General features: G+C 29.6%; 5 protein-coding genes and 2 long non-coding RNA genes across 15 annotated transcripts in view; 5 read left to right on the plus strand and 2 right to left on the minus strand.

Moving 5' to 3' along the window:
* LOC123263907 overlaps positions 1-586 on the plus strand; it is a 1,466-nt gene extending 880 nt beyond the window's left edge. Inside the window, exon 2 of the mRNA XM_044726953.1 lies at positions 399-586. Coding sequence (XP_044582888.1) covers positions 399-586 — 188 coding nt within the window. The remainder of the gene's footprint in view (positions 1-398) is intronic.
* A 7,162-nt stretch (positions 587-7,748) lies between these two features.
* On the minus strand, positions 7,749-48,546 carry LOC123263206 (serine/threonine-protein kinase 11-interacting protein). 2 transcript variants are annotated; one of them, XM_044725780.1, is made up of 7 exons: positions 46,410-48,546; positions 11,441-11,518; positions 11,125-11,260; positions 10,894-11,018; positions 10,428-10,592; positions 9,549-10,369; positions 7,749-8,279 (listed from the first exon to the last, which is right to left on the minus strand). In XM_044725780.1, the coding sequence occupies exons 1-7, from the start codon at positions 48,544-48,546 to the stop codon at positions 8,088-8,090; spliced, it is 3,654 nt and encodes a 1,217-aa protein (XP_044581715.1). In that variant the 3' UTR covers positions 7,749-8,087. The 2 variants fall into 2 exon arrangements, with proteins under 2 accessions (XP_044581715.1, XP_044581716.1); XM_044725781.1 differs by lacking the exon at positions 11,441-11,518.
* LOC123263208 lies at positions 33,896-39,540 on the plus strand. Of its 3 annotated transcripts, XM_044725784.1 has the most exons (3): positions 33,896-35,931; positions 38,776-38,963; positions 39,181-39,266. In XM_044725784.1, the coding sequence occupies exons 1-3, from the start codon at positions 33,911-33,913 to the stop codon at positions 39,195-39,197; spliced, it is 2,226 nt and encodes a 741-aa protein (XP_044581719.1). In that variant the 5' UTR covers positions 33,896-33,910; the 3' UTR covers positions 39,198-39,266. The 3 variants fall into 3 exon arrangements, with proteins under 3 accessions (XP_044581719.1, XP_044581717.1, XP_044581718.1); XM_044725782.1 differs by having other exon boundaries at positions 38,776-39,540; XM_044725783.1 differs by lacking the exon at positions 38,776-38,963 and having other exon boundaries at positions 33,896-35,719; positions 38,975-39,540.
* LOC123263210 lies at positions 48,434-51,723 on the plus strand. The gene is made up of 2 exons (XR_006509125.1): positions 48,434-48,557; positions 51,204-51,723. It is a non-coding gene; the product is annotated as an uncharacterized LOC123263210 (long non-coding RNA).
* A 3,811-nt stretch (positions 51,724-55,534) lies between these two features.
* Positions 55,535-55,749, plus strand: LOC123263211. The gene is made up of 2 exons (XR_006509126.1): positions 55,535-55,623; positions 55,706-55,749. It is a non-coding gene; the product is annotated as an uncharacterized LOC123263211 (long non-coding RNA).
* A 665-nt stretch (positions 55,750-56,414) lies between these two features.
* On the plus strand, positions 56,415-109,828 carry LOC123263209 (tropomodulin). 6 transcript variants are annotated; one of them, XR_006509124.1, is made up of 13 exons: positions 56,415-56,494; positions 56,570-57,218; positions 87,278-87,430; positions 90,335-90,502; positions 90,572-90,698; positions 91,824-92,044; positions 95,819-95,973; positions 96,061-96,157; positions 96,235-96,382; positions 99,084-99,268; positions 99,399-99,536; positions 105,149-105,194; positions 108,827-108,990. XR_006509124.1 is itself a non-coding variant. In XM_044725787.1 (12 exons), the coding sequence occupies exons 2-10, from the start codon at positions 56,943-56,945 to the stop codon at positions 99,843-99,845; spliced, it is 1,425 nt and encodes a 474-aa protein (XP_044581722.1). In that variant the 5' UTR covers positions 56,415-56,494; positions 56,570-56,942; the 3' UTR covers positions 99,846-99,847; positions 105,149-105,194; positions 108,827-108,990. The 6 variants fall into 6 exon arrangements, 4 of the variants coding, with proteins under 4 accessions (XP_044581722.1, XP_044581720.1, XP_044581723.1 ...); XM_044725787.1 differs by lacking the exons at positions 99,084-99,268; positions 99,399-99,536 and adding an exon at positions 99,766-99,847; XR_006509123.1 differs by having other exon boundaries at positions 99,084-99,536.
* A 15,447-nt stretch (positions 109,829-125,275) lies between these two features.
* Positions 125,276-126,229, minus strand: LOC123263908. The gene has a single exon (XM_044726954.1). The coding sequence runs from the start codon at positions 126,227-126,229 to the stop codon at positions 125,276-125,278; it is 954 nt and encodes a 317-aa protein (XP_044582889.1).
* Positions 126,230-144,179: the final 17,950 nt, after the last annotated feature.

A 144,179-nucleotide genomic window follows, 5' to 3' on the forward strand; every position in this document is an offset into this window, starting at 1 on the left:
ATTCTATATAATTTTTCAATATTTTAAAATTTGTTTCTAGATTCATAACTTTTTTTCTAATTATTAGTCTATCATTTTGGTAAAATTTCTATCAAGTAAATCTGAATCAGTGAGATAAATCAAAATTTATTCAATTTTGACAAAAATTTTGACTTGAATAAAAATTTGTTTTCGATTTTTGCAGTCGAAAATTCCCACGCTATTAAAAATTAAAGTCTCTGTAACCAATAAATTTAAAACACATATATATCATTTTGTCTTATTTTTATTGGGGAAAATTGACGGAAACTCAATTCAAAGAATATCTTTGCTTCTGGATAACAGAAGCTGAATATAAAATTTGAAAAATATTTGAATCGATTGGGTTTATTTATTTAATTCTGAAAAAATTGTTTTAGGCATGAAATTATCGCAACATTCGATGCCAGCAAGTTTTTGTAGTCTATCATCAAATTCCAGTGGGTTGAAACGAACATATTCTGATTTTGAGGATGAACTCCCTGTACCTCCTAAAAGAAAAAATCAATATTTTTTAAGATTTGATTCAACATTTTGTGGAAATTCAATGCTAGGTAAACTTCAATGATTAATATCTCAGAAAATATCGATCTTAGTGATTTGGTGCTGAGGACCTTTTTTGTAGAGAATTGAATTTCCTACAAAATTATTATTTACATTTTTTCTGTATGTCTTGTTGTTTATGAGATAATGAGTGAAAAAACAAGAATTCTATAAAAAATTCGGTTTGGCGGTCCGTACTACCCCGTCAGTATGTGTTACGACTTCGCGACAATGGACACTTTTGTAGAGCATTTAATTCTGAAAAAAACCCGTCCATGGTCAAAGCGATGCTATAAAATGCCACTGAGCTATAGAAATTTAAAAAAAAAAAATGAAAGTTCTCGTATAATTCAAATGGGAAATCTTCACACGCTGTGTAGGAGTACTTAATATTAATATTAAGGGCTCAAACTTTCAGGGAATTTTTTTGGGTGTATTTCCAACAAAATTTCGGGATGGAAGCGAAAAAAAAAAATAGTCGCAAAAAAAAAAAGCACCCTAATATATATATATATATTATAACGGGGTTTTGCCTGACCCGGGGATTTACCAAGCCAGGCTCACCGTTTATATTGGAAATTTTTGGCTTACTAAAAAAAAGAATTATTATTAAAAAAAGGGCGCCAGGAGAATGATCTCCAATTAATTACTACTGCGACTTCGGCTAGCTTTTACCTCTTCCTCAGGGTGGCGGGCCATGCTGAAATACTCGTCATTAAAAAATAGGACAGCAAACTAAACGACAATTCTTAAAATTACTCGAAATAAAGTCAGAAGAATTTAACAGAAAAAAATAACAATTTATTTAACAAAATATACGTCGGAGGTCGATATTAACTTTTAACAAAATTATTAAAACGTCGTAACTTAACGTTTCTCTTAATTTTAAACCAAATTTAAAACGTCGTCACCTCAATTTTATTTCTCACACTCGCATTCATACATCGGCAATCACACTATGTAATAACAGCATTACAAAAAAAAATAATCGTAAAGCGTTGAATCCTCGCATATTATTTTGTTAATCAGCATATTTTACAAAATTACAACGTGGACTCGAAACGCTGGATTCAACACTGAACAAGAACGTCGGCTTACCAAGCAATTGAGCGTCGTCCTCATCGTAGCATCTCGGAAAAGCTTCATGCGGTCGACTCGATAAATAAATTATTTAAAAAAAAAAATAAATACTTCAATACAATTTATCAATTAATTTCAAGTGAACAAAATCGCGACAATAATTCGAAATTAACTTTAGGTTGCGGAGCGCGCAAAAGCGCGTCCGAATCCGTCAACAGTCCAGCCTCGAATCCCCTTTTTCATAGAGAAGTACCCGCTTCTTCCTTCGTTGAAGTTGGTGGCGCTAGTCTTCATTTCCATTGGAATTGATCCCCTCGATAGTTGATCTAGGTCCGTATAACAGTCAACGGACCTCCACGACAGTCTTTAGTCACCTCTGCTCCTGCAGTACTGACTAACTAACTGTCATCGATGGTGATCGTCGTATTGGAACGTGCGGCAATGCAGCGTCGATTGTCCTCAGACCTCTCGGGTGCTTATGCCGCTCGGTGCCTCGCTCGCTTCGGTACTCGCTTATTATCGTCGTAGCTCTATCCTTGTCGCTCCAATGCATAGCCTCGTACTCGCTCTGACTCCCTCTGTCTTCGTTACTCGCCCAGCGTTACGTATTTATACAAAATAATTCATAAAAATTAGTAAAATTTTCATTCATTCACACATAACATTCACGACGTTGGATTCGAGCCTAGAAGGCTATAATACCCCAAGTATTGGGCGTCAAATAAAAATCTACCACGTTACAATATATATATATATATATATTTATACAATCTTCTTGCTTTTTTATTTTATTAATTGTACATGAACGACACTGAATTACCTAACTATTCGCATTCAGTGACCTACAATTCTCCTCAAGAATTAAAAAAAAAAAAATTTATTTAATTAATGCATTTTTTCGAAAGTTAGAGTGTTTACAGAGTTTTCAGGGTTTTATACATGACGGACAGGAAAATTTTTTGACCGATTTTGATGTTTTTTTTTGTTTCTAGTGCACTAAATCAATTTTTGGAAAGTGTAAAATTAATCTCCATTAAATTATCTTGACAACAGTATGAAAAATATCTTGATTCCGGAACTAACAAGACTATAATAATGAAAATAGTTACCGAAATGAGGCGAAAAAAATTTTTCGATCGTAAAGCACTCTCTGATGCTTCGCATCATGAGTCATGCAAAAAATTTCTTTCATTCAAAATAATTATCAATAGTTTATCTCACACGAAATTCTTATTTTCATGAATTATTACGATTTTTCAATAATATCCGCCTTAAAGCCATTTAAGCATAAGATGTTGGCGATTCTTAAAGTGACCTAACAAAAGATTCTTTAATTTATAAATAACTACGTAATTGTTTCTTCAGACTATACTCATTATAAAGTCCTTTGCATTTTCTGTCGATCATAGCTGATCTTTTAAGCCACTTAGCATTAACTTCAAAATCATCTAAATTTCTTTTGTGTCTTTTCAGTCTTCGAAGACCTTTCAATAAAGGGGAAAAGGAAGGAGTATTTATTCCGCTAGCGGGTCGTTTAGTCGGAAAATCATTAAAAGAATTGTTACGTTTTCGATTTAACCTAGTGTAGTTCATGTCGTTTTCAGTTTTCAACGGTTCTAATGATTTTGGCTTGTAATTTGCTTCGCATTATGATTCATGCATTAAATTCTACATCACTATATCTCAATAATCTTTTATTAGTTTTACACAACAAATAACTAAATGCGCACAGAAAATACTAAGACGATCCATAATTGACGTAATGAATTCAATTGCTAATCAGAAACTGGACGATGCTTTGTTGGAAACCATTGCAATACATAAAGTTATTTTTATAGAAAACAGCCGATTTTTGAAACTTAATATAAATATTTAAAAAGTAATTATGGGCAACGCTTCATCCCAATCAACCGAACAGAAGGTCGAAGATGAAACCTTCGAGGTTGAACCTGAGTCTCCAGAATCAAAACAAAGACACATGAATCCAACTCAGATTCGTTTAAAAAGAACACTTAGTAACCCCGATAGTGATATCAGTTCAAAAATGTCTCGTTCGAATGATCAAGAAGTTCCTGACAATGGAGATAGCGATCGGGAAGATTCGACTACCCGAGACAGTGAATCTTATCAAACTGACAGCTCATCTAATGACGGTCAACAAGTTCCAAGCCGTTTCGGATCTAGAACCCAAAGTTCAGAAAGTTTAAACGACGTACCGATGACTGAACTTTCATCAATAAATAATCAGAAATACCGGGCTGATAATTATGATCAACAATCACAGCGGTTAAGACCTAACGTGACAAATTACAAGCAAGGATCGTTAGAATCATTGAAGACTGAAAACGACATGAACTGGACGAGGCCAAATCTAAAAGGTAGTAATGCTTCTGATGATTTTCCGAGTAAACGACACGCTAGCGGAATAAATACTCCTTCCAGTTCGATAAAAAAATGTGATAATTTATGAAAATAAGAATTTTGTGAAAAGGCGCGCAGTAGCTCTATCGGATCCGGCCCTTGCTTACCAAAGCATTGGACCGGATTCGAGTCCGGCGTACACCAATGAATATTTTCAATATTTAAGTGTATTATTCTGCTCAGCCCAAAAAATAAAACGAGTTCCAATCTCAAAAGTTGACCCCCTACCGACTTTAAACAAATTAAAAAAAAAAAAAAAAAGAATTTTGTGTGAGATATACTATTGATAATTATTATGAATAAAAAAATTATTTTTTTGGTTTTACGATTGTAACTATATTTTTGCACGGCTGATGCGAAGAATCAGAGAGTGCTTTACGATCGAAAAATTTTTTTCGCCTCATTTCGGCAACTACTTTTATGATTATACCCTTGTTAGTTCACGGAATTAAGATATTTTGCATACTAATGTCAACATTATTCAATGGAGATTAATTGCATACTTTTCGAAAATTTATGTAGAATTTAGAATTTTAGAATTTGGTTTATTAATAAATGCCAAAGCTCAAGCCAAATGGCAATTTCAATTCATAGTATATAATATTAAGAGGAGTAGATAAATATAATCGTGAGTACATAAAATATTAAACATTTGATTAACAATAGTAGAAGATACCAATCTATCAGATAATGATTAATTTGAAGCTAATAGTACAATTTATTTCAATGACTTCAATCACTATCTCAGATTCATAAATCTGAGAATTCTACTTTTCATTTATCAAGATTCAATAGATAATTATAGACTTGATTTTTAGAAACTTGTAAGCTAGAAGAAGTAACAATTTCAGCAGGTAATTCTTCCCAAAGTTTTATCACTGTCACCACGAAGGATTTCTCTAAGTAAGTAGAAGTAAAGTGGGGTAGTTTGAAAGAGGTGTGTTTTTTTGCAACCAATCTATCCGAGCGTCGTATTTAGTGCAATAGAAACGGAAAAAAAAACATCGAAAAAGTTTGGAAAATCCAAAAGTGCACGCCTCATAATCTCATTTTGCACAATAAAATTGATTAAAATAAAATACATATACTTTCAAATCTTTCGCGCCATTGTTCCCACAGAAAAGAAAGGTACTGCGCATGTGTTGTGAACGAACCTTATTTACATAGATATAGATATACGAACGATAAGTGGATTTTAGTTTATTGCTAATTATAATTAAACTACATTGAATTAGACTGTGATTTCCGAAAGGACTTAGTTTTGGATAATACTGAAACGTATAAAAAAAAAAGTGTGGGCGTGTAACCTTTATGCGCGATTGAAGTAAAACTTCTTTGGCGTTTACGGCATATATCACTGAAATGATTAAATTTTAACTTAAATAAATAATAAATATCATATTATAATTTATTTATATTTATTATTCATGTGCTTTACAAAGATTATTCAAATGTTATATTAATATATATAATAATCAGTATGGTTTTCTAAGAAATAAAAGCACGAAAGATGCTATTGTAGCTATCACTAATTTTATTTATATGAATCGTGATATCAATAATCCGACAGTAATAGCTTTTTTGGATTTAGCGAAAGCTTTTGACACGGTAGATCACGTTATATTGCTTGATAAATTGTATAAGTATGGAATTAGAGGTGTTGCTGCTGAGTTAATCAGTAATTATGTTACAAATAGGTTTCAGGCTGTCAAACTTAAAGATGTTATGAGTAAATCATGTAAGGTGCAGATCGGTGTTCCCCAAGGCACTATCTTGGGTCCACTGCTATTCATATTATACATGGATGATATTTTTAAAGAACTACCTGAAAATTGTTTAGCTGCTTACGCGGATGACACAATAATTAAATGTACTGGTAAAAATTGGACAGAAGCTCAAGCACAAATGTCGGAACAACTTAATAAAATAGGGAAATGGATGTGCAATAACTATCTAACTTTGAATATAGAGAAAACTAATTACATAACTTTCGGCTCACACAAAGACAGCATTCTAGATAATTTTGTATTAAAGATTTATGATAAGGTTATTAATCGGTCTGACACTTGTAAATATCTGGGTTTAATTTTTGATAGTCATATGAGATGGGATAAACATGTCAAAGAAGTTCTGAGAAAGACCAGATATTTCATGTTTATTTTCTACAAGCTAAAGAATGTTATGAATAAAAAAGCCTTAAAAATGATTTACTATGCTTTATTTAAAAGTATTGTAACGTATGGTATTATTGCCTGGGGGGGTAGTTATAAAAATGTAATGAAAGTGCTAATGAATACTCAAAATAAATTAATCCGATTTTTACATGATAAAGATGATAAAACTCCGATAATGGGAATTAAAAATAAGTTTATTGCAGAGTCTCTATGTTATCATTATTCTTACTGTAAAGAAAAATATAATGATTATAAGGGTAAAACTAGAGCTAAATCCTTACAATTACCAAAGATTAATAAAAATATTTCGCGCAAAAATTCTAAATATATAGCAATTAAGTATTTTAATAAACTACCTCAGACTTTAAAGTCGTTAAATATAAAAAATAAGCTTAATAAAAAAAGTATTTCAGTGGATAGCATCAATTGATATCTAATTTCATGATTACATTTTTGTTATCATAATATGCTCTCTTGTTTTTCTTTTTTCATTTTAAAATGATACTTTATATATTAATATTAAGTCTTTTTATTGATAAGTTTTTGTTTCTCCAGGTCTATGTACAGGTGTTTTTTATAACACCTCTATAGGTGCATATTTTGTATGTATATACTAATTTTGTATCCTGGTAATAATAAATAAATAAATAAATAAATAAATAAATAAATAAATAAAATAAATATTAATATTATTCATTCGAAATAGGTACTTGAATGTCATTATAGTTTTTTATGTATTTTTCTTATAGGAAATTATAGGTTTGTAGTAACTATAATGTGAAACATAAATTTTACTCTCTAAATTTGCTACTTTTCTTGAAAATACAGCATCTATCGTTATACCGAAACGCGTTGTTGATTGAAGTCAAGAAGTATTCATAGATAGATCAAATTGCTATTCACAATTGATCCGTTTGAAAATATTGGAAATAAATAATCCTAATTGATTATGATATTTGCCACTAGCTGGCGTATAAGTCAAGAAGCGTGGAGTATATGACATACATTTACGACCAATCCAAATTATTATTTTTAAATAGCGGAAACTACATAGACTATAGTAAGCGTTACTTCCGTCAGAAAAAAATCTGAGTTACTCTCTAGTCGCGCCTAAAGAAGTTTTATTTCAAAAATGGACTTGATCAGTCAAGTTTTTCCGCTGTTATCGTGATCACGCCAGTTTCCATACATACATCAGACACGCGGACGTCCACGAAATAATTTTTTTAAACATTTTTTTTTATTTATTTAAAAAGCAAAATGTCTTTTAAAAATGTTATAAATGTTGAAACTAGTGTTTTTCCATGACATCTATGTGTAAATATTATTCTACAAGTGCGATAGAAAATAGAGACAATTTTAGTTAAAAAAATCACTTGATTTTTGTAAGGCGAGAGTAGAACACTACCTCATCCGCTTCGCTTATGAGGCGTGCAATAGTTGAAGAAATTTTCCTGCTTGTTTGGGATAATGTTAATTTATTTGAAAAAAGAGTTAGAAAAAATTCAATAAATTTATCTATATTGTTTTATTAATCATAATTTACAAGATAATATTATTTATCACAGGTTCGAATTTGTTTAGCACATTTTACTTTACAAATATAATTATTAATTACACTCTAACTTAATGATTGCTTAATTATTTCTATCAACCGATACAAAAATATCATTTGTATATTTATGTATCTATAACATTCGTATGTATTAATTAATTAATTTATTAATTATTTCAAGGCTAGTATATAAGAGTTCATAAAAATGATAGTGTTATGTAAAAAAAAAGAGTATTTTAATAATTCGATTTCACGTAAGGCAATTTAATAGTATTTATTATTTTCTTTGTCGAATTCTAAGTGATTACATCAGCAGGTGTCTTTGTTGTTATTTGCAAGGGCACTGAGAACAATTCCTCCCATGGGGGTTGGATCGCGTTGATTACAGCATTTGCCGCTTCGGTCGATACAAACTTGAATGTCCAGAGTTCTTCGATGCCAGCTACTTCATCGAGGAAACTTAAGCCTAATGTGCATTCGTCTGATATCTGTTTAATCAGATAAATTAGATCATTGTTTGGATATGATAACAATCAATTACATTTTGGTAGCATGGTAGCTTTTTTGGATAGGAAATTTTTTGATTGATGATAGTCATTATGGTCGAGGTCATAGTTTTGATAAGTATCATGATGAGTATGATCAGAACCATGATAGTCGAGATCATAGTTATCCTTATCATCATCCATTTTAGGATTGATGATCAGGATCATAGTCATGATAGTTGGAATTAAAGTCATAATAAGAAGGAATTATAATGATCATGATCATGGACATAATGTTTGAGGTCAAAGTCATGAAAAACATCATAATGGTCATAATATGAATTATGATAGTCTTGATCATAGTCAAGATGATGATAAATTATGATGGTCGAAGTTATAGTTATAATGGTTGTGATCATAATCATAATAGTCAGGAACTCAGTCATGATAGGAATCATCATGGTTATGATCGAAATCATGATAATTGGATCATAGTTATCCTTATAGTAATGTATTGTTGAATTTATGGTTGGGATCATGGTCATGATGTTCGAGATGAAAGTCATGATAAGAATCATCGTGGTCGTGATATGAATCATGATGATCTTGACTATAGTTTTAATGGTTGGGATCATAATCATAATGGTCAGGAACACAGTCGAGATCATAATTACCCTTATCATGATTTATTTTAGGATTGATGATCAGGATAATAGTCATAATGATTGGAATTAAAGTCATGATTAGAAGGAATTTTAATGATCATGATCATGGACATAATGTTCGAGATGAAAGTCATGAAAAAATCATGATGGTCTTGATCATAGTAAAGATGATGATTAATCATGATGGTCGAAGTTATAGTTATAATGGTTGTGATCATAATCATAATAGTCAGGAACTCAGTCGTGACATTAGTCTTGATAGGAATCATCACGGTTATGATCGAAATCATGATAACCGAATCATAGTTATCCTTGTAGTAATGTATTGTTAGATTGATGGTCAGGATCATATTCATGATAGTTGGGATCATAGTCATAATAAGAATCGATCATGATAGTCATGATTATAGGCATATTGGTTGTGATCATAGTCATAATAGTCAGAAACACAATTGTGATAAGAAAGATGATGGTTACGATCATAATCATGATGATTATGATCATCGCCATGATAATATGAATGGCAGTGATAACGATCGTGAGAATCAAAAAAATTAATCTAAAAAAAGCGACTACAATAAATAAATTTAACTTAGAATAAACTCACCACTTCAATGAGATTGCTTATTGATTGCTCAGTCAATTTGATCGGTTCCTCATTCGTTTCAGGTAACATCCAATGCAGTTTATCTTCCGTAACAATTATCGAGGAAGTAGTAACTAACAGTCCCGCCATGTTGACCTGGACAGTCCTTTCACCTATATTTAAGCTCGCAAATGAAAAGATCGCGAAAATTCTTACCGCGTCATTATCTCTCCTATACTTAGAATCAGTCATAAGTTGATGCATCAACGCGGTAGAATTCTCATCAATTGCAAACTCAACTTCACAGCTGGTTGGCAACGGCAAATCCGTTAAGTAGAACATCAAGTTTGATGTCCATTGAAAGTCTTGCAGAATGCACAACAAATGTAGGTTATTGTTGACATTATCCTGATCCGCGACGCTGCTGTTATTTAACCGATTTGTCAACGTGTTTTCTAATTCAATCATGATACCCTGTTTGAAAGGCAACGGCACGAATGTACGGACGCGGTCCATCGTCCAGGAAATTTCTTTGTGCAACCAACGCGACGGATCTTCCCCTTCAACTCCGACGATTTTGAGAATGTAAATTTTTGATGTCGATAGAACCAAACACCCCGCAAATGGAACTAATTGATTTTGCAGTAGAATTTCAGACCGTAAAAACAAAACAAGCTCTTCATTTTCTAACTCAAACACGTTTAATATCAAGTGCAACTTTATACGATGATCTACACTAGTAAAATTAGTAAAGGAATATTGTATGTCTGTGCTCAAGTACTCCGGTTCGTCCAATTTCAACGTCGAGTTCTTGGCACCTATTTTTATACTACTTAACAGGCCTGGAACAGATTTCAGCCGTTCAGATTGATGCAAGGCAAAAGAGGAAAGGTTACTTACCACCTAGCATTGATGTCAGGTTGGACACTGGTGTAAACGGAGATTCTTTGATGCTTCCTAAGCTTCCGGGTTGAATTTCCAAGTCGTTTGAATTCTTTCCTGTGAGTTTCGTTGGCGTCTTATGCTTATTTTCGTATGTGGTACAAACACTGTCAGTCATAGAACCTACATCAAAACAGGAGAAATAGAAGTTTTAGCAGTTTTACATCTAAATCGAAGCTATTTTAACGAAGATCAGTTAAATAGTTCAGACACAAGTTTCTACAATTGAAATAATTAATGATAGTGATTGATGGAAATTCATGGATTCAGGAAAATAACCAGTCAAAAAATTTTCTGGAGTGTCCATATTTGATTTTTTAGTAGTCTTGATATAGTCTGATATGAAAATTGGCCACACATAGACGTATCAAGGCAATTTTAGCTCCATAAGACATGATAAGAATGATAAAAAAAAAATGCAAACCTGATGAACTACTTTCCGTTAGACCCGCCATAACAGGAGTTGCATCCGGAATTGTTAATAATGATGGCGCTATCGCAATACGACGCTCTTCGGATGATCGTTTCCGATTGGGCGTTGTGCTTGATCTGAATGATAAAAATAACTTAATTCCCTAAACTCTAACCTCTTCAAACATCTCAACACACTAAATTAGTGAACTTTAATCTTGAAAAATCATGCTTGTACACTTACTTAGTTCCGTCATCTAATACTTCAATACTACTTTGACTTGGGTTGCTCAATATTTCAATGTCACTCTCGTACTTTTTCATTACTGTCCCGGTAGATGGCGTTGATTCACGCGAATCTTCGAGACTTGTCGCTGAACCTTTAACCACAAAATTATTCCTAGAGTAAATTACCATAATCATCACCCATAATTATGTTAGGTGAAAAATTGTTTAATTATTTCGATAATTTCATGTGTTAAGTGCTTTTGCTTGTTATTTTTATGTGCAAATTGTCATTTAAATGTGTTTTTAATAAGAAAGTATAAACAAAAGCTTACAGCGAACTTGAGGCTGGTTTTGAGACTTGGTACACACCAAAGAAGTGGTAATTGATAAAGATCCATCCTCAATTCCACCTGCACCAGGTGATTAGTATGTTAGAAGACCCAAACATTTTTTAATTTCAAGTAATTAAAAGTTTTATTATATCACTGTTTTAATTATTAATTCGATTTCTAGTTTAGATGATTTTGACTCTATTGTTTTAAGGTCAATAACATTACTGGATTTACTTGGAAAATTATTGAGTTATGGATTATTGCAATGTATTTAAATTATTTATATGCTAGATATAATTAGATATTTTTACACTAGCGAAAATTGACCATTAATTATTAATGACAAATTTTTTTTCATCATTATAATATCTATTCGATCATTGATTTAATTAATAAAAAAAAAAAAAAAAAAAAAGTTTGGAAAATCCAAAACTGCACGCCTTATAATTTAATTTTAGATAATAAAATTGACTAATTTAAAATACAAATACTTTTAAATCTTTCGCGCCATTGTCCACCCAGAAAAGAAAGGTACTGCGCATTTGTTGTAAACAAACCTTATTAACATAGATATAGATATACAAACGATAAGTGAATTTTAGTTTATTGTTGGTGCTAGGTCAAAACAACTCAGACAATACAACTCTGACTTTAATCACTCCGGACAAAACAACTCAAGGTCAAAACAACTCCGGACGAAACAACAGACCAAAACAACTCCGGACGAAATGACTCAAGACTAAAACAACTCCAGACGAAACAACTCACATCCAAAATAACTCCGAACAAAACGACTCAAAGCATAAACTCAGTAATAATTTCAACTTATAACGTATACAATGAACAGGAATCGATTCGCACAAACATATTCATCAAAAAACACATCATCATCATCATCATCATCCTCATTAATATCATCATCATCATCATTATGTTAGGAGTTATTTCATCCGGAGTTGTTTTTGCTGGGAGTTGTTTTGTCCGGAGTTATTTTGGCACAGAGTCGTTTTGAACAGTAGTTGTTTTGACCGGAGTTATAGTGGGTGAGTTATTTTGACCGGAGTTGTACTGGACCGAATTGATCATGACGGGCACTTTTATTGCTAATTATAATTAAACTACATTGAATTAGACCGTAATCTTCGAAAGAACTTAGTTTTGGATAATACTGAAGCGTATAAATGAAAATGGACTTGATCAGTTAAGTTTTTTGGCTGTTATCGTGACCACGCCAGTTTCCATACATCAGACACGCGGACGTCCACAGAATAATTTGATTAAACATTTTTTTTATGTATTTAAAAAGCAAAATGTCTTTTGAAAATGTTATGCTCTGAAACTAGTGTTTTTCCATAAAATTTATGGGTAAATATTATTCTACAAGTGTGATAGAAAATAGAGACAATTTTAGTTAAAAAAATCACTTGATTTTTATAAGGTGAGAGTAGAGCACTACTTTATCCACTTCGCTTATGAGGCGTGCAAAAAACAGTGATAATTTTGTTTTAACACTTTTTACAATGTTCAATTTGACGCTCAGTGCAATTTCGTTAAAGAACAAAGAAATTAAATTAAAAAAACAACAGCGCCATAACTAATTTCTTGGGAACTTCAACAATATCCTAGTAATTACCGTAAAAGCTTGAAAGGTTTTTTATAGTTTAGGTAGCATACAACTGATTTTAAAAAAGTTTTTAAATTATAATTGTTAAAAAATGAACATAAAGTACTTAAAAGAGCTTAACAAGGAATCATTCAGCGTGGTAATCGATTTTAATGGTTATCTTGACTCGAAAAATGAATTCAACATAAAAGAATACTCTTTATACGTGATAAACAAAACCGGTGAGATAATTGACACTTCTTTTCAAGTTTTGAGTCCCGAATTGAGGTCAGATGATCTTGATCCAATAACTTATGGCAATTATAAAAAATATTTCGAAAAGTACAGAATAAAGTGGCACAAAGGTACGGAAAGGAAAAACACCTTTAAAAATAATTTAAATTTCTGTTTTGATAAAGCGTACAAATTCTTTGTTTACAATCAAAACAATAAACAATCACTGATAAATTTCTTGGAAAAACAATATCATTTAACAATGATACCTAAGATAATAACTTTGCGCGAAAACTTTGATTTCAAAATTACGATTAATTCGAAGATAAATACGAATATTTCGCCTTGTAACAATCATAAGCAACCAAACAAAAGGTGCGCGAATGACAACGTCGAAAAAATGGTTGCCTTTGTCCAAAAATATAAATTATACACCGGATTTACATTGAATAGAACGCATGCTGTAATTGATTTCAGTTACTACAAAAAACTTGACTGGACGGTCATGATTAAGGAAGTTACGATGATTGAAATTGATCACGATGGTGTCGAAAGATTGCATTATTCAAAATCATTCAAGTTTCCTCCAATTCGACTCTTACCAGAGGGACCCAAAAGCTATAAAGAGTTTGAGCGTAAAACTGGATTTACGTGGCAGGCCGGTGAAATTTCGTTAAATGATTGTAGTAGTCGAATGAGTAGTTCCCTAAATAGTGCTGTGTATATCTACGTCAAGGATAGTGAAAAGAAAGAAGCACTTTTGCGCGTTATCGACAAAAGAAATCGACCTAAAGTTATTTGTTTGGACAAATTAGGGTACAACATCACGTCAGAATTTATGATGATTAAATGTCCGCGGCATCATAACGAATTGAATCATTACTGTGCTGATGATCATGCTCGAAAAATGACTAAGTGGTTTTTGGAGAATAAAATCTACTGTCCGAGGATTCGCAAAGGTCTGATCCAACAACATGCCAATTCCAATCAAGGCATCGATACTTCTGTTGGAAATTCCTCAATCATGCAGCAAAATTACCGGGTTGATGTTGCATCCAATCAAAGACTTGATAAAGATATTGATGATATGGCATCACAATTAGGTATTACGTTCACTGATAACGTAAGAGCATCAACAACATATCCTGATTCGGGGAGACATTATCAACAGTCTAACTCTGAATACTTTCCGCTGATAAATACTCAAAACTACCACAGTATTTTCGGAGATGAGCAACTTTATTTAAACAGTAGTGATAGCGAGTAATGAATTGCACGTTGATTTGAAATTATTGAAATTATTTTTTGATATGTTTTATTTTTACCTTTCATACACTGTTAACAATTTTTGTAAAATTACAATCATATAGCCTAGTCGAGAAGTGAGTTTTATGCGAAAAATCGTCGTTCCAATCTTAAAAATATGGCGATTGATGCATTGAATTCAGAATTTAATTCTGCGAAATGGGTAATTTTTAATTTTTCCGCCATTAAAAATTTCATTTGTTATAAACAAAAAACGAAGAGACACAAAGTTTCTAACAAATTTTTAAACAATTAAGGTTAAAAATTTTTTAGCCAAGCTACTAGACGCAATATATCAATACAAAAACAACCAAAATTAAAAATTTAGGAAAAAAATTTTTTTTTATAACATTAGCCGGATATTTCAATTTTTGATAACTTTGAAAAATTATTATAAACAAATGAAAAAACTTTTATAAATTTTTACTACGCGGTCTTGTTCATTATTTGTATAACAAGAGCTCGTTGTTATGTTATGCTTGAGTATATGTTAGATTTTAATTTTTATAATATTCAATGAATTATAAATAATGTAAAAGTTAGTTATTTTCCATCAATAAACAGCATTAAATAACATAAATAATGTAAATAATAAATAATAAGCCGTAATGCTCAATCACCATATGGGATTAGCTTATAAGAATAATAAGGTGTTGAACCATGCACCTATCGGTCATACGGCGTAGGACGTTAGGTATCGGTCTGGCAAACGCGCGGCTCGCGTTTGATTCTTAGTTAGGGTAAATATTATTTTCACTTTATATTATCTGAGTTGTAAAAATTAGGTCTACGTGAGATGCAAAATCTATTCAGCGCTTCATAAAAATAAAATGACAAGAAATATTAAATCAAATCTTTCTTATTATTATTTCAATTCAAGTAAAATTAAAGGAAAGTATTGTTATTTTACAAACTTACACTGATAGAAGGATTTATTTGTATTAAAAAAATATTTGTTAATAGTTAACAAATCATTTATTAGAGACCATTTTTTAGTATCAAACAAATATTTCTTAGTATTTAAAATGATTTGTTTGTATTTAATAAATCAGATATTCATTTATTAAATATTAATAAATCTTTTTAAATACTAAGAAATATTTGTTAAGGACTAAAAAGTGGTCTCTAATAAATGATTTGTTAAATATTAACAAATATTTTTAACTATAAACAAATCCTTCTATCAGTGTAGCTAATCTAAAAATATTTGTAAAATAACATAACCGGTTTGTAAAATTAGTAACCTCACAGAGCTATGTATGTTTTGTAATATTACTATACCCGATTGTAATTTTTAAATAAATGTTCTGCCTATTAGCTTCCAATACATTTCTTGTAAAATTACAATAGAAATTTTTAACAGTGTATTCATCAAAAATTCATGGCAGATTGTTGACAGAGCAAACTGATCAAGCAACAAATCATTAACAGCTATTGACAATCATAATGCAAAAATTGGTGATCTTAAGTATTTCTAATCAACCATTACAATCAATTTCTCCATATTTGTAGACGCGCCAGGAAAAATGGCCACTGATTTGATAATCAATTTCAACGGTTACTTCATGCCAAGCAATGAATACAAAATCAAAGAACTATCTTTGTTCCGACTAGAGAGAGACACGGTGCTCGTAGAATATAGCGTCTTTCTGATATCAAACCCGCCGTGTACTTGGGAAGAACTTGACCATCAAACTAAAGCAGGGTATAGAAAGTACCTTGAAAAGTATGGAGTCGACTGGAACTCCGGTACTAAATCACTTGAGGATGTCTTTAATGACTTATGGACCTATGTACTAGAGTCTGAATACATTTACATCCGCAATGGAGAGCAGAAGAAATTATTGTTGAATTTTCTCAATCAACCTGAAGATGTAACTATGTATGAGTTTGTATGTCTCGAAGACTTAGATTATACTAATTCGCTAAGGATGTCAACACACTATCATCATCATCATCAGCAGTCAGGTACGAAGAATTCTGCCAATGATAATCTCTTTGAGATGACCAGTTGGTTAAAGAACTCTAAATTTTATACAAGCAGTAGCAGGGAGAAAATTCATATGGTGGTCGATTTTGTGGGTTATGACCTTCCACATGGTGTCTTTGCGGTGAAAGAATTTGGTGCGATAACCATGGACCAAAGCGGGGAGTTACAACAAGATTATTATCAAGTTGTCCAAGCGCCTTATGATTTGAAAAAGCTACCGCTGACTTACAAGCTTTCTTATGACTATTTTTACGATAGACACGGGATTTCTTGGTATAAAGGTAAATTGCCGTTTAAAACATTCAAGGAAACGCTTATTGAATATTTAAAAAATGTTAAGTACATATATGTGAGAAACAATACGCAGAAAAAACTTTTGATGCAATTTATTGGTAATAGGAAAGAGATCATTCCGTTAGATAAGTTCGGGTTTGATATAGCGCCACAAATGTTTACGCTTTGTCCGAATCATAACAACGAAAAATACAATTGTGCTCTTGAGAATTGTAGAGATATGGCAATGTGGTTAAAGAAAAGTGAAATGTTTAAACCTGTTGTGCGTAAGAATTATTTGAATCGATTTTCAGCGAAAAGAATTAAATTTTTCTGAATTGTAACAAAATTGTAATGAATTTTAATTTTTTTAATGGAAAAGGGGGTCAATTAAACCAAAAAAAGTTTAGTAATTTTATACTATTCGAATTAAAACTAAATAATTTTTTTTTCTTGGAATGGTAGTTTATTAAGTCTACTATCATTATCAATACATAAATTAGTCAATAAACAACGTGAATTTTTAAAAATTATTAATTTATCTAAACGTGTCGAATGGTTAAATTGACCCCCCGCTCGGGGGCAATTGAACCAATAATATTTAAAACTCAAACCCAAACTTTTAATAAATAATATATTAATTGTTACTTGCCAATATAACTGTTGCACATTTTTAATGTGCAGATATTATATTAAACAAATCAAAAATCAATTTAAAAATAATTTTCATTATGAATTCAGTTCATCAAATTGTTAGGTTATTTCCCTGAGTATTTTTCACGTAGAGTCAAGATGCGCGCGCATGTCCCATGCTTCTCCGTCTGGTTCAATCGTCCCCGGGACTGTTGGTTCAATTGGCCCGATATAATTTTAAAACAATTAATAGTAAATAATAAATAAATAAACTATTATATCACTATAAACAAAGTTGAGGATTATAAAGTATAAGTATATACAACTACTGCAATTCAAACTTTATCAATTAATTCAAAAATTGAAATATTATTAAACAATTTGTCACCAGACGAAATAGTATATTGTGTCACTAGGGAAGAAACAAAACGATTTCAGACCAGAGTGAAGTTGCCTGCCCGAGCGAAGCGAGGGCTGGCATCACTCGGTCTGAAATCGTGTTTCATCCCGCGTCACACATTATATTTTTCATATAAGTTGCATTAAAAATGCTAGTTTCAATGTCTGGAGCCTACCAGAACTCGATAGTTTCAAACTAATAGCGAAAATACCATTTTATTATAAAACTTATAATAAAATAGAAAGTAATGGTTTATTTTTTAATAAACATCATTCGTAAATTGAATAGTTTTCTTTTATTTATGCTTAGTAACAGAATTATAATAATATGTCAATGCGGTTAACGGTTAGAATGACAATTATAAAGGTATAAAATAAACAAAAGATACTCTGAGGATTGAAAATAAAGCTGCAACTTCATCTCGCGGGCAGAAAATCGTCATTTTCTGTCGACCAGGAAGGAATGATTGATTCCTGCCTGGCAACAGTCGCATTGGTCTGAAATTGTCTAGTTTCGGTTGGCTCAACAGGCATTGAAACTCGCATTTTCAATGCAGGTTATATGAAAAAACAGTTTACATGCCTAAAAATAAGAAAATCTCCATTTTTCAAAATTTATTAATCGCAATGATTTCAAATTTTTATCATATCCGAGTTTAACCTATCAGAATCAAATTCTAAGAGCATGAAGCGGTTTTTCAATTTTTTCGATTTTTTAAGTTGAGTGGTTCAATTGACCCCTTTCTCCCCTATTTTCATCAAAATTCAATTCATGATTGAGATATTTTGTTAAATTTCTGAAGAACATCATGATTGAGCCATCTAAGTTGTGTGGTAAAATAAAGAAGATTAACAATAACTAATGCGCAAATTCTATCATTACAATAAAGTTCGAAGATACATGTTGATTTATTAATGAGTACAGTAGCAGAAAAGGAATTTTGCATTTGGTTAAAAATTTGATATAGTTAAACGGAATATGTCATTGAAGAATGTGGTTATCGATTTCAATGGGTACTACGAATCGGCGGATAAGTTTATAATTAAGGAATACTCATTACTTATAATCGACAACATACAAAAGACAACAATCACTGAATCACAGGTGACTAAACCGAAATCTCGCTGGCTTTTCACCAATTTCTCAACGAAAAGAAATTACCGATTACATTACCTTCCTTTTTACAGTATCAAATGGAGCCAAGGTACCGAAAGCATATTTGACGCTCGTCAGAGAATAATCGAACGACTGAAAGACGCAAAAAAAATTTTTATCCGTAATCAACGGCAGAAGGAACTGTTGTTAAATTTCATTGGTGATGATGCAAATTATAGATTCTTGTGTTGCGAAGATTTGGGATACACTAAAAGGATAGTACTACCTGTTGGTACAACCTGTCTAAATCACAAACAAAAATTGAATAGTAATTGCGCGATTGATAATGTCTCAGAAATGTACGAATGGCTGAAAAAAATGCAGTCATCAGAAAAGCCAAAAAAAGAGGAAATTTATCATAAAAACGAACATGTCATTGTTGATTTTATTGGATACTACATTCCAGTGGATCAATTTGTCATAAAGGAATTCAGTGCTTTTGTTATTAATGACATTGAACATGCTTTTGGAAATCTAACTAACACATACTTCATCACAGAAAAACCACATTGGCTCAGCAAGAATCCAATGGAGTTGGAAGATTTACCATTTAAGTATCAAGTTATCTTCAGCAGCTTCTACGATACATTTGGAATTAGTTGGAACGCCGGCAGATATAAGTTTCGAACTTATCCACAAAGTTTGAGGAATTATTTTGACAAAGCTGTTAATATTTACGTCAGGAACAATGAAAACAAACGATTACTGCTGGATATTATTGGCCGAGAATTTACTAAAAAAGTTATAGTATTGCGAAAATTTGGATACCACGAACAACCAAAAATGGCGACTAGATGTCCTAATCATGACGAAGGATGGAGAAATAATTGCGCGGTAGATAACTCTAAAAGTATGGTTCGGTGGATTGCTAAAAATAGAATAAAACTGAACATATAGCTGATTGTCGAGTAGAAAATATGTGAAATTAATGGAACTAATCAAATAAGATAAAGTACCCAGTACTTGAACACTTATAAAAATGGGACCAGTACTTGAACAGACTTTTCGAATTGTTATAATACAAAATCCGTAAATTCATTATGAGTACTATGCGCATATTATAATTATTAAATGATACAGTTGTGAAAAAGGACGAGCGACGGCACCGCGGGCCTTATCGACGGACCGAGCAAGCTACCGCTACCACGACCGCGTCGACTGCCCGTGCTATGGCATTTATGTATTTAGTTTTAGTTTTGTTTATAAGTTGAATTATTTTGTTAATTATTAATTATTATTGGTTATTATTATTTTTATTTGTTATTAATTGATTATTAATAATCATGGGAAACGACGTTGAAAAGTAAAAAAGGAATTTGTTAGTTCGCCATCGCCGCGATAGATGGCGTCGCTTGTTCGCTCGCAGTAAAAATCGCCGAGATTAATAATTGATTAAAATATTTCGAATAAATTCGAAATATCCAATTAATAATTAATTTCTAAGTCCCAGCGACTATTTAGTATGGGAAAATAATTTTACGAAAATTATTTATTTTGTATGAAGATTTATTTTTCAAGTGTCGTGGATGAATTTGTATGGAAATGTATTTTGATTGGAATTTATGAAATCTGTTAAATTAATTGAATGAATTTAATATTTAATTTCGGAAATTTAAATAAAAACTTAGAAACTTTCGGGGATTTCCCGAAGTTCGACGGCGAGCGATAGGTGGCGATAATTCGCCAATAATTTTTGCTGTTAGTAATAATTTTCGGGTTGATAAAGCCCGAAAATTATCCACCGTTGAGCAACCTTTCTCGGGAGTTAATTTCTTGTCTGGAGACTTCTGGCCGAGGAATTAGAAGAGGGTCCACTCTACCTGGTGCGGACTACCACAGGTAAGTGAACTTTATCTCCTACGAGAAAAGGCGACTCTCCATCTGGAGGCCTTCAGCCAAAAGGTGGCAACCACAGCCGATTAGGTGGGGCGAGGTGGATTTTATTCACTCTCCCCTTGGGAATCGCGAATTAGGGCCTGCGGGGCGGCACTAGTCACCCGTCAGGAATCGGGCACCAGAGGGCCGACGGAAGGGAATTAGCGACGCGTTTTTGTAAACAACGGGAGTATGATATTACCGAAGTCGGGGTATGTTTAATTAATCGCCGTTATTGTAAAATGTATAAATTTAATGTTTTGTTTATTATAATAAAGAGGTTCTGTTTTTTTTTTTTGATAATTATAATTAAATTTTTGAGTTTAATTAATTTAGATTTACCCTCGTTAGAATCCTGGACTCCGGCGAGCTTAAATCGAGCCGGGGGTAAAAATACGTCAAAAAGTATCCGTTACACAGTAATTGATTTTTGTAAGTTTTTTCAATTATAAATCAAAACAATTATATTTTTATTAACTTAAAAGTTGACATGTCGAGAATCGCCGATAGATGCTATTTTTTGTCATGAAAGAGGTACTAAATCGTAAACCGAAAAATCAGTAAAAAAAACGGTATATCATTACTTTGAGTAAAAAAAATTGTACCATTTAATGAAATAGTCTTTTCTAAATAACATATATTTTTTGCAAAGACATAAACTATAATTTTTATATTAAATTTTAGCGTCTAACCCCCGCAATCCTTATTAGGAATGAGTTATTATAATATCCGCTCATAGATCATTTCTGGATCACATATAAATGATTTCTACCAAATTTGGAGCATGTAGGAGCTATAGTTTAAAAACAGGAATTTTTTATTGTTGACGCCCCTTGTAGGTGGAATTTCATAAAATCCGTTCTTAGCTGACCTCTACTCAGCGAAAGGAATATTCCTACCAAATTTCAAGTCTCTAGGTCTTATGGTTCCAGAGATATCGTGATGAGTGACTATATACGTAAAAATCTCTTACATATATATATATTAGTTCACTACTGCTTCCGTAGTGTTCAACTACTGCAGCTTGTCAAAATTGATTGTTCAACTACTACTCCTTTCATAGTCTATCTTAAAAACGTTATCAAAATATAAATATTCAATTGTCTGCGTTATTTTGCACTTCAATCAATTCAAAATTGTTTATATTTTCATGAAAATCGCTTATTTGAACTAATAATTACATCTTTATAGATTAAAAGTAGGGTCAAATACGTTTTACTTTAAAACCTGTTCAACTACTGGGTACTTTACCTTAATTGGAAATAGTTTTTTTACTATTACCTAGCATTGAGGTTTCACAAGTTCAACACAAGCTTACGTGTTATTGTGACATCAATCGCTCAGGATTAATTAATCAAAGAAACTAACTCCGAGATTGTTAATTACTATGAGCAACTCATTGGAACATTTGAAATGACTGAGGGTTAGCTACAAACCATTGAAGTATATGAATAGATATCTATAGAAGATACTTTAATAGAACCTACACGAAAAATTAGAATATTCGAACCATTGAAATGACCAACCACATGGTAATTGATTTCAATGGTTGCGTCTTATCAAATTCGTTCCGAATAAAGGAGTACGCTATGTGTAAATTTAACAGTGAAACGGGTGAGAAAAGTGGCAATACGTTCCACGAAATTAGTCAGCCATTCCTTATCTACCGAGACGTTAATAATGAAGGACAGAAAAATTATGAGATCTACTTTAAACAGCACGGGATCGAATACGATACCTTTACTAAGCCGGATATTGAATTGATACAGGAGTTATTACAGCAGGCTTCAAAGGTCAACTACATTTTTGTCCGGAATAAGAAGCAAGAAGTGATATTGAAGAATTTGATCGATACGTTGGGTTTGAACAACAACAATACGTTTTTCAGCTTAGATATCTTCGGATTATTATTTGAACCAAGAGAATCAACGACATGCCCTCATCATAAACATCCGTACAAAAACAACTGCGCAAAGGACAACCTCGAGATTATGTTCCGCTGGTTGATCGAATCGAAACTGTATCTTGATGATTACCGCAAGAAAATGCACATGGTTGTAGATTTCAATGCCTACTTCGTACCACATGGGACTCAACGGATCAAAGAATTCTCGTGTCAACAATTGGATGAAAAAGGAGCGTACACGGGTTACGGTTCTAAAATAATTAAACCTTCGATTACTCTTATCAAGGGACTGCCAGAAGAGATGTGGCAGAGTTATTTAGAATATTTTGATGTTTTTGGAATCGAATGGGAACAAGGGAACTGTGATTATTATGACTCTCATAAAATTATTAAAAATTACTTTGAATACGTAACTTATGTTTATGTAAAAGATTCAAAAAAGAAAAAATTTTTGATGAATTATATTGGAGATCTGTGTCAGTCCGAACGAAAGTTAGAAATTCTTTGCTTAGATGATTATGGTTATGATAAAGATATGCGAAAAGGAACTGCGCGAATTGATCATCATAAAAATCCTGAACGTAGTAATTGTGCAGTTGATAATACTACAGCTATGAGAAAGTGGTTAGTTGAATCTCAGCTATTTAAAATTGAAGTTCGAAATAGTTATTTACATAATCTTTATAAATATGCTCCCAAAAGAAAATACGGAAAATATGAATAAGGTTTTTTGATTGTGGGGCATTCCATGCGAAATGGGAAAATGACTAAAATTTAAAAATTTCTCTAATTTATTCTTAATATATTATTAAAAGTCTACATTTTACTAATTTATAAAGAAAATTTTTTTAAATCAATAAGAAAATCGATTTTTCTCTCCTTGTAACTTTTCAGCCGTACTAACTTGTATCCGGATCAAATGTCAGACAGCTTTATAATTATCTACTCTATTCAATGAAATGATGATATCTAATAAACATATTACTTTTGCGATGCTTTATTTATGATTAATCATTCAGGATTCGATTAACCAAAGCAATTTTATAAGCAAATGATAATCTACAGAAATTATAATGTTGCATTTAAAGAAACTGGCAATAGTTCGCTACTAAATACAATAATAGATAAACTAATATTTATAGAAGATACCTAACAATAAAAACTGAATGATTGATTCATTATCACAAGATATCACGTAAGTCGAAAACCTTATAATTTTCGAAATGTCTTCCGAATGTATGATTATTGATTTCAATGGATTCCTTTCCGAGCAATCGTTTATTTTAAAGGAATACGCTTATTATAAATTCGATTCGACAAACGGCCGGAAGAGTAATCAGGAAGAGCAAGAAACTGGTGAAAACCCTGATGCTCCAATTCACAAAGTAGGAATACCTTCGATAAACGAAGTAAGTCAGGTTCCATCGAGTTTTGACGATTACTTTCAGCAGTACGGAGTTGAATTGCGGGAAGGAAATCAAACTATCGATGTAATACAAAATCGATTCAAAACAATTACTGAATCAAAGATTCCGATTTTTCTGCGAAACAAAAACCAAAAAAAACGGTTCCAAAAATTCATCATGGACTACGAGGAAGAATTAGAAAAGATACTAATTTGTTTAGATGATTTAGGGTTTCTATTTGAACCAAAACAATCAACGTTTTGTAAGTACCACAAATATTCGTACAGAAATAACTGCGCCAAAGACAACCTTGAAATCATGTACAATTGGTTGATTGAGTCCAATTTGTACAAAATCAATCGTCGTACTAATATGAACATGGTAGTTGACTTCAGTGTTCATTACATGCCATTTCGTACATTCACGATTAAAGAATTTGTTTGTTATAAGCTAGGTATAAATCCAGCTGACCCAAAAGACGTAAGAATTCCTATCGAAATTTTGATAAAGTCTCCAGAAATCAAAGATCCAGATTTAGAGGAATTTTATGAGATGAGTTGTAAAAAATATCTCTACTACAACGGAACTAACGAGGCTAACGCGAGCCTCAAATTTTGTGACGCGCAAAAAACGTTAAAAGCACTGTTCTTAGATGCAACCTACGTATACGTGAAAAATTACAATAAAGAAATACTATTAACTAACTTCATAAACGATTTGTACGCGTGCAACTGTAATTTGCAAATCATCCACCTCGATGAGTTTGGATATGGTGAAAAGACGGAATCTTTTGGAAATTGTCAAAATCATATACAAGTTAGAAGTGATGGACAAGTTGGAAAAATTTATTGCGCTAGAGAAAATGCGACCGTAATGTTAAATTGGTTAAAAGAAAAAAAAATGTTTTTAGCTGAAAATCGTAATAGGCATTTTAACGATATTTTAAATTTTGTTCCGAAGAAAAAAGTTAGGAATTACAAATATGAGACTGAAGATGATGATACAGAAAAAGAAAGACTAGAAATTATAAAAATGCAAAGTTCACAAAGTTCAGAACGAATGGACGTGCCTTCATAATCAATGATCGATTGATGAAGAATTAATTACGAATAATTGAACTATTGATCAAAACATTTTTTTAAGCTTTTTTCAAAAAATTGTTTAAGAAAATTAAGAAGTTAGTAGCTCTAGTCCGTTCTATGAGTATCGAAGTATTATCAAATATTGATGCGTTGAATAAGGCTGCATTTGATAATGATAGTTAATGACAAAGTTGCTTCAAGAATCGACAAGATAATCGATAATAAGCAAAAATAATTAAATAAGAACAATTGCAATCACTAAACGCTTATCGTAGATCATTAAAATAGTCACATATATGTTTATAGATGAGTTACGACTCGGTACATATCAAAACAATCAACAATGGACGTCATTCTAGACTTTAATGGTTACTACCTATTCAATAGATTCCTCATAAAAGAATTTTCATTATTTTGGATTACAACATCTTTGGGTGAGGTCGGCTTTAACAGATTCGGAGTGATGAAACCGCTTTTGAAATGGCATGACTTGGATGAATCATTCCAGAACGAGTATCAAAGCTTTTACAAAGAATTTGGAATTGAATGAGAGAGTGGTACTAAACCGCATCACGATATGATAAAGATGATAAATGCAAATTTATCAACCGCTGGAAAAATTTATGTTCGTAATTCGAGCCAAAAAAGGATATTAGAAGATTTCATTATTAACAATAGCATTGATAAAACAAAAATACTAACCTTAGAAATAATAGGATTCAAAAGCAAACTCGAAATGTCAACTACATGCGCGAATCACAATGGAACATCTTACAATTGCGCGAATGATAATTTGATGACTATGAGAGCGTGGTTGTTGGACTCGAATTTGTACAAAAGTGAATAAAGATAAAAAATGCACATCATTTTTAGTTTTAGAGAATATCAGATAAAAGATGGAACTCCGAAACTTAAAGATATTTATCTAATAGCATTAGATGAATCGTTCTTAGTTGATTACGCCTATCACGCATCGATAATCGAACCTAATAAGTTAGATTCTCGTTCTCAAACATCTCTAAAAGATGATTATGATTACGGTGGAATTGAGTGGGAAAATTACGAAGAAACTTATCAAAATATAAAGCAACCTATGAGAGATTATCTCGAAAATTCAACTTTCATTTACGTGGAAAATTTACCTCAGAAGAAGATATTGATTGATCTAGTTGGTCTAAGATGTATCAACAAAATCATTTGTTTAGACGAATTTGGATTTAAAAGACCGCAATATAGCCCAAATTTGAGTATTATATCGTTGTTTAAACGTGATAAAAGGAGACTTAGTAGGCAAGAAAGTTACTCTGCCCATGATATTCTAATACGGATGAAAGATTGGTTAGAAAAATCTAAATTGTACATAGCTACTCATCGTGATATCTATGTCCGTGAAAATTTAAAAGAATCACCACAGTCAGTCCATCGAATCAGAAGTAGAGGATAATAATTAGTGCTGTGCAAATGCTATTAATATTATGAAAGAATTAATTTTCTTTATTACTTTCTTTATTTGCAATTGTCATTGAATAAATATGTCACATATTTCTTGTGGTTAAAGAATATTCATCGAGCAAATTCAATAGCAAATATCACATTTACCAGAAAATTGTAAGAAAACACTGCAAAAAACGAATCACTCATTATAGAAGACAACATTTGATATTTTTAAAAATGGAAGCAATTCTTGATTTCAACGGTTACTTTCGTGGAAAAAAGTATAAAATAAAAGAATACTCCCTATACGTAATTCGCGGTCAGACTTACGATGTAGTTTCACATTATTTGCAAGTATCGAAGCCTCCGAAGTGTTGGCACACTATATCTTTAGAAAATCGAAACAATTACAAAACTTACTTCAAAAGATTTGGGATTGGTTGGAAAACTGGGACTCATAATGAAAAGCTTATTACAAATAACTTTTGGGACGCTTTGAGAAATGTTGAAGCAGTTTATGTTATCAACCAAGGAAAGCGTCAACTACTAGAAAATTACTTCGATAAGTTTCTCCCGTTTAAGTTTATCTACTTGAACGACTTAGGGTTTGATTTTGAACCTCAAATGACAACTCAATGTCGGTATCATAAGAAAAAAGAAAATAACAACTGCGCAGGCGATAACACTTTGGCGATGATAAAGTGGTTGAAAAAAGTAAAAATTAATCACGTTGAGATTCCTGGAGAAAATAAAAATATTTTAATCGATTTCAACGGTTACTTCTTATCAGACACTGAGTACATAATTAAAGAATACTCACTGTACATCTTTCGCGATAAGACTAATGAAATTATATCTAAGGACTTCCAAGTATCGAAGCCTCCGGTACCGTGTTACCAATTAGATAACGTAGCTCAAGATAACTATTCGACGTATTACGACTCTTACGGAATCGGTTGGAGTGAGGGTAAAATTGTGAGTGCATTTATCAGAAACGATCTCCAGCAAAAGCTACAGAATTCAAGAAACATTTACGTTAGAGACCAAACACAAAAGGAGCTACTAATTTCTTACCTAGATCAGGACTTTAACGCCGTTTGTTTGGCTGACGTTGGACTGAACTTCGTGCCTCAGATGAAAACCGACTGTAAAAACCATGCGGAGCCAGACAAAAACAACTGCGCTCAGGACAACACATCGAAAATGTTGAAGTGGTTATTTAAGAGAAACAGTGATGATTATAATCTTTCAAGTGAGGATAAAAATGTTATTCTCGATTTTAATGGTTACTATTTCTCTTATGACGAATTTGTAATAAAAGAATACTCATTGTACGTGGTTCATAATAAAACTAGTGATATTATATACCATGATTCCGGAGTATCAGAACCACTATATCTATGTCACCAAATAGATGAAGTAGACCAAAAAAACTATTCAGATTATTACAATGACTATGGAATCGATTGGGGCACAGGTACACGAGACATTAATTTCATCAAACGTGATCTTCAAAAACTATTGCGTACGTCAAAAAACATCTATGTACAAGACCAATTCCACAAGAACAAACTAAATCGTTTCTTAAATCATGACTTTAAAGCTATCAGCTTAGAGGATTTGGATTTGGAATTTGAGCCTGTCGAAGGTATTAATTGTAAGAATCATAAACATCCAGATAAGAATATATGTGCGAATGATAATGCTGTGAAAATGCTAGTTTTGCTGGGAGAAAAAGTTCTTTATCCAATCAGCCGAGCTAAGGAGAACGTCGTTATAGATTTCAATGGCTTTTTTATCAATGACCAGTTTGTAGTCAAAGAGTACTCGTTATATGTTATCGATGATGAGACTAATCAAATAATTATTAATCTATCAGGAGTATTAGGATTGCCTATTATCCAGAAAGATAATGTTGACAAACAAAGCTTAGAAAATATCGATCTCTATACCAAAAATTTTGGCATCGATTGGAATTCACTAGGTTCTAATTATGGATTCGATAAACATAATTTGCAAACTAGACTCAATGTATCGAATAAAGTTTTCGTGATAGATAGATCCAAACACCAATTGCTACTGAATTGCCTCGAAAATGATCTATCACCCGGATTTGTGTATTTGGCCGATTTAGGATTCAAGTTTGAACCAAAAATGACTACTGCCTGCAAGAATCACAAAGAACGATCAAAAAATAACTGCGCTAATGATAACGTTGAGGTAATGCTCCGTTGGCTAATTGACAGATATCAGCGGATTGGCAGTGGATCTAGATTGAAGACTCCGGAAAAGCACATTATTGTTGACTTCTTCGGTAATAGTATGAAAGATAATAATTTTGCAATTTGTAAATTAAGCGCAATCATAGCAAACAAAAGAATTCCGGATGATGTTAATTTGTACTTGTCAATTAAGATACCTGCTGCTGATAATACGGCTCAGGATGATAGATTTCACAAAGACAACGAAATCGATGGAACCGTTCTTACTACTGATCTGGAGCAGTTGCCAATGATTTTGATTGATTATTTTAAAACGGCGACACATATTTACGTGAAAAATTTGTCGAAACAGAAATTGTTGGAAAGATATATTGGTGAAGATCATAATATCATATATCTCGAAAGTTTGGGCTTCAGAAGTAAGCAAGCCGAAAGCGATAAGTGCACACCTCATGAAGAAAATCGCGGTATATGTAGGATTGACCATTCGAAAAATATGTTACAGTGGTTTATGCTTAACATCGGTGGTTTCCTGAGTAAAAATGATGAAATTGAAAAGGGTCATGACAGTCAAATTGCTATTAATAATTAATAACAATAGAAGAAACAGTATACGCCTGCAAGGTAGCGTAAGGATGATATAAAAACGATTTATGGGAAATTTAATTAATTGAAAGAATATTATTTTTTCATGTTTATTCATAAATTGTTCTAGTTGCTACGTGAATGGTAAAAATGCAGTTTGCGAATGCACCTTGATCGATATTTTAGTATGACTTCAACACTTTATTTATTTGCAATTGTCATTGAATAAATAAGTCATATATTTCTTGTGGTTAAAGAATATTCATCCAGAAAATTCAATTGCAAACATCAAATTTACCAGAAAATTATCAGAAAACATTGCAAAAAGCAAATCACTAGTTATAGAACACAACGTCTAATATTTATTAAAATGAACACGATTCTTGATTTCAACGGTTACTTTAGCGGAAAGAAGTTTACAATAAAAGAGTACTCTCTGTACGTAATTCGCGATCAGACTCACGATGTAGTTTCACATCATTTTCAATTATCAAAGCCTCCGAAGAATTGGCACGCTTTATCCTCAGAAAATCAAAATAATTATAAAACTTACTTCGAAACATTTGGGATTACTTGGAAACGTGGGACTCATAATGAAAAGCTTATTGCAAATAATTTATGGGACATTTTGAAAAACGTTAAAGCTATTTATGTCATCAACAAAGAAAAGCGTCAACTACTAGAAAGTTACTTCGATAAGGATCTCCCGTTCAAGTTTATCTACCTGAATGAATTAGGGTTTGATTTCGAACCTAAAATGTCAACTCTATGTCGGCATCATAAGAAGCCAGAAAAAAACAACTGCGCGGAGGATAACGCTTCAGCGATGATGAAGTGGCTGAACAGGGTAAGAATTAATCCTGCTGAGATTCCTGGACAAGCCAATATTGTAATTGATTTCAACGGTTACTTCTTCTCGGACACGGAATACATTATTAAAGAATACTCACTGATTATCTTTAGCGATAAAACTAATGAAGTTGTAGCTAAAGACTTCCAAGTATCAAAGCCTCCGATACCGTGTCACCAATTAGACAAAATAACTCAACACAACTATACGTCTTATTACAATTCTTACGGAATCGGTTGGAATAATGGTACACAGGATAACGAGCTTATTAAAAACGATCTCACGCAAAAACTAAAGAATTCAAGAAAAATTTACGTTAGAGACCAAACACAAAACGAGCTTCTAATCTCGTATCTGGATCAAAATTTTAACGCTGTTTGTTTAGCCGATGTTGGCTTAAACCTCGAGCCTCAGATGATAACTGATTGTGAAAACCATGTGCAGCCAGACAAAAACATCTGCGCACATGATAACGCTTCCAGAATGTTCAAGTGGATAAAGATGAAGGGTATTGATAACATTCATAGCCCAGAAAATGATATAAATATTGTTCTTGATTTTAATGGTTACTTCCTCGCTGAAGACAAGTATGTGATAAAAGAATACTCATTGTACGCAGTTCGCGAAAAAAATAATGAGATTATTTACAGAGACTACGTAATATCGAAGCCTCCATATCTGTGCCATAAATTAGATGAAGTAGCCAAATTGAACTATGCAGCTTATTACGAAACATTTGGGATCGACTGGAGCAAAGGTACGCGCGACATTAGGTTCATCAGAAGCGATCTCCAGAAAAAACTCCGTACGTCAAAAAACATCTATCTTAGAGATCAAGAACAACGTGAGCTTCTAAATTCTTACTTTAATCATGACTTCAAAGCCATTAACTTGACCGATCTAGGATTGACATTTAATTCTGTCGAAGGAACCAACTGTACGAATCATGAGCATCCGGATAAGAATATTTGTGCAAACGATAACGCTACTAAAATGGTTGAGTTGCTAGCGCAAATGCCACGCTTGCCAAATAGCCGAGCCAAAGAAAACGTGGTCATAGATTTCAATGGCTTCTTTGTCAATGATAAGTACGTCGTTAAAGAATACTCGTCGTATATAATCGATGAGGAGACTTATCAGGTTATTTATAATGAAGTTGGAGTGTTAGGATCTCCAATAATCCAGAAAGACAAAAGCGATGAAAAAAGCTATAAAAGTTACAATAAATTTCTAAATGATATCGGTATAGATCCGAACAAAGGTGCTCCTGATTTTGAACTTTCTAAAGAAAGTTTACAATCGCATCTTAATGTAACGAATAAAGTTTTCGTGATGGATAGATCCAAACATCAATATCTACTGAATTATTTCGATAATAATCTAACAACCGGATTCGTGTATTTGGCTGATTTGGGATTCAAATTTGAACCAATAAAGAATACCGCTTGCAGTAATCATAAAAATCCATCAACAAAGAATTGTGCAGATGATAATGCTCAGATCATGCTAGATTGGTTAAGCGAAAGAAAATTCGGAGTCAGTCTCGGGCTCAATCAATTAAATTTAACTGAACCCCTGCAAAGGCACGTCATTGTTGATTTCTCTGGGTACGATTTGCCGAATAACGAGTACGCGATTAAAGAGTTGAATGCAATTCTAGTAGATAAAAACAGCGAACTCGACAAAGATTTATATATGATAGTCAAGCCACCTTTTCCAGATATACAAAAGTTACCTACAATATTTGTAGATGCTTACTTGGAATTCGAAAAACGTCACGGTATTGGATGGAATACTGGTGAAGATGACTTTACAAAAGTTTCACAGGCTTTAAATGACTATTTTGAAACAGCAACACACGTTTACGTAAAAAATCTGGAGAAACAAAAATTATTGGAGAAATTTATCGGGACAAAACATCATTTCATACGTTTCGAAGATTTGAAATTTAGATATGAGCCAAGAAAACACACTGATGACTGCGAACATCATTATAATAAGACCAGTATTTGCGCGGTTGTATTTTCGAAATTTATGCTTCAATGGTTCGAGCACCATATTCTTCGGTGTCTTCCTCCGAGACATGACTTTGATGAAATTGATCATGGATTCGACATTAGTCAAGCACCTGGAACGTCTTACGAAAAAACACAAAGCGTAGAAAATGTGTATAGTAATGTCAATAGAGGAAAACAAAGTATTAAAAATTCTTCTAATACAATTGAAGAAATACAAGATTATTCACAAAATTCAGAGAATGCTTATAGTACAATTGATGATGAGGATGAAGATTTAGAACCTATATATAGTACAATCGATGAAGTACAGCAAAATGTAAAGGATCTTTACAGTAATGTAAATAAAAGAAAAAGTTTAGAACATACATATAGTACAATTGATGAAGTACAGCAAAATGTAGAGGATCTTTACAGTAAAGTAAATAAGAGGAAAAGTTTAAAACCTACATATAGTACAATCGATGAAGTTCAACAGAATGTAAACGATTCGTCGCGACCGGTTAAAAAAGTTACTTTCGCAGATGACTTGGTCATTGGTAGTGCAGCTAGTTCAATACCTCCTCTTCCACCAATGCCAGAAGATTTTAGTACAATAAACGTAGTACCTATTCCTTCACCGATGCCGGAAGCTAGTGATGCAGAAAATTCAGTAGCTAGTCCTCCAGCAATGCCAAAATCAAATAGTTTAGCAAAGCGAAAAGTTAGTGATCCGAACAAAAATACAAAGAGTTTCTTAGAAGACTTGAATAATACCTTGAAAAGAATGAGACCTACGTAAGACGAATAGGTGAAATGGAATAAGCTTAAAATCGTTCTTGAAAAATTATTTGACTAGAGAAAAATTTAATAAAGATTTGGAACATTGTAATTTGAGAGTATTCGAAAATAATTTTCTTTTTTCTTCATCAACACTTGATATAATTGAATATTATATGCAATAGAATAATTAAGTATACAATGAACAGTAATCGATTCGCACAAACATATTTATTAAAAAAACACATCATCATCATCACCAACACCACCACCACCCTGGATCGCAATAATTTTTTAATTAAAATAATTTATGTTAATATATAAAATTAATTAAATAAAGACCCCCAGAAATTATTTCTTTTATATCAGAAGTAATTTTCCTCCGAATTCATTTTTGTCATTAGTTGTTTTGTACCGAGTTATTTTGGCATAGAGTTATTATGTCAGGAGTTATTTCGTCCGGAGTTATTTTGGCACAGAGTCGTTTTGGACAGTAGTTGTTTTGACCGGAGTTATATTGGGTGAGTCGTTTTCACCGGAGTTGTTCTGGACCGAATTGTTCATGACGGGCACTGATAAAAACTTTTAGAACTATCAAAAATATTATTCATTTAATAACTTGCTTGGTCATTAATTCTAATCGAGTACATTTGTCACACAACTCTCGGAGCAAATTGATTCTTTTCTAACTAATTAAAGAAACAATCTTGATGGCTACCAAAGAATCATCATAAGATATAACAATGACCGATTACGTCTTTATAGAAGACAATTTCTTATATTCATTAAAAATGAATGCAATAATTGATTTCAATGGTTTCTACAACTCCGGCAACGAATATGTCATAAAAGAATACTCGATTCGATTGATTCGTGATGGGACTAATGAAGAAACGGATGGTTTACATCGAGTATCAAAAAAGTTAACGGGGTGGAAGGTTTTATCTAAAAATGCTCGAAATAGATACAGAGATTATTTCAAGACTTATGGAATATCTTGGAAAACAGGGACGCATGGCCATAAATTTATTGTTAAAGAGTTATGGGACGTATTGCGTAATAGCAGAACGATTTACCTTCTGTACGAAGGCAAACGCAATATGCTAGCTAATTATCTCGGCGACGAACTAAACTTTAGATTTGAATACTTCAAAGAGATGGGCTTCGACTTCAAACCTGATTTACACACAGAATGCCGGTACCACGAACATCCAAAAAAAAACAACTGCGCAAATGATAACGTTTCAAAAATGGTGGAATGGTTTACTGCCAGGATTACCGATTTTTTAAGGGGAAATCTTATTATTGTCATCGATTTCAACGGTTGGTATTTCTCTGACGAAGAGTATATGATCAAAGAATATGCAATGTACTTTATTCACAACAAAACTAACCAAGTTATATTCAGAGACCTTCAAGTATCGAAAGCTCCTGTTCTTTGGGACCAATTGGACAAATACAAACGGAACGAGTGGGAGGCTTATTATCGTATTTATGGAATTGAATGGAATCACGGTACATGTGATACTGAGTCTATCAAAAAAAATCTTAAAGATAAATTTCGTTCATCACAAGAAATTTACGTTCGGGACCAAAAAAACCATAACTTGTTAAAAAAATATCTCGATTATGACTTTGAAGCCAGTCGTTTGACTGATATGAACTTGGAATTTGAGGATAAGATGGCAACTAAATGTAAAAATCACATCCAGCGAAGCAAAAACAATTGCGCCAATGATAATGCTTCGAAAATGATATCGTTATTATCACAAACTTTTAATCAACCTAAGCTGAACATTGTTATTGATTTCAATGGGTGCATGATCAACAAAAAGTACGTAGTTAAAGAATACTCGTTGTATGTAGTTGAAAATGAGACTTATGAAGTTATTCGGAATGATTTTGAAGTCTCTAGACCACCAATCAAAAAAGAACAATTGAACAAAAAGTTCCAAGATAAATGTACAGACTACACCAATGAATTTGGGATCGATTGGGATTACGGTACTCGCGATTATGAAACAATTAAAAAATATTTACAACAAGAATTCCGAAATTCATACAAGATTTATGTGATCCGTAAAACTAAATATCGATTGCTACAAAACTATCTTAACGGTAAACTAAGATCAAATTTCGTATATCTGAAAAAATTAGGATTTGAATTTAAGCCGAAAATGAGTACTTCCTGCTCTAATCATCAAGAGCCATTAAACAAAAATTGCGCGAACGATAACGTTGAGGAAATGCTCAGTTGGTTGCAAGACAAAAAACCAGAAGCCAACAACGTAACAAAGATAAACTTTAGTGGCTTAACAATGCCTAAATTTGAAAGACCGATCAAATTTCAAGCCAGTAATGAAACAAAAGCGGAAGATAATGGCTCCAAACGATTCAAATTCAATCGTGAAACGGAGCCGGAAGTTAGTGATACAACAAGCTCAGTACCTAGTCCACCAATGCAAAAATCTACAATTGAAAGGAGCCTATTACCTAATCCTCCACCAATTCCAAAATCTAGCAGTGCAGCAAGTTTAATACCCAGTCCACCACCAATGGCAAAAAATGATAGTGTACAAAATCTAATTCCTAATCCTCCTCCAATGTCAAAATCTAGTAGTTTAGCAAGCCTAGTACCTACTCCTCCACCAATGACAAAAATTGGTAGTGTAGAAAATCTAATACCTAATCCTCCGCCAATGTCAAAATCTAGTAGTATAGCAAGCCTAGTACCTACTCCTCCACCAATGCTAAATGGTGGTAGTTCAGGAAAGCTAGACATTAGCGGTACAACGATGCCTGCATTTACCGCCGTTGAAAATTCATTGGAAAAGCATATAATTGTCGATTTCTACGGTTATTATTTGCCGAATAATGAATACGCGATTAAAGAATTAAATGCAACTATAGCCAAAAAAACTAGTGTACTTGACAAAGATTTATATCTATTTGTCAAGCCACCTTTTCCAGATATACGAAAGCTACCAAGCGAGTTGATAGATGCTTATTATGAATTCGAACAGATTCACAACATTGGTTGGAACGATGGCGAAGATGGTTTTGAAACAATTCGATCAATTTTAATGAACTATTTTGCAGCAGCGACACACATTTACGTGGAAAATTCAGAAAAGCAACAATTGTTGGAGAAATTTATTGATAAGAATCACAATTTCATTCGTTTAAATAAAATAGGATTTGATGATCAGCCACAGAAAGACGCTGAGGAGTGCGGTAACCACTTCGATGACGAAAGTATTTGTGCGCGTAAATTCTCTAAAACCATGCTCCAGTGGGTCAAAAAGCACGTTCTTAATCACAATTCATCGCGTCACGACCTTCATAATGTTGGTGGCGGAAATAACTACAGACATATGTACAGTAAACTTAATAAACAAAAACAAAGGTTTTGGTAGTACATTGAAAAATAAAATTCTAAGAACTGACAGCTAAAAAAAAAAGCATTAACGATTTTAAACATTAGGATCTTTTGAGAGTATTTAAAGACAATTATAGTTTTTTAAGAGTTTATTAGTTTTTTAGAGGATTGCTTCATGTAAATGGGAAAATAAAGCCGTTGATTACATACATCTTGATATAATTCGATGAGATAATAAAAAATTTTACAACTATCAAGAATATTATTTATTTGACAACTTACAATAACGAATTGTGATCAAGTACGTTGGTCTTATAGCTCTCATAGCAAATTAATTATTTTTCAATCAATTCAATGATAAAACTTTATGTTTACCAAAGGATCACTGTTAGGTGTACCAATGACCAACTCAGTATTTGTAGAAGACAACTTCTTATATTCATTAAAAATGAATGCAATAATTGATTTCAATGGTTTCTACAACTCCGGCAACGAATATGTCATAAAAGAATACTCGATTCGATTGATTCGTGATGGGACTAATGAAGAAACGGATGGTTTACATCGAGTATCAAAAAATTTAACGGGGTGGAAGGTTTTATCTAAAAATGCTCGAAATAGATACAGAGATTATTTCGAGACTTATGGAATATCTTGGAAAACAGGGACACATGGCCATAAATTTATTGTTAAAGAGTTATGGGACGTATTGCGTAATAGCAGAACGATTTACCTTCTGTGCGAAGGCAAACGCAATATGCTAGCTAATTATCTCGGCGACGAACTAAACTTTAGATTTGAATACTTCAAAGAGATGGGCTTCGACTTCAAACCTGATTTACACACAGAATGCCGGTACCACGAACATCCAAAAAAAAACAACTGCGCAAATGATAACGTTTCAAAAATGGTGGAATGGTTTACTGCCAGGATTACCGATTTTTTAAGGGGAAATCTTATTATTGTCATCGATTTCAACGGTTGGTATTTCTCTGACGAAGAGTATATGATCAAAGAATATGCAATGTACTTTATTCACAACAAAACTAACCAAGTTATATTCAGAGACCTTCAAGTATCGAAAGCTCCTGTTCTTTGGGACCAATTGGACAAATACAAACGTAATGAGTGGGAGGCTTATTATCGTATTTATGGAATTGAATGGAATCACGGTACATGTGATACTGAGTCTATCAAAAAAAATCTTAAAGATAAATTTCGTTCATCACAAGAAATTTACGTTCGGGACCAAAAAAATCATAACCTGTTAAAAAAATATCTCGATTATGACTTTGAAGCCAGTCGTTTGACTGATATGAACTTGGAATTTGAGGATAAGATGGCAACTAAATGTAAAAATCACATCCAGCGAAGCAAAAACAATTGCGCCAATGATAATGCTTCGAAAATGATATCGTTGTTATCACAAACTTTTAATCAACCTAAGCTGAACATTGTTATTGATTTCAATGGGTGCATGATCAACAAAAAGTACGTAGTTAAAGAATACTCGTTGTATGTAGTTGAAAATGAGACTTATGAAGTTATTCGGAATGATTTTGAAGTCTCTAGACCGCCAATCAAAAAAGAACAATTGAACAAAAAGTTCCAAGATAAATGTACAGACTACACCAATGAATTTGGGATCGATTGGAATTACGGTACTCGCGATTATGAAACAATTAAAAAATATTTACAACAAGAATTCCGAAATTCATACAAGATTTATGTGATCTGTAAAACTAAATATCGATTGCTACAAAACTATCTTAACGGTAAACTAAGATCAAATTTCGTATATCTGAAAAAATTAGGATTTGAATTTAAGCCGAAAATGAGTACTTCCTGCTCTAATCATCAAGAGCCATTAAACAAAAATTGCGCGAACGATAACGTTGAGGAAATGCTCAGTTGGTTGCAAGACAAAAAACCAGAAGCCAACAACGTAACAAAGATAAACTTTAGTGGCTTAACAATGCCCAAATTTGAAAGACCGATCAAATTTCAAGCCAGTAATGAAACAAAAGCGGAAGATAATGGCTCCAAACGATTCAAATTCAATCGTGAAACGGAGCCGGAAGTTAGTGATACAACAAGCTCAGTACCTAGTCCACCAATGCAAAAATCTACGATTGAAAGGAGCCTATTACCTAATCCTCCACCAATTCCAAAATCTAGCAGTGCAGCAAGTTTAATACCCCGTCCACCACCAATGGCAAAAAATGATAGTGTACAAAATCTAATACCTACTCCTCCACCGATGTCAAAATCCAATAGTTCAGCAAGCCTAACACCTAGTTCTGTGCCAATGTCAAAATCGAATAGTTTAGCAAGCCTAATACCTAGCCCACCAATGCAAAAAACTACGAGTGAAAGGAGCCTATTACCTAATCCTCCACCAATTCTAAAATCTAGCAGTGCAGCAAGTCCAATGACAAAAATTGGTAGTGTAAAGAACCTAAAACCTAATTCTCCGCCAATGTCAATATCTAGTAGTTTACTAAGCCTACTTTCTAGTTCTCCGTCAATGTCAGAATCTAGTAGTTTAGCAAACCTAACACCTAATCCACCAATGGAAAAAACTGCGAGTGAAGGGAGCATATTATCTAATCCTCCACCAATGCAAAAATTCAGCAGTGCAGCAAGTTTAGTACCCAGTCCACCACCAATGACAAAAATCGGTAGTGAAAAAAATTTAACACCTATTTCTCCACCAATGCTTAATGCTAGTAATGCAGTTAATGCAGTAGCTAGTTCTTCAACAATTTCGAAATCAAATAGTTTCGCAGAGCCAAACGTTAGTGATCCGAACAAAAATACAATAAGTTTCTTAGACGACTTAAATAATGCAATTCATAGATTGAAACCCGTGAAAAAAAATAGGTGAAATGAAATAAACTTAAAATTGTTCTTGAATAATAATTTAATAAGAGAAAAATTTAATAAAGATTTGAAACATTGTAATTTGAGAGTATTTGAAAATAACTTTTTTTCATCGACATTTGATATTATTGAATATTATATACAATAGAATAATTAAGTTTAATTATAAATATCTTGACACGTTTTTATGGGACGATGAAAATTTTTAGGACTATCAAAAATATTATTTATTTGATAACTTGCTTGGTCAGTAATTGCAATCGAGTACATTTATCACACAACTCTCAGAGCAAATTGATTCTTTTCTAACTGATTCAATAAGAAACCTTGATGGTTACCATAGAATCATTGTAAGATATAACAATGGCCGATTATGTTTTTATAGAAGACAACTTATATTCATTAAAAATGAACGCGATAGTTGATTTCAATGGTTTCTTTAACTCAAATAATAAATATGTCATCAAGGAGTTCTCGATCTGCATGATTAAAGATGGAAGCAATAAGCCAACCCCCACTTTGCATGAAGTATCAAAGTTTTTAATGGAATGGAAAACTTTATCAAAGAAGAACAAAACCATATACGAAGATTACTTCAAAATCTATGGAATTGAATGGAAAACAGGTACTAATTTGGAAAAATTTGTTGTTCAAAAATTATGGGAAGTTTTACGTAACGCCAAAACTGTTTACCTCCTCTACGAAGGAAAACGAGATATGCTTGCCAATTATCTCCGCGACGATCTTAACTTCAAGTTTGTATACTTGAAAGATTTAGGCTTTGTTTTCAAACCTGATTTACACACCAAATGTCGATTTCACAAAAACAAATCCAATAACAATTGCGCTAATGATAACGTTTTGAAAATAGTTGAATGGTTCACTCAGAGACCAATCGATCATTTTAGAATGAATGTCATTCAAGAAAAATCACTCAATCAAAATCTCACTCCGAATGCCGTCAATCCTTCTGGTGAAAATATTAATATTGTCATTGATTTCAACGGGTACTACCTTTCTGAGAACGAATTTAGAATAAAAGAATACTCAATGTACTCGATTAACGCCAAAACTAACGAAGTTGTATCCAAAGACTTTGACGTTTCGACGGCTCCAATGCTTTGGGGACAGTTAGACAATCAACAACAAGACATCTATGATGTTTATTATCATTCTCATGGAATTGAATGGAGTCGCGGTTCACGTAATTCTGAGTCAATCGAAAGTGATCTCAGATATAAGTTATGTTTAGCGAAAAAGATTTTCGTTCGAGACCAAAAGAAACATGAACTGTTAATTGAATATCTTAACTATGACTTTAAAGCCATTTATTTGACCGATTTTGGGTTGGAATTCCAAAATAAGATGGTAACTGAATGTAAAAATCATATGGAGCCTCGCCAATATAACTGTGCTAACGATAATGTTTTAAAAATGTTAAGTTTATTGTCATCATACCGCCCTAAAAAAGAAAGTATTGTCATTGATTTCAATGGCTACCTTATCAACAATAAGTACGTTATTAAGGAATACTCGTTATACATAATTGAAGACGGGACATATAAAATTATTTCGAATGATTTTCAAGTGTCCAAACCACCGATTAAAAAGGATCAGGTACAATTAGACGCGGAGAGCGAAGCAAAATGGAAAGAGTTCTCCAGTAAATTTGGGATTGATTGGGATTACGGTACTCGTAATTATAAATCAACCAAAAGACATTTAGAAAAAGTGTTTCGAGAAAAATCCTATATTTACGTGTTAAATCAAAATAAACATAAATTGCTACTGAGCTATTTTGATAATGATCCTACAGCGAAATTTGTGCATCTGAACGACTATAAATTTTATTTCAAGCCGAAAATGTCGACTCAATGCGGAAATCATCTGCAAGGTTTCAAAAATAATTGCGCGAACGATAATGTTGAGAGAATGCTAAAATGGTTAGAAGATACAAAACCACAAGTTGATGGTGTATCAAAGTCGAGGACCAACGACGTAACGACACCAATTGCTAGTGGCTTAACAATACCTAAAGTTAGCACTAAAATGAAGAGGGAGATCATCGGAGTAAAGTCAAAAGCTGCTCAAGTATCAAAGCCAATAGTTAGTAACCTAATAAAGCCATCACGAAAGCGAATAATTGTCGATTTTTACGGTTATTCCTCAGTGAATGGTATGTATGTGATCAGAGAATTAAATGCGATTGTAGTGCACAAAAGAAGTGCAGACGACAAAGATTTGTATCTGACAGTTAAGTTACCTGATAATAATTATGACAAGCTGAATTCAAATGTCACGAAAAACATGATATTATTTTACAATATCCACAGGATTCCTTGGGATAAAGGTGATGTTAATTTAGAGCAAGTTTCAGAAATTTTAACAAAATATTTTGCAACAGCGACTCATATCTACGTGAAAAATCTAGTGAAACAAAAATTGCTGGAGAAGGTCATTGGCCAGAGAAACGATATCTTTTGCTTAGAAGATATGCAGTTCAGAGAAAAACCAATAACGCAAACTAACTGCAAGAATCATGATAGTACAAATAGTATTTGCGCGATTGACAATTCTAAGGCCATGGTAGAATGGTTCAAGCGTAACTTTAACGATGGTGATTCATTGCGGGGTGTCGATAGTACAGTTAATAATAAAACTGGCTTAAGCGGTAATATTAATTCAGGCACTAAACGAAAATTGAGTTCTTTTGGTGAATTTAAAAAGAAAATTAAAAATTACGTTACGGATGGATTATCAGCCAAGAAATTATTTTTACGATAAATTTGAACATTGTTTTATCAGAATTTTAAAAACAGTTATTTGTTGATTAATTTTTTTTTTGTTTGATCAGATATAATGTTTCTTACCGGGTTTTTAACTATTTAAAAACGTTACTTTCTACTGAACATTTCTGGCAAATCAGCTATTGCATATTCTAGTCAAAGCACTCTCATGGTAAATTGATACTTCTCAAACAAATTAAATTGCAAATGTTACATTTCCCAAAGGTCTGTAATAAAACACTACAATTTACGAAGCAATACTTATAGAAGACAACTTTTTATACCCATTTGAAATGAACGCGATTCTCGATTTCAACGGATACTTCCTTTCTTATGATCAGTTTATAATAAAAGAATACTCGCTCTACCTAATTCATAATAGAACCAATGAAGTAATTTATAGTAACTTTTACGTTACTAAGCGTCCATTTTCATGGGACAAAATAAGCAAACAAGACAGGGACAAATATATCGAGTATTTCAACGCCCATGGAATCAACTGGGAATCCGGTAAGTACGATAATGATGTTATTAAGAAGGATCTCAGAAAAAAACTACTTTCATCAAATAAAATCTATGTTCGAGACCAATCGAAGCATGAGTTGCTCGTTAATTATCTTGAATTGCAGTTCAAGGCCATTTGGTTGACGGATTACGGCTTGAGCTTCAACGATGGAATGAAAACGAATTGTCATCATCATGTTGAGCCTAGGGAGTACAATTGCGCAAATGATAATGTTCTGATAATGCTAACTTGGTTGACCAAAAATAAACTAACAAGTGGAATAATGAAGCATCTGAAAAAGCGCATCATTGTTGACTTTATCGGCTTTTACTTGTCGGATACAGTCTACATGATCAAAGAATTAAACGCGATTGCAATTGACAAAAGAAACTCAGATTTGAATTTGTTAGTCAAGCCTCCTTATCAAAGACCAGAAGACCTACGGAAGTACTATTTCCTCAACTTCATCGGATTCAAAACTAATTACGGTATCGAATGGGATACTGGTACTACTGATTTCAAACTAGTACAAAAAATATTAAATGGATATTTCAGAAACGCGACGCACATTTACGTGGAAAATTTGGAGAAACAACAATTTTTGGAAGTGTTTATTGGAAAAAATCATAATTTTATTCGTTTGGAAGATGAAGGATTTAAAGAAAAGCCGGAAAAGAGCACTGAGTGCCGTAATCATATTTACAAGAACGTTATTTGTCCTGTTGACTTTTCTAAGGTCATGTTGAAGTGGTTCAAGAAAAATCTTGTTCTCAGCGTGTCCTGGCGTGATAATATTGATGATAATGTTGTCAGTAAAAATAATAACAAGAACACACAAGATGCTGTCAGTAAGTTAAGGAAGAAAATCAAATAAAATATCTTTTAAAGAAAAAATTGGAAGCCAAGAAGAAACTTTTAGAGTGAATTTGAACATTCTTGAGGGATTGAAATTATTTATTTTTATTTAATTTTGGCTATGATAATCAATAAGTTTCAAAAATTAAAAACTTATTAGGAAACTTTTGCTCAGGATATTTTTTTGTAGATATGTTGATAATATTTCCTTTTCATGAATTAATTGTTAATGCTCAAGTGATTTAAAGTATTTTCATAGATGATTACTAATCGACATAACAAACCTTGCTGTAAATCCTGCATCAGCAATCAGGTTATCGTAAATTGTAGCCACAAGCAAATAGATTTTTATAGAAGAATCCGTTTAACTAATCAAAAAATGATCTATTATAAAAGAAACATCGTTGTTGATTTCATCGGTTACAATTTACCGGACCATAGCTACGCAATCAAAGAATTCAGCGCGGTAATTAACAAAAATAATTCAGAACCGGATTTTAAGCTATTTGTGCTACCACCTCACGAATTCTCCAAACTTCCTCCGAAATACCAAAATAAGTATATTAATTTCTACGAAACATATACCATAACTTGGGAAAGTGGTGACACTCCCCACTACGATGTTGCAAAAATATTGACCAGTTACTTTGAAAATTCAAAACATATTTACGTCGAGAACACTATGAAGAAAAAAATTCTGGAAATGTTTATCGGTGAACGGGAAGACATCGAGTGCCTAGAAGATTTGGGCTTTAGAGAAAAGTTCCCGAAATCATCTTTGTGCAAAAACCACAATGTGCCAAGCTATTGCGCGATTGAAAATTCAATGGTTATGTTGCATTGGTTGGAGCTAAGCAAAGCTCGTAAAGCTTCTTTAAGTAAAGTAAGATTGCCGGAAAATCGAGTGTTCTTACCGGTGAGTATCAAAGACCGTGTTTTCAGTGCTCTATTGGACACTGGAGCTACCGCGACTTGCATCAACAAACTCGATGATAGATTGGTTGAAGCTGCTGGAATGTCAAGCTCAGATCGAAAATCCGCGACCGGCGCAGACGGACATGTTATGAGAATAGAAGGCTCAGTTCGTTTGCCGTTGGTAATAAACAACGAAATGATAAAGCTAGATGTCAGAGTAGTTCCTAAGCTTGGATACGAAATGATCCTGGGAATAGACGCGGTTCAAGCTTTTGGGATCGGGTTAGATGGCGCTAGCTGTACGTGGTGGACTAAACGACGCCCGGGAATTTTTAGCTGGGATGGATGAAATTGACTTGCTTTTGAGGTCAGAAGTTATTTTTATTGAAATTACTAGTTTTTTATTTTTAGTTTATTTTATTAGAAGCTTAAAATTTTACTGAAAATGAAAGTTGTGATTGACTTTTGTGGCTACCGGATTCCAGACGATAAATATGGCGTCAAAGAATTCAGCATTTACTATGTCAATAAGGATAACAAAATAGTAAGGAAAATCTTTAATATTGTCAAGGCGCCTTGTGAGTGGCACAGTTTGAAACCAGAAACCAAAAAAGAGTATAAAAAGCTGTATGAAAAGAATGGAATAAATTACAAAACCGGATTTTGTAATTATAATATATCGATATGTGTTTTATGCAAATATTTAAAACATATGAAAACTATCTACGTTAAAAATGATACGCAAAAAAATTTGTTAGAAAATTATATTCTTCGGTCAAAAAAGTTAAACATTATTTGCATGGACGCACTGGGGTTCAACGGTGTAGAAGAAATGACAACTAAATGCAGAAGTCATGAGTTGCCTGATAAAAATAATTGTGTTAATGATAACGCGCTAGCTATGGTCGACTGGCTTTTGAAGAATAATAATTCTATTAATAATGATGAAGGTAAAGAAAATTCTAAAGATGTGAGCAACGAACAAACTGAAGTTGCTCAAGAAGTTCCTATGGAAGTGGATAAAACTGTAGATTTAAAGTAATATTAACTTTAATTATGAAAAATATTGCAAAATTAAACGATTTAAAGAATATTTTTTTTCTGAATTTACTTTTCGAATTAATCGATAGTCAATTAACGGTAAAAAATAAAAAAAAAAAAAACGTATCAAAACATGCTTAAGGAGATCCACGCAGTCAAATTTTTAAAACTTCTTGAAAGTTTGTAAATCCAATCTACGTAGCCTAATAATTAATAAAAAAAATTAAAAAAACAGTAGGTTTCCGGGATATTTAATCAAATAATTAGGTTTGAAAATTGTAATTTTTACATATAGGTAAATGGAGATTTCACCAGCCTTGTATTTGATTAAGAATTTGATGCAATTAACGATTTTAAAAAAATTGTATTTTCATTGAATTTGATTCAAAAAATAATAAGCTTTCGATTAAAACAATAAAAAAGTAGATTTCCGAACGTATTACGAAGGTATTTTATATTTTTTATGAAAAATCACAAGGTACTTCCGTTCTTTAAAGTCTTGTATTTGACTTGGCAACACCGCTTGCGCAGTTACCCAAAAGATAAGTAACCGCGATTTTTCAAATGCTAGAAGATCTTAGTCATTTTATTTAGACAGTAAACATAAATAAATTTCAAGGTTAGGGAACTCTTGCGGTGTTGTCAAGTGTATACCAGTAATTCAGAGTGCTATATTTTTTATTAGTCAATTAAATGTTAATAATTATTTAAAGAGCAAATCTTTCGGAAATTTCCTCAAAAATGTTATTAATTAATTTAAAAATTAATTTTAAGATGCATAACAAAAGTATTTCTACGTATTATGTTTTTATAGACATTCTTTACACTAGGAGGGTATACTTGGATCTCCTTAAAGAAGAAAATAAATAAAAACTTACCAATACTCGACTGCGACTCGGAGTGCCTCAGATCCATACTCGTGACATTTTCAATTTCCGTCGTAGAACTCAGCTTGAAACTGACATTATCACCGTCTTCTGTACCATTACCATTTTCATCAGGTTTGTCATCTGGAGTAGTCAACTCATCAGTCTGGATTACCAACGAGCTCTTGCAAGCCGGACAACAAGGTTTCATGTCCATCATCCCGACCCCAACAATATAATCTGGGTCTTGAGAAAAATGCGTCGAGCACTTCATGCACTTGAATACTTTCAACACAATAGCTCGCTTCTTAATTTTCCCTGCCATCAGTCTCACTATTTTAAGAGCATCTTCTCCATCAACGTAGTACATCCTCGACTGACGATCGCGCCTCGTTGTGTCGAAGATAAAATCAACGCTCGTGGTCTCACCGCGGCCCATTATACACGACAGAACAGTGTCCATTGACCACCGATACTTTATTTTCCCCGTTATTGAATCTCGTTCAATAACATATTCATCAGTAATAACCAAAAATACCTCTTCATCAGGATTTTTCTGACTCACCAGAAACAAATCACCAGTTTCTTCTTCAGGATCATAAATTTCTTCCTTCAGTTCCACTATATTATTACTCGGTTCCTCGAACTCGATCTCCAGTTCCTTCTGTTCTTCTTCAACCTGACCGCTATTTTGCTGCTCATCTTGTTGAGATCTTTGATCTTCAACAATTTGTCCGTTCTCCGACCCATCCAGACCTTCCAGATCATCAAGGTTCCTCGGAACGGACGCAACAGGATGTTTATCAAGCCCCATGATATCCTGAACAACGGAACCTGCGTGACTCCTCAACCAATCACCGCCAAACTTTTCCCTTAATTCCAAAATCTTTTTCTTGGTCTCCAAATGTTCCATCGAAGTTTCCAAAACACTTTCCCGGTCATTTTTCCTTCCTTTTCCTTTCCCAAGAGTTTCCTCGATTCCAAGAACCTCAAACTCATCGCTAAGATCATCAATGTCAACTTCTTTAACGACAGTCCTTCTTCTCTTGTCGTTTTCCGGCACACAGACTATTTCCGCGACACAGTCAATTTCCGCTGGCAAACACACTCGTTCACTTAATTTAACTTTCCCTCGGATTGTATAAGCTCTGTTGTCACTTACTTGGTTCTTTTCAGACTTGCTGAGCGGAACAAGGTCCAGTGTGAACTTATTTTCTGCTAGAGCTGCGTGCAAGTACCGGAGGGTGCAAGAACGATGCTTGTCATGGTAAAACAGAGGGTTACCGACCAAGTTTAGCCACAGCAGGGTCGTGATTGAAGACAGCGGCCATAAAACTGAGTGATTCAGCAGACAATTATAAGAAATGTCCAATTCTGAAAGACAATCCAAATTTTCTAACCCGGTTAAGTCATCAATGTAATTGTTCTTCAGGATTATTATCGTTATCGTCCGATACGAAGATCGGTTGAAAAAAGGAATCGATTCTAGTTTATTGTAGCTTAAGTTTACGTATTTAAGGTTTGGGAGACAGTCTAATTCATTAGCAGCGCTGATAAAATTATGGGACAAGTCGATCGTCGAGAGCCACGGTGCTAATTCCAAAGATTTGTCCAGGCGACCGAGATTATTGTACGGCAGTGAAAGACGGTTAAGAGACGCCCAGACAAACCCGACGCCAGCGTCACCACCGCAGGAGCTCAGAAGGCGACCTACTGTACCGACCCCGCCGTTACCGGTACAGCATATGCTCTCCAATTGGCCCCTGATTCCCTGGATACCTCTAACGTTATCTATGAAAACTTTTTGCAACTCCAGGTAGCGCAAGTGACGAAATTTTGTTATGTCAACAGTCACTGGATCGCTTGTGTTCACTATTTTCAGCCATATTGTCTTTTGGACAAAGTCGTGGAGGAATTTTAAGTCACGGAATATCTCGATTTCGGAGTTGTTGCAAACTTGGAACGAACTCTCGAGTTCTTTGGTGTCGTCGACGATCAGAGAAAACGCGTCGTTTAGATCGTGGAGAAGTTTTGTGGAGAGTGATAATTTGCTGGAACCACTGAGTACTTGGTCGCCATTTTTACGGAGGATTTTAGCGAGCTCACGGATTTCGGGTTTGCTTGGCAGGATTGATGATTGCATTGACATTCTTTGATTAGGTTGGCTTTTAAAATACTGAAAATTAAATAGTGTGGTACTGATTAGTAAGAAGACATAGGTACACTAGTAGAAAGGTTAGCTTGACGCAAGACAAAAATTCTTGAACCAAGATTACTACAAGAAAAACTATAAATTTCTTGGGACAAGAGCAAAAATTATTGAGCCAAGAAATTTTTTTTTACTTAAACCTAGTGAAATGAAACTGTTAAATTGCTGTATGTCAATTTTACGTAAAAACTTGGGATCTCGTTAAAATCTAAGAATGTTTAGACATAAATAATTGAGAAACCTAAATCATTAAAATTATTAAAATTTATTAAAACAATGTACTTATTACTTATTACTTTGTACTTAAATAATCGATTATTATATATTAATCTGATGAAAATAAAGTTAACCGACATCTAAAAATTTTGATAAATTTTTTTTCCAACTGTTACAAAAAAATAAGAAAAAAAAATTTCATCTATAAAAAATTTGACAAAATACACGTGCAATTTTTAAAAAATATTTTTAGTACTAAGTAAATGATTAAAAAAAATTAAAAACGTCGGCTAACTTCTGTATCATATTAATATGATGTAATTATGTCAAACTATGTATTCCTTCTGGTTCTATGTACACGACAAAAAATAAACTGTAAAATTCACTTGGATTCCGGTTAATTTTTATAGTTTCTAACAGTAAAGCGGACATCGGGGTGGCAAAAATATGAATATTACAGAACTTGATGTAGAAAGTGTAAAAGCCACAATTTATAATTTAATATCGAAAATAAGTGATTAGTAGTTGTCACTATAGTAAATAACGACTCTCTCATCCTAAAAAATTACAGTTTCAAACAGTAAAAATTGCTATTTCAATATAAAGTCCATACTATGAGGAGAAGGGGAACTCAGATGAGGAGAAGGGGGTCTCACTCTGGGAGAATTTAACATTTCAAACAGTAAAAATTATACTTTTAAAATATACATTTTACCAGTCCAAGCAAATCAATAATTATAGTTTGATTTTTAACGTTGCGTTTAAAATTTACCATTTTACTTTGTAAATATTGACGTTGCTTGTATTAGAAATTTAGTAACTTTATTTTATACTTTTTACATATACACGGAAAAAATAAAACTCGAAAAATTACAGTATAAAATGTAAAATCAGTCCCGTCGTAATCAAAACTAGAAAAATTACAGTTTGAAATAACATTTTTCTAAATTCAATTTTTTAATTTAATATTCAGAGCTTGCAATGTAAATATTACATTATACAATGTAATTCTTATAAAATCTGTAATAATTACAATTTGAAACTGTAATTTTTCCAGTTTTCATCACAAAGCGCCACGTTGCATTATATACTGTAATTTTTCGAGTTTTCCTTTTTCTGTGTACGATCATTTTTTAGGTACGAAATGATAAATATCAAAGTCTAAATTCTTAATTATTATACTTTAACATTTTCAACATTCACATAGCGAATATTACTGTTTGAAATAGTATTTTCTTCCATTTAAAGAATAAATTGTACCGTTTAAATGATAAATATTATAAAGTAAATAGTAAAATCACGATTTTACTGTTAGAAATGGTAATTTTTAGCAGTTGATCATTACTTATTACAAATCGACTATTATTTATTACAGTTTATTTTTTTCCGTGTACAGATACCACCTTTATAAAATCACTATCAGAAGTTAAATGATAAATAAATAAATAAATAAAATTTTATGTTAGCTCATTACAAAAATACTCTTATCTTTATCCAAGATTCTGTTTCGTTTAAGATCATCAAGATCATTATAATAATTAAAAATATTTTTAATTATTTTCAATCAATATTTTTAAACAGGAATAGTACTGAAAAATAACTTTTTTATTTCTTAATTAAATAAATTTCGTTTTACATATAAATTTTTTTGTTTATTTATAAGCAATTTTTATTAAAAAAAATTTTAAGCTTTCTGAAATGTTATTTTTAATCTTAAATAATAAGATTGAAAAAAAAAAAGTGACATTTTTTAGACCTTGCGCTATTTATAGAAAAATATTTAGATTTTTTTTTTTTTAAATTCCTTGATCTCAAAAAAAAAAAAACTTTTAAAAATTACGAAATTTTTTGGAATAAATTAGAGTAAAATATTTAAGATCTTTCACAAAACATGAATTAAGATTTAATTTTTTTCTGAGTAATCTGAGTAATTTTGTCAAAACCTATCAATAGAAATAATTGGCCAATATAACTGAGTCACCTACAGTATATTACTCCAAAATGATAACTGTCTTCAATATTGAATCAATATTAAAAATATAGACCTGAAAAAAATAATTATTAATGACATTAAATTTAGCAGTTAATAATTTTTTTTTTTTTTTTTTTTTTTTTTTTTTAACAAACAAATTTGCTTCAAAAAGTTATTTTTAAAATATTGCATATCAATTTTTTTTTGCCATAATATATTTGTTACAAAAATTATTAAATATCTGCTAAATTAATTTTAATTAATTATTAAAAAAGTACGTGGCAAAAAATAAATAATTTCTAGAAGAAATAATAAGATTAATAACCTCTAAAATAAAAATTTGTTAAGAGTATAAAATTAAAATTAATTGAAAAAGTTTTTTATAAATAAAAAAAAAAAATACTTACAGAAGTTTAAAACATTATATAATTAATAATTCAATTTTTCGTTTGATATTTTTGGATATTACGTTGATATGATTATCGATAACTTGTCTGTTATTATTTACAATTACAGTTGAAGATGGAGTAATAACTATTTAACAATTACTGACAAACTGACATTTCACTCCATGACAATAAACCTGTTGGAAAATAAATCTTTCTTATTAACTTTTTCAATAAACAGATGGATGAAATTTATTCATCGTGTTATTACTAATGCAACAACACGACACATAACACATATCATTACTTTGTGTAATTGTGTGTAATAATATGAAAAATAGTTTCAGTTATTTATATATTGTTTTTGTTATGAAAGTGATTATTGTAAATTGCTTACACTGTACACTGATCCAGGATTTTAAAGGAACAGAAGTCTGCTAGTGCTGCTGATGATGAAGCGGACATTTTCACTGCACATGAGCGCCACTTGGAAACACTAACTAAGCGCGGGAATATTTGAAATCCTTAAGGAAGTTCGAGCGTAACTTATGAGTCAAAATAATGTTTAAATTTTTTTTTACGTTCAGTCTTCCCAATATTCGTAAACATTCTTTATTTTAATTAAAAATAATTTGAACAATTTAATAATTGACGATTTTTACTTATTTAATAAAATAAAGTAGTAAAATGACCTTTGTATTTATTACTTGCCGGATTAAATAAACAGATTTGGCAACAGCGCGTTTGATTATACCCATTACAGAGACGTGGATGAGTGTGTAAGTTAAATATTTCTCTCTCTGTAACTATATTTCTATCCTTTTCTTTTTTCTCAGATGTTGACGCGATGTTGCCAAATCTTTATTCGAATAAATAGCTGACGATAAACGAGTCAAAAACATAAAATTAAACTTTGAATATTTCTAAAATTATATCGGTAATGTATTATTATTAAATTTTTTTTATATTTTACAATAATCCAAGTTTCTTGTGTATAGTTTTTTATTCGTTCACGGAAAGAAGTAAACTGTAATATTCACTCGGATTCCGGTTAATTTTTATAGTTTCAAACAGTAAAGCGGATATCGGGGTGGCAAAAATATAAATATTACAGAACTTAATGTAAAAAGTATAAAAGCCACAATTTATAATTTAATATCCAAAATAAGTGATGAGTAGCTGTCACTATAGTAAATAACGACTCTTTCATCTTTAAAAATTACAGTTTCAAACAGTAAAAATTGCCATTTCAATATATAGTCGATATTATGAGGAAAGGGGAACTCAGATGAAAGAGAAGGGGGTCTCACTCTGGGAGAATTTAACATTTGAAACAGTAGAAAATATACTTTTAAAATATACATTTTACCAGTCCAAGCAAGTCAATAATTATAGTTTGATTTTTAGAGTTGCGTTTAAAATTTACCATTTTACTTTGTAAATATTGGCATTGCTTGTGTTAGAAATTTACTAACTTTATTTTATACTTTTTACATATCATAAGATCATTTTTTAGGTACGAAATGATAAATATCAAAGTCTGAATTCTTAATTATTATACTTAAACATTTTAGACATTCACATAGCGAATATTACTGTTTGAAATAGTACACTGAGAGAAAAGTGCATAGTTAACTGAATCATAACATCACAATTATGAAAATATAGTTTTCTGAACTTTTTTTTTGTAGTTACTCAAACTATGCATTAGTTTAAGTAACTATTGATAAATAGTTATATCGACTATATTTTAATAAATATGTTTTTGTTATCGTGTTAAACAAAAAGTTATTAGGTGACTGAAAGGTTTTTACGGACAACATCTCAGATAGCTAAACTGGAAGAGCCCTTCGTGCATAACCAAAAGATCCGAGTTCGATTCCCGGTCCGAGCTATCCGAATTATTTTTTCTGTTTTCTGAGTTAAAGTTAATCAAGATGGCTATTAAGCTGATATTTAACTGAAAATAGTTTAAGTAACTATCCATTGGGATTCAATATAATAAATAATGTTAGGTACAAGAACTGCAATTAAATAGTGGTGATGCTATTTAACTAGATTTTCCTAGTTCAAATGACCATATTTTTCTCTCAGTGTATTTTTTTCCATGTAAATAGTGAATTGTAGCGTTTAAATGGTAAATATTATAAAGTGAATAGTAAAATCACGATTTTACTGTTTGAAATGGTAATTTTTAGGAGTTGATCATTACTTATTATAAATCGACTGTTATTTATTACAGTTTACTTTTTTCCGTGTAAAGTTGGGAGGTAATTAATATTGAAAAAAATAATTAAAGTCTCGACTAAAGTTTGTCCGCCATAAGAGCCCGTGTATAAGGAGATAAAATATGTGATTTTTAAAATTTAATATCTAAGTAACTAAATGGAGAATCTTTTTAAAATTTTGGGAGTAGATAAATGACTAATTTATTTATTTATACGTATACTTAATTTCAAAGCTCAAAGATGGAAATTATCTTTCATATCAGATTCGCTCGAACCTTAAGGAGGTTCGAGCGTAACTTTTGAGTCAAAATAATGTTTAAATTTTTTTTTACGTTCAGTCTTCCCAATATTCGTAAAAATTCTTTATTTTAATTAAAAATAATTTAAACAATTTAATAATTGACGATTTTTACTTATTTAATAAAATAAAGTAATAAAATGACCTTTGTATTTATTACTTGCCGGATTAAACAAACAGATTTGGCAACAGCGCGTTTGAATATACCCATTACAGAGACGTGGATGAGTGTGTAAGTTAAATATTTCTCTCTCTGTAACTATATTTCTATCCTTTTGTTTTTTCTCAGATGTTGACGCGACGTTGCCAAATCTTTATTCGAATAAATAGCTGACGATAAACGAGTCAAAAACATAAAATTAAACTTTAAATATTTCTAAAATTATATCGGTAATGTATTATTATTAAATTTTTTTTATATTTTACAATAATCCAAGTTTCTTGTGTATAGTTTTTTATTCGTTAAAGTTGGGAGGTTAATATTGAAAAAAATAATTAAAGTCTCGACTTAAGTTTGTCCGCCATAAGAGCCCGTGTATAAGGAGATAAAAATGTGATTTTTGAAATTTAATATCTAAGTAACTAAACGGTGAATCTTTTTAAAATTTTGGGAGTAGATAAATGACGTATTTATTTATACGTATATTTAATTTCAAAGCTCAAAGTTGGAAATTATTTTTCACATTAGATTCGCTCGAACTTCCTTAAATGGCTCAATTTCAGTATCATTATAAATGACATAATAAGAAATATATTATTCACTAAAGACACTGAAGTTGGCAGACATTAAGAATGTTTATAGAATTTTATAGCAATCAAATTAATATGAAAAAAAATTTAATAAGAAACTTAATTTGTAAAAATTAAAAAAAAATTATTAATGGAAATTTAAAAGCATTTTTTTTTTTATTGTAATTGATTCATTATAAAATTTAAAAAAAAAACATTGATCAGTTCTCAGTTAATTTCAGTATCATTATTCACAAACGTAACTGAAAATTTTAAAGCTTTTTTTAAACAATAAAAAACAATTAAAATGCATCAGTACTTTAGTTACTTTTAATTAAATAATTAAAAAAGAAATATATGTTATAAAAATTCAAAATGACACACTGAAAACTAATCTTTTTATTATAATAGCAGAGTGACTGGCAACTTAGATCTCGGATGTGTCAGAATGCGCGGGAGACTAACGCCAACAAGGCGTACGTTCTAGAAACTGACTTCTGCGCACGTCAATTTAGTTTCTTGCGCATGCCAGGTTCCGAGTGTTTCTCGCACTACGCAGCAGTTTCTTAAACATCAACCGACCGCCATTACAGTGACAGTTAACTTCGCGACAAGTGTTTTAAATAAAATAATTAAATATTTTTACGCTGAAATTAATTAAAATTTTCGGATAAAATAAATCTTTAACACCCGCGTAATGTAGAGTGATAATAATTTTCTCGGTGCGGGGAATTTAAATTGTAAAAAGTCATTCGTTGTTTTTTCCTAAAATCACTGACAGGAACTAACCGGCTTTCGTCGTAATTCGTATTATTTATTAATTAATTAAAGAAATAAATATGAAAATTAAGTTAGCCGTCCTCTAAAAATTTTTAGAATTTTTTTTTATTGAAAAAATTATTAAAAATAAAATAAAAAAAATGTTTCATCTGTAAAAAACTTAGAAAACTATGAGTGCAATTTTAGACAAATATTTATTAGTTCTAATTTAATAAATAAAATTTTTAACAAATAAAAATAAATCAATAACGCCGGCTAAGTTTAGTATTATGAATTAAATACATTTTAATTTTGATTTTTTTATTTCGTAAAGTTTTTTTTTTTTGTTTTGACGGTAATTCTTATTCACGCATTTTGCCGCAATTTTCTAGCGTCAACAAAAAACTTTCAAATGTTTATTTTTTCATGGTGAATTATAAATTTTTATTATTGTTAAAAAAATTTTAGAACTTTTATTTTCAAAAATTTTAATAAATCATTATTTTTACAGAAAAAGTAATTATTCCAAGAATGAATGTTAGAATAAAAATGTGAGTATAAATGTTACTGAAATTGATAGACATTTTTGATAGTTTTTTTTTTTTTTAATCAAAATTAATAAAAATCCTTAAATTAAGAATGTAATTTATTAAAATTTTTTTTTCTATTATATATTTATTTTTTAAATAAATTACAAAATAAGTATCAATTTTTTAAAAATAATTTATTGAAAAAATTTAAACAATTGTTTGACAATTTTTTGAAATTTTTATGGAACAAAAATTAAGATAAAAAAATGAAAATTAATTTAGCCGATATTTAATAACTTTTAAATGCAATTTAAAATTAATTACTAATTAAAAATTGCAATTTAAAATTATTAATTAAAAATGCAATTTTTTTTAAATAATTGATCGGTAGAAATTTTTTTGTTAAATAAAATTAAAAAATGGTTAAATGACAGCTAACTTTAATATCACGAGTAAAAAAAAATCCAAAAATTTAACAAATAATTTATTTAAAAAACAATTAGTGTAATTTTTAATAAATAACGTCAGAAAATACTCATAAAACTGCTAATTTAACTGTTATAAATTTGAACAAGTGAAATTAATATTAATTTTTTAAAAAATTATAGAAAACAGATGTTTCTTAATTTCAAAATTTTTATTTAAATAATTTATGAAGTCGAAAAATTTTTTAATGATATTTCATTATAGGTGATAAAAAAAAATGAAGATTCTTAGAATAAAGAAACAAAAATAATAATCCGGATGTTAAAATCGAATGGGACCCAAAGGTACTATCAATAGATATAAACATCAGTGTCTAATTCTTAAAACACAAAACATGAAAGCGTGTTCTATTTTTACAGTAAAAACTTGAACGTCTTCGGTGATCTCCGTCTTGGTCTTGCTGTTGATCATTATCTTGGTCTTTGTCGTGCACACTATTAACAAATTCTTGTAAACTACACTTGAGCATACCCTGGACGGGCTTTTTAACTGGGCGTTGGTGGCGCTGATTTCTTGTATCGCCACGAGCTTTTACATTTTAGTATTTAGCTTTTAGTTCTCCCAGTTTCTTAGTCTTGTGCGCAGCAAATTTTTTTAAAATTTATTATTATTTATTATTTGTTTTATTAACTGGATTATTTTTCAAACTTTATTTTTTTGTAAGTGACTTGTGGCTTTTTATAATTAAATCCTGGTTTTCAGTGAAGTTTATTGAGAATTTAATAACAGTGAATGATAGATTCAAATATGGAAGTGTCGGAAACATCGAATGACAATGACGTCGATCAATCGACGGTTAATAATAATGATAATGATAATGAGGATAGTAATGACGAAGACGGTGATAGTGAAAATTTAAAAATGGTCCAGGATGTTAAGGAAGATGTTGACGTTAAAATTGAGCCCAAGGAAACTATTCTTGATGAAGATGGGTCTACCGTTGAAGAAACTTATGAAATTACTACTACTAGACGTAAAACTACAACTACTACCTACAAAATTCAAGAAGTAAGTTTTTACAGTTCAAAGATTTGGAAAATTTTTTTCATTTTTTTAACTTCTAGTAAGATAATTTTAAAATAATTCAAACGCAAAAAATTTCAAATTTTTTAATAATTTTTGGTACAATAATTTTGAAAAATTACTCTTGATCAAAAATAATTTTTTTTTTATATTCATCACTAAATATCATTATTTTATTAACAAAAATTAATTTTTAAAAATATTTAATTAAACAGATAGGTAATCTATATTTTTAAGAGAATAAGCAAAATTTTGTAGCCAGTGTATTTATATGATAAAATGGGTTTTTATGGTTAAATTTGGTATCGTTAGAAAAGTTTCGACCTGGAGTTATGCCTTTTCAAGGTTTTATATCATTCTCACCAATAGTTAATTTGTAATGATAAGTATTCAAGCTGCATTCGAAAATTCTCTATCTCTAGATACATAATTAAGGAATGACTTTGTATCTCATAAACTATTGACATTTTTAAAGATATAAGCTCACCCTGACATTACACTCATCGAGACCTTCCATTTGAGTACCCACATCAATTTTTCATATATTTCATATATTTATATATAGCATATATGTGTACATATGAAAAATATATCAAAAATGGAAGTGGGTATTCAAATGAAAGCTCTTGATAAGTGTGACATCAGGATAAGCTTATATCTTTAAAATATATATTACATAATTGAGAAATGACCTTGTATCTTGTGAACTATTGAAATTTTTAAAGATATAAGCTCACCCCGATATTACACTCATCGAGACCTTTCATTTAAGTACCCAGATCAATTTTTCATATATTTCATATATTTATATATATCATATACATATATATGAAAAATATATCAAAAATGCAAGTGGGTACTCGAATGAAAGCTCTTGATGAGTGTAACATCATGATGAGTTTATATCTTTAAAAATATCATAAATTGACAAAATACAACATGATTTCTTAATTATTGACATTTTTAAAGATATAAACTCATTCTGATGTTATACTCATCGAGACCTTTTCATTTAAGTACCCACATGAATTTTTCATATATTTTAAATATATGATATTTCTGATATTTGTGAAATATATAAAATATATAAAAAATTCATGTGGGTACTCAAATGAAAGCTCTTGATGAGTGGAATATCGAGATGAGCTTACATTATCAAAAACGTCAATAGTTAAGAAAGTACAGTGCAATTTAACAAAAGTCATTATTTAATAAAGGAAAATTTTATTTATTTATAGTTCACAAGTCACGGTAGTTACATAGTGACTGAAAGGTTGTTAGTTTAATTTTTTATTTTGTAAAAAAGTAATTTTTAAATTAATAATTCATAGAATAAAACTAAAAATTTTTAAATATAACAAAATTAAAATAAAATAATTTTTAAATTTAAAAACTTAGAAGTTTGATTAAAAATAAAAATAAAATAATCCAATTTTCCTTGAAAAAAAAATCTAGAGCTCAGTATTGATATTACATATTTATTTTTTTATTTTTTATATAATAAATATTTTTTAGAGGTTAAATAAACTAGATTGATTAATAGTTTATCGCGTGCGGTAATACATAATTCAGCGATTTGTCGGTATATTTTTACGTCATTGTCAAAAGACGATTTTAGATTCTGGCAAAGCGTTTATATTAGACTTAGTATCATCTAACTTTTGCTGAAAAATAATTTCAATAAAATAATTAAAATAATTTATAAATCATAAAGCTATATACTTAGTAGAATAGAGAGTATGTATGTATATAAAAATTTATATAAATATATATAATGTCATCAATCACTATCTATAGTGATTGGCTAATTAATTAATTAAAATGACAAGTTACATTTTGACAAGTATTATTATTATGAAATTATTTGCTTAGAAATTTTGAGCGATGATTTTTCTTCTAGCATCTTCAGAAGAAAGATAGAACTATAAAAATATTGTAGAAAAAAAATGTAGATATTAGAGAAGTGAAAACGTATGTCGATATTAAAATAGCATCGAGGTCGAAGCCAAGAGCTTTCTTGATCATCAACAGTCTCGTTTATTTCCAGTCATGTTCCAATTGATTTACTTTTATGTAAACATTTACATTCATTTTCAATAATTATCTCATAAAAGTTGTAATAATCATTACCATAATAGTAATTACTATTTTATTTATTAATTTATATTATTTAATATTATTATTAATGATAATATTTTATAGGGTTTGAATTTTTAATGGATTAGGTAATGAATCAGAGGAATGTGTATTTTAATTTCTGCAAAATGTTGTGGTCAAAGCCAAAAAGATTTTGCAATTACTTTTAAAAAACCTCGTACCAAATTCATCGTCTCATTTTGTTCTACTTTCTCTGGGAAATATAAATATGAATTAGCTTTTTAAATATTATTTTTGTAACTTGTTTTAAGTTTTACATTTTTAAAACTACGGAAAAAAAATTTCTGGGAAAATTTACGATTCAACTATTGTAATGGAATTTAGTTTCATTATTAATAATTTTCAAATATTTTAGAAGAAAATTCACTATTTATTGACGAAATTTTACGACTTACTATCGTAATTTCTCCAAATAATCTCTATTATTACGAGAATAAGCAAAATTTTGTAGTCAGTGTATTTATATTATAAAATGGGTTTTTATAGTTAAATTTGGTATCGTTGGAAAAGTCTTGACCTGGAGTTGTGCCTTTTTATGGTTTCATATCATTTTTACCGAAAGTAAATTTATGATTATATTTAGGCTACATTCGAAAATACTCTATCTCTAGATGCATAATTAAGAAATGACCTTGTATCTTGTGAACTATTGACATTTTCAAAGATATAAGCTCACCCCGATATTACACTCATCGAGACTTTTTATTTGAGTACCCACATCAATTTTTCATATATTTCATATATTTATATATATGTATATATGAAAAATATATCAAAATGCATGTGGGTACTCAAATGAAAGTTCTTGATAAGTGTAACATCAGGATGAGCTTATATCTTTAAAAATGTCAATATAATGAAGAAATGGCCTTATATCTTGTGAACTATTGACATTTTTAAAGATATAAGCTCTTGATAAGTGTAACATCGGGATAAGCTTATATCTTCAAAATACATATTGTATATATGTATTTATGGAAAATATATCAAAATTTTTTCACATGATATCAAAAAATAATTTTTTGATCGTATATTTATGAATTTCAAAGTGACGAAATTAATACTCATTTTTATTCACTATTTTTTAGACATAAAAAATAAAAATAAAGAATTAATAAAATTTTTAACGAATTCGTAAAAAAAAAGTTTTTTATTAAATTTCTGCAATTTCTTAAAAAAAAATTGGACTTCAATTTGATCCAAAAATCTAAATTATTAAAAATAGCAGAATTATTTAAAAAATCAGGAATTGTTGTTCAAAATTTCTTTACCGACTAAAGATAATATTATCTTGATTAACGTGAAAATAATTACCGACCGAAGGTACAGGTCTTTCGAGCTAAGGAGTCACAATTCAAGGCAAAAAATACTAGCCGAATATTTCACTTGAATCAATAATTTATAAAAGAATTACGGCATTTGTATTTCCCTGTTTATTTTTACACCGCCTAACGTTGAATTAGAGCTTAAAAAAATAAACATTATCCCTCAACATAAATTACGATCCATTAATATATAAAAAAAAAAAAAAATAAAAAAAAAATAAAAAAAAAACCAGACATCCATAAACATTTCAAACATCATTTAAAATTTAAGCCGGAAAACTGACAACTTTACAATTAAATTTCTCAACTCGAAACTGTTTGGTCTGACGTCAATATCTTTGCGTCATTTATGACACTTGCACTCAGCTCAGCAATTTAAAATAATATTATTACTACTATAATTACTTAAATAACTTCTGATTCATTATCATCATTATGAATTAAAATAAAAATTATTTGGTGAATTTTATCGTGCGAATTGACGTAAAATTAGCTTGTGCCATTTAGAAAATATTATTTATTTTGATAAAATGGATTTGAGATCAAACGCGGGTCGTAGACATGAAATCTATCGGTCAACCACACCGTAAATATAACATTAGTCTGCACAATTATATATATACATATTATATATGTATATTTATGTCATGTTATGATGAAATACGAATTTAAACGTGACGACAAACGATGGACAAATTACTCAGAACAACGACGACATTTAACTAGTACGTGATTCTGGTAATATATATACCAAGTGTTGAGCTAATTCACGATTCGGTTGACTGATAAAAGACACTAAGTCTTTATATACTTGTATTTACATATGTATTATTTATATAGAACGTCAAGACGGTGTAACATCGTTTAGTTTCATCGTTTCCGTTTTAAAGTTCTCGATCTTTGTTTATAATTTTAGGTAGCGAGATCATTTATTTTTGTATCGAACCCGGAACTTTTTTATTAAAAATTTTGTTTGGAAAAGTATGAATTTTTGTCTTTGATTAGAATATTTTGGTATTTATTATTACAATTTTAAATAATTGGGAGCTTTTATTTCATAATAAGACAATCTGACAACTGCACCATCTTAAGATTCCGTAAAAATCACATATTATTGATATTTTAAAAGATTTTGTCACAATTAGGATTTTTGTAATAGCTAAATGGTACAACTGTCTATCGAAAGCGCGGATTGATCAGGGTTCGAATCCAATCTAGGTTATATTTGTCCATTATTTTAGTTTGTAGAAAAATTAATATTCTCAAGGTGCGAACATTGATTTTCTTGATTTAAATATTTATTTATTGAGCTGAAAGAATAATTTATTAAATTATCAAGTTCTGAACTATTGAAAAAAAATATTTTTCAAACTTAATTTATGAGTAAATTAGTTTTATAATTAAAAGTTATTTTCTTAATTCAAATTTTTTAACATTTATTGAATTTATAAATAGAGCCTTTGAAATAAAAAAAAAAATTTTTAGACATTAATGTTCTAATAAATATTTTTAACTTCCCGCTAAGAAAATTGAAAATTTTCAAAAGTTTTCTAGATTCGGAAAAAAAAATATTTTAAATAGCCAACTTGAGAATTTTCATCCAAAATTGTTTTTTTTCAAAATCTAGAAAACTTTTTTTCAATAAGAAAGTTATGGTAAGAAAAATTTTGATTTCTTCAGCTAAGAAATAAAATTGTTGAAAATTTTCAACAAATTAATTACTTGTCACAAAAATGTCCATATTTTTCGAAAGAAATTTTTCGGTGGCTGAAAGGTTGTTACGGACGATGTCTTAGATAGCTTAACTGGAAGAGCCCTTGTTACGTTACCAAAAGATCTGGATTCGATTCCCGATTAGGGCTATACAAATTATTTTTTCTGTTTTCTGAGTTGAGATGACTATGAAGCCTACACAGAAAAAAAGGTTCACTTGAGCCAAAAAAATAATTTTCTTCCTAATTATTTTCTTGAGCGAAAAAAAAATTTTTTTTTGACCCAAGAAATTTCACTTATTCCAACAAAATTAATTCTCTTGCTTTAAAAAATACGTATCTTGATCCAAGAAAATTTATTTCAGTCAAGAAAATCTTCTTGTTTTGAGAAAATTCAGCCTCTTGTTCCAAAAAATTTAGTTCTTGATAGAAGTAAATTTTCTTGTCTTGAGAAAATTTCTCTCTTGCTCCAAAAAATTAAATATAAAGATAGAAGTAAATTTTCATTAATATTTTTATTGATTAACATGTCAAATGGGAAGATCAAATAATATTGAATACTTTTTTTTTTATTCAATATGTATAATTGCACGCTAAAATAATATAAAATGCGTATCAAACATTAAAGAGAAAAATTTTCTCAAGGTGAGAAAATTTTTTTCTCAGCTGAAGTAAGTGGCGCTGCTTCCCTAAAGTATCTAAAAATCTTGATCAAATTTAAAAATTTATTGTATCAAGTATTTATGATAATTTGAATTAAGAAAAAATGACTTCCACCAAGAATAGAATTTCAAGAAAAATTTTTACTTCGGCCAACATAAGTTCGGTCTTCCTTCAGGCACCCGAAAATTTTCTTGAGCCAAGAATTTTGTTCTCCAGTCAAGAAATTTTTCTTTCTGTGTATGTTTAACTAAACATAGTTTAAGTAACTATCTATTAGGGTTCAATATAATAAATGATTTTAGGTATAAAAATTTCAATTAAATAGTGGTGATGCTATTTAACTAGATTTTCCTAGTTCGAAAAATCAAATTTTTTTCTCAGTGTAATTGTTAGGAAATTCTTATTTTGGGACCTGCAGCTGGAATGTATTTTAGAAAGATCGGATGAGTTTTCTTTTACTATCTTAAATGAGACAAAATTAACGACGAGCACTTACGAAACCTATAAAACTATTAGTCCTATCATAAATATATTCATCCAATTATACCAGGACACAAATAGCTCATTTGACACAATATTAAGTCCAACTAAACTGAGAAAATTGACAGCTGGTTTAAAACTGGCCTGGCTCTCGAACTTAAAACAGGAAATGAAGGAATACACTCGATTATAGACGGACCATAATTGCGCTACCGGAGCCAGATGTAATGAGAGAAATAGCGTATGTTCCTCACACGTTAGCGTTCGTTTGAATCCGCGATAGAGATTAAGATAAAGATGGATAGATATATTTGTACCGGTAAGTGAATTTACGTGTCGAGTCATCATCATCATCATCATCATCTTCCTCAGTTCTCATCGTACAATCACATACAACATTTCCCCGACTTATACACCTATACTTATAGGTATAACATATGCATTGTACGTGTATTTTGTATCAAACTTGTAACCCGATGATCGTCAGTCTTTATGTCACTTTAACGGCGCTTCGTGTTCGCCAATATAATGGATAACGAAGTGTCGCCAGCTGTTCAACTTATATATTGAACTTATCTTATTGCTTTTCCGAGCTAATTCTCTTTTTCTCTTTACACATGTCTTCATACTCTACTTTCTTCATTCGTGAAAAACAATTTATTTTTAGAAAAATAATTCTGATTTTCACTTTAACGGAAAAAGATTGAGAAAAATCCACCCACAGAAAGAAAAATTTCTTGAATGGAGAACAAAATTCTTGGCTCAAGAAAATTTTCGGGTGCCTGAAGGAAGACCGAACTTATGTTGGCCGAAGTAAAAATTTTTCTTGAAATTCTATTCTTGGTGGAAGTCATTTTTTCTTAATTCGAATTATCATAAATACTTGATATGATAAATTTTCATATTTAATCAAGATTTTTAGATACTTTAGGGAAGCAGTGCCACCTACTTCAGCTGAGAAAAAAATTTTCTCACCTTGAGAAAATTTTTCTCTTGAATATATGATATCCATTTTATATTATTTTAGCATGTAATTATACATATTGAATGAAGAAAAATGATTCAATATTATTTAATATTCCCATTTGACATGTTAATCAATAAAAATTTACTTCTATCTTTATATTTAATTTTTTGGAGCAAGAGAGAAATTTTCTGAAGACAAGAAAATTTACTTTTATCAAGAACTAAATTTTTTGGAGCAAGAGACTGAATTTTCTCAAAACAACAAGATTTTCTTGACTTAAATAAATTTTCTTGGATCAAGATACGTATTTCTTGAAGCAAAAGAATTAATTTTGTTCGAATAGGTGAAATTTCGTGGGTCAAAAAAAAATTTTTTTTTTCGCTCAAAAAAAGTAATTAGGAAGAAAAATATTTTCTTGGTTGAAGTAAACCTTTTTTTTTTGTGTATGGCCTTAGAGGATTCAGGCGAATCTGAGATACATATTTATGAAAAATAGAACTTTTGTTCGGGACAATTTGTCTCAAATTCTTCCCTGAGAAAAATTGTCGATAATTATTCCAGAAATTTTTGGGATTTAGATCCGAATTTAATCTGCATCCAATTGCTATATAGAATGTATGGAAACTAATGATAGTTAGAAATGAAACACAAAGGAAACTTTTTTTTTAATTAAAAAATACCTTTGGAAGTTTTTTATCGATCTTTAATGACTTCTAAGATCAAGATCGAAAAGAGACATACAATTCCAGGACATTTTTTAACTTGAATTTAAAAAATTTATTATAGATTGAAATTAGTAAAGATAAATGCCCTGAAAACAAAGAAAATTTTTATTGGGGAGAAAAAAATATTTTTCCAGGTATTGAACCAAATTCCAGGTATTTTTACACCAAAAAACGGAATAAAAATAGTTTAGTTTCAAAATCAAGCTCAAGTATGTTAGTCCCGAACTTTGAACTATCAACACACGCATTTTTGTGATCATTTTCAATTTTTCCGGCGCTCTAGAAGTTTTTTTCTGCGAAAAAACGGTAAAAAATTCAAACTAAACAAAGAAAACTTTTTTTGTATCAAAAATTAAGCGGCCAAAAAATTCTACAAGCTTTTGGGCATCAAGTGCCAACTTTTCCTTCACAAGCCTGTTAAATTTTTTGTTTAAATAATTTTTATAGTTGTGAAAAAAAAAAAAAAAAAAAAAAAAAAAATTTGTCGCAAGAAAATTTGATCAGTATAAACATTGAAATAAGAACGATATAAAGAGTAATTTTAAAAAGCTTCAAACGATTAAAATTTATGATCAAACCAGTAGTTAAATTAAAAAAAAAAAAAAAATTATTACCTAGGAAAAATGTAAATTTTTCCTCCACGCGCGGAATCTTCTGTGTCAATACACCGAAAAAAATGTAAAAATAAAAACAATTTGGTTTTTTTTTTAAGTTTACTACACTCTTATATTTATTTTTAATTCTGTTGTATATCTTATCGAATCTGGTGTCTAGCGCAAACACTAAAAGCTTCCTGTTGGTTCTAATAAAAAAACTTTCAAGGAAATTTCCACTGATTTACTATTTCAAACATTTTAACCAACAGAAAACGCGGAAGTTTCGAATAAGGGAATTTCATTTTTCTGTGACAACATCATTGTATTTTAAAATTAATGGAGATTAATGGTCGGGATTATATTTTTAAGCTCGGATTTACTTTGTTTTTCGAGTTTTATTTATATTGAGCTCAAGATTTTTTATAATTTTATATAACAAAAGCTCATAGTGATAAACTTTGAATTTTAATGCATAATGTTCAAGTTCTATTCTACGGAGCGTGATTTCTTGAAAGTCGTGGGAATTTTCTAAATAAAAATAAGTTTTAAGTGAATCGGTAAATTTAGTAACGTATCATTTTTTACTTCTGTCATCCATAACAATCTCTCATTTCTTGGAAATTTTTTTAATAGCTGAGTCATAATATTAAGACTCATTATTTGATATTTTTGGAAAATTTGAAAAATTCAAGCTTAAAAAAATTTAACCTTTCAGATAAAAAAAAAAAAAAACACTTTTTTGAAATTTTTTAATTAAATTGCGATACATTATGACCAAATCAATCGATTTGCCATTTCATGTAAGAATTATTATTGCAGAGAATTAAATTTGCTACAAAATAAATATTTTTTTAATCAAATAAGCATTGGTCTTGAAAAGTATCAATTCGACACAATTTCTTCCAAGGACCTTTTTTATAGAACTAGCATGAACCGCGCGCTACGCGCGAGTAATATGTCTGCAATAAAATCACATTAAAATAAAAATCTGGAATACGGTTGACCCTAAAGGCCATCCCTGCAACATCCCGCTAATTCCATATCTAAATGCTGAAAATTGCACTTATGACGTTTTTGAGCTCTTCGAGCTCAAAAATATAATTATCTCACCTCCGGGCGGAAAGCGTCAATTTTCCTCCCGCTGCGCTAAACGAAAATGGCGCTTTCCGCCTCCGTCGAGGAGAAAAATAGTATACACACCACGGGCAGTAAATAAGAAAGCCTAAGATCACATGTTTATTGACCTCGGCTTCGCCTCTGACAACAATTACATGTGATCTGAGACATTTCTTATTTGACTGCCCTAGATGTGTAATATACTGTTGTATGTTATGTCGAGCTCTCCGAGCTCATAGAGTTAGCTGTTCTAAGTTTTTGAGCTCTTCGAGCTCAAAAGTCTAATAGAAGTTAAGTAAAACAGTATTTTTGGAATTTTTAAACTACAATAATTTCTGAATAAATGAATCGATTTTCACGCGGTTAGTAGTATTCCACGCAGTTTTTCAAATTATATGATATACTTTTGAACACAAACTGATCGAACCGATAATCTTAGAGAAATTTGAAAAATTCACTTTTTCCGAATTTTTTCGACCACAATAACTCACGAATCAATCAACTGATTTTCACGTTATTGGTGGCGGTAGACGTGGTTTTTTAAGCTCTAATAATTATTTCATTTCATCAAAAACGATCTAAAAAGAAATCTCGAAGTTATGTGAAAAAAACACTTTTTTCGAAAATTTTCGTTTTCGATAACTCTTGAACAAATCAACCGATTTTGACGGGACTGGTGGCAATCGACGTGATTTCTTAAACTTAAGAGCGGATTAGTTTTTGGAAGTGATCGGTGTAGCCGTTTTGAAGTAATTATAAAAAAATAATTTTTTAAAAATTGTATTTTTGAGATTTCTCAAAATCTAGCGAACCGAATCGATTCAAATTTTCACGAAATTTAATAGCAATGATACTCTTTAGATTGCCACCTATTTCAATCCAATCGGCCAAGCCGTTCAGAGGTTTACCTACATACAGCCGCACGGACATAATCGCGGGAATAGTCAGGGAAGTTTCCTGTGACTTTAAAACGTCGAGATCTGATGGAAACTCGATTTTTGCAAAACGGGGTAAAACCAACAACTTCCCGATTTTTAAAAATTTTTAATTTTCTTAGCGGGAAGTTAAAAATTACACACAAATAATTTGTACACTAACACTGATATATAATTATTAAATACAAAATTAATAATACAAAATATGTAAAAAACAAAAAAAAAGTAAACATATCAGTGAAGTTAATAACAAATAAAATTAATACAATCAAATTAATTAAAATAATTTCGAGCGCTTAGTACCCTTATAATGTTCACTACTACCCCCCCCCCCATATATGACGCCATAAAAACCCCATATCGACATTCTAATTAGCAAATTGTCTGTCTAACTCCATTGTAGAGAATCTTCCATTTGTACGAAAAGACAATTAGTTCAAAATTTATTATCACTTTGAAAAACAATTTAATATCTAAAAAAGGTATAATATTTTGGTTCGGATCATTCAAATAATTTATAATTGAACTATTGCTACATAAAAATGTTGAAAAATCACCTTCTAAAAAATAAGTAGTTAGACCAATTGCTAATCAGACCGTCGATATCAATCCCATAGAAACCTCAATAAAAACCCCATAGAAATTTTCATAGAAAACCCATAGAAGACACCATAAGAACCTTCTCTCAAGACAAAGTCCCCATAGAAACCTCCATAGCAACCGTTGCTAGACAACGCTCCCATAATAACAGTTGCCTAGCAACAAGGCTTCACATCTTATCAAACCAACTTTTTATTTGGAGAAATTGAATTTCTTATAATATAATTATTTAAATAATTATCATTTATCTATATAAAATTATAGCATCTAATAATAATTGTCAAAAACGCCTATTTTTTAAATAAAATAACCATAATCTCAGAAATAATTAATTTGACATGATTTCTTCTACACAGAAAAAAAAATTTCTTAACTGGAGAACAAAATTCTTGGCTCAAGAAAATTTTCGGGTGCCTGAAGGAAGACCGAAGTTGTGTTGGCCGAAGTTGAAATTTTTTTTGAAACTCTATTCTTGGTGGAAGTCATTTTTTGTTAATTCAAATTATCATAAATACTTGATACAATAAATTTTTATACTTGATCAAGATTTTTAGATACTTTAGGGAAGCAGCGCCGCCTACTTCAGCTGAGAAAAAAATTTTCTCACCTTGAGGAAATTTTTCTCTTGAATATTTGATACTCATTTTATATTATTTTAGCGTACAATTATACATATTGAATGAAAAAAAAATGATTCAATATTATTTGATCTTCCCATTTGACATGTTGATCAATAAAAATATTAATGAAAATTTACTTCTATCATTATATTTAATTTTTTGGTGCGAGAGAAATTTTCTCAAGACAAGAAAATTTACTTCTATCAAGAACTAAATCTTTTGGAACAAGAGGCTGAATTTTCTCAAAACAACAAGATTTTCTTGACTTAAATAAATTTTCTTGGATCAAGATACGTATTTCTTAAAGCAAGAGAATTAATTTTGTTAGAATAAGTAAAATTTCTTGTGTCAGAAACAAATTTTTTTTTTGCTCAAGAAAATAATTAGGAGGAAAAATATTTTCTTGGCTTAGTAAACCTTTTTTTCTGTGTAATAGTAAAAATAAAAAACTCTTTTGACGATTTTTCTCTTTTGCATAAATTTTTTTTTATGCAAAGTTAACAAAATTTTTGGTTTTAATAATAGAAATTTAAAAAAAAAAGGAAAAATCGAAGTAAAATCATTAATTTCCCAAGTTCTGAAAATGATTGATTTTCATCGAGGGAAATCGGAAAAATAAAATATTTAAGCATATTTTGACCTGAAAAAGAACGCCCATAAATAAACAGTCAAAACACATTGAAATAAACGAAAAATCAGTAAAAATAAAAACTTATCTAATATAAAAATAATAAATATAAAAATATAAAAATATAAAAATAGATCCAGCAGCATAAGATTAAACAACGTTGTTTTTGACTCGAAAAGTAAATGCTTTAAAAAATTTGTTATTCTCTACAGTGGGCGTGATAGTGTTATAAAGGTCTTGTCTGTTTGCAAGACTTAAAATTTAATCTAAACTGCAGCAGTATAGCAAGTGATCTCTTTTAGTAACCTTGAATGAAATTCACAGAGACCGTGACTCTGCGTCGTATTTATCACGGGTGTTAGCGGTGTGCTAAATGGTCTATAAATTTAACCTCCTTTGCCAGTTTAACCAAAATATATTGTCGAAATCTCAACATCTCTCTTCATATCAGCAATTCACATACAATTGAAATTGAAATCAAGAAGCTAAATTTATAAATTTATTTTACATTATTCATGTAATTTAAATCAAAACACTAAATGCTGGTTGTTGGTTATGCAGAGATATATCTTCAACATCTGTCGAGAAGAGTATCATCTTTATTCGCTAAAGAGTTAAGATGCTGGCTGAAAGCTCCATCTTACGAAAGTCGTCCCATACTGTCGCGAAAGTTATAAATAAATCAAACTTTACTATATTCCGTATTTATTTATCCTACTTAAAAATAAATCAACAAAAGAGCCTCTGTGTTTTGCTATTCTTGAGCAAAAACAAAGTTTTTTTTTAACATTGGACCATATCTAATGCGCTCAAATTGATTAAAATCACTTCCACAGATAAATTAATATTCCCAAATTTTTGAAATCACTCTTCACTCTCAATATTGCATTATTATTTCAATTTGCAAACCAATAAAATCTTTTACCGAAAAAAAATTTTTTTTTTCACGACTATAAAAATTATTTAAGCAAAAAATTAAACAGACATGTGAAGGAAAAGTTGGTCCTTGATGTCCAAAAGCTTGTAGAATTTTTCGGCCGCTCAACTTTTGATACAAAAAAAGTTTTCTTTGTTTAGTTTGAATTTTTTGCCATTTTTTCGCAGAAAAAAGTTTCTAGAGCGCCGGAAAAATTGAAAATGATCACAAAAATGCGTGTGTTGGTAGTTCAAAGTTTGGGACTAATATACTTGAGCTTGATTTTGAAACTAAACTATTTTTATTCCGTTTTTTGGTGTAAAATTTGTGATTTTAGGCTCGAAAAGCGGTTCAATACCTGGAAAAATATTTTTTTCTCCCCAATAAAAATTTTCTTTGTTTTCAGGGCATTTATCTTTACTCATTTCAATCTATAATAAATTTTTTAAATTTAAGTTAAAAAATGTCCTGGAATTGTATGTCTCTTTTCGATCTTGATCTTAGAAGCCATCAAAGATCGATAAAAAATTTCCAAAGCTATATTTTAATTAAAAAAAAAGTTTCCTTTGTGTCTCATCTCCAACTATCATTAGTTTCCATGCACTCTAAATAGCAATTGAATGCAAATTAAATTCTGATCTAAATCCCAAAAATTTCTGGAATAATCATCAATTTTTCTCAGGGAAGAATTTGAGACAAATTGTCCCGAAAAAAAGTTCTATTTTTCATAAATCTGTATATCAGATTCGCCTGAATCCTCTAAGGCCATATTTCACTGGCATTCATCACGCTAGTTCACACAAATAAAACGAATAAAACTCATACTTAACAAAATCGTACGTCTTAGTCTAACGTCTACTCTACCTAATTATACCAGATCTCAGTATTTCTGGAAACACACATGCAGATCAGACGCTTACAAACGTTTCGCGGCTCCGCTCTGTCGGGGGTGCTTCCCCACAGCGGCTGGACCTCAGTCTAGCGTGGTCTTCATCGGAGTGTAGATCAAACCATTTTAATAATCTATCATTTATCAACTTATGGAGCTTCTGTCAACTCTGTCTGAAATTTTGACCGCGATGTCATTTTCCGAGTGAGCTTTTTGATTCGGCTATCCAACATTTGACACTAGCTGAAGTTGTTGATCATCATCAAGTGTATCTGAGTGTCTTTGTCTTTGTCTTTGTCTTTGTCTTTATCTTTATCTTTCTGGGATAAAATCCTCGATCAAGGATTTATTTAAAGTTTTTATACAAAATGACAACCACCGAGGTCTTCCAGGACTGGGACTCACCCTACGAGACTATTTCCAGTACCAGGAAGACCACCAGAAAAACTACCACTCGGACTACAAGAAGAGAAGTCATCTCACCGCCTGTAAACAATGGGGTGAGATTATCTTTCAAATACTTTGTTAGTTTTGAATCTTTATCTCAAAATGGCTGACTTGATATCTAAATATGTAAAGTTTGAATTGTGCGATGAAAATTTTGACGTTTTATAGAATTTTGAATCATTTATAAGATCAATTTTAAATTGGATTGCTCAATTTTTATGGATAGTTGTGGACTGATTGGTAACTAAAGAAGTTTTTTAAAAAACAATATGGAGGATGCTTGAAGTTTTGTTGTTTTCCCAGATTTTATTTATTTGAAATCTTGAATTTTATAGGTACTTAAGTGTAGCAGATGTGAGAGCAGAGTGATAGTTTCGTCAAGGTTTTAAGATGTTACTTTTGCTACGAATAACGTTTCTATGAAGTATCTATTGATAGCTTTCATGTTTCCTACTACATTCATAACCGCTATTTTATTATAAACTCTCAAACTTGTGGAATATTTTTTTATATAATCAACTAAAAAGTTTTTTCTCCTTTATTGGAAAAAAAGAGATTTAAAAAGAATATAACACGGTAAAAAGTACATCTAATCTTGAAAATTTTAATCTACAATTTTGGAAATAAAATTCTGACTAAAATTTGAAGATAGGTACAAAAAATTTATAAGAAACTTTTTTGGTAGGAAATTCAATTCTTTACAAAAAAAAAGGTCCTTATTAATTTTCTCATAATTTTGATTATAATCCTTTATAATTTTTTCGCACAGTTCCATCAAATTAACATCAGGATCCATGATAAAAAGTTTAAATTAAAATTTCGCGTCAAGTATTAAAGATACACAAAAATGAGACCTTTTTTGTAGAGAATTGAATTCTCGATAAAAAAAGGTCCTTGTTAATTGTGTTGTATCTCTAATAGCTTACGCACAATTTCAATTACACAGAAAAAAAATTTCAATTGAGCCAAGAAAATATTTTTCTTCCTAATTATTTTCTTGAGCGAAAAAAAAAATTTTTTTTGACCCAAGAAATTTCACTTATTCCAACAAAATTAATTCTCTTGCTTTAAGAAATACGTATCTTGATCCAAAAAAATTTATTTAAGTCAAGAAAATCTTGTTGTTTTGAGAAAATTCAGTCTCTTGCTCCAAAAAATTTAGTTCTTGATAGAAGTAAACTTTCTTATCTTGAGAAAATTTCTCTCTTGCTCCAAAAAATTAAATATAAAGATAGAAGTAAATTTTCATTAATATTTTTATTGATTAACATGTCAAATGGGAAGACAAGTCAAGAAATTTTTTTCTTTCTATGTTGAGTTGACGCCACAAATTACCAGAGCACTACCGTCAAAGGCGCGAAATTCAATTTTTTTCGCTTGCCTCTTCAATTTTCGCATTTAAAAATCCAGATTCTGCACTAAAGAATGATATAAATTCTTAAGCAAAAATTTATGACGTGTTTAGTGTAAAAAAATTTATTAGGGCAATAATGTAGTCAATAGTGAAAATACAATAATAACACGCTCTTATTTCTCTAAGTTTATTATTATAAATTTATTAAAATTTTTTATAAATAAAAACGTTACGAAATTTGAAAATATTGTTTCGGATTGTTGCCAGGCTCTCAAGGTTATGTCATAGAATATAATCCGGAAAAATATGTATAGCTGTACAGATGTAAATATTCAACGGAATTAGGGACTCAGTTATTTTATTATAAATTATAAATAATAAATATTGTTAAGTATTCAAATATTTGTCTATAAATATAAAATATGTATTTATATTTATTTGACGCTTCCTTATTAATAAATTCAAAAGTATAAAATGTAAGACGTGCTAAATAACCACATTAGCCATAAACAATAATTCATAATAAACAATTACGATGCCAATCCGGAAGTGGCACTTTCAATTATTGTTAACTTATGTTTTCTCATTTGTCGACATGTGTTAAGTTTATTAATATTATTAATTTTTAACTTCCCGCTAAGAAAATTGAACATTTTCAAAAATCGGGAAGTTATTGTTTCTACCCCGTTTTTCGAAAATCGAGTTTTCATCAGATTCCCTGACTATTCCCGCGATGGTGTCTGTATGTCTGTATGTATGTATGTATGTATGTATGTATGTATGTATGTGTGTGTGTGTGTGTGTGTGTGTGTGTGTGTGTGTGTGTGTGTGTGTGTGTGTGTGAGTATGTAAACCTCTCATAACTTTTGAACGGCTTGACTGATTTGATCGTGGTTGGTGCCATTCGAAAGGGTTCGACTAAACTTAGATTTTATATATAAGTTAGACCGATTAGGACCGATAGATTTGGAGAAATCTTAAAAAAACTGCGAAAAAAAATTTTTTCAAATGTGGTTTTTTTTTAATAACTTTTAAACGGCTTGACCGATCAATTTCAAAAACTTATCAGCTCTAAACATCGAAAAACCATGTTGATCGTCACCAAGCCGGTCAAAATCGGTTAATTCGTTCGTGAGTTATCGTTGACGAAAGAAATCGAAAAAAAGTGTTTTTTTTTCGAATTACACCGAAATTTCCGGTCTGATCAATTTGTGTTTGAAAATATATCATAGAATTTGAAAAACTGCGTCGAATGGTGCCAACCGCGTGAAAATCGGTACGTTGATTCAAAAGTTATTGCGGTTTGAAAATTAAAAAAATAATGTTTTATTAAACTTCTATCAGACTTTTGAGCTCGGAGAGCTCAAAACTACATGAAAATTATATTTTTGAGCTCGAAGAGCTCAAAAACGTAATAAGTGCAATTTTGAGCGCTTAATTACGAAAGTAGCGGGAAGTTGCAGGGATGGCCCTCAGGGTTAACCGTTTTCCTAATTTTTTTTGTCAATTTCATAACTTTTTTAATCTAAAAGAACAACCCACCAAATAAAAAAAAAAATTAAGTTAATAGCCTGAAATATTGACAAAGTGTACTTTAAAAAAGTCATTGTTTGAATAAAATGCACTTAAAAATAATTATTTTAACATGATATAAGTTAAGTTAATCAAAACGTTATTTATTACATTGATTTTGAGTGTCAACGCACTTTTAATGTTGTTAATTGTATACATGAATTTATTATTATAATTTTCATTTGATATTACGATAAAAAATTCCTAGAATTAATCATAGCTTTAACAAAATTAGCATTTACATCGACTTTGAGTATCAATGTACTTTAAAAATGTAATTTATTGTATTGACACTTATAATTCAAATTTGATATTATCATTATCTATAATATAAAGAGAATAAGAAAAATTTTGTCTCCAGGATAATCATATGATAAAATCGGTTTTTTTTAGTGAAATTTAGTGTCATTGCCAAGGTCTTGACTTGAAGTTGTGCCTTTTCAAGGTTTTATATCATTCTCATCGATAGTTAATTTATTATGATAAGTATTTAGGCTGCATTCAAAAATATTCTATCTCTAGATACATAATTAAGAAATGACCTTGTATCTTGTGAACTATTGAAATTTTTAAAGGTATAAGCTCACCCCGACATTACACTCATCGAGACTTTTCATTTGAGTACCCACATCAATTTTTCATATATTTATATGTATTATTATTATTATTATTATTATTATTATTATTATTATTATTATTTTAATTCAACGACGAGTAAGTGTTAAATTTTATTTAGAAGGCAATGAAAACCTTTTCCTGAGAATTAATCATTATACTTTCTCATAGTAATTCTATTGTATTTTTTTTAATAAAAAGTCTACTGTCATCTAATTACAGTTGACTTTATTCACATCTATTGTTTGAAAATAATTAGAGGTTAGAGACTAGTTTGTTCAAACATTTTATTCTTAATAGAATATTATAATTGCGGTTAGAAAATTCCTGTGGAATTTTTTATTAAATTGAATGTTTGTATTTCAACAAGGGTATTGAAAATTTTTATAAGTAAAATAAGTAAAAATAAAATTAATGGAGAATAAAAACGTCTGAACCTCATGTATGTTAAACACGGCTGCAGTTAATAAACAAACAGATAGTAAAAGGCGATTGGAAACTACTAACGAGTGATATCATCATCACATTGCTGTATACTACATATACTACAGACTATGACCTCATACCGATTAAATTGTCCCTGAATAAAATTAAATCCACATTTGTTCTGTTATGCGCTATTTATTTCTATGCATTTAATTTGTTTATTCATTCATTTTCTCTAATAAAGGAACTATTGATTAAAAAGAGATATTCCTGATTTGAGGAAAAAAATGCATTGATTTTTAGCGCCAATGCAATCGTAATTTATCATTAAGTGTGCTAAGACTCCTTTCATTAAAATTTTATTGCGATATTATTAACAAATATTATTAAAACTAATCAAAACGTCGATGAAATTAGTATTTACATTGATCAGAAGCGTCAATGCATTCCAAACTCGACTCGACTTATAAAAACACTTTTAATTAATATTTTATTGATATATCGTGACTTAATTATATTAAAATAATTGAAATAATCATACAAATAGTTGTTACATTGATTATGAGCGTCAATGAATTATAAATTCGTTATTGGACAATTGAAGACACTTTAAATTTAATTATAACGCGATATTATATACTTGTGATGCAATAACTAATCAAAACCTTGATAAAATTGGTATTTACATTGATTTTAAGTGTCAATACATACTGAAAATGTCATCCACCGTATAAACTCGTGTGATTGAAATTTTAATGTGACATTACTACCTAAATAATCTAGAATTAATTAAAATATTGATATAAATAGTATTTACATTGACTTTGAGCATCAGTTCACTCCAAAATGTCACTCGTCTTTAAAAATGCTTATAATTTGAATTTTAACGAGATATTTATATTAAAAATACTTAGAACTAATAAAACCTTTATTAGCAATAGTATTTACATTGGTTTTGAGAATCAATGCACCCAAAAAAAGTCATCTATCATATAAACTCTTTTAAAATCAAAATCTTAATCCAATATTATCATAGTTATGATCATTTTAATTTCACACAACAATAATAACAGCCATCATCACATAATTATTACAATCATAACCATATACTAACAATAATAGAACGTACTATCACGTCAAGAATGAAATGAAAAAAACCTTGACATATGGATTGTTATGGATAAAGAGTAAAGATGATTTTTAAATATTTATCTAGAGGTGAAAGTTGATTGTGGGATAGTTAAGAATGTCCATATTCAACATACAACACAGTACTATACCATTACTATGTCTACATTTACACTTATGCATGCATCTTTACATACTAACGCATGCGTTCGCTGTATTATTGGTCTACATAGGTGATGCATTCAAGAGATTCATTCGAACATTACATATCATCACACACATACAATAATATATGTCTGTGTTCTTTCACTTACTTAAAATTACATTCACACACATCTGTACTCACATTATTATTTACACGCACATCCAATACCTTACAAGCACACAACTCTAGATTAGAGTCGAGTAAATTCTCAATTCTCAGTCACTCTATCGCTCTCTTATAAACAACATCCATAATAGTACTTTTTTATAAGTTTGTTTTTGTTTCAAATTTAAATTTTAAGTTCGCTCATACAAATTTTAATTTTTTTTGGTAAGTTTATTATTTATTAAATTTAATAAAAATAAAAAATTACAGAAAAAAAATTTATAAATTATTAAAAAAAAAAAAAATTCCGGCTTTTGAACTAAAGTCGCTAACGGAAAGCGTTATTAAATTACGTAACGAGTGCAGTTGTAATTAGATTACTTACCTTAGACGATAACGATTTAAATATCTAATCGTCCATTGACAGTATTATTTATTTACGGTAATGGTAATGACCTACCGCAATACAATTATCTTACAATCAATTTAAACGTTGGCAAATTAAAGTTACTCGAAATACATCCATTAAATATTTACGACGATTTGTGTTCGTATATATGTAATTTATTAAACATATAATTTGGTACTTGTATTTATATATATATTTAGATACAAAGTTTAAGTGATAATATAGCTGAAAAGTCTTTGGCAAAGGAAAACATACTTAGCATGAGCTTGCCTGAGTTTTAGTTTCATTCACACGTTTGTCAGTTAAATCTATTTGGGGAAACCGACGAATGAAGGAAATATTTTTATTACCGCGCATTGTTTTTTTTAATTATATTAATTTTTATTGTAGAAAAAATTTATTTTAAGTGAACTTTTTTTTAGATGAGTATTTGCTTGAAAAAACAAAAATTGTTTGACTAAAAAAAGAAAAAATTTTTCACTGGCAGGTTCAGAATAATTAAAAAAAAAATTTGGTAATTATTTACAAGTGGGGTCAATCTCATTTTGGTCCATAATTAGGTGAAAAATTTTAATTATCAATTTTTTTTTTATTCTGCTTGTTTTTACGGCGCATTTATGATAAAAAATGTCGTGATAGAAAAAAATAAAGATTTTGATACTTTTTTTGCCTTTAAAAGTTGGAAAAAATTTTTGCTCATGATTTTGGATAAAATTTCTATTTTATCTTTTTTTGATGTTTTTGATATTTTTTTTTTTCGAAATGTACATAAAAAAACGAACAATTAAAAAAAAAAAAAAACAAAGTTGAATATCACAATTTTCTAAAAAATTTATAAATATTTTTTAAAATTTGTAAAATTCGTTAAAATTGTGATAATCAACTTTTTTTTTTTTAATTGTTCATTTTTTTATGTCTTTTTCAAAAAAATATATACCAACAAAATAGAGATTTCGTTCAAAAAAATGAAAATTGAACTAGTGGATCCCACTTGTAAATATTTACCCTTTTTTTCTTTTTAATTAAAAGCTGAGAATTTTTTGTAAGATTAAAAATTTATTTTTGAATTTTTTTTATTTATTACTTATTATTTTATAAATTTAAATTTATAAATTTTTGGTAAAATTGAAAATCCCCGAATTTGAAAATTTTTATTTCACTTTTTTTTTTTTTTACAAATTTTACTACTGAAAAAATTTTTTGACATTTTTTTTTTTTAATTTAAGTTGGAAAATTTTTAAGTTTCAAAATTATTTTAAAATTTAATTTTTTTCAAATTAGAAACAAAATTTTTGTAAATTAAAATGTTCTAGTTTCATAATTATTAAAAAAATATTTTTCAGAACTAAAATTATAAAAAAAATTTTTTGTCTCCAAAAATGTTATGGCTTATTTAACTTAAAAAAAAAAAAAAAAAAAAAAAAAATCTTAATCAGAAGTTAAGTGTTAGATCTTAAATAAAAACAATTTCCTGTTTTCTCGGATGAAATCCTTTTACGAAAAAATAAATAATAATTACCATAGCAATTTAACCTTCTATTTATAAATATCTATAATTAATATTCCACTTGTATTTTTTAACTTTCTTGAATTATAAATACACAAGTATCACTTTGAATTTATTATGTGAATCCTAGCATGAAATTCAACGCTTGGTAAGTCATGACTCTCATACTACACACCACAAACACACACTTCTCCATCTCATCCTACCGCATTTCAGCTATTTTACAGGAAGAAAATTCTCGAGACGATCTCGAAAAAAATTAATATTATTTTTAAAACCTCTCTCGTAAATCTTCTCGTTCATTGATCTCAAAACCAAACTATACATTTGATAATTTTTAGTTTACAAAAAATAAACAGTGACATTTTTTTAAATACTTGCTTACTGCTTTAGCTTTAAATTTTTACTGAAAAGCTGAAATTTTCAATATACTAAGTATAATAAGGAGTAAGGTGCAGTCAGAGGTATGAAAAAAAGAGTATTGTTAATAATTTTTTTTTCACTGAATTTATTTTATAAAATAAATAACACCAAGTTACTATATTATATTTTAACTTGACTTGAACAAAATTTCAAAAACAATATTTATTGCAAACAAAGTTATCGCCACCTTTGTCGGAGCCGGTTGCTCAAGTAGTGCTTCAAGGTCACCATCATAACTCTATTAGTTCAGTCAAAATCAATCAAATAAGAAATAATCATTTGTTTAATAATAAATCTAGTACAAAGATCAAAGCTTTTCTTTTTTAATTTTGAAATTGAGATAATGACAGCCTCTAACAGTTCACTCGCAAATTTTTTAGAAAAAATTAGGATTTTATTGTTAGAAAAAATCGAAATTTAAAAACTGAATCCTTCAATCAAGTACTAGCTTTTTATACTTTTGATTAGCTGTGAAAATTTTATTAAAATCCATCGGGTGGTTTTTTTATTACGATGATCACGGACTTTGAAAATTTAGTTCAGAGAGTTACGCGTTTAAAGTTTTGGTCTTGGCAAAAGAATTACCTTTTTCTATAATTTTTAAAAATTTATAACTCAAAAACTGTGAACTTTAATTAAATTTTATAAGAATTATTTTTGTTTTAAAATTACCCAAATTAATAAAAAAAAAAAAAAATTGATTCGGACCAAGAAAAATTTTTAAACAATTATTTCTAAACAATATTTCATTTCGGATTTTGTCTAGTATCTCGGAAATTTTGATCTTGTCATATATCTCAAAAAATATTTATTTAATTTTTAAAAAATATTTTCTGGATATCAAACTCTAAGAAAATGCAAAAAATCAATTTCTACATTGATAAAAAAATTTATTTTCATTAAAGAAGAAAAATCTTGAGCCAAAAAAAATAATTTGTATTTTTCGATTTTATTTTGCCTTTGAATGTCAATTTCTATTCACATGTAAAATTGCAAGAGGAGGTCTGATTGAAACCTCGAGATAACCAAATGTTATTTTAGCTAATTAGAATAAAAATAATTAAAGATGGTAGTTTTGACGTAGGACATATTTATTCGGCAATAAATGCTTTGAGCATTAATCAAATCATAAGATCTCGAGGAATCCTCAAGTTAGTGAAGTTTCAAAGTATCTATATCCACAACAAATGAAAACAACTGCCAAGTTCTTTGGCCAGGCATTTCAACATGAAGTACAAATAAATGCTATATGCTATGCACCGCAAAAAGATCGCCGTAAATCCCACACGCGCACGATTTCCGTCTTATTCTTTCCACCACATCTTATTCTTTCTTCATATTTTGGTTCTTTGTTCCTTAAAATCTTTCAACAGCTATTATAAGCTTCCATTTTTCTTCCCCTGCCCTCGGAAGATTCTAAAAATACACTTGTAAGTCACAATACATTTTTTTCGACAAAAGTATCCTCGGATTTGCAAATTGTAACTATCAAGGGCCCAAATGTTACCTTCAAAATAATTTCTTCGACTGAAATTCTGCTTATAAAATCGAATTTAGGATTTTAAAAATTTTAAATAAAAATAAAACTCATGTTTTTAGATCACATTTTTCTTCAAAAACTATAACTGTTGTATTTTATTTAAATTCTGCCTTAACTTAAGGGTCAGAGATAAGAAAAAATTATAAGAAATCTTTTTTTATAGAAAATTTAATTTTCTACAAAAAAGTTTTGTATAATTTTTCCGTGTCTTCAATATTTAACCCTGAATTTCAGTTTCAAATTTTAAAGGTAAAATTTTATAGGATTCCTTCACAGAAAGAAAAATTTTTTGACTGGAGAATAAGATTCTTGGCTCAAAAAAATTTTCGGGTGCCTGCAGAAAGACTGAAGTTGTGTTGGCCGAAATAAAAATTTTTCTTGAAATTCTATTCTTGGTGGAAATCATTTTTTCTTAATTCAAATTATCATAAATACTTGATACAATAAATTTTTATATTTGATCAAGATTTTTAGATACTTTAGGGAAGCAGCGCCACCTACTTCAGCTGAGAAAAAAATTTTCTCACCTTGAGAAAATTTTTCTCTTGACTATATGATACTCATTTTATATTATTTTACCGTGCAATTATACATGTTGAATGAAAAAAAATGATTCAATATTATTTGATCTTCCCAATTGACATGTTAATCAATAAAAATATTAATGAAAATTTACTTCTATCAAGAAATAAATTTTTTGGAGCAAGAGACTGAATTTTCTCAAAACAACAAGATTTTCTTGACTTAAATAAATTTTCTTGGATCAAGATACATATTTCTTAAAGCAAGAGAATTAATTTTGTTGGAATAAGTGAAATTTCTTGTGTCAAAAAAAATTTTTTTTTTCGCTCAAGAAAATTATTAGGAAGAAAAATATTTTCTTGGCTCAATTGAAATTTTTTTTCTGTGTTGAAAAAATAATTTTTAAACTTTTTTATTAATGTCTGGCTAAAATATGAGAGCTACAAGAAAAATCACTATCTTTTGTTAAGAATTAAATTTCCAACAAAAAAAGCCTCTCGATCTCTTTCATTTATCCGTATTTTGAATATTTAACCCGAAATTTCAATTTAAAACTTTGAAAACCAAACTTTCTTATGAAATTCCTCAAAAAAATTATTCTTATTACTTAAAATTCAATTTCTGTCTAAACTATAAACGATATAAAAAAAATCATAAGGAATATTTTTTATAGAAAATTAAACTTCCCACAAAAAATGTCTCTTACAAATTTTTCCTATCTCCCATATTTCCCCCAGAATTAAAACTTCAAACGAATATCGTGATATCTAAATTTCTCGCCAAAAAATAAATTCAGGGGCTTCCCATCATCACCCTCAGCGGCGTCATCTAGCGTTTACGACAATGACCTAGAAATGCCGGTATAAAATTTTTCCATCTTAAATTTGATTGCTGAAAAACGGAAAAATAAAAAAAAGAGGCCTAGGTCACGGACGAAGATTAATGATGATAAAACAATCAAAACCTCGGAATATTATGATAAAAAATGAGGATAAAATGAAAAATGATTGGGCAGTTAGTACTCGAGAAGGCCAGTGGCCGCGCTATGTTACTTTGTTATAAATAATCACAAGCTCGACTGATGATGTCCAAGTATAGACCTTTGGGCGGGTGCCAGTTAACTGACGAGGAGAGCTCAGAGCAGAGGCTTTAGCTATTTTCTGACTGACTAAAACTTATTCATCTCTCTCTTTTTTAAATTGTCTATGTTCCTTTGTGAGAAGGCGATTGGTCACTCCTTCAGCAATCAGCGTCTCCAAAATTTCCATCCTTCGGAGGCTTAACCTCACAGTATTTTCTTAACTTTACCCAAATTAAATCGCAAAAAATGACAATCCCCCTCCACTTTCCACCATTGTGACCAGCCTAAAGTCTAATAATATATTTAAATGTATGATTAGATATGTTTTACCTATTTTTAGACTCCCGGTTGGGTTCGGAGTGACCTTGACGCTTGAGGAAGACCTTGATGTTATGGAAAAACATTTAATGCCTTCATTATTTTAGTTCCTCATCCCACCCGCAACTTATCATTAGTCCTATTTTTACTTTGATAATTAGTCATTATCATTTCTGTTATTAATATTCTTGTTTTGTTGTCGGGTTTTTTTTTGTCTGACGGACATGGGCCGTGACGTGACGGGTCACGGTGAAATCCGTCGCGAATATTAAGGCTTGTTGCAGCTAAATGGCCCTTGGAGACAATGCCTGCTGAGTAAATAGAATTAGTTGAAAATTAAATTTCATATTGTGTCTGGATTTTATTTAATTAGTTGCTGAGTTTAATTACATTTTATTTTAAAAGGTCTGAGATGCGGAATAATTTTATAAGAACGTTTTTGTGGAAAATTTTATGAACCAAAAAAAAAGGTTTCTTATGTTTTTTTTGGATGTTCAATAGTTAGCCAATAATTTCAATTTTTTATTTTGAAAATTAAAATCAATATTAAAATACTTCGGAAAAATTGTTTGGAGAAGTTTAAAATTATATATTCTGCTAAAAATATAAAATATACGGAAAAATCATGAGAAACTTTTTTTTTGTAGACAATTTAATTTTCTACAAAAAAAAGTTTATGATTTTTTTGTATTTTTAATACTTAACTTTACTTAGAATTTTAATTTTGAACTTTAAAAATATAAAATCTATTCTAAAATTCATTAAAAAAAATATTTTCACTACTTTGAAGTTATATTTTGCCTAAATTATGAGAGATGCAAAAAAATAATTTTAGAATTTTTTATAAAGAATAAAATTTTCTTCAAGATGATTGATTTTTCCGTATTTTTAATATTTAACTCAAAAGTTTAATTATAAACTTTTAAGAAACAAATTCATCGTATAAAATTTATAAAAAAAATTAGGAAAACGGTTGACCCTATAGGCCATCCCTGCAACTTCCCGCTAATTCCTTACTTAAGCGCTCAAAATTGCACTTATTACGTTTTTGAGCTCTTCGAACTCAAAAAAATAGTTTTTGTGTCATTTTGAGCTCTCCGAGCTCAAAAGTTAGATAGTAGTTTAATAAAACACAATTTTTTGAATTTTCAAACCGCAATAACTTTTAAATGAATCAACCGATTTTCACGTGGTTGGTAGCATTCGACGCAGATTTTTAAGCCTCATAAAAAATCTTTAAGCTTCAATTGATCGAACTAGAAATTTAGAAGTAATTCCGAAAAAACACTTTTTTCGGTTTTCTTTCGTTCACGATATCTCTCGAACGAATCAACCGATTTCGACCGGCTTAGCGGCGATCGCATCGGTTTAATAGACCCGAAAAAAATTTTAGTTATGAGAAATTCATATTATTTCATTAAAATTATATAAATTAAAATTTTCAATAATAATAATAATAATTGTATCACACCCACAATTTTTCTGAAAAACAAACACCCCCAGAATGATCGCTCCATTTTTTGTTACAAAAAAAAAATATTATTATTATCATTATTATAATTTTTATTTTATAATAACTTTAATGAAATAATAAGAATTTTTTATAACTAAAATTTTTTCCGGAATTCTTAATTTTCATAATTTAAAAAAATTCAAATTTTCCCGCTTATAATTCCCGCGCACGCGCTTTGCCAGCTCCATCTCCCTGTTTCCAAGGCGACTAATATTTTCCTCAAATCAATTTCCGAACACCTACAAATTACACTAACCTATAACTATACCTTACCGGGAGTCATTTTCTCAAAAAAAAAAAGTCATCTCCATTTAAAAATAAAAAAAAAAACAGAAAACAAAGTACAGTTACGTTAGTACAATGCCGTAGTTTTATTGTCTAAAGTTTAATAGTAAGGGCGCTGCCTGAGTCATCAACCATCAACGATCAACGACAAATCACACACATATATTATAGCATATATTCTACATATACATATTCATTGGATGTCAATGTACAGTAGTAGCGTTCATGTTCATATAACTAAAACTAAACTCATTGATGTGTAATGAAAAGTGGGTGAGGTCTTTATTAAAAATTAAAATAAATAATAATATTACTAATAATAATTTTAAAAATTTCAAGTTTAATTAAAAACACAAAAATAATAATTATTAAATAAAAAAAAAATTTAATTACTGCTGTGTAAAATTACATTTAAAAAAAAATAGAAACTAGTGATTATTTTTATCGAGGTTATCTTTTGATTTTATTGGTGAGTAAAATTGATTACTTGTGTCGTTATAAATAATTACTATTGTAATTATTATTATTATTAATACCAAGGATCTATTTATTTATTTATTAGCATTGAATTGTTGAGAAGAAAAAACTTCCGATTTAAATGCCAATTTGGCAGTAGTTGGTCGAAAAAAAAAATCGATTGTGTATATAGATATTTAATTATATTCTGGGGTCATATATATTTAAGTAATGTTTATTTATATATAGATGTAATGTGCTGATGATTGATGGAGTAATTGCTCGGAGGACTTTTAGCTAGAGGTTGTGAATTGTTAATTATATTTTGGTGTTCAGTTGTGATTTTAAACAGGGTTCAATAAGTTCAGGTTGATTTTTTTTCTTTCAGTAGTTTTGATAATTTTTTTTTTTATCTAAGTTGTAATTTTAAAAATTTTACAGAATTTTTAAAATATAAATTTAGAAAAAAATTAAAATTAATTTAGCAGATATTTGATTATTTTTTTAATAAATAAATTATAGAAAAAAAAATTGACAAGTAATTTTATTGAACAGATTTGTTTGTTAAAAAAATATTAAAAAATGGTCAAGTGACTGTACTTCTAACTTTATTGTAATAAAAAATAATTTGAGTTTGAAAAATTATTTATAAAAAAATGAAAATTAAATTAGCTGACATTTAAAAATTTTAAGAATTTTTTATTATTGAAAAAATTATTGTTAAAAAATAAAAAAAAAATTCTTTTGTAAAAACCTTTAAAAATTATAAGTACAATTTTTAAAAAAATATTTTTTAGTTATAATTAAATGATTAAAAAGAAATCAAAAAATTACAAATTGTATTTATATTTTTTTTATTTATTAAATTATAATCTTAAAAATTTTACAGAGTTTTGTAATGTAAATGTAGAATTTTTAATGAAAAAAATTAAATGAAATTTGATAATTTTTGTAACAGTTAAATTATCGCAGAAAAAAAATTGACAAGAAATTTTTAAGAATAATTTTTTTGAACAAATTTGTTTGTTTAAAAAATTAAAAAATGGTCAAGTGACTGCTAACTTTATTGTCATAAAGAATACTTTGAGTTTGAAAAATTATTTATAAAAAATTGTATTTATAATTTTTTTTTTTATTTATTAAATTATAATCTTTAAAATTTTAATGTGGAATTTTTGATTTCATTTTTTAATGAGAAAAATCAAATGAAATTTAATTATTTTTGTAGCAATTAAATTATGGCAAAAAAATTAACAAGTTGAAATTAAAAAAAAAAATTTTTTCTGAACAAATTTGTTTGTTAAAAAAAAATTAAAAACTGGTCAAGTGACTGCTAACTTTATTTTCATAAAAAATAAGCCGAGTTTAAAAAGTTATTTATAAAAAATTGCATTTATAATTTTTTAGTTTCTAAAAGTAGAATTTTTTAAATAATTTTTTTTGTTGTATTTTATTTATTAAAAAAATTCTAAAAATTTTTAAATGATTCTCAACTTCAGTATTATGAGACAATTCTGAAAAGTTGTAAAAATTGATCTGTAAAAATTAAAAAAAACTTTTTTTTACTATTTAATTATAAAAAAAAAATATTTTTCTATACAAAAAAAAAATTATAAATATTTTTTTTTGTACTTAATTTGTTTTAAAAATAAAAAAAAATTTCACACAATTAATGATTAAATATTATATTGCTATGTTTTATCCTAACTTGTAAAATTTATAAAAACTATATAAATTTTTGTTATTAAAATTATTTATTAATTACTATTTTAATTATTTAATTAATTTCTTAATTTTGTTTATGTTCAGACTTCAGCGTCGCACAAAAAAACCACGATGACAACAGCCGCTAAATTGTACGGCAAGGATCTTAGTGAATATGATGATGTCGACGTTGATGAACTTTTGTCCCAGTTGACGCCGGAAGAAATAAATATTCTGGCTAAGGAAGTTGATCCTGATGTAAGTATTATAAAAAATCATTATAAATTCTTATCGTTAATTCCCAGTAAAAAAATTGATTACAATAAAATTTCCAGAATTTTAATAGCTAATTTTTTAATAAAATTTCTTGATTCAAGAATTCGTAAAAAATGATAATAATTTTTTTTAATTTAAAAATTAGTTTATTTTATAGTAAACAAATATTTAGTTACTATTTTCAATGTTAGATAAAATAAAAACAAAATTTTTAAAATGTTTAATTGTAAATTATTATAAAAATAATTATAAAAATAAATTGAAAAAAATTGTAATTTTTACTCTAAGGTAAAAACCCCAATAGATGATCACGTACCAGTATATGATCACTCCATGTATCTGTATATCTATATTCACAAATATAGGTATACAAATACATGGAGTGATCATATACTGGTACATGATCATCTATTGGGGCTTTTACCTTAGTTGACTAAAATTAAATGAAATTAAATTAAAAATGTCACATTCTTATCAATTTTTATGTACTTAGCTCTGATTCATACATTATACATAATATGTTATTGAACTATTCTATATTATTATATACTTTAATACTATAAGTATCTCAAACTTATTTAATTACACTAAGCTGTGACTAACCGATTAGACAAAATTCTTATTTACATTCAATGCAACATAGTTATACACTTAATCAATTTAAAGCTTTTTGATGGACTACATTTTTTATCTTTTTTTGCGGTGCGTAAATATATAAAGATGATGGTTTTCCGATTCACGAACACAGGACGTATAGTTTCCCATGCACGAAACAGGGAAACTCCGATTTGATTCCGCAAATTTTCAACGACTGGCCTGGCGATTTATTTATGATCGTCAGTGCGGTTTGAACGTGAGATAGCTCGTCCCACATCTCATTAACTGGCATGACCTTAGTCAGGTCGTCTTCTACTTGGTATTTTGAAACAATAACAATAAAAAAGTTCTTACGCACTGACAAACTGATAATAGATTTTAATAATCGGCTTGAAATTAATAATCAAGTGTTTGAAAAATGCATTCATTTTCAACCGTTACATTTCCGTAATCATAAAATTAATTAATTAGTTATGTGATTAGCAAAAATAACATGTATAAAGTTCTTAGTCCGTTGACTGAATAACTACATGTCATGTTAAGTTTTGAAAACCTTACAAAGACTTTTTCCCCGCTGCCAAAGAGACGATTGTTGTAAAAAAGTTTTTATTAAATGTTATTGAATTTTAATAGATATGTCCTTAATTTCATGTCTCAAAAAGTCTTAGTTTATGAACAAAAATATTTTTTACATTCTACTCACCACTCTGACACAACCTACATATCAATTGAATTATCACGAAATTCGTTTTTGGTTGAAATCTAATCATTGACTAGGAAAAATATTTAAATCGGTTGACCTTGAAGGCCATCCCTGTAATTTCCTGTATCTCTTGAGATTCTATCAAATTTTATATCTGTAGGAACTGTATTTGAAGAATATGAATTTTTTTGACAATTATCACTTCTGCACTCCTATGCGGGGGAAGAATTTCGTAAGATCCTATTCGAGATGATGTCTACATTGTAAATAAAAGATTCCAACAAAACTTTGTGTCCATAAAAACTATCGATTGGAAATGAGAAATTTTCATGGCTAACGCCCCCGCAATCCCTTTTGGGGTTAGAATTTAATAAAATCCACTCTTAGCTGAACTTAACATCATACATGAAGATTCCTACTAAATTTGGAGTCTGTAGAAGTTACAGTTTGAAAATTAAAACTTAACATTCTAACACCCATCCCCGTAATCCTTATTGGGGGTGGGTTGTAAAATCCGCTCTTAGATCATTTCCGCATCACATATGGAAGACTCCACCTAAATTTGCCGTCTGTAGGATCTACAATTTGAAAGTTAAAAATTTTCATTGTTAATATCCACTCCCACAACCCCCTGTGGAGCGAGCTATCGTAAAATTCGTTCATAGATTATTTCTATATCTCTTACAAAAGATTCCTACCAAACTTGGGAACTATAGTTCAAAAACGGGAATAATTCATTGTTAACGTCCCCGCAATCCCCTTTGGGGAAGATTTTTTAAAAATTTTTTTACATACAAACCTTTTCCTAACAATTCTGAAGATAACAAAAAAAAAATTTAGCTCAATTGGTTCAGCCGTTGTCAAGTGATGCTTGGACATACATGCGGCATTTTATTTTTATTTATATAGATGAAATTTTTAAAATAGTGAGTAAATATTTTATCATGTCAGAAAAAAGAAAATCATATTTATAATTTAATAAAAAATATATTTTTTAATAATTTGTTTAAAAAAATCATGAGATAGTATTTTTTCATTCAGGTCATTAATAATCTCAACAATTTTTGCTGATTAATTAACGCTCGATTAATTAAAAATAAAAATTGATACTTATGATTGACTAAGTTTTTATATTATGAACTTGAAAAAAAAAATTTTTTGATTAAATGCATCGAAAAATTTATTTATTTATTTCTTTGAAAAAGATCTAACAGCCAATGGCCAGTAACAAGGTCACTTAATTTTACATCTTACATAATACATAAATGTTTTGTTACAAAATAGTTTGTACAATTAGATACAATAACTTTTGATTTAATCAATATCTATTTTGTCGCTAACATCACTTAGATAACGTCGGCAAAAGGCCATTTATTAAAAGTTAATACAATTTGCTTGGCAATCAGTAACTTATATTAAATAATTATATTAATTACATTCAATGGTTTAAAGAAAAATTAGGAAAATTAAAAAGTCAAAACGTCAGGGGGTTATTATATTTCATTTGATCTCAATGATACTAAAATTTGTCATTTCAATAATTTGTCATTGAATTAATGAACTAATTTTAATATTAATTACTACAGGATAGTTTTATGCCACCATCACAAAGATGTAGTTACGAGTGTGACAAAAGCCCAACGGGCCCGCTGAACCGTAAAAAGTTGATAGAACATATCAACAAACAGGCGATGGAGACTCCAGATATTCCTGAACTTAAACCATACGTACCTGGAATTGTTCGTGGTAAAAAGGTATGTATTTATTAATTTAATTAGTAATTTATCTATTTAATATGATTAATATTTTATCTAAAATTTCAGTGGGTACCACCGCCGAAAGAAAACCTCAAGGAAAAAGAAGCCGATGAACAAATTTCAATAGACTTAGGTGAAGAGTATGAACAAGCGCTCTCATCGGCAACGCAGGATGAAATAATTGATCTAGCTGGTAACTATCCATTTATATTAAATTAAACTTAAGGTAAAAGCCCCCATTATTGACACTACAAGAATGATCATGAATATCTGAATTTTTTTATCGTGTTTCAAATCTATATTGTCAACTTTTTTATTATAGGACACTTTAATCATTGTTTTTACTTATATAATTTAATTAATTAACTTTAATAGCAATAAATTTAATAATTATTATATCAACTTAAAACCAACAGATTGAATGTATGTATTATTGACAGCGCAAAAAATTCAAAGAGCCGATTATTGACATACCATTGACCCTATTATTGACAGGTCTTTTATTACAGTTGAATTTATATTAAAAATAATCATTTTTACTAACTCATGCAAAACTATCAATAATTTTTATTATTTTAAAATTCGTTTAAGACCTAGCTTTCCTATATTTTTTACCAGGTTTTTTTTTAGCAATTTTTTCTAGTCTCAAATACTTTGATTCTTATAAAATCACGTGACAGTATGTAAACATTAACATGTTGATATGTATGTTGACGGGGGTAGGTTACTTTACATTATGGCCTATGTCGTTAGTTGACGCAAGTTAATTTTTGTGTCCCCATCATTGACATTCGCTATTTTAAAATTAATTTTGACTCGATAAAGTATAAATAAATGATTATATGGTTATTTAGACTATAAATAATCTAAAATAATTTTAAACAATGCAATTACATAAAAATAACATTGAGAAATCTGGATTTGAAAATAAGGTCTTTCTTAACAATATTGTTAAGAAATTATAAACGTATAAGCAGTGGTCGACTTGAAAAAAACAAATTTTTTTGCGGTAAATAGTTTATACCTTGAAATTAAATTTTACTATTTTTTAATTTTAAAAATATGTAAAATTGTCATAAAATATCAAAAGTTGTGATTATTAACAGATTTTAATATTGAAGTAACAAAATTAAATAGGGTGTCAATAGTGAGGGCCCGGTCTACGATAGGGGCTTTAATCTTGTTATTAAAAAATTTTTTTATTTATAATTCAAACTCTCGGCAGTCACGTAATTACTGCAGGTTGCTAGTTATTAATAATTATTAATGGATAATATTAGTTATTTATTGATTAATAAATAATTTTTTTTTTATTTAGCTATCCTTGGATTTCATTCAATGATGAACCAAGATCAATACCACGCATCTCTTTTGAATTCCGGCCAGCCAGTTGGTCTTGGTTGGGACGGTATCACTAAAGCAAGCCAGCCTAAAGTATTTCCTATAGACCCGCCAAATGACACTGATGTTGATCAATCTATCAAACAAGTCCAGAATAATGACATTGATCTTATTGATCTTAATTTAAATAATATTAAAGTAAGTTTATGATTAAATTACTTGAGTAAGTTTAGTAGATCCTTTCAATCTTGGAAATTAGAAAAAATAAAATTTATACATTTATTTATTGCATCAGAAGTTTAATAAGAAAGTGTTGATTTTTTTATTGGAAAAAAATTGTTAGTTTTTTTTTATTAACTAGAGTAATATATAAAATTTTATTGCATACGTAAATAAATAAGAAGCATTAAAAAAAACATTATTAAAGAGTTAATAATGTTTTTTTATATAAATAATGTCAATATGATATTAAATTGTTATCATTTCTCTATCAATCTAGAACATTGAAATATTATTCTTTAAATATTTATCATTAGTCATTTTACAAACAGAAGTAGTATATTCTTATTTTGATTAGATCTCAGTGATAATTTATTAGATTATTTCTTATCTTTTTTTATTATTTAAAATTTATTATAGAGTATTAAATCATCAATTTTTGATTGAATCAATTATTATTATTATTTTTATTTTTATCTTTATTAAGAAAATAAAAAAAATTTTGTCTCTAGGATAGTCATATGATAAAATCGGGTTTTTTAGTGAAATTTAGTGTCATTATAAAGGTCTTGATTTGAATTTGTGCCTTTTCAAGGTTTCATATCATTCTCACTTATAGTCAATTTATAATGATTAGTATTTAGGCTGAATTTGAAAATACTCTATCTCTAGATACATAATTAAAAAATGACCTTGTATCTTGTGAACTATTGACATTTTTAAAGATATAAGCTCATCCCGATGTTACACTCATCAAGAGCTTTCATTTGAGTAACCACATCAATTTTTTATATATTTATATATATTATATATATATATGTTAGAGTGGTCCAAAAACATTTTTATTTTTTTTTTTCAAGTGCTGCTGTTTCAAAAACTTCTCTAAGGTATAAAAAAATTGTCTCCAAAGCGCAGCTTGATATCTCAATTGTTCATGAAGCTCAATGAATTTTTATTTTCCCATTTAAATAACACATCAAAAAATTTTATTTACGTTTTCATCCGGTAAAACTACGAAAAAATTTTTTTTTTTTTGTATTTTTCGTCAATTATAATTGAATAATTATTACAAGAATAATTATTCTTGTAGGAAATTTAATTCTCTATAAAAAAAGTACTAAGGTAGTTTTTTCGTAATCCTAACAAGTAAAAAGTTATTAAGCTTTAAATATTCGCAATAAAAGAAAATTTAATCAGATATGATTTTAGAATCCATGTTGTATCACATTTTCTGTTTTAAAGTATTTGATTAAGTAATTTATATTTTTTTTTAAAAACATAGTATACAGTCTGATATCGGTCATTCAGTCTGGACCAGTGATAACAAATGACAATTCAATATATCGGTTTGTTTATTTGAACCACATGTTAAATGCACTGAAGGAGATTACCAGACTTTGTAAATACTCTAACCACTGCTTAAAAAAATTAAACTAGATAATTTACTTTTAGCACTCTCTTGCGGCCTACATGAAGATATATAGTAAATTAAATTTTTTGTTGACAATTAGTTTTTTACTTCAACCTAGCTGCATTTTAATAATTATGTCTTATAAGTCATATAAACTAAAATAAGAAAATAACCAAAAATTAAATCAGTCTCAAAAGATTATATTGGTTGTATGTTTATTAGCAATTTTTTATAGTCAAGCTTATTTACTTAAATATGTGATGACTCCTGAGATAAGGCAGTTTTCCGCACTAACTCTACTTGTTTATTTATCATTTTTTTCAATGATTAAATTTAAAAATAAAAGAATCAATTCACGAAGGACTTCTATTTACGTACTCCTGCAAAGTTTCGTGATTTTTCATTCGGTCAAAAAGCGTCCCAGCATCATGTTCAAAATTTAAATATTCACCTGTTCTACCTGTCCTACATCTTCTTAAATAAAAAAATTAAATTCGGTATACATCCGGAAGTACTAGCTTGCTCTTGATTCAGATTCCGTAATGAAATTCAAGTTCAATTTTAATAAATCACTGCTCATAGGAAAAAATATCCAAATTGTAATGAGAAATTATTCATCATTCACAGTTAATACTTCACCAAAAGACATGTGTTAATTATATTAGAAACAGTCTAGTTTGATAAATTTTGAAATAAATACATGCAGTTACCGAAAAGTTTTCGAAAAGTTGCTTTGAAACTATCTTCGTTCAAATTTTTTTTGTGCAAGTATTTAAAGCTCAATAACTTTTTACTCGTTAAGATTACGAAGAAACTACCTCAGTACTTTTTTGTAGAGAATTAAATTTCCTACAAGAATAATTGACGAAAAATACAAAAAATTTTTTTCGTATTATTGCTGGATAAAAACGTAAATAAAATTTTACGTGTTATTTAAATGGGAAAATAAAAATTCATTGAGCTTCATGAAGAATTGAGATATCAGCTGCGCTTTGAAGGAATTTTTTATACCTTAGAAGCTTTTAAGATGATAGGCCAAAAACTTTTTTTGGACCACTCTAATATATGTATATATGAAAAATATATCAAAAATGCATGTGAGGCACTCAAATGAAAGGTCTCTGTGAGTGTCACATCGGGATGAGCTTATATCTTTAAAAATATCATGAATTGACAAAATACAACATAATTTCTTAATTATTGACATTTTTAAAGATATAAGCTCATTCTGATGTTACACTCATCGAGACCTTTTACTTAAGTACCCACATGAATTTTTCATACATTTTATATATATAATATTTCTGATATTTGTGAAATATATAAAATATATAAAAAATTCATGTGTGTACTCAAATGAAAGCTCTTGATGAGTGTAACATCAGGATGAGCTTATATCTTTAAAAATATCATGAATTGACAAAATACAACATAATTTCTTAATTATTGACATTTCTAAAGATATAATATAAGGTCATTCTGATGTTATACTCATCGAGACTTTTCATTTAAATACCCACATGAATTTTTCATATATTTTATATATATGATATTTCTGATATTTATGAAATATATAAAAAATTCATGTGGGTACTCAAATGAAAGCTCTTGATGAGTGTAATATCATGATAAGTTTATATCTTCAAAAATATCATAAATTGACGAAATACAACATAATTTCTTAATTATTGACATTTTTAAAGATATAAGCTTATTCTAATGTTACACTCATCGAGACCTTTCATTTGAGTACCCACATCAATTTTTTATATATTTTATATATATCATATATATGTATATATGAAAAATATATAAAAATTCATGTAGGTACTCAAATGAAAGCTCTTGATGAGTGTAACATCAGGATGAGCTTATATCTTTAAAAATATCATGAATTGACAAAATACAACATAATTTCTTAATTATTGACATTTTTAAAGATATAAGCTCATTCTGATGTTACACTCATCGAGACCTTTTACTTAAGTACCCACATGAATTTTTCATACATTTTATATATATAATATTTCTGATATTTGTGAAATATATGAAAAATATATAAAAATTCATGTAGGTACTCAAATGAAAGCTCTTGATGAGTGTAACATTAGGATGAGCTTATATCTTTAAAAACGTCAATATTTAAGAAAGTACAGTGCAATTTAACAAAAGTCATTATTTAATAAAGCAAAATTTTATTTATTTATAGTTCACAAGTCACGGCAGTCACATAGTGACTGCAAAGTTGCTAGTCTTTTTTTATTATTTAAAATTTATTATAAAGTATCAAATTATCAATCTTTGATTAAATCAATTATAATAAAAAATTTTTTAAATTTCAGAATATATCTGACGAACAATTTTTCAAATTATTTGAAGCACTAGAAGGCAATACCCACTTGGAATCATTGAGCTTAACAAATGTATGTCTTACTGACAGAACAGCACAAAGATTAGCTGAAGCAATGGAGAAGAATTCAACATTGAGAATATTAAAGTAATGAAAATTTTTAATCTTTAGTATTAATTTTTTTAATAAAATTTATTAATAAATAAGTAAATAAAATAACAAATTTTTTTTTAGTGTGGAGACAAACTTTATCAGTCCAACAGTGATGGTCAGACTGATCCGAGCATTATTACAGACAAAGTCTATTGAAGAATTCCGTTGCTCGAATCAGGTATGTATCTACAATAAATTATACAATAAATTATAAAGCTCAAATTTGACTTAAGTAACACTGAATTTTAATTTCAGAGATCGCAAGTTCTAGGGAATAAAATAGAAATGGAAATAACGCAGCTGGTTGAACAAAATCCAACTTTGTTGCGATTGGGTCTCCATCTGGAGTTCAACGACGCAAGACATCGTGTTGCTGCTCACTTACAGCGCAACATCGACAGGAGTAAGTCCTTTTGATATTTAATCATTTTTTTTTTTTTTTTTTTTTTCACTTATTTTTATTATTACTGTTACGAAAACGGAAAAGACGTACAGCTGACATTTCTTTAAATACTTGCTTACCGCTTAAGCTTTAAATTTTTATTGAAAAGCTGAAATTTTCAATATACTAAGTATAATAAGGGGTAAGGTGCAGTCAGAGGTATGAAAAAAAGAGTATTGTTGATAACTTTTTTTTCACTAAATTTATTTTATAAAATAAATAACACCAAGTTACTATATTATATTTTAACTTGACTCGAACAAAATTTCAAAAAAAATATTTATTGCAAACAAAGTTATCGCCACCTTTGTCGGAGCCGGTTGCTCAAGTAGTGCTTCAAGGTCACCATCATAACTCTATTAGTTCAGTCAAAATCAATCAAACAAGAAATAATCATTTGCTTAATAGTAAATCTAGTACTAAGATCAAAGCTTTTTTTTTTTAATTTTAAAATTGAGATAATTACAGCCTCTAATAGTTCACTCGCGAATTTTTTAGAAAAAATTAGGATTTTATTGTTAGAAAAAATTGAAATTTAAAAAATGAATCCTTCAATCAAGTACTAGCTTTTTATACTTTTGATTAGCTGTGAAAATTTTGTTAAAATCCATCGGGTGGTTTTTTAATTACGATGATCACGGACTTTGAAAATTTAGTTTAGAGTTACGCGTTTAAAGTTTTGGTCTTGGCAAAAGAATTACCTTTTTCTATAATTTTTAAAAATTTATAACTCAAAAACTGTGAACTTTAATTAAATTTTATAAGAATAATTTGTGTTTTAAAATTACCCAAATTAATAAAAAAAAAAAAAATTAATTCGGACCAAGAAAAATTTTTTAACAATTATTTCTAAACAATATTTCATTTCGGATTTTGTCGAGTATCTCGGAAATTTTTTTCTTGTCATATATCTCCAAAATATTTATTAAATTTTTAAGAAATATTTTCTGAATCTCAAACTCTAAGAAAATGCAAAAAATCAATTTCTACATTGATAAAAAAATTTATTTTCATTAAAGAAAAAAAATCTTGACAAAAAAAAATAATTTGTGTTTTTTGATTTTATTTTACCTTTGAATTTCAATTTCTATTCACATTTAAAATCGCAAGAAGGACTGATTGAAACCTCGAGATAACAAAATGTTATTTTAGTTAATTAGAACAAAATTATTTTTTAGATATCATATTTTAAGAAAATCCAAAAAATCAATTTTTTTATTTAATTCTGACTGCACTTAGCCCCTAATTAACAAAAAAAATCTGGTTAATATTTACAAGTGAGGTCAACCATTTTAATTTTCATTTTTTTGAACGAAATTTCTATTTGAATTTATTGATATAAGGTAAAAGACCCCATCAGTGGCACTATAAGGAAAGGGGTTAACAGAATGATTTTGTTATTATAGTTAAAGTACAAATATTGAATTTTTTTTGTAACTTAATGCCTTCATTAATGGTTAAACTTACATAATTAATTTTTAAAATTTGAATTTTTCCAAATTTACCATTATTTATAATTATTTAAAATCCATTACTTAAAAGACCACATTAATGGCAGGGCCAATAATCCTCTGATCCAATTAGTGGCATACTACTGATCCCTTTAGTGGCGGGTCTAACTCGTATGCGTAAAATTTTTCAAAAAATATATTATAAACACAAAAGTATTATTTACAAACAAATTTATTAGAAAAAGAATTATAAAATTAACAATAATTAAATTTAAAATTATTTCTTGATCACTTTTAAAAGACTCGTATTGAGATTGTTAATAACTGCACAATCAGACAGAACGTTTATGAACATAAACAGATTTTCTATGTAAAAAGGTTAGATTGCTTTTGATTTTAACATTGGCGGTAATTGGCGCTAGAGAATTTTCATGCCCCTATTAATGACATTTTTGTTTTTTTTTTTAATAATATTTATTTTAAAAAAGGTAAATACATAATTTTGTGATTCTATAGACTTTTCAAAATCTGTAATGATAATTGCTAGTATAATTATATGAGAAAAATATTTAAAAATTCGCTTTTAAAAATGTGACCAATCTTAATTGAATTATTAAGAAATTTAAAATTTGCTTGGGGTTTCAGTTTGGTTGAAAAAGAAAAATTTTTTTTTTACTAAAAAGATTTTCCCTGAAATCAAAATTGAACATTTCTGTGATCTAGAGGTCTTAAAGACTAGAAATAAAATACTCATAATAGAAATTAATGATTAAATTGATTAAATAAATAGCAAAATCAATTAAAGTGCCACTAAAGGGGTCCCCGCCACTAATGGGGTCTTTTACCTTACTCAACTTTTTTTTTTTTAATAGTTTTTTATGTTCTTTTCAAAAAAAAAAATCTATCAAAAATATCAAAAAAAGATAAAAGAGAAATTTTATCCAAACACATGAGCCAAAATTTTTTCCAACTTTTGAAGGCAAAAAAGCGATCGAAATCTTCATTTTTTTTTTCACGACATTTTTTATCATAAATGCACTATATAAAAAAGCAGAATAAAAAAAAATTTGAAAATGTTAATTTTTCACCTAGTTATTGACCAAAATGGGGTTTATCCCACTTGTAAATAATTATACCAAAAATCTTCCAACTTTCCTATTAGAATTATTTCTTCTTTAATTTTTCATAAATTTCCCCGGCCATTTTTCTAGATGGAAGTTACTCGAAAGGCGATTACAGAAGATACAAATATCAGTACAAATACTAAAAATCATCTCATGCTTGGTAGTCTGTCGTAGTGCTCTCATCTCACCTAAAAATTACTTTATCTAAAAAATTACCCATAAATTTACTTTAAAATATTTTCACTCTATTTAATTCTTTATTCTAATCTAAGGTATGCTTATTTCACTGGTTAGTTTTTTTTATCTTCATTTCTAAATCTTGTAGTGCATTTTATTAATAAAATTCCATAACATAACATATCTTACTTCTAAAAATTTTTAAAATTCAATTTTTTTGAGTAGTTTGTCGTATTGAAGCTTTGCTACGCAAACAAACAGTTCCTATAGCTGGTGGTTCTGCCGGTTTTGCTGTAGTGGAACCTGACCAAAGTCATTAAAAAATCTTTAAAAAAAATATATATATTTTTTTTCTACAATTCAGTGAGTAAATATTAAAAGCTCTATTTATTTTTTCTTTTAACAATCTTAGCATGATTTTTATAATTATTTTTTTCTGCTCTGCTACTAATTATATTTTAATAACTGACAAAAAAAAAAAAAAAAAAAAAATGACTGACAATTGTGCATGCAATTTAAAATTTAATTAATTTTTATGTACTAGGTTCAGAATTTATTTATGTATAAAAATTAAATATTTATATTTTAACAGTACGGAAAGATCTTGAGTTGCGGCTACAATTCAGATTCTTTAATAATATGAATCACAGGAAACCCGCATTAATTAAGTAAAGGTAGAGGAATTTTATAAAAAAAAAAAAAAAAAAAATTGTTTGGGCTTAAAAAAAAAATATTGAATGTGCAAAAGTTGATTAACAAAAAACTAACAAAGTTTTTATAATATTTTAAATTAACTAAATTAATTAAAAAACAAATTTTTTTTACGGCTTAATTATATTCGCGAAAATGAATTTAATTAATAATTACCGCTGATAATAATAATAATATTTGATGGAATAATCCAAAAGGGTTAGTGTGCTCACGGGGAATTTATCGTGATAGACATAATCCCAGAGCGCAGCTCGTTAATTTTGTGAAAACCGTCATATAGGACATAGTCATAGTCAAGTTACGATCAAGACGTGACGCGTTAATTTACTCGGGAACGTTAACGCCTACTGTGTTTGTATTTCTCTTCTCCTATACTATCAACACAATTCACCTCCAATCTATTCAGAAATTTCAAGTTAACTAGAGACAATGTGAATAATTATTGTATGTTATTTTTTTTTGTACACTGGGGTGTGCCAAAATTCAATTTACGTGAAAAACCTTTTAAAATTGAAATAGGAAATTCGAGCGTAACTTATGAGTCAAAATAATGTTCAAATTTTTTGCATGCCTCATAGCGCGAAGCGCGTGAGGTTGTGCTTTATATTCGACTAGTCAAGGTCAAGCAATTTTGTGATCTTTAAATGCCTCTATCACAACCATATTACATTTATACAATGATATAAGTAGATGTACACCGAAAAAACACTTAAATTAAACCATCTTTTACTTTCTAAAATTATTTCATGTTGCTATTTTGAAAAAAAAAAAAAAAAAAAAACATTTTGAAAAAAATTTTACGTGGACGTCCGGATGTCACCCCATTTTGGATGTACCAACGATTACTCCCGAACAAATTGATATTTTAAGACCGGACCTTTTTTATTAGTTTAAGAATTTGATGAACTGGGTCCGTATTTCATATCAGTGGCCTAGTTTACAAACGAACTTTTCTGATTTGTCACGTGAAAACTATGGCGCCACTTGATGAAGCTAGATTTTTTTAGACAAAATACTCTGTAAGAAATTACTTAATTATAATTTTTTTTTTAATCAATTACACAATTAATTTTTTTCTTAAAAAATGAATGAGCGTTATGAGGCGTGCACTTTTGGATTTTCCAAACTTTTTTATAATTTTAGATTGCATTGACACTCAAAATCAATGCAATTTGTAATTTTATTAAAATTTTAAGTATAGTAAAATTTGATAGTGATATAACGTTAAAATTTCTATAAAAATGGCTTTGTATAATTAATGACAATTTTTGGGTGTATTGATGCTCAAAATTAATGCAAGTAGGAATTTTATCGAGGTTTTGATTAGTTTTAGTAGAACTTAATCGTGATATAGCGCTAAAATTTCATGAGAAAGTTGTATTGACGCTCAAAATCAATGTAATTATTATTTTTATCATCATTTTGATTCACTTAAGTAATATCGCTCCAAAATATCGTTTTTAAATTTTAATTGAAAGAATTTTTATATAATTTAATATTTAATACTATTTTAGATTGCATTGATATTCGAAGTCAATGCAAATAGTCATTTTTATCAAGATTTTAATCCTTTATTAAAAAAGTTTATGTGACGTTTTCATTGTTGTCATTAATGATTAAAATTTGTCAAAATATTGATTAATTAAATTGTCGGTAAACAAAATAAAAGTGTGCTTGATTTTCTAGTTTTTTAAAAAATTTAAAATTTTCAAATTTATATCTTCGTGTTTATGTGCCGGGATGTGTTAGGCTTTAAAATTCTCGATATATTTTTTTTTTTTATGATTATTATATACCAATCGAATTATTTTTGCATCCCCTACAAGGTTTTTACACCAAACAGTTGATTAGTTAATTATTTTTTTTTTAATTTAGAATTTTCAAATTAACATCTTCGCGTTTCTGTGCCGGGATGAGCCACACGATGTTTTTAGAGTGCATTTATGCTCAAAATCAAAGTAAATACCAATCTTATTACCATTTTGATAATTTCCAGCAATATTTGTTAGTTATATTACGCCGAAATTTTAATAGAGAGTGTCTATGTGATTAATGACAATTTTCGAATGTATTGAGGCTCAAAATCAATGTGAATACAATTTTCCTTTAATGTATTTATTGGTTCTTATAGTTTTTGTTAGTAATGTCACATCAAAATTTTAATATAATATGTACTCAATAAAAAATTAACGATACATTGACCTTAAAAATCAATGTATTGTTTTGTAGCGATCCGATTTTTTGATAATTTCATATGTTGTAAGAATAAATCATAAATAATGGAATGAATAAAGAAAAAAAAAAAAACATAATTTGCATTTAAAAATATCAAGACCGTTTTCTTATCAGCACATTATTTAATAATTAGTTGGTGATTTTCCAAGTATCGCTTAGTTTATAAATACTCAAAACCCTCTTTGTTATTATACCCTTAGGAACATACATTTAAAACCCAGGAGACCTTATAACTGACATGTTACGCTATAGCGGTTGCGTGAGTTGTTTCGACGTGAAACGTCAACCATTTAATTGATTGACGTTATTAGTGTTATTTTTATGCATTTTTTCTTTCTTCACTTATTATTAATATTTATTTAAAAAAATAAAAAAATTATTTTTATTTTTTGGTTGTAAAAAACTCAAAATAGGTATAAATTAAAAATCATTAATCTAGCCAATGGCTTCCATTTATAGGATATGAACTATAAAAAAAGTACTTGGTAAACTTTTTTTTTTTCTTTTTTTTACAAACAAATTGTTACATTGTATTTATTCGGTGGCTCGAATCAATTAAATTGAAAGCTTTTTTGATGTGTATTAACTAGCATAAATTTTTTTTTTATTTTATATGAATATGCGCATGATTAACAACTGTGTGATTCAAATTAATTAATAAATGTTTTTTAATGAAATTTTTTTTAAGGAATTTTAGTCTGCTTTGAAAAAAATTTTTTGAAGCATATAATAATAATAATATCAATTATGATAGTAATATAAATGAAAAGTGTCTTTAGACAATTGATGACGATTTTAGGGTGCATTAAAATGCTCAAAATTAATGTAAATGCTATTTTTATCGTCATTTCAATTTGTTTTGTTATTGTAGATGAATAATATTTTGTTTAAATTTTGATAAACAGTGTCTTGATACGATAATTGACAATTTGAGAATACATTGATACTCAGAATCAATGTACATACTATTTCGATCAAAATTTTGAACCGTTCTGATTTATTTATTTATTTATTTATAATAAACACTAAACTCAAAATTAGACCCATTAATAGGGATCTTTAATGCTAGTTGTTCACATAGTATAGTACAATACAAAATACAATACTTCAAAAGGAATACTTCGTTAAGCAATTTAAGCATAATTACATTTAAGTCGCAGAAAGAATATTACATAATACGCTGATGATTAATTGATAAATTCGCGTTCAAATTCAATTAAAAGACCTTTTTGTATTGTTTACGTCGATCTTTGACTGTATTGACGCCCAAAATCGATGTAAATATCATTTTAATAATTATTTGATTTGATTGAGTGACATTGATCGATATTATTGCGTTAAAATTAAATTAAAAGGATCGACAAGACTATTTACAATTTAAGAGTGCATTGATACTCAAAATCAATGCACATATTATTTTTATCAGCACTTTGGTTAACAATTAATGACAAGTATACGGTGTATTGACGCTCAATATCAATATAATTTTCACTTTTATCAACATTTTGGTTCGCATAAGTAATATTGCTTCAAAATATCGTTTTTGAATTTAAATTTAAAGAATCTTTATGCCAACGTTCTAATTAGCAAATTTTCTAACTCCATTTTAGAGAGTCTTCCATTTGTACGAAAAAAACTATTAGTTCAAAATTTATTATCACTTTAAAAAACCATTCAATATCATTAATATCTAATAAATGTATAATATTTTGGTTTGAATCGTTCAAATAATTTATAATTGGACTATTGTTACATCAAAACGTTAAAAAATCACCCTCTAAAAAATAAGGAGTTATACCAATTGCTAATTAGACCGTCGATATATTTATTACTATTTTAAATTACATTGACGCTCGAAGTCAATGCAAGTAGTCATTTTATCAAGATTCTAATTATAGTCAAAGTTTTTAGTAATATGTTTTTACTAATTGTTTAGGGTGTATTGACGCTCAAAATCAATTTAATTATCACTTTTATCATTTTGATTCACTTACGTAATATTGCTTCAAAATATCCTTTTTAAATTTCAACTAAAAGAATCGTTATATAGTTCATTACTATTTTAGATTACATTGACCTTCGAAGTCAATGAAAATAGTAATTTCATCAACATTTTAATTATATCAAAATTTGATATTAATCTAACTAAAAAATGATAAAAAAAGTGTTTTTATACAATTCCGAATGAGTATCTGATTTATTGACACTCAAAATCAATGCAATTGTAATTTTGCTTAAAAATCAATGTAATTATCATTTTGATTTACTTAAGTAGTATTGCTTTAAAATATTGTTTTCAAATTTCAATTTAAAGAATATTTTTATCATTTATTACTATTTTAGATTGCATTGATCTTCGAAGTCAATGAAAATAGTCATTTCATCAATATTTTAATTATATCAAAATTTGATATTAATCTAACTAAAAAATTATAAAAAGTGTCTTTATACAATTCCTAACGAGTATCGGATGCATTGACGCTCAAAATCAATGTAATTGTCATTTTGCTTAAAATCAATGTCATCTTTATCATTATTTTGATTTATTTCAGTAGTATTGCTTCAAAATATCGTTTTCAAATTTCAATTTAAAGAATTTCTTTATAATTTATTACTATTTTAGATTACATTGACACTCAAAATCAATGCGAATAGTTATTTCTTTAAAATTCTAATTATAGTAAAATTTGATAGTGATATAACGTATAAAATGAATGTAATTATTATTTTGATTCACTGATTTATAATATCACATTTCAATTTTCTATAAAAGAATCTTTAACTAATTAATAACAGTTTTTGACGGCATTGACACTCCGAGTCGATGCAGTCTATTTTTGTCAATATCTCAGCATCTAACTTGCTTGATACAAATTTTCAAAGTTAGCTTGATACAATTTTTCAAAGTTAAAAATGAGAAAAAATTAAAAGACTAGAATTCGCTACTGTCAAACTAATCAGCCGTGTGAATTAATACCGAAAATAATATAAGTAACTCATTAAAATAATAATATTATCTTCTGTTACAGTACGAAAATCCCGACTCGGATCATCTGAGATCAACGACATGTCTCGGTGAGTTAATCTAATCTACATGCATAATTTACATCATAACTTTCATATTCAAATTCCCGTGTATGTAATCCTATCAAACTAAAATATTTAACTCAATTTAGTAAAATTATATTTCCTCATTAACATTATAACCATAATTAATAATTTTCCATCCGTTGGCCGTTAAGTTTTTATCAATCATTAATTATTCCTATAATCAAAGTGAATCCTATAAAAGAATGCTCTACTTTCTTCTTGAAAATCCGAAATTATACTAATTGACAGAGATAGACAGACTTTAATATATATATATATATATATATATATATATATATATATATATATATATATATATATATATATATATATATATATGTATATATATATATATAGCATAATATAAATTTAATATATATCTGAGGGTATTGCTGAATAAATACTATTATGCGGTAGAAAAATAATCTGAGAAGCCAAACAAATAATTCCTGTACTCATCATTTTATTTTTATACAAAGACTTATTCTATTTTTCAACCGTATAATTCAGTTCTATTCAAGAAATAATAATCTAATTTATTGAGGCAGCTAATAAAATAAAAAAAAATTAATAAAATCTTTATCAAAATGCTTTCCATGCGGTGGCCAAAGCTTTTTATAAGGATCAACAACTATTTCGTAAATATTTATCTTTAAAAAGTTTATTTCAAACCGCGTTATTATAACTATCGATTTTATTTTGCAAACTATTAAAAAGTGCTTCACAATCGAAAATTCTTCTTTACATACTTTACTGTGAATTTTTATTTTTGTAGTTTTGTGAGTTCACGGAATTATTATTTTTGTACTATAAAACAGATAATTTATTCAATAACTTTATAATTTTTTTTATTTATTTAGAGTAACAAAATTTATCAACGAGAAAATCGTTGAAATAAAATAAAAAAATTTGATAAATCCAAATGTGCCTTAAGCTCTCATATATGTAAATTAATCAAAGGAAAGTTTTAATATATATATATATATACATATATATATATATATATATATATATATATATATATATATAAGTTTTCACTAATAACTTTAATACTATTTTCAATTTTTTAATAATTTTATATCAAACATCAATAGATGAAAAAACATCTACTGTATACTACAAGAATAAATTTAAAAAATAATTTTACTAAGTTAATTACAAGAAATTAATTTTATTTACAATTCAATTTTAAAGCTCGTTTAAATTTTCCCGCGAGTATTTTTTTATACGAATTGAACGCCCTCTTTCGTTCCGAGAGGTGAACCATAAAAAAGAACTAATCAAAGACTGTTCTATCTTTGGTCAGCCAGCGAACACAATTGAGTATAGTATCAGCTGTCTTCAAGTTGTATTTACAAATAAATTTTTATAAATGGCTTCTCAAAGGACAGAAAATTTCTCCAATTGCCAGCCAAAAAAATTAATTATAATTAAACAAAACAATATTAAACTGCAATTTTCAATACGAAACTTCCCATAAGGCAAATGAAGAGATTAAAAAATAAATAGAGTTAAAAAATTTATTTTTTCAAGAGTTATCGTGTTTGCCCCTCCATAAAAACTTTAGAAATCTATATCAGCCATTTAAATCCTTTTTTTTTTTTAATCGTAAATTTATCGATTTTATAATATTTAAAACGGTAATTTCTCCTTACCTTTTTGTAATTGTTATAAATTTATTTTTTAAATTCGCTGTAAGCTGGCGTTGCGCGCTGGATATTATACTACGTCACTGCCGTTTAAATTTGAATTTACGAAATAATTTTTATTTTTTTTTTTTTTTTTTTTTTTTTCAATTAATGTAAAAACCCCAATATATGATCATGTATACCTATATTTGTGAATATAGATATACAAATACATGGAGTGATCATATACTGGTACGTGATCATCTATTGGGGCTTTTACCTTACTTAGACAAATAAATTATTAAAATTTTTTGTATTATTGTAATAATTGATAGTAATAAATTTTATTTTATTGAACTTGATAAATTAACAATATATTATATTTTTTATTTAAAATTCAATAGACAGTATGAGTCCTGCACTTTTGGATTTCTAAAACTTTTTTAATTTGATTAATTTTAAAATAAATTTACTTGACGCGCAGCCTGTAATTGATTCACTGCTTGTTGATATTTATCTATAAAATTTACATGTAAATAATAGAAGATTAGTAAGCATTATAAATGTGACTACAATTTTATTTATATACATTATAAAAAAATTACAAATATTTCTTAATTTTATTTAAAAATTTTTTCAGTTTCTAAAAATAATTTATCATTATCGTTCAATTTTTAGTGAATTTAATTATTGATTAAAAGTATTGGAAAAATAAATTTAACTTTCGGATTCAGTGCTATTTTCATTTTGAATAATCAGAGGTAAAAAATAATCAGAGTTGATTATTTTTTATTCAATTAACGTTGAAAGAACGGAAAAATAAATAAAAAGTTTGAAGTAGATGAATTTATTTTTAGCGAAAATTCGTCGAATTTCAGTAAGCCCTGTGGTTTATTTATCGCTTCTGGGTTTTATTTTCATTGGGAAAATAAATTTCGTCGGTTGATAAAGTTCGTAGGGATCTGGGTTTGATGGATAATTCCGTGTAATTTACGACATACCTTAATATTCATATTTCATATTTATTTATAAATTAATTAACTTTAGCAACGAGGAATATTAATTTTATACAGAATTGTCAATTAAAGTTTTTAATTAATTAAATAATTAATTTAATTAGTTAACCAATTGACGGGTGACAGATTCATTTATTAATACAAAATGACAAGACCTGACATTTATAACCGGAAAGTAAGTAACCCGTTTCCTTTTCCTCAATAGTTCATCGAATTTCAATTAACACAATTTAATTAAAAGTTTGTAATCATTAAATCGATATCAAAGGTGATGTCTTTGTTTATTTCTTTCAAGCTTTATAGTCCACTATCTGTACTACTCAAATACATAAATTTCTAATATAATCTATTGACATGCCTAAAAAAGAACAATGACCTGATCTCCGAATTGGCCGTAACTGTTTCTGATTTTCCAATGGTGGTACCTATTTAAAACTTTTTTTTCTCTTAACTAATTTCAACTCAAAGGTCTTCTGAATGATGGTAACATTCTTGAGCAGCGTCTCAAAATATTAAAACCCGACGACGCGTGACACGTCGCCGATTATATAGTAATTTTTTGACACGTTTGTTTGTTTTTACCAGATACTTTTTCGATACTTGCCGTATTATTGTTATTTATTTATTCGCTAAGCCGAGCAGATAAATCTCGCAAGCAAGCTGCTGGAAACCGAAAATAAATCTCGAATTAAACGACTATTGTTTATTAATATTGATAATTACAATCTTTTATTTATTTTTTTTATTTGTTTGGCGCTGTTGAATAAATAATTCATTAATCAGCCGACATTACCCAGTAAACCTGCACCAACATACAACATACTCGTTTCAGAGTATTAATATTTCAGAGTATTAATATTGAGTATTAAAAGCAAATACGAGATAAAAAATAACAAAAACAAAGACATCACTTTTAATAAATTAACAATCAAATTGTAAAAATGTTATTATTAATAATCAATGTCAATATCAGATCATCAATGACTAAGGATTCAAAGAACTTGCATCAAAATTCAACTCAGAGCCCGAAGAATTCACCAGCAAAGGCCAAAAATCAAGAAGACGACCGATAAATATTACTGGCAACAAATTTTAATAATATTAACAATTATCGCCAGTTATTTTATACATTTTTAACTAAAAAACGCAAGCCCAAATGTTTAAAAATTCACAAGCGATAGCTTCGCACGCAGAAGCTTAGACGCCGCTAAAAACCTCCACAAAATGGACGAACGAATCAAGATGGCAGAGCACGGGTCGTCATTCGAAGAAATGAAGTATCTATTAATAAAACAATCCTTTTTTATTATTTTATTTATAAAACAATGAAGACATGTCATTTTATTATGAACTTATTAAACATTAATTATAATTATTATATTAATAATAATAATGACTATTAATATATAAAATAAATATTTAATCACCGATAATTAAGTTAATTTCTAGCTCTGCTATTTACCAATTAAAACATAAATAAACTAAAAAAAAAATAATAATAAATTTGTAAATATTGTCTTGTAATGCGTTTTAAGAAATGCTGAATTTATTATTTCATTACAATAATCAATTAATTAAATTAATTTATTGGTTATTGAAATTTTTATTATTTAAGATTTTTAATTATTATTAATGATACGTGTATTTGTGTTAAGTAATCGTGAGAATGATTTATTTCAAAACTTGGGTCAAAAAAAAAAAAAAATTTAAGAAACTTTTAATTTAAATTGTTTTTCAAAATAATTTTGTGTGAAAGATTAGCGAATGCTGGATGAAACGCTTGTAGTTTTAAAATTTTATTGTCGTACTCATTTTGCTAAAAAATAGCTATTTACCTACAGTCGGTAACTTTCGGCAACATTTTTTAGGTAATCCAATAGATGGCGCTGATTAAATATGGGTGGTGGGGGCTAGTGACGTCATGCCCTGTATTTGCGGGAAATTTAAATTATACAGAGGTTCATATTAAATTTTATTGGAAAAAAAAATTAATTCTAAAATTATTTCAGGCGGCGGTAAAATAAGAATTTCATTTTTTAAAGTGAATTTAAATTTTGAAATTGTGTAGAGTGAATAGTTTAATTTCTAATTATTTATTTTTTTTTTATTTAATTATTAATTATTTTTTAATTATTAATTATTTAAATAAATACTCAAATATCACGTCATCTATTGCGCATATATAAAATTTAATTAAACTGCCGGTTTGGAGAAAACGAGCGATGACATTATTTTAAATATAAACGATGTAATTTTATTTAACATTATGATTGTTATTATTGATAATAAAAGTAGCCTATATATATTTGCACGCAAAATGCCAGAATTAAAAATATATGTACGTGATAAAAGGAATTAAATAATACAATAAATACGACTAAGTAATGAGTAAAAAAAAAAAAACATTGACGCGTATGATAATTTAAAATGAAAAGCCTTGTTAGCTTTATTATTATTATTACTATTATAATAATTATGAAAAATAATCCTATTGTTGTAACACGATAAAATTGAATAAATGAATAAAACTGCACCTTTTTTATTATTGAAAGTTACAAGCCATGAATTTATTTACCGTTTATGTTTTTGTGTTTTTATTCAAGATAAAAAATTCTTAAATTAAGAACAATTTACTTACGTTGAGAATAATTTTTTCAGATAGAAGTGAACATTTAATGCCGATTTTTACACTGTTTTTAGTAACTTGATATTTTGAAATACTATTTTGCAATTGTGAATTTATAATATTGATGTCGGTGAACAATTTCAGAGGAATTTGAATAACAAACCGTCTAATCAACTCCACAGTTGCGGCATGATTGATCAAGTCGCTTCAGACGGTAACAGTAAAGTCCGATAGCAAGTAAACTAAGACCGTACGCTCAATCTTCAAAGTCAAAGATCTTGACGGTACACGCGAAATTAAATTATTAATCTGCATCCGAGAAATTCCTCAGCAATTATGGTGTATTCAAAATTATTTGGTGGCTTAGTAATCGTTCAATAAAATTAAATTCATAAGTATATTTTGGGGTCGAATTGATTGAACTTAGATTCAAACAAGGTGTTAAGATCTGAAGATTATTGCTAATTGAGAAAAAAAGAAACTACAGTGTAACCTTAATATAACGAGCCTCAATATAACGAACTCCTTGATTTAATGAATTTTTCAAAATCTCCCAGAACTGCCCATGAGAGTATGTAGAATATATCTTTACATTACGAATATATTTTTCAAATAACCTCACTATAACGAAAGTTCAATCATTGCAGAATATAGATAAAAACTATTATTGACCTTTATATAACAAATTTTCCAGCCTATAACCTCTACGCAATATATCCTACAAATTATCCTATAAGGTAAAAGCCCCAATGTATGATCATGTACCAGTATATGATCACTCCATGTATTTGTATACCTATATTTGTGAATATAGATATACAAATACATAGAGTGATCATATACTGGTACGTGATCATCTATTGGGGCTTTTACCTTATATAGACAATAATTTATGACTTTTTTCGAGTAAAAAAACAAAAAATGAAGATTAAGCTATCATTATTCCTTAATCATGTTGTTAATTTCCTATACGCTTACATTCTATGTTTATATTTTATGCTTTTTTTCTATGTTTAGATTCTATGCTTACGCATTGATAACGATTTCTATTTTGACCGAAAACTGATTTAAATGTTTTCTAATAAATGATTCTGTATTTTGATTTACATGAGTTGTTATTTATCAGTGAAAATTTTCTTACCTTGTTATAACGAATCGAGTTTAATCTAACCTTTTTATAACAAACCTCACTGCTACGAATAACTCGATATAACGAATAATTTCTATTTCCCTTTACCCTGTTAAAAATTTTGTAAAATTACAATCATATTACAAAAGAAATAATAAGTAAAATTACAAATCAGTGTATAGCAATGCAAAATAATAAAATACAATTCTTGTAATTTTTCAACACCTGTCAGGAAATCTACTAAGATGTATTGTAAATTTACAATCTTCATGTATAAAACTAACACGCATTGTAATATTACAGAACCGTTCGTCAATTTTTAAGAAAAAGCTTTTTAATTTTGCAAACGTCATTTGTGATCTGATTCGGCATAATTGTATGTAAAATCACAAAAAAATATTGCAATTTATATTACAATATTCTCATAAAAAATTTAAAAAGCTTTTTTTTATTTTTACAATTTTTATTGTAAAATTACACAGTGCAATGTAATGTTACCAGACAATTTTAATTGTATTACACGAATTGTAATTCTACTTCACTGTTTTCCAATTTTAAAAACAATTTTAGTCTATGGTTATTTATTTGTAATAATAAATTCGAGGCATCATTAATCTTTTATAAATTTTAATATTACGCTCAAACGATCATTTTGAAATAAATATATTTGAATGAGTATTTGTTATACTTAAACTTTTATAAAATATTCAATGAATTATCAATAATGTAAAAGTTAGTTATTTTCCATCAATAAATAGCATCATATAACACAAATAATATAAATAATAAATAATCAGCCGTAAAGCTCAATCACCACATAGGATTAGCTTATAAGAATAATAAGATGTTAAATCACCTATCGGTCATACGGCGTAGGGCGTTAGGTATCGGCCTAGCAAGCGCGCGGCTCGTGTTCGATTCTTAGTTAGGGTAAATATTATTTTTACTTTATATCATCAGGGTTAAAAAATTAGGTCTACGTGAGATGCAAAATCTAAGTCAGCGCTTCATAAAAATAAAATGACAACAAATATTAAATCAAATCTTTCTTTTTTATTATTTTAATTCAAGCAAAATTTAAGTTAAGTATTGTAATTTTACAAACTTAGCTAATCTAAAAATATTTGTAAAATTACAAAACCGTTTTGTAAAATTAGTAACCTCACAGAGCTATAAATGTTTTGTAATATTACTATACCCAATTGTAATTTTAAATAAATGTTTTGCCTATTAGCTTCCAATAAATTTCTTGTAAAATTACAATAGAAATTTTTAACAGTGTAGTTTCGTTATATCAAGACTGCACTGTAACTATAATATGAAATTTCTTATGTAACTAACATAAAAATGTAAATATTACATTCTACAATGTAATTCTTATAAAATCTGTAATAATTACAATTTGAAACTGTAACTTTTCCAGTTTTCTATACGAAGCGCCACCTTTACATTATATGATGTAATTTTTCCATTTTTCTTTTTTCCGTGTAATTAGACCGTCGATATTAAAAGAATACTGTCGAATAGTTATTTCAGTTTCCCTCTATAAAAATTCCATTTTTACACTATGACTTACAATCATAGTTCAAGATTTGATTGAAAAATGGAACGATAATTGAAATTTACACTCTTCTGCAAAGTTAGATGTACATAGAGCACAAAATGGGGTTTTTAAGATAAGTCTTTTGTCATATTTGGCGGGATAGGAAATCCCCGAATAGCCCTTAGGCTCATACCAGTACATCATCTTTTAGTGTGTATGGAAACTTGCAACATTAATCATCCCGAGAAAATGCTACTCTGTGCACTTTTACTTTTATTGCACATACATAGACTCATTTTGTATTGTAATTTATAGACCACTACTTTAAATCACACTTTCACAAACTTGTAACTATAAGAAGGATGACAATAATAAAATAATAACAATAATAATAATAATAATAATCTATATTATAAAGAGAATAAGAAAAATTTTGTTTCCAGGATAGTCATATGATAAAATCGATTTTTTTAGTGAAATTTAGTGTCATTGCAAAGGTCTTGACTTGAATTTGTGCCTTTTTAAGGTTTCATATCATTCTCACCGATAGTCAATTTATTATGATAAGTATTTAGGTTGCATTCAAAAATACTCTATCTCTAGATACATAATTAAGAAATGACCTTGTATCTTGTGAACTATTGACATTTTTGAAAATATAAGCTCATCCCAATGTTACACACATCAAGAGCTTTTATTTGAGTATCCACATCAATTTTTCATATATTTATATATTATATATATATAATATATTAGAATGCATGTTGGTACTCAAATAATGTCATTTCTTAGTCATTTTCAAAGTCACTAAATCAAAAATTGACTTAGTCATTTCTTAGTTATTGACATTTTTCAAGATACTAGAATTCAAATTTGCGCGCGCAAGCGTGCGCCTGACTATAAAATTTGCATATATTTTCATGCTTATGATATATTCGACCAATCACGTTACGAATAGTTTGATGTCACATACATTTCATCTCAATTTTATTATGGGATAAGCTCATCCTGATGTTACGCTCATTGAGACCTTTTATTTGAGTACGCACACGAATTTTTGTTTTATATATTTTACAAATATGAGATGAATCATATGTATAAAATATATGGAAAAATTTGTATGTGTGTTCAAATGCAAGGTCTCGATAAGTATAACTCCAGGATGAGCTTATATTATTAAAAATATCATTAGTAGACAAAATAAAACGTCATTTCTTAGTTATTGACATTTTTCAAGATATAAGCTCATTCTAATATTACGCTCATCGAGACCTTTCATTTGAGTACGCACACCATTTTTTTCATATATTTTATAAACCTATATGATATTTCCCATATTTGTGGAATATATAAAATTCATAAAAAATTCATGTGGGCTATGTAAATATTACTATAATGTAATATAGCTATAGACGTAATTTATTTCAGTTAAGGGAAAAATATATTAATTTAAATAATCTTAGCTAGAGATAAAGCTATAGAATTTCCATAGTCTATATTTACACTTTTTCAATGTCTGATCTATCGTGCCCGTAGATCTCATTTATTAAAAAAATCGAATGATCCCGGAAAAATGTCAAAATGGCGAGGTGCCCCGAGGCGGAGAGTCCGAATACACCAAGAGATATTTATTACAAATAATAAGCAGACTTTACTATCGAATAATTATGAAGACTTTATTTAGTCCAATAAAATAAAACGAATTAATTTTTATACAAAAATTAATCAGTTTATTAACAGAAAACGACTGTTTGAATTATTTGAGCTATTCGAACGATTCGAATTATTCGGACTATTCGAACTATTCGAATTATTCGAAATTCGAATCGAATAATTCGATTCGAATTCTAGGCGAATTATTCGTAAACTCGAATATTCGCACACCCCTAGTAAAATAAAAAAAAAATATTGTAATTTATATTACAATAATCTCATAAAAAATTTAAAAAGCTTTTTTTATTTTTACAATTTTAATTGTAAAATTACACAGTGCAATGTAATATTACCAGACAATTTTAATTATATTACATGAATTTTAATTCTACTTAACTGTTTTCCAATTTTAAAAACAATACTTTTCAGTTTGACAAAAATGAGACTGATGTATCAAAAAACAACAATGTCCTTCATATATATTTCTACTAATTTTTAGTCTATGGTTGTTTATTTGTAATAATAAATTCGAGGCATCATTTATCTTTTATAAATTTTAATATTACGCTCAAATGATCATTTCGAAATCAATATATTTGAATGAGTATATGTTGGACTTTAATTTTTATAATATTCAATGAATTATAAATAATGTAAAAGTTAGTTATTTTCCATCAATAAACAGCATCAAATAACACAAATAATTTAAATAACAAATAATAAGCCATCATGTTCAATCACCACATAGGATTAGCTTATAAGAATAATAAGATGTTGAATCACCTATCGGCCGTACGGCGTGGGGCGTTAGGTATCGGTCTGGTAAGCGCGCGGCTCGCGTTCGATTCTTACTTGGGGTAAATATTATTTTCACTTTATATCATCAGAGTTGTAAAAATTAGGTCTACGTGAGATGCAAAATCTAGTCAGCGCTTCATAAAAATAAAATGACAACAAATATTAAACCAGATTGTTCTTTTTTATTATTTCAATTCAAAGAAAGTATTGTAATTTTACAAACTTAACTAATCTAAAAATATTTGTAAAATAAAACCTTGTAAAATTAGTAACCTCACATCTATATATGTTTTGTAATATTACTATACCCGATTGTAATTTTAAATAAATGTTTTGCCTATTAGCTTCCAATACATTTTTTGTAAAATTACAATAGAAATTTTTAACAGTGTAGACTATGCCAGATTTCCGGTTGCTATGTTATATTTTTCCATTAATAATTGGAATCAAACAATATTCTTTCAGTTGGAATTTTCTATTGTATTTTGCATATCCTACGTAGGGTAGGGCGGGGCTAGTTGATCACTTTTGGTTCAACCTTCCATAACTTTAAGATGATGTATTGGATTTAATCAAGTCATATACTGTTAGGTTCGTAATTTAGTCTTCTTTAAAAGGTCTAGCAACACAGAAACGATTCGAGTCCAAATTTTCAAGTTATTCCTGGAAATACGCGAGCGCTCCAAATTGCTCAACATGCCTCACTAGTGAGGCTAGTTGAGCATGGGTATGAGGCTAGTTGTGCATTGGCTAAAATAAACAGAATGACTGAATAGGATGATATGAAAACAAAATAAAATTGTAATTAACAAACAAATATTTAATTAATTATAATTCTACATACGTATAATTATGATTATAATAATAATTATAAACATAATAGTATTAATTATAATTATGTTATATATTTATTAATATAATATCAGTATGAGTTATTTTAATTTTTACACATTATATTAAATCATCACATGTACAAATCAATTGATAATTATTATTTTAGTGAAAAATTTATCGAAAAATTTCATTTATCAAAATTGAAAATCTAGTAGGACTACTTTAACACGCAGTCAGCGCCTTGCTCAACTAGCCCCAATTGAGGCAACAAAATAAAAGTTAGGTTATAAAAGAATGATAAGAATTAAAAATAAATAATCATATATAATCGAAAGGGCAAACATTAAGTCATCTTTCAATACTTTCGTGATCACGAAATAGCATTTTTAAGCGAATGTAGGAGAAAAATTCTAAAGACCTATTTTTTTTTTGACGCAAAAAAAAAAGAAAACGTTTTGTCAGTTAGTCTAAACATCAGGCAGCAGTTGACTTTCGCGCGATGTGTTCTCCTCTTATAACCCTTTCTTTTCATCATTTACACTTTTGTTGTAAGTTGCTTAGTTTTCGAGATATTTCGATTGCACAACTTGCCCCTACGATTAACTAGCCCCGCCCTACCATAATAACCGGTAAATTCGAGTACGTAATCCATTTTTAATTTGTTTCAATTTATTTCACTTATTGTCTTCTACAAGTATTAGTTTCAATGCAATCATCGTTAGTGATAGTCTTTAGGTAAAAGTCTGATTTGCCGAAAAATAGTCATAGAAGATTGTCAATCAGCCATTTAACTTGTATACTCGATTTGGAATCAACTGTGAGTATATTGTTAAGTATTAATCAATTTTGGAGTTATTTCATAAAAAATTTCATGATATTGCACAACTCATGATGCGAAGCATCAGAGAGTGCTTTACGATCGAAAAATTTTTTTCGCCTCATTTTGGCAACTACACTAGTCACAAAAATTGAGGGATAAAAAAAAAATTACAAATTTTTGGGTGATTTTCAACGAGCTGTAACTCCGAGGAAAATGGTCGTACAGAAAAATAAAAAGAGCAAATTGTAGCTCCAAGTTTCTAGTTTTCAGACATGACCATGAAAGTTTTTTGACATGTCCAGGTCTGAAGAAATCCTAAGAAAACTACCAAAAAAAATTTTTCCAAATTTTTTCTCGTCTAACAAAAAGTCTACGGGCTTCAAAAAAATTTTTTACATTATTTATTTACAAAGCTCTTTAAAAATATTTAATACCCTTTAATTTGACGTAATCAAAATGCCTGTACGATGATTTGCCGCGAAGTTATCGTCAATTAAAGCAAAAAAGAGCTCAAAAGCATAGAAAAGCTATCTTTTTGAGCTTGGAGAGCTCAAAATAACACATAATTTGTATTTTTGAGCTCGAAGAACTCAAAAACATCATTAGTCCAATTTTAAGCACCTAGGTATGAAATTAGCGGGAAGTTGTAGGGATGGCCTCCAGGGTCTACCGTTTTTCTAATTTTTATTATTTATAGTCTTGTTAGTCCATGGAATCAAGATATTTTGCATACTATTGTCAAGATAATTCAATGGAGATTAATTTGACACTTTTCAAAAATTTATTCAGTGCAATAGAAACAGAAAAAAATATGTATAAAAGTTATGTATAAAACTCCGGAAACCCTGTAACTTGCGAAAAAATGCATTAATATATTATTTACAATTCACAAGTAACGGCAGTCACATAGTGACTGCAAGGTTGCTAGTAATAATAATAAAATAAAATAATAATGATAATAATAATAAAATTAAATTGACGGTTGATTAAATGAACAGAAATTTCTGTGAAAAGAAAAGCAATTAATTTCTTCATTATTATCCATCTAGTAGTAATTCTTATCTGTAAAAAATTTTCAATCAATTTAATCCAGACTATGCATCTATTGCTGCTCACAACTTTTATCTGCTACTCAATAAAATGAAATAAAGGTAGATAAGTATTAAGTAAATTGAAGAAATAATCGAGTTGATCTAAAATCCGATTTAATTTTATTGTAATAAAAATGTCTTTTGTTAAAAAAAGAAAAAAATTATTCGCGTTCTTTCAGATTTAAATTCATTTAAAAGTGAGAAAAAAAAGTATTTTGCAGAGCGATCTAAAAATTGTAGAAAACCTAATGCATGTAACCTGTTATCGCGGGTAATTTAAAAACGTGTGATTAGCCTCTGAAGTCCGCTCACGTGTTAATCACCGCTTGCGTACTAACCAATCGCGGCTCCCGAAGGAAAACTACGGCGTGTCAAGGGTCGTTAGCAAGATTGCGTAATGTCTCTTGAGTATACACCTCAAAACTAGTCTCTCTTGGGGTTAGTAGAAGTAACTATGCTTAAAATCTATAAACTTCGCCCTTTATTGCTTATTAAGTATCAAAATTAGTCATTGAATGCTTCTAGTCGAGATTTTGACATCTTCAAGGTAAAGGTACCATCTTATGAACTCTGCCGTTCATCTTACGACGTGAAATAAATTATATTATAAATTGAAAGAAATTTCATATGAAACATATGTTTTCTACGATCCTTGTTTTTTCTGAAAACATAGTTTTAAAAGAACAGAAATATACCTCAATTGTTAGTTTACAAGCATGTACACAGAAAAAAAGGTTCACTTGAGTCAAGAAAATATTTTTCTTCCTAATTATTTTTTTGAGCGAAAAAAAAATTTTTTTTGACACAAGAAATTTAACTTATTCCAACAAAATTAACTCCCTTGCTTTAAGGAATACGTATCTTGATCCAAGAAACTTTATTTAAGTCAAGAAAATCTTGTTGTTTTGAGAAAATTCAGCCTCTTGCTCCAAAAAATTTAGTTCTTGATAGAAGTAAATTTTCTTGTCTTGAGAAAATTTCTCTCTTGCTCCAAAAAATTAAATATAAAGATAGAAGTAAATTTTCATTAATATTTTTATTGATTAACACGTCAAATGGGAAGATCAAATAATATTGAATCATTTTTTTCCATTCAATATATATAATTGCACGCTAAAATAATATAAAATGGGTATCAAATATTCAAGAGAAAAATTTTCTCAAGGTGAGAAAATTTTTTTCTCAGCTGAAGTAGGTGGCGCTGCTTCCCTAAAGTATCTAAAAATCTTGATCAAATATAAAAATTTATTGTATCAAGTATTTATGATAATTTGAATTAAGAAAAAATGACTTCTACCAAGAATAGAATTTCAAGAAAAATTTTTACTTCGGCCAACACAACTTCGGTCTTTCTTCAGGCACCCGAAAATTTTCTTGAGCCAAGAATTTTGTTCTTCAGTCAAGAAATTTTTCTTTCTGTGTATGGATAACATTCCATGCTTGTAAAGATAAACCATCTTATGAACTCCCACATCCATCTTGTAGCTTCAAATAAGTTATTTTGATTTACAGAAATTTTTATAATATTTATACAAATTTCAAGTTATTACGTACTCTCTAAATAACGAAGAAGTTTTATTTGTGCTTTTTTCGTGAATTACTAAGAAAATATGTCGGTCATACTATTATCTTAATTACCGACAATCGAAAAGTCTCTGTAGAATAAAGTAAATAAATAAAGTAAGTATAAGGTTACCTTGGACGAAAATTTTTTTTGTTCTTCATAAATTTGTTCTTTAATTAAAAAATGTTGATTTCGTAAATCAATTATTTTTTTTTTCTTTTTTCATTAATAGTATTAAAATAGTAATTTATGTCATATGGCCGCAAAGTGGCGATTTTCTGACAACGACGATGTTGCGATATGAGCTTAAGGTTCGTGGCGGGAATGTACGAAAACGGGCGTAACTTTAACGTCCCAGTCGAAGCCAAGGACGGAAATTTACGCTCGTTTTCGTACATTTACGTCACAAACTTTAAAGCGAATATCGTAAAATCGTCGTTGTCAAAATCACCACTTTGTGGCCGAATGACATACAATATTTTTTGTTATTATCGCTCCATAAGTTTAACTTTTAAAAGATAGGAGGCAAATGATGACATATTCAAATTTTATGAAGTTTCACAACAGCAAAAAAACTTAATTTTATATTAATTATCTTTTTAATAATATTTATTTATAACGTGGTTGTTATTTTATTAACATTAGGTCCGCTTCGTAATAAACTGCCAACAGAGAAAGAATTAGCGCCACTCAATAGTAACTAAGTTTAAAATTTATTCAAAATCCATCGGTCGGTACACTAGAATTTGATTTATTTCGTTCTAAATTTCATTCGATTGCTCAAGGACAGAACGGAATAAAGGGGGAAGTAAACTTTGCGGCCTAGGCCGCGGAAAAAAGGCGGTATGGTAGAGTCTCTAGAAATGAGTATCTTTTCGGACGCCACCCAGCGTTCAAAAGTTGAACTTTTGGAGCGAGTATAACAAAAAATAACTTTTGATTGGAAAATAATTTCTTCATGGAAAAAAGTAAACAGATCAACAGGAAATAATTAACATTTCAAACAGTATAAAATCGTGATGTTAACAATCACTTTTTAACATTTATTATTTAAATGTTACAATTTATTATTTACATGGGATAAAATAATATTTCAAGCAGAAATATTCTCTACATGAAAGTCGAAAATGTTAAAGTATAGTAATTAAGAATTTTGACTTTGATATTTATCATTTCGTACCTAAAAAATGATCGCATGATATGTAAAAAATGTAAAGTGCAGTTACTAAATTTTCTATATAAAAAACCTCAATTTTTACAAAGTACAAACAGTAAATTTTAAACGCAACGCTAAAAATTAAATTATGATTATTGATTTGCTTGGACTGGTAAAATACATATTTTAAGAGTTGAATTTTTACTGTTTCAAGTGGTAAATTCTCCGAGTGTAAGACCTTCCTCTTCTCCTCATAGTATAGACTATATATTGAAACGGCAATTTTTACTGTTTGAAACTGTAATTTTTTAAGATGAGAGAGTCGTTATTTACTATAGTGACAGCTACTAATTACATTTTCGATATTAAATTATAAATTGTGGCTTTTACACTTTTTATATTAAGTTTTGTGATATTTACATTTGTGCCACCCCGATATCCACTGTACTGATTGAAACTATTAAAATTAACGTAAATACGAGTGAATTTTTTAGTTTACTTTTTTCCGTGTTCTTCAATTAAGCTAAAAAACATTTACATTAAATGTTACAGCTAAAAATAATTGTCAAACGTACCCAACACCGAACTCGAACCCTGATCGGTCCGCGCTTCTAAGAAAAAGTGATGCTACTCAGCCATCAAAACGTATGCACACAGTTTCAATTTTTAATATAAAAGTATCATATGATTTTATCGGCATTTTGAGGTGGTGCTGCTGTTGGATTGTCTAAAGTTAAAAACATGAGTTTAATATTTTTGTTTTGGAATAAGTAAAATATCTCTTGCGTAAAAAGCTTCAATTTTTTACTCCGAAATATTAGATGTTTAAATGAAAAAATAAAAAAATTTTCATTTTTTCTTTGTGTAAACTTCCAAAAAATTTTTTTCAATATATCGTAATAAATTTTATCATTTCAATATTCTTTGTCACAGTTTTCGCAGTTATTCAATCTATTCAGTAATTTATATTATTAATACTCCGGTTACGTGTTTCCTCATTTTCAAAATCGATTTCCATTAAATCGTCCATATAATTTCTTGCTTTCTTTTTATCATCTTTCAGATAATTTAATTTTTTTGGTTGATTAAAATTAAAATTTAATTGCATAACGTCCTTATCTGAATCCGATTGATCAGAGTCTTTCAAGTATTCAAATTTTTTCGGCGCTCTTTTCAGTCCGTCATTCACTTCTTGAGAGTAAGTTTTAGCTCGAAAGAGATGCTCCAAATTATCTGACCTGCTTCCACTGTTGCTGTTCAGAAAAGATTCATCTTCAACAGGTTCCGGAGAAATCCTCCTGGTTTCCTTGAACTTATCTATCACATGGCTAGGTTTCGACCGGAAAATTTGATTTATTTTCGACTTTAGATATACCTTGGAGCCGCTAGACCCAGGTTCATTCTTAATGACCCATATAGCCATAGAAATCGCGTTTCGGACTGAACAACGTCTCCGGGTGTCTACGTGATAAGGGCAGATTTCAGGATCGACATATGAACGCTCTTTAAAGTCTAATTCCAAGGTAGCCACATTTTTGAAAACCTTTCCCGTGAATTCTGTTAGGAATTCTATTTTGGATCGATTTTTCAGATAAATAGTGCCTGCTTTTTTCAAATTACCGATTATAGTGTCGATCGCTTGTGCCATCCAGCAGGTACCATCTTCGTATTCGATTCCGTATTTTTTGTAAAAGTTAAATTTGTATTGGTCCTGGTAATTGCGGGACAATTGAGACCAATCGTACTCCGGATAGACTATACCAGATTTCCGGTTGCTATGTTCTATTTTTCCATTAACAATTGGAATCAAACAATATTCTTTCAGTTGGAATTTTTTATTGGATTTTGCATCTTTTACGTAGTAACCGTTGAATTCGAGTACGTAATCCATTTTTAAATTTGTTTAAATTTATTTCACTTCTTGTCTTCTACAAGTATTAGTTTCAACGCAATCATCATTAGTGATAGACTTTTGGTAAAAGTTTGCTTTGTTGAGAAATAGTTATAGAAGATTTTCAATCAGCCATTTAACTTCTATGCTCGATTTGAAATCAACTATGAGTATGTTGTTCAGTATTAATCAATTTTGGAGATATTCCATAAAAAATTTCATCATATCTATACTAATAAATGGAGAGCCGGATCAGCTTTACTCATTCTTCTATAAAAATGTAATGAGTTCTTGCTTGGGAGCAAGCACAGATCTTGATGCTGAACACTAATCCTGATTTCATCACTGTTGTTGAATGTCGATGATGCGTATGGCATGTGTGAATGCGCTTCACACCGTGCAATAGATTCATCAAAAATAATCGATTTTTTTATGTCTAAAATTTCTGCCATGGTATCAAGCAAGCTAGACAACAAAAATTTATTTTTATGCTTCAAGGAAAACCTGTGTCCACCAAAAGTTCGTATTTCACTGGAGACGTGTACTTCGTTTTCTGTGAAGTTCACTCTCGGCAAGCTGCCTATATTGGCAGTAGATATTGCGCAGTTACCCCCCACTCCTCTATCTCAAAACCGGTTTGATGATATCATCTACTGCGCCGTAAGAAAATTCTAGAACAGAATGAGTCATCTACTGCGCAATTACCCCCCACTCTTCTACCTAAAACCGGTTTGATAACGTCATCTACTACGTAGTTAGAAAATTTTAGAATGGTATGAGTCATCTACTGCGCAGTTACCCCCACTCCTCCACCTAAAACAAGTCTAAACTTGTTTAATGACGTCATCTACTGCGCAGTAAGGAAATTCTAAAACAGAATAAGTCATCTACTGCGCAGTTATGTAAAATGCTTTTCGCAAGTAGTTGTCATAACTTCATTTTAAACATATAAATCATGGACAAATACATACTACAAATGCGTTATCCTGAACTATTGATCTGTAATGGCAAGCCGAAGGCAGGTTAATAGTTGAGGATGCTTTTTTCTAACCTCAAAATGTTGAACTCAGATTCAAAATGACGGAAATCAGATTCATAATAGCGGGAAAATTATGGTTTTCTGACTCAAAATGGCGGATTCACAATTCAAAATGGTGGGTAATGAGATTCAAAAAATTATAGGAAAATGATGGATTAACAATTCAAATGGCGGAAAGTGAACGCCAGATGGCGGAATTCAGACTCAAAATGTCAGTCACCAGATTTAGATAGCAGCCACCAGATAGCAGATTCACAATTCAAAATGGCGGATAGCAGCCACCAGATGGCAGATTCACAATTCAAAATGGCGAATAGCAGCCACCTGATGGCAGACTTACAATTCAAAATGGCGGATAGTTGGATTTAAAAATGGCGAATAGTGGAGTTTAAAAACGGCGGGAAAAATGGCGGATTTAAGACTCACACTGGCGAACTCAAATTCAAAATGGTGGATTCAAAAATCAAAATGGCAGATTCACAACTCAAATAGCAGATAGCAGCCACCAGATGGTGGATTCAAAATTCAAATAGAAATATCGTCAGCAAAAGAGGTTGAGCTTAGATTTGATTAAACAAACATAGGGTGGTGGAAGGGGTGAATGATATGGGTGAGAAAATGCTTTAGATATGGTCAAATTGAAAATTTAAAAAATTGTGCTTCATCAAACTGCTATTAGAGTTTTGAGCTCGAAGAGCTCAAAAACGTAATTATTAATTTTGAGCGCCTAAGTACAAAATGAGTGGGAAGTTGCAGGGATGGCCTTTTGGGTCAACCGTCGTTCTAATTTTTTTTTATTAATTATTAGGCTACGTTAATTAAATTTACAAATTTTCAGGAAGTTTCAAAAATTTAACTACTTTGCGTGGATCTTCTTAATCAAGATGATTTTTGAGCTCATATTTAAATAAGAATAGTTTAAGTAACTATTTATTGGAGTTCAAAATTATAAATAATTTTAGGTATACGATCTTCAATTAGATAGTAGTGATGCTATTTAACTAGATTTTCCTCGTTTAGAGAGTTAGATTTTTCTTTCAGTTATTTTTTATGTATTCGATATAAAAACTGACTATATCAGAAACATATTTGCTTGAAGATTGCTGATCTCTCTGATAAAATTTCTGCTTAAAAACGCGTAAAAATTCTGATCTTTGAATGCTTGATAAATTAATTAGAACCTGATGTGTGGTTAAAAATTAACAATATTTGCTGTCATTATTTTAAAAATTATCTTTCTTAAATGATTATTACCTTATAAAATTTGGGTATAAATCATTATAGTTTATCGTGAACCCCCCGAGATTTTAAAATAGCATCAATATCATCATTAAACTGACCGAAGATCTCCTCGTCGTTAATAAGCGCGTCGATCATCTCAGATTGTCTCATGATTTTATCGTCAGATATATCATCATCTTCATCATTAGAGTCGCTCATAACCGAGTTATCAGAGTCTGGGCTCTCTACAACATCATTTATCACTAAATCCACCAAATCTTCAAATTCTTCACCAGTCATTTCACTGCGAGCGTTTTTACGTTTTTCCGAAGATCGGGGTTTCTCTGTTACTATATTTTCCGATGATTTCAATGACTTCCGTAGTTTTTTGTGCTGGTCAGTATTCTTCAGATTGAGAGCTGAAGATCTCTCTTCTTGTTCAAGAGCTTCAGACGTTTGGACCTGAGCTTCAATTTGGCCCTGATTTTGACCTTGGTTTACAATTCTACTGAGCAATGTCTGGTTGGTCAACCAAAGAGTGCAGACCAGAGCATTCCTCAATGAACAATGATTCGTTTCGCGATTCTTGTGGTGTGAACACGCTTTCGCAAAGAACTTAGTAGGCATTTGAAAGTTCATGTTCTCTAAGATGAACATATTACCGTAGTACTTTCCCGTAAATCTTTCTAAATATGTCCTTGATTTTTCGTATTGGATGTAAATACGGTTGGATTTTTCCAGGGTTTCGATAATGAGCTCTCGAGCATGTTGTGCCGAAATGTACCCCGCAGACCAGTCGATTCCGTAAGCTGGTTCGGTATATTTTTGATAAGTCTCAAGAAAAGACGCTGATAATTCAGACAAGTGATTTAGCGGCTTTACAATGTTAAATATTGGTCTCATAACGTGATTGTTTTTTATAGGAACGATACAAAATTCTTTAATTACATACGAAGTTCCTAGTGCGTTGTTGTCTGTATAGTAGCCGTTGTAATCAATAACGTAATCCATTTTTATTTTTTTGTTTTAAATTTGTTATCTAGAATTGACTTGTAGTTGTCTTCTATTAGAACTGATATTTGAACAGTGATTATTTGTGGTAACCTTTTAGTCAGAATGAAAATTGCCAAGAAATTAATGATGTCGAATATCAATTAGTTATTCATCTGTCGTTGTACATGATACGGTTGATCAGAACATGTCTTGCTTGATAAGTCCTGATCATAACTAGTTCAATGTCAAGTGTGATATAGGCATTACACTGAAAAAAAAGTTTTTTTTCTCCCAGGATACAAAATATTTTTATCCGAGTATTTTAATATCCAGTATAAGTTTCTTAATATTAAAAAACTGGTATTTTTCCCCTGAGAATACCTAAGTTTTTTCTAAAGCTAAAACTTAATGCTGCGTTACCATAGCAACCGCAGTGGTGGCGCCACCAATTCTCTGATTTCCCTCCAATTCCACAGTGCTGGTGTTCGTTTACACTCGAAAAGTTTTTCAGTTAAAAAATTATTTTATTAAAATTTATTATTAGTTATAATGATTTATTTTATTTTAAGCCTTTAAGTTTAACATTAAAAATTGAAAAATATTATATAATATTGCGTCATTGTTTATAAGAATGAAATTTTAATTCAAATTTTCTGTTTTGACTCTGTGTAAATTATTTCATAAAAATATGTTACTTGTTTTAATCAGAAATTTATAGTTTTTTATTACTAATACATTCTTATCTTATAATAAATTGTCATAATAGTAATTTCGTTAGTAAAAATATTGACATTAATAAGAATTTGTAAGTTTTTAATGGGTATTTAATATTTAATTTTACTGTAATAAAATAAATATAGAAATCAAGTCGTTTAATAATAGTAGATGTTTAATAATTTTTAGAATTTTTTTAACAAATAAATTATGGCAAAAAAATGTGAAAAAAAAAATTGAATTGTAGAAATTAAAAAAAAATAATAGTACAAATTTTGAAAATAATTTTTCAGAAAAAATTTATTTGTTAAATATAATTAAAAAATTATCAAGTGGCTACTAACTTTATTCAAGGTAATTATAATTACATCTTTATCATTACATTTTATAGAAATTAAATTTTCCAGTAATTTTATTATAAATACAACTTTTAAAATTAGTAGTTAATTTAATATTATTAAAAAAAGGCTCGTAGTAAAATAAACATTACTTAAATATGTGTCAACTGAGTGAGGTTAAGTCAGCCATATTTTTTATTTTAGTATTTTGCTGAGAAGGAAACCGAGTTTTTTAGCAATCAGAATACTTATTAGTGTGGGAAAAAAACTTTGGTATTTTAATAACTAGAATACCAGGTTCTTTACGGGAGGGAAAAATTTTCTAGGTGGAAAAAAACTTTTTTTTCAGTGTAGGGTGTGCTAAAATTCAATTTCCGTGATGGACCTCTTAAAATTAGAATTTTGAGTTCCGCTTTTAACAGGAGTTAGGCATTACCTGAGATTTTTTGAATGTAAGGGATTTATTTGATTTTCATAGAATTTTTTAACAGAAGTTTTGTATGGCCTAATTTTGAAATTTCAGTAAATATGCTTAAACAAAACTGCTGTTAAAAAATTCTTTGAAAATCAAATGAATCCCTTACCCTCAAAATATCTCAAGAAATGCCCAAACACAACTCCTGTTAACCCTTCGTAGGTAGCGTGTCTTTTCCGAACTAAGTCGGTCGCATGATGAGCGCTCCGCCGCCGTGTTAAAACATACGCGCTGTTGCCATATGTAAACTAATACTATTTCCTTGTGAGACAAAGTATTTTTTCAATGTTTTATGATTAAATATAATTTTACTTTTATATTTTATCATAAATTTAATTGAATAACAAAATTTTTTTTTATTTTTATCACATGTGACATAATTAAATTTAACACCTAAGACCAGATTATAAAATTATAATGTGACATTAAATCTAGCTGTCACTTGACAATTTTTAAATTTTTTTTAACAAACAAATTTCTTCAAAAAAATTATTTTTAAAAAATTGCGTCTTTAATTTTTTAAAACTTCTGAATGTCAATTTTCAACTTCCCGCTAAGAAAATTGAAAATTTTCAAAAATCGGGAAGTTATTGTTTTCACCCCGTTTTTCGAAAATCGAGTTTTCATCAGATCTCGACGTTTTGAAGTCCTAGGAGGCTTTCCTGACTATTTCCGCGGTGATGTCACCGCGTGTGTGTGTGTGTGTGTGTGTGTGTGTGTGTGTGTGTGTGTGTGTGTGTGTGTATGTATGTATGTATGTAAATCTCATAACTTTTGAACGGATCATCCGACTCGATCAAAATAAGCGGCGTTCTGAAGAGTTCCTTTGCCCCTAGAATTCTGATACTAATTTACAGAATTTAAGTCAATCAATTTTGAGAAATCTCAAAACTAATATTTCCAAAAATTTGTTTTTTTGAAATATCTTTTAAACGGATCAACCGATCAATTCAAAAAACTAATCAGCTCTTAATCTCAAAAAACCACGTCGATTGCCACCAGTTCTGTCAAAATCGGTTAATTTTTTCGTGAGATATCGTTGTCCAAAAATATTGAAAAAAATGTTTTTTACAGAATTTCTATGGAATTTTTAGTCTGACCAGTTTACGCTTAAAGATTTTTTAAAGAACTTAAAAAACTGCATTGAATGCCGTAAACCACGAGAAAATCGGTTAATTTATTCAAAAGTTATTGCGGTTTGAAAATTCAAAAAATAGTGTTCTATAAAACTTCGAGTCTGGTAAAATTCAAAAGTCTGGTAGGAGTTTAATAAAACACTATTTTTTGAATTTTCAAACCGCAATAACTTTTGAATGAATGAACCGATTTTCACGCGGTTGGCGGCATTCGACGCAGTTTTTTGAGTATTATGAAGAATCTTCAAGTTTAAATTGATCGAACTCGAAATTTCGAAGTCATTCCGAAAAAACACTTTTTTTGGTTTTCTTTCGTCAACGATAACTCACGAACGAATCAACCGGTTTTGACCGGCTTGGTAGCAATCAATGTGGTTTTTTAATTTTAAGAGCTGATTAGTTTTTGGAATCGATCAGTAAAGCCGTTTAAAAGTATTCCAAAAAAACCACATTTAAAAAAAATTTTTTTTTTTAGTTTTTTTGAGATTTTTCTAAATCTACCGGTTCGAATCGGTCCAAATTGTATTCAAAATCTAAGTTTGGTCAATCCCTTTCGAATGGCGCCAACCGCAATGAAATCAGTTAAGCCGTTCAAAAGTTATGAGAGGTTTACATACGGCTACACACACACACACACACACACACACACACACACACACACACACACACACACACACACACACACACACACACACACACACATACATACATACATACATACATATATACATACATACAGACATACAGACACCATCGCGGGAATAGTCAGGGAATCTGATGAAAACTCGACCAGCAGGAAAGTGTTAGAGACCATCAATCTTAGAGTCGGCGAACAAGAAATCACATCACAACCTTATATCCGATATTTGGGAGTGATGCTTGATGCCCGTCTCAACTTTAAACAGCAAGTGGAACACGTCAGTGCCAAAGCGTCAGTAGTAAGGGCAAGCCTCGCACGATTGATGCCTAACGTCGGAGGCCCAAAGCAGAGCAGGAGACTATTGTTGGCAACTGTAGTCACATCAGTGCTTACGTACGGAATATCCATTTGGGCCGATGCGCTAGAATTACAAGAAGCATGGAGAAAGGCTGGACCAGTATATCGCCTGAGTGCCCTAAGAGTAGCTTGCGCCTTCCGCACAATATCTGAGGAAGCAGTGTGCGTAATTTCTGGAACTCTACCTCTCAGAGTCCTAGCTGAAGAAAGAAGGAACCTTTACCAACGAAAGAGGTCAACAACACTGAGCGCAGAAGAACTCAGAACGGAACAAAGACAGCACAGCATCGCACGATGGCAATCTCAGTGGGATGCCGCAGAGAAGGGTAGATGGACGCATCGTCTCATACCAAAGATCGACATTTGGCTGAACCGGAAACACGGAGAGGTCAACTACTACCTAACGCAGATGTTGTCAGGACATGGCTGTTTTCGGGCTTATCTTCACCGCTTTAGGCATGACGATTCTCCGGAGTGCCCGTCCTGCCCTGGAGTCACTGAAGATGCGGAGCACGTTTTTTCGAGTGCTCGCGTTTTAATCCACAACGTGAGGAGCTGGAGAGGATCTTGAAGAGGAGAAGTCAACCAGAGTCAGTCGTAGAAGCAATGCTGTCTTCAGAAGCTGCCTGGAATGCAACGAACACTTTTGCCACAGAAGTGCTTACAGAGCTGCGTTCCATCGAGAGAAAAAGAGCAAAAGACAGAATCTAGAAGGAAGAAATAACATCTTAGCCACCAGAAGGAAGAGCGGCAGCTAATTCCTCCCCCCGCGAAGAAATGCCTTACGGCGGTACCATGGGGGATCAGAGGATAGAAGAGAAAGGGGTTTAGGGTTTAGTGGGTAGGGGCGTTAGCGTCGAGTTTTTAGTATGACGCTGCGTCGAGTCGCCACATATCCAGGCCAAACAACTATGCCTAGAATCCGTAAAAAGGATTCCCCCCCCTAAAAGGGAAAAAAAAACACACACACACACACACACACACACACACACACACATACATACACACACACACACACACACACACACACACAGATATACATACAGACGTATGGACACTATCGTGGGAATAGTCAGGAAAGCTTTCTAGGACCTCAAAACGTCAACACCCATTGAAAACTCGATTTTCGAAAAACGGGGTAAAACCACTAACTTCTCGATTTTTGAAAATTTTCAATTTTCCTAGCGGGAAGTTAAAATTTTAATGAAATATCTTCATAAGTCGTAGTTGATAAAAAAATTCTCAATACTTCAAATAATCATATTGTCAATTATTAATAAATACGGCAATTATTTTCCTTTATTTGCCTTTGTCATCAATCGCCCAGTCTTCACCATCAAAATTGTCATCCATTGCTCTAGGAGAATCATCATCAACAATTATGACGTCACTTTCTGCTGAATTGTCATCCCTAATGAGCTGAATGGGATCTGATTCCACATCTGGCTTATGGAAATTCCAGTTAAATTTAATGATATCTGATTCATTTGAATCGTAGCTATCTTGACGAACTGGTGAAGTATTATTGCTTGAGCCAACAACTTAAAGTTGATCTAATTCTACCAAACTATTTCTACGATTAACAGATCTCTGGCTCCCAAAGGCTCTATCCAAATCAAGCCTTGGACGAACGGATATCATGATCATTGCTATCTTGTAACGTCCACGTTTTCAAAAATTATAAAAATAAATAATTTATTTGTCCCCGGCTCGAAATTTGCTCGCCGGAGTCCAGGGTCATAAACGGGGATTACATTATCAATAACAAAATATAAACAAAACACTTCATTTTAAATAAATCAAAGAAAAAGGAAAACCTCTTTATTGGCCTGATCATGTTAATAAACGATATAAACAATATAAACAAATTAAATAATATAAACAATACATCAGAACACTCTTTTCACACATACTCGCGGTTCAAAATCGCGAACTAACTGTCAAGAGCTGGTTCCCCGCTTTCCCAGGAGACTAGCCGTCACCCCTGGGCCTAAACCTCTACCCCGAGAGCGAATGGAGAGTGTCCTCTTCGCCCCCACCTACACGGCTTATGATCACCTACCGTACCTCTGCTGAAGGCTTCGGCACGGGGAGAAGCACTTTCATCCGGTCGGTTCATGATACTTACCTGGGCCTTGGTCAGACTCCAGGTAGAGTATCATCCTCTGGAATTACTTGGTGAAGAGTATTCGCCCGAGTAATTCTCCCGAGAAAGAACTGCTTGCTTTATCGAGCCAAATTTTGGCGTTTATCATTTTTCCCCCAACTCTCTTGTAACGAACCGGAAGGGTCGTTTTAGACACCTGTCCGGTGCCCTCGAACTAGCATTCAAAAATAATTATTTATTATTTTAGTCGTAATTTCCTTCATTCTCTATCCATTCGTTTCGTCAAATTCACAATTCTTTATTATTTTAATCGCAATTTCTTTCATTATATATCCATTCGTTGATTTTCCATACTAAATTGTCCTCGGGACTTATAAAATCTTCGCTTACCTAAATTATTTCTTACAAAATAATAATCGTCATTTCTTTCATTTTATATCCATTCATCACTTTCCCATACTAAATCTTGTTCGGAACTTAGAATAAATTGCCCAGTCTTTTAATTTCTTTTACAATTAATTCGCTCGGCTTCGTAATAATTTCTCACACGCTTAATTTCTTAATTTAATCATACCTTCGGTAACAATAATATAAAATTATTAACTAAATAAATACAATAATTAAATAATAATCGCCGCACTAATAACAATAATTGTTTCTATTAATTTTTAAGTAATTAACTAAAAATAAACTAAAATACTCAAATACATAAAGTAAAATCTGCGTCATAATCTGATTGCAAACTTCGAAGTCTTAACATTGCCCCACGCAGTTTTTTATGTTTATAGACACGGTCAACATCAGAATCGCTGTCAACTATGATTGCGTTTGGGTTTACTTGATTGTTCTCAAGTTTTATACGGTTATCTAATGATTGCAAGCCTACTGGACTTTTGTGAGATTCAGGACTTCTGTTAACTTCTGGACTCCATATTCTTGAAATGGGTTCCTTTTTGATGTCATCGAGTGAAGCCCATCCATTATAGTCAATGTCTATTTCAGAATTAACATCTGGACCTTCGTTTCCAGAGTTGGTTTCCTTTAACTGTCTAAACTCATCTACTGATGAGTCACTTTCGTAATTGGCATCCTCTTCAAATTTCATCCAATGATTGCTACCGCTTATAGCCCAATCATTATCATCGTTGTCAATTGGGCTGATTCTCCCTGGGTTGATCCCTTCAACCTTATCCAATTCAGACGAGGCATCACTAACATCATCAAACTTCTTCATGTACTCTATCTCATAATCCAGTTTCTTATCAAGTAGTCTAACAATTTCAATAAGCTCAAACTTTTCTCCAGACGCGTCAGCACTCACCAAATATGCTTTCGGTATGCTGAACTTATTTCTTATAATTCTGAAATGCATGTTTGGGTAGTTTTCGTTGTTGTCCATGTCTACCCAGTTTTTGTAACGAAATTTAGAATTGACATAACTTTTTATTTCGACTCTCATTCTTCCGTTGGGTTGGTTGATGATTTTGCATTTGATCATCGAAGTTGAAAGAGATTTCTTAAAGAAACTTCTTATTTGTTCATTTATTTTCTTGATTTCGTGATCTTTTAGATGCATCTTTTGCATATTTCTTCTCAATGAACCCTTCGTGAGAGGTAATCTTTGCCTCGATAGCAAGTGCGCTGTGAACATAGCTGTTTTCACGACGTTATGACTCATAGTATCGTTGTGCTTAATTTTCACGGATACAATATTTTCAGGCAATTTGAATCCAAGTTGGTACAAGCTAGTTATAAAGTAATTGGTTCCTGTAAATATATTTAAATCTCTTATTTGCGTTTCCCTCAGAACGTAAATACTCCGCGCTTTTCCCAACTTAGAGGATATAATCTCACGGGCTTCTTCTATCGAAACATCGCCATCAGCCCAATCTAGGCCATGAATTTTGCGAATCAACTCGGTATACTGATTTTGGATATAGTCGGACAGTTTCCGCCATGAAAATGGTGGCTTCACGATGTGATGTACAGGTTGGTACACTTTGTTGCCCTTGACACGAACTATGCAGAATTCTTTGATGAAAAAGTCTAATTTCTGGGTTTTCCCGGTAGCTATGGTGTAGCCAATGAAATCTATAACGTAATCCATTTTTATCAAAAGGTTGATAGATTTTTAAAATAGTTAAATAATCGTTAACTTGTTTACGTTTCAATTAAAATGTAGTAGGTTGTCTTCTACTAGTAATCATTTGTTAGTAGTTATGCTTTGTGACAACATCGTGGGAAGAAGGTTAAGTCGCTTGAGCTTTTTATTGCTAATCTTTAATCAATCATTTTATTTTCTTGGATGTTTGAGGATTGACTATTTGTAAGTCGCAAATGGTTGATTTGTCGAAATTTTAACTGTCAAGAAATTTTCTGACACCTTAGAATATTTTATGGATAGTCATTGGTTGCAACCAACCCGGAATAGTAATTTATGTCAAATGTCCGCAAAGTGACGATTTTCTGGCAACGATAATTTTGTGGTATGAGCTTAAAGTTTGTGGCGGGAATGTACGAAAACGGGCGTAATTTTAACGTCCGAGGGGAAGCCGAGGGCGAAAATTTACGCTCGTTTTCGTACATTCGCGTCACAAATTTTAAAGCGAATATCGTAAAATCGTCGTTGTCAAAATCACCACTTTGTGGCCGAATGACATACAATATTTTTTGTTATTATCGCTCCATAAGTTTAACTTTTGAGGGATAGGAGGCAAATAATGACATATTCAAATTTTATGAAGTTTCACAATAGCAAAAAAACTTAATTTTATATTAATTATGTCTTTATTAATATTTATTTATAACGTGGTTGTTATTTTATTAACATTAGGTCCGCTTCGTAATAAATTGCCAGCAGAGAAAGAATTAGTACGACTCGATAGTAACTAAGTTTATAATTTAGTCAAAATCCATCGGTTGGTACACTAGAATTAGATTTATTTCGTTCTAAATTTCTTCCGATTCCACAAGGACAATACGGAAAAAAAAGGGAAGTAAACTTTGCGGCCTAGGCCGCGGAAAAAAGGCAGTATGGTAGAATCTCTAGAAATGAGTATCTTTTCGGACGCCACCCAGCGCTCAAAAGTTGAACTTTTGGAGCAAGTATAACAAAAAAAAATTATCTATTATCACAACTGACCAATTTATAATTATTTTTCTAGTTCCGTGATCGAAACGTTTCAAATTATTATTACATAGAAAGGAAAATTTCTTGACTGGAGAATAAAATTCTTGGCTCAAGATAATTTTCGGGTGCCTGAAGGAAGACTGAAGTTGTGATGGCCGAAGTAAAAATTTTTCTTGAAATTCTATTCTTGGTGGAAGTCATTTTTTCTTAATTCAAATTATCATAAATACTTGATACAATAAATTTTTATATTTGATCAAGATTTTTAGATACTTTAGGGAAGCAGCGCCACCTACTTCAGCTGAGAAAAAAATTTTCTCACCTTGAGAAAATTTTTCTCTTGAATATTTGATACCTATTTTATATTATTTTAGCGTGCAATTGTACATATTGAATGAAAAAAAATGATTCAATATTATTTGATCTTCCCATTTGACATGTTAATCAATAAAAATATTAATGAAAATTTACTTCTATCGAGATATTTAATTTTTTGGAGCAAGAAAGAAATTTTCTCACGACAAGAAAATTTACTTCTATCAAGAACTAAATTTTTTGGAGCAAGAGGCTGAATTTCCTCAAAACAACAAGATTTTCTTGACCTAAATAAATTTTCTTGGATCAAGATACGTATTTTTAAAAGCAAGAGAATTAATTTTGTTCGAATAAGTTAAATTTCTTGTGTCAAAAAAAATTTTTTTTTCGCTCAAGAAAATAATTAAGAAGAAAAATATTTTTTTGGCTCAAGTGAACTTTTTTTTCTGTGTAAAAATCATCTAAATAGCTTATCTTTTAGTATAACTCATTATCTTTTTCGGATTCTAATATGTCGTCAATATCATTTATAAACTGATCAAATAATTCTATGTCGTTGATAATCACGTCAATTCCATCAATTTTTCCAGAATTTTTACTCTTAATTTTTTCATCATCCGTATCAATATCTTCGCTATAAGACTCGTCAATTTCTAAACAATCAGACTTTGGACTTTCCGGAATATATTCATAAGTCACATTTTCATCAGCAGGCACTAAACTATATTCGTATTCGTTAGACCATTTCAAAATTTGATTCACTACTTTATCATATGGTTCTTCAACTCTAGGTTGATCTTCTTGCAAACTGCTACCTTCAGATTCTAAATCTGTAGATTTTTCCAATGACCTACGCCGTTTTTGACGTTGATCTTTGTCTTCAACATCAGAATCTCTGTCAATTATGGTTAAGTCCGCATCTTTAGGATTGTTTTCAAAGTTCTCTTGCAATTGCCAATTTTCCGTACTTGAATTTCTAGATCTTTTCAACGGATTAAGTAATCTCTTCTGATCAACTTGATCATCTGCAGGCTGGTGACCGGCCACTTCTATTCGACTGCTACTCGCTTTACCTGGAAGTTGATGACTTCTTTTAGCTGGAGTTTTATTCGTTATCACCGATTCTTTTATCAACCATTCCACCATCTGCAAAGCTATTTTCTGAGCACACATACTAGTTTTATCATCTTTATGATAACTGCATGAACTATCCGATGAGTCACTTTGCACCCGATATTTCCTTTCAACCAAATTTATAATATTTTTGTATTTTTTCCCAGTAATAATTTCCAAATGTTTTTTAGTTTCTTTTGATTTTACGAAGATAATTACTGCATCATCCAAAGTTTCAATAATTAGATGTCGAGCGGTTTGTAAAGATATATTTCACTGGGTCCACTCTATTCCATATTCATTATAGTAATTTTTCTCGTAAGAGCGTATAAACTCCCTTAAATTTTTATATATTTTCAATGGATGCTTGACAATTCGGTGGATAATTTCTACGTTATCTTGGATTGTGATTATGCAAAATTCTTTGATAATAAGATGGTTGTTGTTTCGAATGTAGTAATCGTTAAAGTCAATGACACATTTCTTCATCTTGACCAATTAAGTTTTCCTTTTCTTCTATAAGTGCTATAATCTCATCAGTAATGGTCTTCTGTAATGTTTAGGAAAAAGAATCTATTGTCTAAGCACAATCATCATCATCCACCAATCAGTCATTTTTTTCCCATTGTAACTTTAACATTTGACTATAACTACCCATTAAAACGTTCTCTGATACCCATATAGCAATCTTTTTCAAAGCTTGAGCAAGTCTGATCTCAATTTTAATAGTTGTTAGTGTCTTTTTCTACCTATAGGTCTTGCTCCAGATACTTGTAGCAAATTCAATTAACAAGTCTTGAATAAGCCTTGTACAAGAACTTTAGGCTATATTATAGCTCAAGAATTGTGTAAGAAAATCAAGAGAATCTGAAGATGCTTATCGATAAACTAACTATATCAATTCTTGAGAAAGACCGACACCAAAAGCATGCTGAATATACACGGAAAATAAATTGTGGTAGTGGCAACAACAACTGTAGTTCCATCTACCGCAGGCTGTAGTATGACCTGAGACAACTCCAAATTGTGAGTGGATTTACTCCAATATTGTAGTTAAGCGTTAACTGTAGTAAAAAGTAAGATATGCTACAACATGCGGTATTTGTAACTCCAATTGTAGTTCAATTTACTTAATATGTGGTTGACCAATTGCGTAAGAATAAACGGTATATAACTTAAAATTTTTATAGTTTATAATTAAAAATTACTTACTGATTTATATATATATATATATATATATATATATATATATATATATATATATATATATATATATATATATATATATATATATATATATATATATATATATATATACATATCATATATAATAGCCATAATTTATAGCTAAATTTGTCATTAAAGACAAATTTGGGAACTGGGGAAATAAAGGATAAAGGGGGGAGGAGGGACCTTACTCAGTAGGAATTTTTCGGTAACCGAAAAAATAATTCAGACAGCCCAGACCGGGACTCGAACCCGGATCATTTGGTTACGCGCCAAAGGCTCTACCAGTTAAGCTATCCGAGACAAGTACTGACTATATATATACATATATATACATAATAAATATGGTAATTATTTACAAGTGGGGTTCACCCATGCTGGGCCATGTTAATTTCTTTTTTTTTTTTGATCAAATTGATCATTTTTTTTTTATAGTTCGTTTTTTTATGTATTTTTCAAAAAAAAAAAAAATATATCAAAAACATTAAAAAAGATAAAATAGAAATTTTATCCAAAAACGTGAGAGCCAATTTTTTTACCAACTTTTGATGGCAAAAAAGCTGTCGAAATTTTTATTTTTTTCTTTCAGGACATTTTTTATCATAAATACGTCGTAAAAACAAGCAGAATAAAAAAAAATTAAATAATGTTAATGCTTCACCTAGATATGGCCAAAAATAGGGTGGACCCCACTTGTAAATAATTACCCTAAATATATTTAGGTTTTAAAAAAGTATGAATTTTAAAAAAATGTCTGTATTTTTTTTTTTAAATTGTTTATTTTTATAAAAATGACGTTTAATATTTTATTTACAGTTATTTACAGATGAATATTTATGAGACGCTATAATAAACGAGTATACACAAGAGATTAACCCCAAAATGGCAAAATAACGGGAACGGTTCTTTCTGTAGTACTCTCAACTCCCGCGTGGAGTATTTGTTATTGCAGTGTGCAGTAGAATTTACCGCAAAATTGGAGTAAATTCAACTTATTGACTTAGTAAAATTTGACGCATATTGAGTAACTGTTATCATTTATATGATATTCGTAACTACAGAAGCATTTACTGCAATCTTGTAGTAAATGATACTGCACATTATTTTCCGTGTACTTGTGCAAGACTTGCTCAAGATCTGCTCAAGATCAAATGTTTTCGAATGACCGTTCGCATCATTCTACCCCTCCTATATTTACCATCGGATCAGTGGATCTCATTCAGCTTAACCTTTTAGAGTATAGATCTACTGTTTTATCGATCAAGATAAAATTATTTCAAAATGAGCACCACTGAATCAATACATCTTCAAGTAGTGGAGGGGAAAAAGTGCTATAAAGTATATAATGTATCATGCATCTTGAGCAAATCTTGAGTAAATCACGCTTCAACGTTTGCTGTTAGTTTTTGGTTCATAAATGCTTTAGTAATGAACAAATTACTGAGAATTACGGATCTTGAGCAAATCTTGAGCAAGTCATGGGTGTGTCTATTGTCGGTTTCTTCCATATAGCAATCTTTTCCAAAGCTTGAGCAAGTCTGGTCTTAATTTCGATAGTTGTTAGTGTCTTTTTCTACCTATAGGTCTTGCTCCAGATACTTGTAGCAAATTCAATTGATAAGTCGTGAACAAGCTTTGTACAAGAACTTTGGGCTATATTATAGCTCAAGAATTGTGTAAGAAAATTAAGAGAATCTGAAGATGCTTATCGATAAACTAACTATATCAATTCTTGAGAAAGACTGACACCAAAAGCATGCTGAATATACTTGTGCAAGACTTGCTCAAGACCTGCTCAAGATCAAATGTTTTCGAATGACCGTTCGCATCATTCTACCCCTCTTATATTTACTATAGGATCAGTGGATCTCATTCAGCTTAACCTTTTAGAGTATAGACCTACTGTTTTATCGATCAAGATAAAATTATTTCAAAATGAGCACCACTGAATCAATACACCTCCAAGCAGTGGAGGGGAAAAAGTGCTATAAAGTATATAATGCATCATGCATCTTGAGCAAATCTTGAGCAAGTCACGCTTCAACATTTGCTGTTAGTTTTTGTTGTGAGTTTCTGATTCAAAAAATGCGTCGGAAAGATTTTCAATGCACCTTGCATTAGACCTGTCTCATATTCTTGCACAAAATGTCTTGAGCTAGTTATATATAAATCTTGAAGCAGTTTTTTTTTACATGAACTTGAGCAAGACCCATATGTTGAAAAAGACACTAGCAACTAGGGGTTTTGCTCAATACACTGGCTCCTAAATCTTGTTCAAGCACATGTTACCTGGGTATGTTCATATGAAAATGAATAAGCGATACGAAAAAAATGTTCTCAAATATAATAATCAATTAATCTCAAATGTCTCAATATAATTTGTTTTGTTTAACTGCTCGCGAATCTTCTGTTGACACAGACAAATTATCAAAAGCTGATTTTCTGTCAAAATTACTCGAGCTACCATCAGAACTGCCAATTACGGTCTTATCCTCTAAAAGTCTACGTTTCCGATTATATAAACTTTTAAGACTCATCTCTGTTGATAAATCAGAGTCTTCAGATTCAATTACGGAGTTTCTATCATATTCACTGAAAGGCAAAGTATCAACGGATTCAGGTACTGAAATAACCGACCCAGAATTAAAATCATTATTTCTTAATCCTAAATCTGTTATATCTGATTCATCTTCATCAGATTCTACGATTGCTGGTTCAGAATTAATGTTACTAATTTCCGACTCTAAAAATGCTGCGTCTGACCTATCATCATCAGGTTCCATGATCACCGGTTCAGAATTCAAGTTCTCGGTTTCTGATTCAAAATCTGTTATAAATGATTCATCTTCCGAACCATAACTTTCATCTGCATCTACGTCTAAATTCCAATTCAAAGGATCTTCATCTGGAAACGAATAGTTACTAGGTTCATAATCATCAAAAGGAATCTTCATCGAGTCAGTTTGTTGAAATCTTCTCCTATCAAATTCAAACCTATCATCTTCATAATCTTTCTGCGATGATTCTAATCCCGCAGTTATATCATCAATCCTATCTAGTTCTCTCTCTTCATTTTTAATCAATTCATTGCACTCTAGACTCCCTGCAAGACTGATTGCATCAGACACAAATGACTGACCATTAGAAATTTTGTCAAACAGGCTTTCATCATCACCAGACGAGCTGGAATAATCTGAGTCGTTCTTCAAGTCTTCAAGTTCTTCCAACAGTTTCGCGTGGATTTGCCTGTACCTTTCGATCTTCGAATTCAACGTTCCAAATTCTCCGCCACTTATTATCGAGCTGCGTTGAGAAGCGTTTGACCTAACCTCATCAGCTAAGTCCTTAATTTCTTTCAGCACTTCGAGATTCAGCAAAGGCTTGCAATCTGAATTCTTAGGCGCGAATGACTTTTGCACCAGCCATTCGACCATATTAAGTGCGTCTGTAACAACGCAGCAGTTTTTCTTGCTCGCGTGGTAGGAACAGAGCGCAGGCGACACCTTTTGACAGGAGTTGTATCCTTGTGATTCTAAACAGACCACGTTGTTGAAGGGAATTCCGGTAAATTGTGTCAGATATTTTTTTCTGAAGTAGTTCTTCAGGTAAATAACTCGTGCTTGCTTAAGAATGTCGACAATAACGTTGAAAGCGTCGTTCACTGTGCAATTACCTAGGGAGTAATCGATTCCGTATTTTTTATTGAAACGCTTTTCATATTGTTTTTGATACGAAACAGGCAATTTGTTCCATGCATACGGAGGATTAACGACATCAGATTTCGGTTCAAGAGGCTTTCTGCAGGAGATTGGAATCAAACAAAATTCTTTTATCATGTACTTCTTTTTTGGCACGTAATAGCCAGTAAAATCCATTACGTAATCCATGATGTGTTATTGTTTGGTTCAATAAATCTGCTTCTATATAAAGAATGAAAATATGTTAATTTTTTTTATTGTACGTTCTTTCTCTACAAATCAATTTGTCTTTAAGTCAATTGTCTTCTATCAATATCGATATAGTATTAGTCATTCTTTATGATGTTGTTTAAGTAAAAATGTTGACTGCCAAAGATTAAGTGTTGTCAACTTTCGATCGGTCATTTTGTTTATGATGTTTATTCACTGTCAGACATTAGTTAATCATTGATCATCTATATTATTAAGAGAATATGTAAACTGATTTAGCAACAAAATTTTAGTCATTTATTTGGGAAAAGAAAAATATTTTTTACCTATCAATATTATTTGTTACAGTTTAATAAATGATTTTTTTTATTCTAAATAAATTATATTAATATAAACTACGTCTTAGTACATGGAAATAAATATTTGTTTCCACCAAATAATATTTACCCAGGTAACATGTGCTTGAGCAAGATTTAGGTGCCAGTGTCATGAGTAAAATCCCTAGTTGCTAGTGTCTTTTTCTATACATATGGGTTTTGCTCAAGTTCATGTAGAAAGAACTGGTTCAAGATTTATATATAACTAGCTCAAGACATCTTGTGCAAGAATATGAGACAAGCCTAATGCAAGGTGCATTGAAAAACTTTCTGACGCATTTTTTGAATCAGAAACTCACAACAGACACTTACTCATGACTTGCTCAAGATTTGCTCAAGATCCGTAATTCTCAGTAATTTATTCATTTCTAAAACATTTGTGAACCAAAAACTAACAGCAGAGCAAGATCACGTCAACTGGACCCCCTATTTTCCACTTGATCATGAAAATTAAGTTCATGTATCTTTTTTATAAGTACATACCAAGATAAAATGATCCCCGAAACGATTTTTAAAAATTTCGATTTTAACAATAATTTTTTTTACAATGAAAATTTTAGGTACTTATAATTAAAAAATGGATTGTAAATCAACCGTTAAAGTAAAATTAATGGGACTTAAAGGATTTGTTTTTAAAATGTTTGTATTTTAATAAAATATTAATAACTAAAAATTATTTGTTTATTATCATATTGTTAATTAACTTTTAAGTTAACAAATGAAAATTTCACTGACTTCTCGGTGAAAAAATGAAGTTTTTTTTTTATCGGTTACATGCGTTATTTATTAAAGTTTAAGATTTCAGAAAAAAATTTCACTGCTCGCGATTTGTTTAAACAATATAAATTTATTTATCACAGCGCGCCGTGCGCCAGGCGCTGTTAGAATACCGCGCCGTCGAACGTCAGACTATGTTATAGCTTCGATTAATTATAATTAAAAATAACAATTAAAAATATAACTATCAAACAAATTTTATTATTATTATGACTAATAAAATAAGTAAATTCTCTATTATTAAAGAAAAATAGAAAAAACGAACTAGTAATAAATATTAAATTTTGTAGACATTTGTTAACTTTATTTTATTTTTTTTTTTAAACTTGGTTAATAAAAACTTTTTTATCTTCCGACACATTATTATATTATTAATCTTTATATATATTTATATATATATTTTCTCTGTGTGTGTGTTTGTCACTGAACTTTTTCTAAACGGCTGGACCAATTTTAATGAAACTTTTTGTGTGTCTTTAGGTGGATTCGAAAATGGTTTAGATTCACAATTCAGTCCACGGAAAAATGTTTATTTAATTAAATTTTAATTTATAAATTGTTCTTGATTTTGGAATGTTTTACATTGGATCTGACAGACAGTATCGAATATTCATTTGAAAAAAAAAATTATAATCGAAATTCAAAAAAATTTTGTGTAATTGTGTTAAAATCAATCAGGTGCTAATTGAAATATGTCATTATAATAATGTTTTAATAATAATTTTCATCAAAACGGTCCAAACTGTAACAGCTCATTCAAATAAACTTGAAATTTTTTAATTTAAGACGTGTGTACAAGAAAACGTCTGTCTGATCCGCTAGTAATAATATAGTAATATATTACTATATTATTAATAATAATATAATAATGTTTCGGAAGATAAAAAAGTTTTTATTAACCAAGTTTAAAAAAAAAAATAAAATAAAGTTAACAAATGTCTACAAAATTTAATATTTAATACTAGTTCGTTTTTTCTATTTTTCTTTAATAATAGAGAATTTACTTATTTTATTAGTCATAATAATAATAAAATTTGTTTGATAGTTATATTTTGAATTGTTATTTTTAATTATAATTAATCGAAGCTATAACATAGTCTGACGTTCGACGGCGCGGTATTCTAACAGCGCCTGGCGCTCGGCGCGCTGTGATAAATAAATTTATATTGTTTAAACAAATCGCGAGCAGTGAAATTTTTTTCTGAAATCTTAAACTTTAATAAATAACTCATGTAACCGATAAAAAAAAAACTTCATTTTTTCACCGAGAAGTCAGTGAAATTTTCATTTGTTAACTTAAAAGTTAATTAACAACATGATAATAAACAAATAATTTTTAGTTATTAATATTTCA

The sequence above is a fragment of the Cotesia glomerata genome, linkage group LG4 (assembly GCF_020080835.1).
Source record: "Cotesia glomerata isolate CgM1 linkage group LG4, MPM_Cglom_v2.3, whole genome shotgun sequence".
Lineage (NCBI taxonomy): Eukaryota > Metazoa > Arthropoda > Insecta > Hymenoptera > Braconidae > Cotesia > Cotesia glomerata.

Excerpts from the sequence above, each read along its gene's own strand:
- LOC123263208 (XM_044725782.1), top strand. The coding sequence starts at position 33,911 with ATGACCGATTACGTCTTTATAGAAGACAATTTCTTATATTCATTAAAA. Across the intron at positions 35,932-38,775 it reads CCAATGCTAAATGGTGGTAG|TGTACAAAATCTAATACCTA; the intron begins TTCAGGAAAGCT and ends AAAAAATGATAG.
- LOC123263206 (XM_044725780.1), bottom strand. The coding sequence starts at position 48,546 with ATGTCAATGCAATCATCAATCCTGCCAAGCAAACCCGAAATCCGTGAG. Across the intron at positions 11,019-11,124 it reads GTATTAGATGACGGAACTAA|ATCAAGCACAACGCCCAATC; the intron begins GTAAGTGTACAA and ends TTTATCATTCAG. Across the intron at positions 8,280-9,548 it reads TAAGCAATCTCATTGAAGTG|ATATCAGACGAATGCACATT; the intron begins GTGAGTTTATTC and ends CTGATTAAACAG.
- LOC123263209 (XM_044725785.1), top strand. The coding sequence starts at position 56,943 with ATGATAGATTCAAATATGGAAGTGTCGGAAACATCGAATGACAATGAC. Across the intron at positions 90,699-91,823 it reads TGAAATAATTGATCTAGCTG|CTATCCTTGGATTTCATTCA; the intron begins GTAACTATCCAT and ends TTTTTTATTTAG. Across the intron at positions 96,158-96,234 it reads AATTCCGTTGCTCGAATCAG|AGATCGCAAGTTCTAGGGAA; the intron begins GTATGTATCTAC and ends TTTTAATTTCAG.
- LOC123263908 (XM_044726954.1), bottom strand. The coding sequence starts at position 126,229 with ATGGATTACGTTATTGATTACAACGGCTACTATACAGACAACAACGCA.